Source organism: Rhineura floridana, chromosome 1 (genome assembly GCF_030035675.1).
Source record: "Rhineura floridana isolate rRhiFlo1 chromosome 1, rRhiFlo1.hap2, whole genome shotgun sequence".
NCBI lineage: Eukaryota > Metazoa > Chordata > Lepidosauria > Squamata > Rhineuridae > Rhineura > Rhineura floridana.
The window spans coordinates 257474724-257618902 of NC_084480.1; the positions used below are offsets into that span (position 1 = coordinate 257474724).

The 144179-nt window shown below is 41.9% G+C and overlaps 1 protein-coding gene across 7 annotated transcripts; it reads right to left on the reverse strand.

Moving 5' to 3' along the window:
• Positions 1-18378: 18378 nt before the first annotated feature.
• PCMTD1 (protein-L-isoaspartate (D-aspartate) O-methyltransferase domain containing 1) lies at positions 18379-92774 on the reverse strand. 7 transcript variants are annotated; one of them, XM_061598659.1, is made up of 8 exons: positions 92406-92774; positions 59618-59700; positions 53788-53841; positions 52707-53133; positions 48395-48497; positions 27665-27836; positions 23337-23460; positions 18379-20942 (listed from the first exon to the last, which is right to left on the reverse strand). In XM_061598659.1, exons 4-8 carry the CDS (start codon positions 53011-53013, stop codon positions 20572-20574), a joined length of 1077 nt encoding a protein of 358 aa, XP_061454643.1. In that variant the 5' UTR covers positions 53014-53133; positions 53788-53841; positions 59618-59700; positions 92406-92774; the 3' UTR covers positions 18379-20571. The 7 variants fall into 7 exon arrangements, with proteins under 7 accessions (XP_061454643.1, XP_061454598.1, XP_061454608.1 ...); XM_061598614.1 differs by lacking the exon at positions 53788-53841 and adding an exon at positions 87598-87687; XM_061598624.1 differs by lacking the exons at positions 53788-53841; positions 92406-92774 and adding exons at positions 87598-87687; positions 91597-91814.
• Between the last annotated feature and the right edge of the window lie 51405 nt (positions 92775-144179).

Here is a 144179-nt window from a genome sequence, read left to right on the forward strand (position 1 = left end):
GAGCAGCCAACCCGAAATCAGTGGACTGTTCCCTGCTGAGTCCAGTTGGAGATAGTGGGGATGTTCTTCGATTGATGGGTCTATGCACTTCTCCACTGTTATATTGGATTTGGTATTAGATGTATCGACCAATTCATTTTTCAGCTGGTTTTTTGGGGGGTCTAGTTGTTGTAAATTGCCAGCCACCATCTCTTTACCACTAATTTTAATTTGGGTTGACTGTTGCTTTTGTGGGATCTCAGTCATCGCAATTTCAGCAGCTAAATTTACAGATGGATATTCATCTGGGACAACTTGGATGTTATCCCTGAGGGATAAGGACCAGTCGAGGGGGAAATGCATAGCTTGCATATCTGATAAAAAACCTCCTTCATTTTCCTTTTTTGGGATAGCAGTGAGAAAGTTTGTAATTTTTAATTGGCTCCTTTGGGGCTCCACTGGGGAATTTGAACTTGATGTTGGGGCTTGAGCAAAATCCTTTCTTTTTAGATCTCCAGTCACAGGCAAACTCTCAAAATTGGGGATATCTCCCAGGGCTTTCCTAGCTTTCCTTGTTAAAACCATTACTAACTTTGCCACTTCAAATTGGAAACTAGAGTAAGTCTTGGGAGATGTAGCAATATTCCAGCTCTCCTGTGAGCAGAACAAACAGCTCAATTGCACTCTTTTCTTGTCAGAAAAAATAAATTATGAGGCTCTAGATAGTCAGCAGATAAGCTAAAAAGCTAAAAAGTTAAATTTTTAAAAGATAAGTTCAAAAGTAAGTTTAATATTTAAATCGGGAATTGGTCACTCATTTCCTTCTTCTAACACTGCAGAGGAGTGCTGACAGGTTTGCCAGTCACGACGCCATCTTATCTTCTTGTTAGCTGCTGTAACGCTTTACGTCTGTAAGGTTTAATCTTAATTAAAGAACAGACTGTGGAATTGATGGCACAGAGAGGTCATGGGCTGAGGTCAGAAGCGTATGTTATCTTGAAAATCCCATCAGCACCCGATAAAAAGAGGGAAGGGAAGAATTTATGCTGATAGCTTGCCTTTAGAAGTGTCTCCGGAATTCTCAGCCGCCGTAGGTTCTCCAACTGGAAATAGTTCACAGAGGCAATAAACTATCTCTCAAGTCAGCTGATAAAATGCATACCGGAGGCTAGAAGCCAAGAGTTGCAGGATTCCAGCAGTAAATTAAGTGGGGAAGCTATATTCTCAGTCAAAATATACTGAGTTTCGACGTCAGCTCCGATTAATACGTCTTGCTAAGTCGCCATCTTTTCGCTACTCTCCTATACTTACCCAATTTATGAGATTTTCAGATAAACGGGGGGGGGACCACCATTTTCTGGCCTTGCAATGAGATTTACTAGACACTGCCACAGGTCAAACAAACACTTCACTGATTGGCTGCAATCCTGAATGGGCGGGGTTACAGCTACGAAGTGCTATACAGTAGTTTAAAAAAAGATTTAAAGGGGCGGCTGACGTTTTTATGTATATCTCGAGAACCGGACCACCTGGAAACTTACTTTTTTAAAAAAAATAAAGCTGAGAATCACCCCCTCTGATGGTGTCACCTGGTGCGGTCTGCACCCCCTGCACCCCCCTAGTGACGCCACTGTGTCTCTTCATTGTTCTTTAAGACTTGCCGTAATCCACAGAACCACAAAAGGATTCTATGCTGTTTTCAATCTCAGCTGTGGGGGGAGGGGGGCTTTTCTGAATTTATTTTTAGCATAATCCCATATGTGTGGCTTTTAAATGACTGTCTATGATGCAGTGGGGGCAAGAGGACAACTTTAATATAGAAACACACAAATGAGGGTGCAATTTTAAAAGAAAAACAAAGCCTATATAGATCTTCACGAGGTACCTCAAGAGAGGCCTGTGCACAAACTAGAGCCATTACTGAGGAAGCTCAAGATACAACAGACTGCATCAAAAACAATAGAAAAGAAGGGGATTCATTAAAACCAGACAGTGTTTAAATATGACTTAGCAACTGAATAAGTATGAAGGAACTTTGGAATATACTCCTTTTTGTCCCAGGGAAAGCTAAATAATGCTTTTGATGACATAAAAATAAACGCAGCAGTCATTTTCAAATGTGATTTCTAGTTTACACCAAACATAAATTAGTATCCTATAATGAAGAAATCTGTATATGAATGGTTGTAATTCCCTTTAACCAGAAAATCCCTATGTGATTAAAGCCAGGCAGTGTGTCTGCTGTCTCTCACTGTTATTTATGTATTGTAACAATGTAGAGGTTTTAGCTATATAGCTGTATCTGTTTTTGCACAAATGATTTCTCTATGTAGCTTTTGAAATTTGCAGTTAGCTGAATTGATTATAAAAGCATTTTGGTACAGTTGTTTCTAATTCACCTGTATGGCAACACTGCCCTCTTGTGGTGTAACCCATTCTTAAAAGGAGGATTTTTACTTTTTAAAACACACACACAAAACAATGTGACATGGAATGGACCACTCAGACTGGATTGGAAGTTCCTGCTGAAACATAATCATACACAGCAGGGGTTGACAACTTTCTTGGAACCATGGGCACATTTGCAAACTAGAGACAATGTCATGGGCACCACATACCCTCTAACCAAATACACACTGCAGTTTATTCCATTGAATTCAATAATTGGTTCTTTCAACTCTAAGGGCTTGTTTACATGGGACCCAAGATCCACTTTAAACATGCTGCTTTTTCAATCGAGATTGATTTTGACAGTTTACATACTTAGTTCTGCCCTTGCTACAAATAAATTGGCTGTTTTTCTTTGTAGCATTCACACACGTGTGCGTTTATTGCTATCAGCGTTTCCTTGTTGCTGCGCCCACACATTAGCAGAGGAGGGGAAGGGGCGGTGTTTCCCTAAATGAAGGAATAGGCACTTGAAAGAAAGGGAATTGCTCCCACCCTGCGCGAAATTATCTTTAGAGAGAGAAAATCACAGACACTGGCCCCAGTAGGGTTTCTTATTTTGTTTTGTTTTGTTTTGTTACCCAACAACTTCAGATAGGAGCAGTTTACGTGAGCAGTGAGAACTTGGAAAAGTCCAGCAACGACAGCATACGAAGCATATCAATTCAGAAATGCTGAATGGGGCTCTTTGCCAAAATGTGCATGGCAATTGCAGTTGTACAATGCAATCCTCTGCAGCGTAGGCTAGAGGCTCTGCTAGTTTATTCAAGACAGGCTGAAGAGGTCCTCCACACACACACACAGGGAAGAAAATGTATTGGGGGGAAAGCGGGAGAAAGGAAGATGCGCAGCCCAGGGCTCCAGCATCCCCAAAAATGCAAGCGCAAAGACACACGCACATGCTTTTGCCCCGGCTCTCACCACCACTCCAGGAAACAGAGGTGGCCGATAAAGGAGCCAGCCTGAGCAAGCCTGCAGCCCACAGTTTTTTCTCTTGGTCTTCAGAGCTCAGGAGGAGAGAGCAGATCATGGGGAGCAGGGTGTCATGGCCCCTTCAGAGGACTCGGAGGAAGAGGAAGAGGAAGAGTTGGTAGACCCAAGAGAAGGAACTAGTGGAACCCCTGAGGACACAACTCTGGCTGTTCCCCAGCTGGAGAATGTCCAGGACCTGGCTGAAGCCCCTCAATCAGATTCTGGGCATGAACAGGAGGCTCCCCTCCCCCCTGCAGAAAGGAGACACCAGCGAGTAGCACAGCAATGAAGGAAGAGGTCGGGTCATTTAAGAACAAGCAGCTCTGAGCAGCTGGGAGACTAATCACAGGCACCTGGCTTAGGGAGTCTGTTATAAAAAGCAGTTCATGGCTGCAGCAGACTGCTGACTACAACATCGGTTATGACCCCTCGTGTGTAATGCTGTTGCTAGCCTCTAGACTTTTGGACTGGACCCCTGGCTTTCTGAACTCTGCTTCCCTGCCTGGACAACACTCTTGGACACTGCTACTGGTTAGTTTGTCAAGCCTTTCTTCTGCCAGCCAGTCTCCGTTATCTGCCTGGCCTTGACTGATTTATTGCCCAGCTAACTGCCAGCTGCTTTGTTACTGCCCAGCCCCCAACCCTGAAGCTCTCTCTCCCTCTCTCCCTCTCTCTCTGAGCTTGACTGAAGCCGAGAGCAAACGGAAGTTGCTTCATCAAGGGCTGGAAACAAAATGATGCCCAGGGACAGTTAAAGGGGTGGTGAAAAGGGAGGATCTAATGCTGAAGAAACTGCACAGCCAAAAAAAGGTGCTTTAAAGGTAATACACGGTAGGAGCAGAAGCGGATTTTAAAAGCAAATGCTGGTTTTTATCGCATCTATTTAATCCTGAGTTAAAGGTAAAAGCAGTAGTATGCACGTGGGCTGGGTAAAATGTCAAGTAAACGGTCCAAATTAAAAGGATCTGCATTTTGCGCCAGATGCACATTTCCTTGGCATGTTAACAGGCCCTAAGTGTGTGTGAGAGAGAGATAGAACCTGAAGCACCAGGAAAGGCCCCTGTGGGCATAAGTATGCCTGCTGGCACCACGTTGATGATCACTGATATATATTAACAGAGTTCTCAAGAGTGCTGGCCTTTATGTAGCCCAAATAGTAAACCCCCCATACTTAAAAAGGAATATTAGCAAACTTGGGGGGACCCTCGACATTTGTAGAACTACAAAAACTCTTTAGAAACAAACCCTTAATAGGAAACTTTCCGAAACAGTCCATTGAGAACTGAGCATGCTCAGTTACCACAAAATGCTGACTGACAGGATGGGGAAGTCAGAAAGAAAGTAGAAAGCTGGTTGAGAAAGGGAGTGGAATATCGCAGAGGAGGGAATTTCTTCAAGCTTAACTCAGCATTGGCGTTTTTGACCACATCATAATGGCATTAATCCACAACATTCTTCCTTTACAAAAATGCAGCAATTCAACAGTCTGCCCAGGAGCAGGTCTGTGGGCAAATGCATCCTAAATGGCTTGGAATGCAAATATCCCAAAAAGGACCTTCCCAATGACCATCACTGGCCCTAAGATCAGTAGAGGAATCCCTGTTTGTGGGGTTGTGATGTTCCTATATATTAGTGTATATATGGTAAGTGCTGGTTGTTTAGAGTATACATGGTAAGTGGAGTGAAAGAGGCGGGGGAGTGAATAGGCAATAGAATGCTTGATGATTGGCTGAATGTTTAAAATGGCTGACAGTATAAATGAAAGGATGACAGGTAAATCTGGGTGAATGTGAGGTGGTGAATTGTGGAATCTGGGGGGAGAAGAGAAAGATGGATTGCTTGGTGGGGTTTAGAGAGTTGTTTACCAGGAAGGAGGTGGAGTTCGGATTAGTATTGAGTAAAACCTTATGCTTATGTGCCTTAAGAAGAAATCTTGTTAATCTTGTTAGCTTTGTTATCTGTAATAAATACTTAATTTGGTTTACCAAAGGCCTGATCCTTGGCTGGGGTTTCACAGACCAGAAGGGAGGGTAAGGTAATGACCAAGGCTGAAGGGGAACTGTAACAAATGGTGGCAGCGGTGAAGAGAATAACAATACCAGTATTCAGAGTCTCTGGGAATACTAGTATTGGGACGTTACTGGTAGTTGCCTAGCAGGGGGATCTGTTGAGATCTGTGCTAGAGCGGGGAGAGAAATCATAAGAGAGAGCGGTCCGGACTGGTGGAGTCCCTGGTGGTGCCTAGAGACAGGCAGTAACCACGAGCAGGTAGGAACCTGACAGGGAGAGCCAGGGAAGGACGCATCACAGGTGGTGTCAGTAGCGGTGGGATACGAACAACAGAGAATCCAGATACAAACCAAAGAGAGTCCCAAAGACATGTGGTGACAAAGGAGACTACGTCACAGGTGTTGGCTGTAGCAGTGAGATACGAATACTAGACAATCCCTAATAGTTGTGTGGCAAACAGAAATAACAAAACAAGATTACTTGTGAGAGTGACTGGCAAAGAGTATGTGGCAAAGAGTGAGTGGCCATGGCTGAATACATAAAAATGAAAAGAGAGGAGCTGGTGGAGAAGTGCATAACATTCAATTTACCTCACGAGAGTAAAGGGGTAGATGAATTGAGGGTAGCACTTATAGGATTTGCAACTGCCCAGCTAAAACAACCTGTCAGAGAAGAGACCCCAGAAGGATATTTAAGCAATCCCGCTTATATAGAGTACTTGAGAGAGAAGTTGAGGATGGAAGGTGCAGAGAAGGAAAAACAGAGAGAGTTGGAAGCTGAGAGATTGAGGATGGAGGCTGAGGAAAAAGACAAGGAGAGAGTTGGAAGCTGAGAGATTGAAGATGGAGGCTGAGGAAAAAGATAAACAGCGAGAGTTGGAAGCTGAGAGATTGAGGATGGAAGCTGAGAAAATGAGAATGGGGTTTGAGGAGAGGGAGAAACAACAAGCAGTGGATGCCGAATTACAAGTAGAAAAGTTAAAATTTGAAAGAGAGAAGTTTCATTCTGATGAAACAAGAAAGGACAGAGATGGAGCAAGAATAAAAATTACTCCAAAGGACTTTGCTGTCTATGAGCCTGGTCAAGATCCTCAAATTTACCTCAGTACCTTTGAAAAAGCAGCTCAGTTGTGGGGGCTACCTGAAGATAAATACATGCAGTATTTATCAAACCTGATTAAAGGGGAATTGGCTGAGGTATACCAATATTTCCCCTCAGACAAGCCCATCACCTACGCTGAGTTTAAAGAGGCAGTATACAAAAGGTTCAGACTGGGACCTGACTACTTTAGAAAATTATTCAGAAACTGTCAGATCCAAGCAGGGAGGTCTTTTGTTGAACTGGGAGCAAAGCTGATGGATATATTTGGAAAGTGGATGAGTAGTGCCAAAGCTCAGTCAGTAGAAGAGGTGAAAAGCCTCATGATACTGGATCAATTATTCCATCAGTTACCACCAGAAATAAGGCTCCTGGTCAAAGACCGTTCCCCTACATCGGTGCAGGAGGCCGCAGAGATGGCGGATCACTTCGCCTCCAATAGAACTGGCTGGGTGGGGAAAACATCAAGAGAGTTTAAACCCACACCATATAGTGCTGGCAGAAGGGATGTGGTACCACAGCGAGTGAGTCCTCCATTAAAATCTGAAGGGCACAGGACACCCCAGAGTGGATCTGTGTACCCTAAAAGTGAGGAGAAATTATGCTACAAATGTGGTAGACCAGGGCACCTATGTTTTCAATGTGAGGTTGCCAACCCCATTAGTAATCCTGCTCAGACAAGGGCAGTGAAAACAGAGCCCAAGGCTTTAGAAACAGCGAAAAAGGTTCAGTTTTGCCAGATAAACTGGACAGAAGTAACAGACCTTGATTCAAGTCTGAGAGAGGAAGTGAGAGTACAAGGGGCAAATTATTGGGCATTGCTTGATACTGGTGCCGCTCAGACATTACTGAGGCCAGATTTAATAAAATCTGAGGTAATATTACCTCAGGAAACTGTGACTATCCAAGGAGTGAGGGGTCAACCAGAAAGTTTGCCTGTGGGCCTGGTGGAAATGACTTGGAGAGGCTGAAAGGGCCAATATAAAGTTGGTATTAATGCCCAGCAACAAGAACCAGTAATACTGGGAAGAGATGTTATGGGGGCACAGGGGAAAATATATGTAGTGACCAGACAGCAAATTGGCAGAGAAAAAGAAGCCATATTAAGGGGGGCTGAAACAAACAGGGTGGAATCTGTTAACCAGCCTCAGGTCACCATAGCAACCACTAGCAGGCCTGCTGAAGGAGACAAAATGTATCAAGTGGTCTCTGGGGAAGAAGCAGAGCAATTCAGGGAAGAGCTGCATCAAGATATAAGTCTGAAGCAGATAAAGGAACAAGCTCTGACCCAACAGATTCCTTTCACTGACAAACTGAGGAATCAAGTTGTGTGTGAGAATGGGATTTTATATAGACTGTGGATGCCTGCTGAGAGAAAGGATGAATGTGAACCAGTGAAGCAATTGATAGTACCTAGCAAATACAGAACCAGATTGCTAGAGGTAGCCCACGATGTCCCATGTGCAGGACATCTGGGAATAAAAAAGACCAAGAGGAGATTGGCTGCACATTATTATTGGCCAAGTATCTCCAAGGATGTAAAACAACATTGTCTATCTTGTGGAATATGCCAAAAGGTGGGAAAGAGTGAAGACCAAGGCACCCTTAAAGCCCCTTCCTATAATTGGACAACCCTTTTATAGAGTGGGAATAGATTTGGTGGGCCCTTTTTCCAAACCCACAAGGCATGGCAAGAAATATCTAGTGGTGGTGGTGGATTTTGCCACCAGGTACCCAGACGCAGAAGCACTGAGATCTGTAGAAGCCCCTGTAGTGGCAGAGGCTTTATTAAAAATCTTTATGAGGCTGGGTTTCCCTCATGAAGTGCTGACGGATCAAGGCAGTGTATTCATGGGAGAAGTGATGCAATGTATGTGGAAATGTTGTGGTCTAAAACATCTAAAGACCACTACTTACCATCCCGCCACTAATGGGCTAACTGAGAGATTCAATGGAGTTTTGAAGGGCATGATAAGAAGCTATGTTCAAGATCACCCACAAGACTGGGATGAACTTTTGGGATGCTTCTTATTTGCATACAGAGAAGTCCCTCAGGAGTCAACAGGCTTCTCACCCTTTGAACTAATGTTTACTAGAAAAGTGAGGGGACCTTTGGAACTATTAAAAAATTCATGGGAAGGAACCCTGGGAGAGTACAAAACATCTGTAGTAGATTTTGTATTGGAATTCCGCAATAAATTAACATCAATGATGGAAGTAGTGAAAGAGAATTTGAGTCATGCACAGGAGAAGCAAAGTTACTGGTATGACAGAACAGCCAGAGAACGTGTGTATGATGTGGGAGATATGGTTATGGCGTTCATACCCAGGAAACATGACAAATTACAGGCTAACTGGGAAGGACCATATACCATCAGAGAAAGGCTTGACACAGTGACGTATGTAATCACCACAGACCAAATAAACAAAAGCAAAGTGGTTCATGTAAATATGTTAAAGCCTTACCATACCAGGGATGCAAAGGTATTGCAAGTTACCTTATTCCCTGAGGGAAGTGGGCCTGAACTTCCAGATTTGGTACAGGAAAGCAAAGACAAAGGAGGGGTAGATCAAGTGGAATGGTCAGAGGAGGTGAAGGAGGAAGTAAAAGAAGAGATTCTGAGAGTTTTGAAAACCTATAGGAATCTCTTTAGCAACAAACCTGGCCGAACCAGTATAGTTATACATTCCATTGATACTGGAGATCATGCCCCAATCAGATCTGTTCCGTACCGTGTGAATGGGAAAGTTTTGAATGAGATCAAAAAGGAGGTGGAAGATATGGTGGAATTAGGAGTGATCAGGGAATCCATCAGTCCCTGGGCCTCAAGTATTGTCCTGGTTCCGAAAAAAGATGGAACAACAAGGTTTTGCATTGATTATCGGCTAATCAATAAAATTACTGTCCCAGATGCGTATCCTATGCCTAGGGTAGACGCAATGTTAGAGTTATTGGGGGCAGCAACCATTATCTCTACACTAGATCTCTGTAAAGGATTTTGGCAAATGGAACTAGACGAGCAATCCAGAGCCAAAACTGCCTTCAGTACACCAGATGGGTTATATGAGTTTGTGACCTTACCCATGGGACTAAGGAACTCACCAAGTTCATTTCAGAGGCTAATCAATACTGTGTTGCGAGGCATGTCAGATTTTGCAGTGGCCTATATCGATGACGTGGCCATTTTTAGCAAGTCGGTGCCTGAGCATGTCCAACACCTGACAACAGTATTGGAGGCCTTAAGAAAAGCAGGCCTCACAATAAAAGCTAAGAAATGCCAGTTTGGACTAAAGGAAGTAATCTATTTAGGACATAAGGTGGGGAGTGGGAAAATCACCCCCTTACGGAGCAAGGTGGAGGCAATACAAGCGTGGCCGATCCCCTTAACCAAAAAACAAATAAGGGCATTTCTGGGTGTGGCTGGATTTTATAGGAAGTTTGTGAGAAATTTTGGGGAAATAGCAACCCCCTTGTATGTATTAACAAAGAAGAAGTGTTCTGAGCATGTGGTATGGACGGATGAATTTCAGAAGGCTTTTGATCTACTGAAGCAAGCCTTGTGCCAAGGACCCATATTAATAGCACCAGACTATGAGAAACCATTCATCGTGGCTACAGATGCGTCGGACCTGGCGCTGGGAGTCGTCTTGCTACAGGAGAGAGAAGGCACCAGACATCCAGTGGCGTACCTGAGTCGCAAGCTGACGCCGAGGGAGAAAAACTATTCGTCGGTCCAGAAGGAGTGCCTAGAGGTCGTGTGGGGACTGAACAAGTTGTGCCCATACGTGTGGGGACGAAGATTCACAGTGACTACGGATCATCGGGCCTTGTTATGGTTGCAGACTATGAAAAACCATAACACTATGCTGCAGAGGTGGTCCTGGGCTCTACAGGACTATCAAGTGGACTTCCAGTTCATAAAAGGCAAGGACAATGTACTGGCCGATGGACTTTCCAGGCAAGTGGCTGGGACTGCAGTGACGTGACCAGACAGAGGAACAAAGAAAGACATTTTCCCCATAGAGACTTTTATTTGTTAATGCGACGTATAAATCCTGGAACAGGAATAATACTCTGCCGTTGTTTAAGGGGGGGGGAAATGTGATGTTCCTATATATTAGTGTATATATGGTAAGTGCTGGTTGTTTAGAGTATACATGGTAAGTGGAGTGAAAGAGGAGGGGGAGTGAATAGGCAATAGAATGCTTGATGATTGGCTGAATGTTTAAAATGGCTGACAGTATAAATGAAAGGATGACAGGTAAATCTGGGTGAATGTGAGGTGGTGAATTGTGGAATCTGGGGGGAGAAGAGAAAGAGTGGATTGCTTGGTGGGGTTTAGAGAGTTGTTTACCAGGAAGGAGGTGGAGTTCGGATTAGTATTGAGTAAAACCATATGCTTATGTGCCTTAAGAAGAAATCTTGTTAATCTTGTTAGCTTTGTTATCTGTAATAAATACTTAATTTGGTTTACCAAAGGCCTGATCCTTGGCTGGGGTTTCACAGACCAGAAGGGAGGGTAAGGTAATGACCAAGGCTGAAGGGGAACTGTAACAAATGGTGGCAGCGGTGAAGAGAATAACAATACCAGTATTCAGAGTCTCTGGGAATACTAGTATTGGGACGTTACTGGTAGTTGCCTAGCAGGGGGATCTGTTGAGATCTGTGCTAGAGCGGGGAGAGAAATCATAAGAGAGAGCGGTCCGGACTGGTGGAGTCCCTGGTGGTGCCTAGAGACAGGCAGTAACCACGAGCAGGTAGGAACCTGACAGGGAGAGCCAGGGAAGGACGCATCACAGGGGTCACCACTAAGAACTGCCTGTTTGGCATTGATCCATGACAGGGCTTTATGTGGAAGTCCCCTTTTGTGGAATACCCACCATAGTGAGGTATGTCTGTCTTGGATAATGATTTGGGGGCTTGCATTTGTCAGGCTTAGGTGGGCAACACAGCCAGTTCCAGACAAGACCATTAGGAGTTAAAGACACAGTGAAGCGGTAATTGACAGCACTTGGCAGAAACGCCCAAGGTCAGGCTGCAGCTGTAACTGATAAGTGAAGCAGCAATAAAAAGGCTTCAATGAGCACACAGAGGTGTGGGGGGTAATAGGAAAGCATTATAGAGTTGGTTGGTGAGCAAGAGACGGAGCACGGTGTGAAAACAGTAAAGTTTTGTTTTCTTAAAGACTTGGCTGATGGTCTATTATTTCGGTCGGCGACTGGAACTGATACACAAGCTAAAACACTACTGGACTCTACTGGTTATACTGGTAAATTGGTGCTGCACTCTACAAGGGTTATGGGCCCAGTTCCAAACCAGTAACACCCAGTTAAAACCAGTGAGCAAGTTTGTGCTACGCCGGAAAACCGAAGGAAGCCGAGCCGGAGAGCTGGTGAGCTGTGGGAGAGTGGCAAAGCAGAGATAGAGAACTGTGTTGCCTGGAAACCAAAGTGATAAGAGGTCTGCACGAATGACTGGAGTAACTTTGGCTGGCATTCCACTGGAACGTCTCTCTGAACGAAATTACTCATGCTGGCGACTGCGGATGCAAGCCTATCTAAACAGAGAAGATTTATGGAAAGTAATTGACCAACAACCCCCCTCCATTCCACCACCTGCTGAATGGCTACGCTTGGATGAAAGAGCGAAGTCATTAATTATCTTGGCTGTTGGAGACTCGCAACTACTGCTTCTAAGAGGTAAAGAGACTGCTAAAGAAATGTGGACTGCTTTAAGAGCATATTATGTTCAAGAAACAGCTAGCAGTAGAATAAGTCTTGCGAGAAAACTATACAGAATGCAGCTAACTGACGAAGTAACTATGTCAGAACACTTAATGAACATTACAAGCCTGTTTGTAGAATTACAAGAAAGGGGAGTGGAACACTCTGAAACGCAGCAGATCTATAGCACTCTTTCAACACTTAATGACTCTTGGAATCCTGTTATCAGCGCACTTGAAGCGATGCCCGATTCTGGACTTTCGTTTCGATATGTTGCAGACAAACTAAAGCAAGAGTGGGAGAGAAGAAAAGAAACAAAACAAAGGCAAGAGGGACGGAACGAAAGGAGTGAAAGAAAAGAAAAGAATGAGATAAAGGCTTTTGGGACTAAAGCTTGTTACAACTGCGGCTCCTTGCATCATTTAAGGCGGGACTGTGACTTACTGAGAAGGAGGAGGGACGGAAGAAAACCCTCACACGTGCAGTTGGTGAGTGCAAAGACAAAGAATGAAAAAGACTTTGTTAACAGAGACAATAGTTTGTGGGTCCTGGACTCAGGTTCCACCCATTCACTGATAAAAGATAAAAGTCTATTTAAAACAATGGTGCCAGCTAATGAAGACGTGAGTTTAGCTGATGGCACTAAACAACAGGTGATGGGTAAGGGTACTGTACAGTTATGTGCTTTACAAACAATAATGACAAATGTTTTATTTGTGCCTAATTTAACTAACAACATTCTGTCAGTTTCAAAACTATTGCAAATGAATTATAGTGTGTTATTTAGTAACAAGAAATGTGAAATAATGAAAAGGGGAAAGGTGTGCCTAAAAGGATATTGTAAGGAAGGCATGTTCTATGTAAATGTAAACCCTGCAGTACAAGCCTCACTAGTAACGCATAAGAAAACACATGATAGATGTATCCATGAATGGCACCGAAGGCTGGGGCATGTAAATTATGAGACTGTGAAAAAGGCAGAGCAATTCAGTGCTGATGTACAACTAAAAGACTGCAAGCAATACATGCAGTGTGAAGTATGTCAGCAGACAAAGGCCACTGTAGCTCCAATTAACAAAGTAGCTGAAAGAAATACAGATAAGCCTTATCAGACAATACATGTTGATTTAGCGGGACCATTTCCCAAAACAAAAGGTGGTGCTAAATATTTTCTCGTGATTGTTGACGATTTTTCAAGATTTTGTCATGTAAAGTTATTGAAAACAAAAGATGAGGCTGCAGAGCAATTAAAACGTTTTCTAAATAGAGTAGAAGTGCAGCATGGTACACAGGTGCAACACATTAGATCTGACCAGGACGGGGAGTTCATAGGAAAGTCCCTGGAAGAATATTTGGAAATGAAAGGAATAAACCTTGCTGTAAATGTGAATCAGAATGGGACAGCTGAAAACAACACTGCAGGATGCAATGAGAGCAATGTTAAAGGATTCAGGCCTTGATCAATCTTTCTGGGGAGAAAGTTTAATGTATGCTGCTTATATTCAAAACAGAGTACTGCATAAAACTATTGCCATGTCACCATATGAACTGTTGTACAAAAGAAAGCCCAGACTACTACACATACTGAGATTTGGTTCCCCATGCTGGGTGCATGTTCCCAAGGGAAAGAGAAAGGGAAAATTGGCTCCCAGAGCGAAGAAAGGATATGTGTTGGGGTATCAGAATGTAAATTACCGCGTGTGGGTTCCACAGGATGGTAGTGTAACACTCAGCAGGAGTGTTAGAACACAAGAAAAAGACTCAGAGAACCACAGAACATATGTAAATTTAGAAAGCAGTGACACAAATGGTATAAATGCAACAGAGCCTGCTCAACAAATAAAACAGGAAAGGGAAGAAACAAAACAGGAGATAGAGACAAGCAGCTCTGATTCCAGTAGCAGTGCATCAAGCACAGACATAGATACAGAACAGGAACAAGAAACAGAAACATTAAGGAGGTCAACAAGACAAAACAAAGGGAAACCTCCAGAACGTTTCCAAGTATCAGCCATACAGGGTGAGACGAACAAAGAGGAAAACAAACAGTGCAAAGTAATAACAGACAGTGATACTCTGTTCATAAATAGCATAAGAGAACGAATGGCAAAGTATGCTCAAGAAGGTGACAGTGACTGTGCATATATGTGTTAAATGTGTAAAGAATGTAAAAAAGTGAAAAATGCCTGAAGACTGTACAAAGTAAAAAGCAAATGTATGTAACAAAGGAAATGTATAATTGTACTGTGAAAAAATGTACAATTGTAACTTGAAACGTCTGTCTGGAAGGTGGGGGCTGTCAGGCTTAGGTGGGCAACACAGCCATTTCCAGGCAGGACGGTAGGAGTTAAGGGAAGAGTGAAGCCGGTAATTGACAGCACTTGGCAGAAACGCCCAAGGTCAGGCTGCAGCTGTAACTGATAAGTGAAGCAGCAATAAAAAGGCTTCAATGAGCACACAGAGGTGTGGGGGGTAATAGGAAAGCATTATAGAGTTGGTTGGTGAGCAAGAGACGGAGCACGGTGTGAAAACAGTAAAGTTTTGTTTTCTTAAAGACTTGGCTGATGGTCTATTTCGGTCGGCGACTGGCACTGATACACAAGCTAAAACGCTACTGGACTCTACTGGTTATACTGGTAAATTGGTGCTGCACTCTACAGCATTTCCTTTGAGGCAATTATTGAGCCCTGAAAGCTGATTTCAGGGCCTGAGCTCAGCACACTTTGCCAACATCTTTTGTCATCAACCAGTTATCAAAATTAAGTTATTTTAAGACCTGAAGAATGACATAATAGAGGCAGTAATTGTAGTATGCTTACTCTGTATGGGAGACCAAACAATTATCCAAACCAGCTAGAGCAATTATTTGTGAGGTACTACAGACCAACATGCTATTGTTTCTTCCAAGCGCAGCACCAGGTGCCTGCAGAAAGTTAAACTGGCACCCATTTTAGTCATGTTTCTATCTTTTCCCTGTTCCATTGCTCTGTAAATTTCTCTTTCCTACAACAACCACTCCTCTCCCCTGTAACAGCAACACTTAAGTGGAAGGTTAGTGGAAAGGCAGTGATGGGAAATGTGCGATTCTCAGGTGATCTACAGCTTTATGATCATTGGCCATGAAGGGTTAGGCTGAGGACAGTTAAAGTGCAACAGTGCCTAGAGAGCCACTGTATACCCCATCCCTGGTATACAATTACCTCCTACAGCTGTTTCTTAAGAACATCTTTACCTCAAGGACTCTGGGCAAGACTGGATGTGTGCAAATGTGCTAGAAAAAGGAAGATCTCCCTGGAACAGAAGTGTTGAAGAACTTCTGCCCAGCCCCCTTCAGAAGAAATCATTGTTACGCCTTGCAGATGCTGGAGAGAGGTGGGCCAACCGACAGGCCATGTGACTGACAGCCTTATTACCTGGTTCATTATCATCAGCTGAGCAACAGACTGACTGTTGCTACTATTTTTGAGACTGCCTTCAGGGTTGCCACAAGTTTAAGGGTGTTTCCCTCCCATAATGGGTGGTATTCAGTGTTAGTCCTACTCAGAGTAAACCCATTGAGATTAGTAGACATGACTAACACTTTCAATGGGTCTACTCTGAGTAGGACTTAGCTGACTACAATCCACTGGCTCTTGCCATTGTGTTCTCTTTCTTGACTCCTTTTTATACAGAAAAATGTGTGAGGTTCTATATGAATTTGGAATATTGTCTCCTACCTCTTCTTAGGATGAGAGCTTATTTGGGTAGTTTTTGGATCCTCTGATGAGAGACAAGGGAAATAGCAATGCCCAGTATGAAGTAGTTGGAGAAAGTGGTTTCTGTACACCAAGGTGTGAGCCTGTTACTGGGGATAGATTGTACCCCACCCCCACCCCAAAGTGAAAGACGAGGGGAAGTGCTTAGTTTGAATGTTTTATCTAGTGGGTGTTTATGTATTGTTGCTTGCTTGTGTATTTATCCAGGTTTGCCTGGTTTTCATGGGGTAGATATGCGAGTTGACTGAGGATGTGAACTTGGATTGTGATTACTTGGTAGATTGTGGAGAGTGTGATTTGAGGGTGTGCTAGAATAATAAGCGTGAGCATATTTATTTACAGTATTGATGTGTTTGATAGATTTGAGTGTGCTGATCGTGTAAGGGTGTGCTTGGGTGAACTAAATATTTCCAGCTATACTTAGATTAAGTTGTGTGTTGCTATATAAGGTGGCTGGGAATTTAAGTAGTTTGTTAAATGGAATGGTTGATGTATGGTGGTTGGGAACTGAGCCATTTTTCTGTAGTTTAATTGTCTATCATATTTTAAAAGGCTGAATTTATACTTTTAGCTTATTTTTACTTGTAATATTTTCTTCCTGATGTTTAGAGGATATTTTGTTTAGCTGTTAGTATGTTTATCATTGTCCTTGTATTTTGTAGCTTTTTATGTGTAGTTTATATTACTAAAGCAGAGGTCACACACCTGTCACCTGCAGGTGTGATGGCAAAGTCTTCTAGCAGTACCCTTAGGTAGTCCAATCAGAGCTTTCATAAAAAAAAATACATCTCTAGCCCCTCCTAAAAATAAAAGTTATGGAACAACCCATGCAGGTACTCTTCTAAGCATTTTCCATAAAATGAGACGGCCTGGTTGTTCCTGCCTGTCAGCATTATTAGCCAATGAATGAATTCAGAGATGTCATTGATAAGTGAGTTGTTTGGACACCAGGCAATAGGGTCCTAAAGAGTTGCTGTTTTGCCCTCCCTTGTAGTGTACCTTACCTGCTTCTGTCTTTTTCCTAGTCCTTGGAATTGCCATAGTTTCTCCTTTTTACCCTAGCAACAAGGATGCATCTTTTCTGTGCTGGTTTCACCTGAGATCAGGTAGTACGTAGAAGTTATTTTCTGTAGTTACTACTATACAGTAAGTGTGAATGACTGTTAAAGAATTCCCCTCCCCACCAAAAGGCAAATGTGAAAACTTTTACTTCCAGGTAAGTGGGTACAGAATGGCAGTCTAGGCTTTGGTTTATGGTAGGCAATGAGGAAAAACAGGGTTCTTGTGCCTTCAACAGCTGTGTGGTAGGCAGAAATTCAACAGGTCAAGCCTTTTCAATTATGAATATACATATGAGAAAAGTTTCACCATGACTACTCTCTAATTTTGTGTTATGCCACACACACCCAGCAGCCTTTTTGTGACTGGTGACCCCCACACACACTCAAAATTTGAAAAGTGGCCTCTGCTCCCAAAAGATTGGCAACTCCTATGCTGAAGATATTTAATTTAATTAATTGTATTTTATAGAATGTAGAAATGCCTTGGGTTTCTTTATATTTGCTGTTTTAATTTATGTTGTAAATAACTTAAGAGTTTGTATAATATAAGTGGTATATAAATGGTAAGCAAAACAACACATTAGAAGAGTGTGCTGCATGAGGCCAGTGGCCCATCTAATCCGGCATGCTGTTTTCAGTGGCCAACCAGATGCCTGTGGGAAGTTCGCACGCTAGGCCTGAGCACAACAGCACTCTCCCTTCCTGTGGTTTGCAACAACTGGTACTCAGAAGCATATTGCCTCCGACTGTGAAGGCAGAGCATAGCCTTCATGGCTAGTAGCCGCTGGCAGCCTTGCCCTCCATGAATTTGTCAAATCCTTTTTTAAAGCTATGCAAGTTGGCGGCCATAGCTGGCTCTTGTGGGAGCAAATTCCATCTTTTAACTATGCGCTGTGTGAAGAAGTACTTTCTTTTGTCTGTCCTGAATCTAACATTCAGCTTCATTAGATGTCCATGAATTCTAGTGTTATGAGAGAGGGAGAAAATTTTTACTTGTGTGGTACAGAATCCAACCATGGAGTAGCAGCAACTACTCTGGAAATTTAAGAAGAGTCACTCCAGCAGGTCAGTTCTAGCGCCTGTGGCTTGTTATTGAGTTAGTAGTCCTTGTGCAAGGTAGTGACAGGTTGTTCTACGTTTTGTCATATACACCAGCAGCACTGTAATGTAATGATGTTGAAGCTTCCTGAAGAACCTAAGTGCTTTCAACCATAATGATATTGTTTATATATTTTAAGTGTGCAATTCTCAAACTAAACAAGCCACTAAGCAAAACAAACAAACATATGGAAATATTGAAGTTTTTGATCAACACAAATTCACCAGACATATTGTAATTATGACAAAGTTTAATTTTGATTCATTTTGCATTTTTACACTTTTATTTTAAAAGTAAATATAAATCCAAGAACGTGAAATAAACCCACAAACACAAAAGAAACATTGCTTCTGTGACTCCAATAATTACATAATACATATTCATAACTAATCTACTGTCTATTTGAACAACAGAATGGAAAAACACATGAAGTCATTCTTCCAAAGCCTACTGGCTAAAGGTTTCTTGTTGAAAAATTATTTAACATTTTAATCTGTGAAGATTGAGCAAATATGAAAAATTCTAAAAGGATGATGAAATTCCAAGACAAGATATAACTTGAATTTCAGAATGCATAAAACTTCATTCCTTCTAATAAAATAAAATAGATGTGACTTCAGTCAATGCTTCCCACAGGTAAACCTTCAAAACTACTGCAGTAGTTTTACAGCAACAGGATACCGTACTATTTGTCAGTTTTTATTGCTGTAAATAAGGCTGGCATACTTATTTCTAGCAACAAGTATATATTCATTAGTGTAAATTTGTAACTCAACAAGCTAGTTAAACCAGAATTGTTTTTATAGAGCTGAATTGTTATTGGATATACAAAATACTTTACTTAGCAAATTAAAGCATGAGATCTAACCTGTTAAGTAAAACTATATATATCATAGACAGTGACCAATTAAGATATTATTTACATTGTAAAGTGGCTGCCACAAAACATGACTGCTAGATCAGATGCAGTTTAACTAGTTATCATCTATGAACTATCGGGCTATGAGAAAATGAAAAATGTTCATCATATATTCTGATTTTATTTCACTTCAACAATTTTCATTGTGTAGTGATATAACTAGAATAATAAATTGTGCAGGGAGTAAATTGTCCCTAAGGAATGCTTTTGATTGGGTCCAAACAAATAAGGTGTCCTTAACAGTTGCAGTTTTTACAGCATATGTTGAGCTCCATTTTATTTCACTGATTTTACACTAAATTATAATGCTAGTGAAAATTACATACTCCATCATGCAAAAAGATAAACAATCCCTTCAAACAATGTCATTAAATAAACTGGGGGAGGGGGGAGCTAGCAGATGGAATACAGTCAAGCAATGTCATCCTCCAAGTCTGCAATGCTACTAATAATTTCCAACAGGACGAGTAACAATACCAAATGTAGGAACCAAACATCTTGCCTTAGCAGAGATAAATAAGTACAGAATCCATGTAAAGTGCACCTCCTTAACCTATCTTTAAAAAAAAAAAAATCTACCATTACAGCTATGCAAATAAGCAACACAAAGTACTCTTTTTACATATTCTACTCTATAAAGTAGAAAATAGTTAAACCTAAATTACGTTTATATATGAAATATGCTTTCTGTACCATGAATTTTTTAAAAAGAAACTAAATACTTTTTCATAAATGCTGGAAAGTTTGAGAAATTTTGACTATCATAGGCTGGTGTTAAAGAAACAGGGTTGTAATACATTTTTTAAAAAACTTTATATAGTTAACTGAAGGGTTTTTTTAAGGCTCTGAGAGAGAAGCAGTCACTTTTCTTGAGATCTTTTGGCAAAATATATAAAGAAGTGTAGCAGGACCATAAAACATTTTTGAACTCGAAAGTTCATATTTCATTAAAGCCAGCTCATTCAATGTCTGCACGTAGTTATTGCACTCATGTATTCCTTTGAATACAACCACATCAACAGAGGAACGATGATTGCAATACAGCCATGGTAAAATAAAGGGTTCCAATTCAATGAAATTAACTGTCTGCATGTTCAAGAACTTCTTTTGGAGAATTAATGCAGATAGTTCCTATTGATGTCTGAAAGTAGTTATTCAATTCACACATAAAAAATTCACTAACTTTCATCAATACAGATTTGTCAGAGTGCAAAAGAGATTTATCGCATGCAAACTCTTAATTAGTGCTGTATACTGCTTTGGAATATATTTCTACCAGAGTTAAAAGAGTATTTTTTCAAAAGGTAACGAAAAATGGATTTAAAATAGGAGTTTACTGCTAAATGCAAGTCCTTGTAGCAAAGTTAAGACAAGTTATGTTTCATGTCATCACTCACTTTAGTCTCATTCAAAGACTACTGGAATTTGTCCATGTTTTCCTCAGTAAATGCTACATTTCAAGAATGGAACTATCAAGTAGGCATTATTACTTCTACTTAAAACAAGTTATTTTTCTCTGTAGTATGTCAAGTAGGCTTTTAGAGATTCAGGGAGTGGCAGACTCATAATTCTTTCCCGCAATAAATTTCTTGGGGGTTCTTCTGGCTTCAAGGTTTCACTGTGATCTTTATCATCATCTTCTTTGTTGTCGTCTTCCATCCTTTCATCTTCTTCACTATCTAGAGGCTGAGGAATGAGTTGGTTGCCTACAAACACATAGGTGTTAATCCTGCGCCTACGGCACCGTCTGCGTTTACGTTTTGGTGGAGGCTTTGGAGTAATACCCTTGGCTTGCATCTCATCATTTATATAGTTTCTAAGAGTACGCCTAATGTAGATCCGAGCCAAGTCCTGTAGATTCCTAACAGCACAAGGGGCTAAAACGAAAAAGAAAGTTAGGATTGCTTTGTAAGGCAAAACAAAAGCAATACTGCAAAATGTCATGAGAAATCCAGAAAGATTGCACATTTTGGGCTAGGTAAAGTAAAAATATTTGGAAGAGGTAAAGGTAAGAACCACATACTATGAAAATTGATGAGACCTAGTATGATTTCAATGCTGAACAATCAATTACGTTGGCTGGGATCCAGATAAAATGAAACAAGTACTATGAGCAACACGATTTGAGACTTATTTTTCCTTGAAATGGTAGTAGTAGGCCCACTGAAACATGATGCATGGCAGGCTAGTTTTGAAATGGACACTCAGTAGCAGTTTGTGTTATGACATAAAGTCTGCCCTACCTAATAATAAGGGTGGGGGTGTCAAAAATATCACAGTCACTTCTTTGTGACTATCTTCCACTAAATTTGATTGATGTTGTCCATGTAGTTATATTGCAGTTCAAACAGCTTCTCCTCCTCATGCATTTTAAACCATTTTAAACACATCTGTAACTCAGTTCACACATAGCACTAAGTCAAATCACGACTTTGCATGAATGAGCAAACATTTAAACTACTGGAGTGAAGATTGCAGCCGCTGCTGCACCCCTTCCCTAGTCCTGCTGCTGTGCTACCCAGGGCTAAGGTTTGGGTCAGTGTTACATTTGAATCTGGGCTCATGATTCGACTCTCCCAGATAAACAATGAGTGGTAAACAAAGAACAAACCTTGATTACAGCTCATGGTTTGCCTGGAGTGAGAAGAACCACAAAAATGAGTTGATATAATGCTAAGCCAAACCAATGGCTTAGTCCTGGGTAGCACAGCAACAGCAGGACCAGTGGCTGCAATCTTCACTCTAGGGACCCATACGTTTGCTCATTCACACTAGGTTATGTATATATATATATAAACACTAGTTTAGTGTTACATGTGAACCATATCTGTCTTCATTACAATGTAAGGATCTGTCAATTTCAGTTATCTCCATTTCTAATTTTTTCCAGTCTAAAATCCAGTTCTTCAGGTTTCCATAGCAATATGAATTTTTTTAAAGTCCTCATGAAAATACTTCAGCATTTTGGTGCACATTTCTCCTAACAAACACATTTTTGTCTGCAGTTTTGACTAATGTACACATTTTACAAGCAATTTTTCTTAATATAATGCATATTTGTATGTTATTTACACTAATTATATATCTTTCCCCCTAATATATGCATTTTTGTAGGCATTGTTTGGTTCAAGAACTACATCGCAAAATTCAGATAAATGCAAATTATGAAGGATGGCCGTGTTTCGGTTCTCACATTGTTTCACAAAGTGTGAATTTGATAAACTTGGCTTTACACGTAAACTGAATTGAATTTTCCCTCCACTCCCCACCCTTATAAATCTATGTTTAGCTTATTGGTGTCATCCATTTTCCTTCTTTATTATTAAGAAGACATTATTTATAATACATAGTAGTAGGAATGTGCCATGGACACCAATTTAATTATACAGCCATGAGAGTGGCTGTATACTATAGCCAGAATGGATTTTTTGCATTCCACAATGTTAAATGGAAAATACCCCCATTTATTTATTTATTGCACTTGTATACTGCCCCATAGCCGAAGCTCTCTGGGTGGTTTACAGCAATCAAAAACACCAAAACAAATACAAAATTTAAAACACATATTTTAAAAATAATTTAAAACACAATTTTCATGCTTCTGATAAGAACATTTCAAAGCAAAACCTTACAAAACTTATAGTCCTGAACTCAGAAATGCTTGCTTAACAACCCTCTACGTTTTCATGGTGATACACAAAACAGCCAGAGAGAATCAAGAGCATAAAACAAGAGGAAAAACAATTCAGGCCCCTAGTTGGACTTTTTTCTGTCAGTGGTCTCATAATTTTTTGAAATTAATTAAAAATCAGCCATGTTCACAGAGTAATTGTAATCCTATCACTGACCTTGCCCCATACTCTGACCTTCATCTTCTGCAGTTTAAAAGTTTTTTTAAAAATCCATGGCTGATTTTTAATTTAAGAAATTTAACATTGATGTTGCACATGCTCAGTAAAAAAAAAGGTTGCTTGTATCAGCACTCGTGTACAGAGGTGTCCCTGATTCCCCCCTTCCAAATGCAATCCCCCCCTGCCACCTCCCATGCCATCCCTGAAAATCTCTGCTTTGCATGCAGAACTCTGCTTGGCTTAGGATCCAGCCAAACTTGTGGATGTGCCAGTAATGTTAACCAAGAGTAGCCATCACAACCAACCTTTTTTTGTCTAAGGGACACATTCTAACACAGCATTAAGAATATTGACTTAAGTGTCATCAGTAGCAAACAGTAGCTGTGCCACAAGGGAAAGGGACAATAAAATAGTACTTACGAAGTCCCACAGTATCATTTTTGCTGGTTTCACTCTTGCTTGGCTGCACAAGTGGAGCAAATGAAACAGCAAGGATGTTTTTGCTTTCCCAAGTATTTTGTCCAGTTCTCAGTATTTGGGTTAGCTGCATGGAATCATTCCAGTTTGAGACACAAAGCAATTAAAATACATGGTTTCATCTACACCTGTGTTCATTTCTCACATGCTGGTCTTGTCGGACACAACAAACTATGGTTTATCATCACAAGGATAAGCACCAAGTTCACATGTTCCCCCCTTCCTTTTCCTCTTTCAGTGGACCTGTGAGGCCAGAAGCTTCTGCTTTTCCCCCCAAGCAGTTTGTTTGACTGTACCAGAACAAACTGTTAGTCTTAAATATTATTTACTGAAACAATTATAGCTTGTTTCAATAAGCCATAGTTAAAATTAATCACAGTTTAGAATTCAGACATAACACTAAACTGTGGTTAATTGAAAATGGAAATGAAACCCCTCCTGACAACATGAGGAGGAAGGAAGAACATGCAAGTCCAAAGCTTGTACAGTCTGGTTCATGTAACAACAAGTCATACTTTATTGTTACACGTGAATGAGGTCCCTGGCCGCATTTGGACAATCAGAAATTGGTTAAATCAACTGAGATGTGAATGAATTTTTTGTCCCACCCACCATTCCCTGTACTCCTTGAGTGATTAAACCACTTATTCGCTAATTAACCATAACTTCCTGCTTTAGTTGAACCAGGAAACTATGATTCCCAGCTTGAAACATTTCAGGATATTAACCAATATTGTTGTTCCAAAATTGGTAACCATAATTTCTTGGTTCAAATGAAATGGGAAAAGACAGGTTGCTTACCTATAAATGTAGTTCTTTGAGTCATGTTTGCAGACACACTTACAGGTTCTGCACTTGTACCTGCCTTTCTGGAAGATTCCATAACTAGGCTAGTGTTTGGGTAGCCACCCCACTCCCACCCTTTATGTGCACACATCAAGGGGCATGGCTTTCTGCTTAGTTCAAATTTTTGACTGATGCAGTGACCCACAAACAATGAAAATTCCTAGGGATACCAATACCGGCAGCAGGAAAGAAAGGAAGGTTGTGTGTCTACACATATAACCACTCTTAAGAATTATTGTTAGCAAACTGTCTCACTCCTTTGTGGTCTCTGCATAGCTACACATATGGGTACAGTTACTGAAGCTGGTAGCCACAAGAACAGAAGAAAGCTGAGCAAGAACCATTGGAAGGAGGCATCCACCTAAAAAAGTCAAGAGCTGGAACCTTGCAGAGGCCTGACAAGACTCTTCTAAGGAAAAATGAGAAGCAGTAACAACTTTCAAGGAATTCTACTGCTACAGAGCGGGACTGTTGCAAGGTTGCAGCAGATGTAGAACAGTGAAGAACACACAGTGAGCACATAACTGAGCAGTAACTGGTGTACCAAACATCTCCTTGCTATGGAGGATTAAAAACTAGATAGTCGGTCTGATGCTAGCCAATCAGAAATAGGCTGGCAAAATGCTGATATACAAAGGGGGGGGGAATCCTTAGTTCTGAGGCTGGACAGAGAAAACTACCAGGAGGAATATCAGGTAGTGAAAGTCAATCAGATAGACCACCTGTGGAAGAAAGGGTAGGGGTGTTCCAAGCAGGACTTCACCCCTAACCATCATTGGGTATGGCCAGTGTGCACTTAAAGTACACTAGCTATTGGAGGTGAAGGAAGCGTTAACTATCATGAGTGATAAGACTAGAGTGCATACTGCCACCTGAACATAGGTCACAGAAGAGAAGGACACTGACAAACCCTTCTGTAACATGAGTGCAGGCTGGAGGGCTCAGTGGTGCAAGCCCCTAGGAAATGCCTTATAGCCAAGTGTTCTGTTGGCAATATTTTTCTGGACCATAACTGAGAGAACTCAGGATTCTTCATAACCTGTACAGAAGGAACTCCAGACAGCTGTTGAATGTCCATAGTTGGTACATTACTAAACTTCTCTGCAGAAGGGATAATGGGCATATCAATGCCCTTCTTGCATAAAGTAGTCCTTGGTCCTCAGGAGGCCAGTAACAAGTGAATCTGGACTCCTGGTCCAAACAGTAATTAATCAGGCACTCCACACCCATGACTGCTGTCAAATTGGTTGATGATGTGTCCTAGCATTAGCAGCACTGATTTTGAAAGATGCAAACAGGCAGGGAGAAAGAAAACTTTAGCCTAGCTACAGAATCTTCTCAAAATAATCTCTCCGGAGACACAAAACTCATGGTGTGGCTCCATAGGGACCACTCAAAGAATTACGATTAATTAGAAGCTAGCTGGTCTGATTGCTTGTGCCATGAAGCAGCTGTGTGCGGAGGCTAAAAGTCTGTTCATACTTCAGCTTAATAAGCCAAGATATGATCATCCAAAGTGAGCCACTATCTAGTACTCTTTACCTTGAGAGGAGAAAGTATTTAAAAACTGGAGGATCAGGGAACCTACATTTATTATGCTGCATTCAAACATATTTCACATAATTCCGTTTACTTTTAGAAACACTTTCTGTACTCAGAAATCTGCTAACTTTGAAAAGGTTTGCATGACTATATTAGTATGCTATGCTGATGTAAACCAAGTCAATCCACCTGCTTTTAGAATGTTTTAGTACAATTATATAAGTGACTGAAATCGGAAGCATGCAAATCCATGAATTGCCCAGGACAATTGAGTATTTAAATACATATACTAATATACACAATACCCAGAAATTAAAGATACATAGTCAAAACTAGTTTTGTACATCTAATAAAAAAGGATAAGTGTCCATATTACTAATCAGGAGTACAAACATTTGCCTGGGAGGCCTTCCTTTGCCAAGGATGGAATTACAAGACAAAATTACAGCAGTTTTCATGGGTTTTTTTTATTTCTCAATACTTTAGCAGTACCTATCTCCTTTTCCCTGCAAATGTATCAAGCTTGCAATTCTCTGGGTAGATCAGCAGTACAACTATTTATTTTGAAAGCCCTTGCTTCAGTCCAGTGTTGGTTTTCCCAATGGATAGACATCAATGATTATGGAACAAGAGTGGTATGATGTAAACCTCTCAATTTAAAAAGCATTCATACTACCCTAACATATAACAATAGAATGAGCTGTTTGGTATTATGGATAAATTATAAAACAGTTTTATGACATTTAATGAGCGTTCATACTACAAAGGTGCTTTTTTAATTATTGAGCAACACAATCTTCTTAGGGATACTATCAGCTTGAGCAAGTCATGTATCAGTGTACCTATACATCCCCATCTATACAATGGAGATAATTCTACTCACCGTAGAAAAGCTCTTTGATATCTATGAATGAAAAATAAGTACTAAGTATTATTGTGTCACTAAATGTTTCATGCTTTCCAAAACATTCTGTCCTTGATTGAAAAGGAAAGAAAAAGTCCCAGTTTGCTTGTACACAGAGCATTACAATGTTTTAAATATATATTTATCCCAAATCCATAGTTTCTGTTTTGTGTGGTTTGTTTTAGGGCCAATTCCTAAAACAAGTTACTGAGTTACTGATGGGGCAACACTTACTTCTTTGCTAGATCCCTTGGTACTTCTAACAAATGAAATCATGTGAGATTTCTCATATGATATACTTGCCTCGTGCAACTGTATTATTCAAATGTTACCAAAGCAGCGTGGGATCCAGTCACAAGGAAGTCAACGCTATGTCGTTTCATAACATATAAACTGAGCTTTTGATAACTATAGCTAAGAGATTCGCTGAACATCAAACTACAAATAACCATAGTAACACTTAAAGGATAGTGGTCACCAATCAAAGTGTATTTTTAAGCTGGCTGAATTTTCAGGATGATGTTGCCTTGATAGCAAAGTTACTTTAAGAACAGGAATGGAAAACGTGTTTGAGAGCAGAACAGAGGACCTATTGAACACTCCTGTCCCTATATGGTTTTGGTGGCGTAAACTGGCTACTCAGTTTAAGTGGCACAACAGTATTACATAGTCAGGGAATGGCTTTGTCAGGAATGTCAAAACACAACATTCACTGAGGAAGGGTGAGGAACTGCCCCAACAGGCTACACTGTAAACGACTGGTGATTTCTCTGGAGGTCAATGGAAAGGGAACAGTAGGTTTATGTAAGTTTATGGTTTGTATGTTGCTATTCTCAGCTCCAAGGTTTACAAAATACCATTGTATTCACTGTACTGAGGCAACTGACAACAGGAAAGTCATTATTAAGAGTCCACAATCCATACTACTTTTGATCTGTTACAATTAAACACACACAACAAGAAAAACATATTCAATTACCTGATCTTCTATAGGCATAACTAAAATGCCTCCAATTTTCAACAATATTTTCATGTAGTTCTCATGGTCTTTTTGTACACCAGCTCCACAGTAAATCCGGTCATACTGATGACTGTCTGATGATATTTGCAAGCAGTTGCCAACTACAAAAGCAGGTTCACAAAATTCAAATCTGGGGATGAACAAACATTTAAGGTTTTTAAAAATATCACTTTAAAAAAGCACTAAATCTAATCTCGTCTTTAGTGACCTTCTGGCAATTATTTAAAATATTCCTTTTTATGGCAGCTTTTGCACTGTAGATTATAGATTTTGGATTCAAGCATCACATTAGAGTTTTGTATCTGTGAAAAAAAATCAAAGACCCATAACAATCCAAGCTACTTACTGAATTGTACCCTAAAATGTGTCTCGTAGATATCTGGACTTGATGTTTCCATTGGTATCTAGAAAATGGGTGCAATACCAAGGCAGAACTTGTTTTCCAAAAATAATGAGAAATCGGAATTTTGGAGGAAAGGAAGACAGAATATTGTAACGAACAGCGCTTAGTGCAATTGCATTTTCTTGATAATATACGAAACAGCTTAGATTTACTGTAAACATAATACAAAACATGTACATTTACTCTGAACATAAACCAGCCAGAAATGAGCATTTTAAGTTTCATTCATTGGGCTTAAATCTCTGAATTTTTTTAATCTACATGTAAATTTCAGGTGAAAAATATGCACATCCTTTTTAGTTGACAAGAACCTTTGACAGAAATTCACATAATATAGCCCACAGGTTCTCCAATGTTTCCCCCCCCCAATGGACCACTTGAAAATTGTTGAGGGCCTTGGCGGATTGCTTAATGATTTTCCTGCTTGTTGTAGCAACTGTAATTCCATAGAATTCAAATTGTAATAGAATAAAATACAATATAAGAAAGAAGGAAATCAAAATCAACATGAACATTCAATGAGATGGATGCCCCATCTCTCATCTTCAGCCACAAATCTACAGACACTCTGTGGACCACCTAAATGAAGCTCTGTCTGTGAACCACAGGGAATTCCTTATCTTGAAAACTGCCCCATTATATGTACTGAGTCTGATTTCTGCAGTCCCCCTCTTCAGAACCCCAAAATAACTTTTTAGATAATTGAAGGTGGCTAGGGAAGCCTGTCTTGCCCCCTTCTTTAATGACATTTCACTATATGATAAAGCTTTAGGAAGGCTTTTGGGCCCATGCCAACTCTGCCTAGTTTTTACTGTGCTATGGGATTATTTTTGAAATGCTAATGATTAATTCTGATACTGTCCCTGGATATTGTTTTACTTGGTGTTCCTTTTACTATTATTCATGTTTTATTTTGCTGCTTCTAGTCTTTTAACTGTTTTTAGTTGTGGAGAGACAAAATCAAATCCTCTATGTCAGTGTTAGATACAGGTGGCCAGGCTGGGAGGTTAGGAGGATTCCCCGTTGTATCTGAAAGTAAGGTTGTACTGCTACTGAAGATATTGCTGAAGTGGGAGAGCCAGGTTTCAGGAGGGATTGGGAGGGCAGCCTCAAAAAAGTTTTGGGAGAGGCCTCCCTGGATCAGGTTCCAAAATATGGGTTCATTCCCTTCAATTAAGGCAAGGCCCAAAGACTTCCAATTATTAGTAAAGAAGGCCTTTTTTTCTTTCTGAGCATTGTTTTATACTCTCTCTGATGTAACTGCAAAAGAAGAGGGGCCTCATCAGAACCACTGTGCATTGTCTGTTTTATTAATTTACGCAACTCCCTTTTCTTAGCTTTACATTCTCTATCTAACGAAGACCAAGAAGCATTAGGGATTTTCTCTACTAGAGTGGTGGTCACTAGAGATCTGAGTGCACTGATTATATCCTGGTAAGTCTGGGAGATAGACCAGGGGCTTTCAAGGGCAAATTGTCAAAGCTGTAAAAGCTTATCCAACCCTAACATCTGTGCTATGCAAAGGTCTATGGCTATATACAATAGAATTCAAAGTAAGTTAGTTTTTAGATGTGACGAAATAGAACTTGAAACAAAGCATTAAAGCATGGAGTGTTCAGGTTGCCAGCACTCCATTCCCATTAAAGGTGCTTGGACAGGTCCGTGCAACCACATCGGTACTAGATCCTTGCCCCTCTTGGCTAATAAAAACTGGCAAGGAGGGAACAGTTGGCTGGGCCAGGGAAGTGATAAATGCCTCCTTGCGAGAGGGAGTGGTCCCTGGCTGTCTGAAGGAGGCAGCAGTGAGACCACTCCTGAAAAAGCCTTCCCTGGACCCAGAGGATTTCAGCAGCTACAGACCAGTGGCAAATGTTCCATATCTCGGCAAGATCTTGGAACGAGTGGTTGCTGACCAGCTCCAGGCGCTATTGGATGAAACCGATTATCTAGATCCATTTCAATCGGGTTTTAGGCCCGGTTTCGGCACTGAGACGGCCTTGGTCGCCCTGTTTGATGATCTATGTCGGGAGAGAGACAGAGGGAGTGTAACTCTGTTGATTCTCCTTGATCTCTCAGCGGCTTTTGATACCATCGACCATGGTATCCTTCTGGAGAGGCTTGCGGAGTTGGGAGTTGGAGGCACTGCGTGGCAGTGGTTCCACTCCTACTTGGCGGGCTGTCTCCAGAAGATAGTGCTTGGGGAACATTGCTCGACACCGTGGGTACTCCAATGTGGGGTCCCGCAGGGTTCGGTTTTGTCTCCCATGCTTTTTAACATCTATATGAAGCCGTTGGGTGCTGTCATCAGGAGTTTTGGAGTGCGTTGTCACCAGTACGCTGATGACACGCAGCTCTACTTCTCCTTTTCATCTTCCTCAGGTGAGGCGGTCAATGTGCTGAACCGTTGCCTGGACACGACAATGGACTGGATGAGAACTAACAAACTGAGACTCAATCCTGATAAGACTGAGATGCTGTTGGTGGATGGTTTTTCCAATCAGATGGTGGATACATATCCTGTCCTGGATGGGGTTACACTCCCCCTAAAGGAACAGGTTCGTAGTCTGGGAGTCGTTCTAGACTCTTCCCTGTCACTTGAGGCTCATGTAGCCTCTGTGGCACGGAATGCGTTCTACCAACTTTGATTGGTAGCCCAGCTACGTCCCTACCTGAGTAAGGAGGATCTTACATCAGTAGTACATGCTCTGGTAACCTCACGTTTGGATTACTGTAATGCGCTCTACGTAGGGCTACCTCTGAAGACGGTTCGGAAGCTACAGCTGGTGCAAAATGCGGCGGCCAGACTGCTAACAAGAACGAAGCGGTCTGACCATATAACACCTGTTTTGGCCCGCTTGCACTGGCTTCCAATACGCTTCCGGGTCAAATTCAAAGTGTTGGTATTAACCTATAAAGCCTTATACGGCGCGGGACCTCAATATCTGTCGGAACACCTCTCCCGCTATGAACCGGCTCGTACACTACGGTCTGCTACGAAGGCCCTCCTCCGGGTCCCGACTCATAGGGAGGCCCGGAGGGCAGTGACAAGATCAAGGGCCTTCTCAGTGGTGGGCCCCGAACTATGGAATAGTCTTCCCGAGGAGGTTCGCCTTGCACAGACACTATCATCCTTTCGGCGCCAGGTTAGAACCTTTCTCTACTCTGAGGCATTTTATTTTTTTGTTAATGATTGTAATGTTTGTAATTTGATTTTAGCCTTTGCTGTTTTTAGATTGTGAAATTTGATTTTAGACTGATGTTTTGTATTATATTGTATTTTATTGTATCTATGTTCACCGCCCAGAGAGCTATTGCTAGTCAGGCGGTATATAAGTTTTAAAAATAAAATAAATAAATAATAAACTCCCTCCCCCATTTTTTCATCCCCCTCCCTAGTTCTTATTCTGTCCCCACTGAGCATTATAGTCATCACTGGGATGGCTTCTCCCTCCTTTTTTCCCCTGAACATCTGTTCTTCTGCAAACTCTTGCCTGCTGATCCTTCCCTCTTATACATGTATGTTATCATTTTGGTTACATAAAGGGTGGCACTCAGAGAAGTGAGTGCTATAAAAGTGTGCATGCATGTGTTTTATATCACCATTTTGAAATGATAGCTACCGTGGAATTAAGGAAGGGCGGATATAAAATGTTTTAAATAGTGAATAAAATAAAATAATGACAATGGCATAAACTTTTGGTTGCCACCAAAAAGGCGTTATTATTTAAAACTTAATTTGAAGTAAAGTAGCCAACACAACTTATACTTTTACAATGAATCATTGAAGCTTATGGAGAATCGACAATTCTCAAGACTAACTTCTCTCACAGATCACTTCCATGTAGGAAATTGTTTTCTGTTGTGTACACCATTACATTCATTTATTTAAAAGAAATTCTAAACCACTTAATATTTGAAATCTCTAGGCAGAGGACAAAAATGCAAAACAAATTATATTTGTTAAGGGTGCTGGGAGTTGCAGCTCTGTGAACGGTCTCCTAACAATTCTCAGCACTCAAACTATAATTCCCAGGATTCTTTGGGAGAAGCCATAACTTTTTTAATTTTTATTTTCAGAATTTAAAATATTACATTGATCTAACATAGATATACCCCAAAATAGATAGGCTTAGCTTATATAGCATAACTTATAGTACAAAAAAATTTAGAGAAGGGAAGAAATCAAGAATTTCATAACCATATGCGTTTTTAAATGTAGGAAAGAAAAAATTATTTGATGTAAGTGAATTAAATGGAGCTAATTCACCCATTAATTTATCCTTCCAAAATTGTACAAGGCCCATCTTTCTATGAACTTAGTTATGGTAGATCTCATTCCTGTTATATGTCATTAAGACTGTTTCCCAGATCTTTCTCAACCATTATATCAGTGTTGGGTGTGTGTGTTTTTCTTCCAACATTGGACAATACATATTTTTGTTACTGTGAGCAAAGCTGCTACTAACTGAAAGTCCATGTTTGTAACTTCCTGACGGAACATGCACAGGAAATTGTTTTAGGATTTCTCGATATTGTTTGACCCATGATTGGTATGTTGCTTCAAAAACTTTTTCTTTCAGGGTACTACTTAATAATGTTATTGGAATGTTCTTAAAGAGCCAGATATGGTCTTCTGACATTGATAAGTTGAATTTCACTAAATCTCAATTCCATTTCCTTTTGTGTGTTTGGTGCAGTAGTTGGTTTTTCAGCAGAGAAATGATTTAGCATACTTTTGCAATAGCTTTCTTTTTATCTGGTTTTATTAAAAAAATTCAAATGAGGTGTATATTATCGTGGTGGTCCATACTTTGTATTTATCTGTTCCGCCATAAGTCTTAATTGAGAAAATTGAAAGAGCGGAGGGCATGTTTGATACAGAATTCTAACATTTTCTTAAGAGATTATTGATCCTTGTTTAAACCAACTATCAAAGTGAAACTTTTGTCCCATAGATGATCAACTGTTTGTCTTACTTGATCATCTGCAAATTCATTTTTTTAAAATTGATGTTAAAAGGGGAAACAGCTGGGGCTAGTTGTTGGGAAGAAGCCTAACTGTTAAAGTGGTATGATACTGATTTAAATGCATGGCGTGGATGTCACTGTAGGGCAGTCTGGGCTTTGGCATTTCTGTTGCTAGCCAGGAAAGGTGTAGAAAAGCTTATCTTGCTTGTGTTCACACAAAATGAACAAAAGATACTGTGCAGTTTTTAAAATTATTCTTGAAAATTTATCAACGAAATCTTTATGGTCTTTTGCTTATGGTATTAGGACAAATGAGAGCTAATTGGCAAAGGCATGTTTCCCTTGGAATTTGTGCAACAAGTTATTATTACAGAGCCAAGTGTTCCCGTCTGCTCAGTTTGGCTAGAGGATGATCCGATAGTGGAAGACAAGAAGTTAACTTTTAACAGTTGCATATTTCAGGGGTACACTATAAAAATTAACTACATATATAATTCATTTTTCTTTAAATTCTCATTTAATCTGAACAATCTGCAGAAGTGATTTGATTATCTATTAGCAGATAGGGAGTATGGGTTAGACAATACACAAAAAATATTTATGCCCTATTGACTGAACTTTGCCTTTCTGATTTTTCTAAGTAAAGTAGTAAACTGATCTGCAAGGGCTATTCCCAAACAATTTATTTCCAAGAACATATGCAAAAGACAAGCTGCACAGGCCAATGCAAAGCAATTTGAGACATGCAAACCAATCTGTGACAGTAAAGTGACAGGAATCGGCCAAGTGACTGACATATTTAGCACTACACCTCACAAGATTATGGTGGATTCTCTAGACCAGGGATTGGCAACATGGTGACCTCCAGAGGATGTTGGACTACAACTCACATCATACCTGACAACTGACCGTGCTGGCTGTGGCTCATGAGAAGTTTAACAACATATGGAGGATGCCGCATTGGCTATCTCTGCTCTAGATTCATAGGACACAGAGAGAAGTCCACAAGGGGATAGAGCTACAATCCTTTAAATAAAGTGAGAAGCAAGACTGCCTATGAGGTGCCCCAAACACACATATAAGCTAATGAAAAACCCAATCAGAGGAAAGCCATTTTTCTCCATTTCATCCTTCACTTTCCCCAACTAAACTATTAAGCATACTCTACAGGTTGAGATATCAGAACAACTCACATTGGGTATGTTTTAACAACTTTACAACATACAATTTTTGTATCTTTTTCTGAAGACATTAATTGCTACAAACCCATGAAAAATGATCTCTCTTGTGTGATAAAGGTGATTTAAAGTTCTAACATAAAATTTCTTTAAAGCTCTCCTTCATACAACACACATAAATTTAACATATTTTGTTTAGGAAAGATAATGTCAGGTGTATAATAGAGAACTATGGATCATTTTTGTTAGATTGTTCTTAGCTGCCTTGGATACTGTCCACAGTAGAATGTACAATACTCAAACAGTCACATCTCCAATATATTCTTGACATTTATAATGCTAATAGCAGATGCAAAATACTAACAGCATGTACACCAACGATGTAGCATCATCTCTGTGCCCCTACCCACATCCTGAACCCTTAAAAAAAGCTCAAATATTCAGGCCTAGAATATTTTTTTCTAGTATGCTGTACAATACTTAACGCTATGTCTAATTTTGTACTCTGACCAAAACAACCTTACATGCTTTAATATGAAATTCGAACACACATTTCAACAGCTGTTATTATACAAGTACAGCCATTGTGATGCAACCAATGATTAAATTGCTCCCACTCAAAATAGATTTAGCAGCATGACCTTTGCTATGCTTTAAAACTGTGCTGAAGATAATTAATTTGCACTGCAAAAATTCCATAGTTCAAATGTTTGAACCTATTCTATTACTTATCAACATCAAGCATATTGCACTTGCTCCTTGCCTCCACAAGAAATTGGAAAAAGACATTCAGTTCCATCCTAATCTATATAAGGATGTTTGGGTTTTCAGCCTAGCTCTGGCAACCTAAGTCATGTGTTCTTTTTTATCTACTAAAACAATGATATGTAAGAAACTTGTGCATCTGCTTGAAAGCAGTCTCAAAGACGTTAATATAGAGCCAAGCTTATGTTGTGCTAATTGTCATTTATCATCAATGCTTATTCACAGGAATCAGATATTTGGAGTTAATAATAAAAGTGCCTACCAAAATTACTAAAACTTAAATTCTCTACCAACAGTCACTCAGCTGTTATAGTGATTGGCCTGGGGCTACATCAGGTGGATCAGATTGGAGACTTCTCTCTGGCCCACTCCTTTGGCATAAAATAGTGCTCAATATGTGTGAAGGTTGTGTTCATTTAGGCTTTCCAGGCACTGGACAAGCTAGCTTGGGTTCATCTGTTCCATTACTATGGACTTCAGTCGGTTGTCAGTTTGATGGGGCCAAGGCGAATTTTACCTTCCTGACAGCAAGCAATTCTTGCACACATTGTACATTTTTACTTCAATGGCACAGTTGGCTTTGGAACAGTGTGTGGGTATCATGGTTTGGGGTAAGTAGGAGATGGGCTCGCAACATGACTAAGTTCAGAGGCCATAATGAGGAGTGGCATGAACTGTGCTTCCAGGATGGTGGTGGCAGACAACCATAGGAGGCTACAGGTTCCACTGTCAGCAGATGGGCTCTCAGCAACTTCAGACACTCCACCTGTAAGCAGTAAAGATGTTGACAGTTTCAAACCAGTCCTGTGTGCAATTATACTGTTACAGGTACGATTTAATTTCAAATTGTCTATGACTAACAAGTTTGTTGCTGTTTGTATGAAGACCTGAGCACAAGCACTCCACAAGATTTCATTTACCCATGATGAAATGCCTTCAGTTACTGCTCATCCCTATATGCTGATCTCATTGAAATTTTATTCAATACGTTTTTCATTTGAGGAAGCAGTTGGGAAAAGGTTGGTTTTATTCACTATGGTTATTTACTGACGCATATCCAGTGCAAATTGTCTACTGTTCCCAGCACAAACCCATTCTTACTACCTTTTTTTCTAAAATATTTTTAGTAAATGGAAAGCACAATGCACCAGGAAATGCAAAGTCTTAAAATAATATTCTTATTGAAGACATTTCTAGCCCACTTTACCAAAATGGCTTTCTTTCCTTAAGTATTGACATAAAGAAATCCAAGATCATGAAAATATGTGACTTTCACTTCCTATTACAAATGAATCACTTTTGTTCTTCCTTCACTGTAATTAAGATTTATGATCCGCAGACTCAAAACTGAGCCTAGTGTAGCTCTCTGAACCAGTTTTGTTTTCTCAAATAGCTCTGGTCCCTTGATAAGCACATGGTCATTCCCAAGCAGTAATTTCACAAGCATGCTTCCCAACAACCTGAAACTGACAGAGAAAAGTCTTATGAATGTATTTTTTGTTCAAAATGCTAACACAAGTTTTACAGCAGTGTATAGTGTCAGTACACAGAACACACACCATCTCTCTGTTGGTGAAAATTTACAAAAACAAGTTACAGAATGGGGGGAGCACTAAGCCATCCAATGATGGACTTGCACAGAAGAAATCCAGCTTCAAATCCCCACATGGCTACAAAGGTCACTGGCTGGGGCTATGCAGTTCACACATATCCAGTCTGACCTCATAGGGTTAGATGAGACTGAAAACTGTTTTTGTGAGCTTCCTTGAGAAAGGGAAATGACAAAAACATTTCTCCAATAAAACAAAATTTTCTCCAGGCCACATTGCAAGGACCATTTCTGCCTTCTAGGCATCTTTGAAATATGCTTCCTTTGTACTTAATACAACAGACGCCAAAATAATTTGGGTTGTATCAAACATTAGTCATACTCAGGGGTAGATTCACTGAAATTAGTGGACAAAACTAACATTGGTTTCAATGGGTCTACTCCAAGAATAATTTAATTGGATACATCTATCTCTTCATCTCTTACCAAGCTGTTTGCAGAATTTAGATTATAATTTGGAAGACTCCCAACAGAGTGCAGCATAAAGCATCTGAACGTATTGGCATATGCATTTCTTGTAGTGCATGGTCAAACAAATTTTGAAGTATTTTGAATGAATTTCCATCAAGTGACAATAATGTAATTGGTGCTGCATTGCTTTTAATTAATATTGTGTTCATATTGCTGTATTTGTTGATTTTAACAAAGAAATTGTGATTCTAATACCTGCATTCAATGAATACAAGATTAGCTATATTATAATAGTAAGTGATAAACTTAGATTGAAAGAAAATTTTAACAGTTGTAGAGTAATGCAACATTATACATTATAGCTTAATTTCAGCTAAATATGCATCCACCATCTTGGAAAATGTGAAATTCCACATTAAACACACATGGTATATCCCCATTGGAACTACCTTTGCATTTGAAAAGATATGACTTCATGTAAAGGTACAATGTGCTCAACTTAATATTTTCAGTTTTCAAAACTACTATAACTAAAGTGAGCTGAGAGTACATAGCTATTTCTACCAGTCTTTTATTGATGTTACTGATACTACTTGAAGACCTCCATTTTCTGCTGACACTGAGATTTATAATATCCATCTTTTGTTAATTACCTGTAGCGTACACACAAAATTTTATCTGAACAAGTGCTCTGTACAAACTTTACAATGAAGAAGTTTGTCTTGAAAACTGAGTGCTATTTTCTTCAGAGATTTGCCCTTAGCCTCATCTTTGACTTCAGCTTCCAACCCCAAGGCAAAAAAGTTTCTTGCAGATGAAAAATTTACCGACAGAACATGTTCTTAGAAACTTGTGAATTCTGTTCAAGTGGTAGTGGTAGCAGTAGTAGTAGTGATTCAAGCCTCATCACATTGTCCCATATAATCATACACTAATAACTTTGTTGACTGAAGAGATTCATCATTTGACAAAACTTCTTGTTTTCTTAAGACTTATTCTACTAGTTGGATTTCTCATACATAAGTTTCGATTCTGCAAATCTGAAGATAATGCAGTAGAAGCAATGTCTGCTTCGAAATGTCTTCATTAATTGTTTAAGCTTCTGTGTTTCTGGGTGCATATTTCTCCATTTTGGAAAAAAAGAGCAGAATTAATTATTCCAGTGTGATTTTGGCAAGTCACCATGATCCACAAATACAGCCCTCTACTGTGGGATATTTAGATATATTCAAAAGGAACAAAGCTTTCCAAATTAAAGCAGCAGACACACACAAACAGAGAACAATCTCTTGCTGAAGTTGCTTAAAACAAGTAAACCAGTAGACTGCCTTCTGCTAATAGCATAATTTATTAATTGGTACGTTTCCACTTTCCTTGATAATTTATACTTTAGTTGTAAAATCGTATATTCATTTCACCCAAATGGGATGAAGAACCTTTCTTCATGCAATACCAGAACTTCTTTTCCTAGGCTTCATTGTGTTGTCAGAACTAAAATGTACTGCTGAAGAGAATGAGAACTGACTTCTGTCCCTATTGGACATATACTAGATTTAAGGCCATCTTATATCTAAGACTTATGCCAGTAGTAGTACTGATTCTTATCACTTACCATTGTAGGAGATTTCTTTAGAAGAAAGATGACTTGTTTCATATGGTCCAGAGATGAACTCTTGGTTTCCTTGCATAGCAGAGATGATATCAGCTTGAGCACATGGGGGTTTGATAGGCAGCTAGCAGGTGGGCAACCTAGCATTGCCCCGTTGCTCTCCCTCCAAGACGCATTTTCTACATCTAGAAGCTGACTGGGAGCAGAAAAGACAACACATTCCCCTTCAATAAACAGGTCCAGAGGGCCCCCTGCTACATCTGTGTATTAGACACAGCCTTAAGGATCCTTCCATATTAAAAAAAACTGAAATTGCTTGTGTCAATTAAGAAAAGATACTGCTTAGCAAGTCTCAAAGTCTGGACAAAGCAATTGTAAACTTATAAAGTATTTCTCCAAAGTGCAACGCAGATTGAACAATGCCTTCTGTTTTGCTGCTTGAAGCAACATTTTCTACTGAAACGAAAGAAAAAGAAGAAACGTTGGCTTTCGTGGTTTTCAAAATGATGTCTCCAGTCAAATGAGAACTAGATCTTTGAAGAAACAGATTCATAAACATGGAGATAGAAACATATACTAGAAAAACTGTACTAGCATGACCTCTTGATGATAAATATTTGGAAGATATGTTTCTCTAGGAGGCTATAAGTGCAGGCAACTTTATTCGCAGAGTAAAGAAGTAATGATCTAAATTTCAAAGAAAGACTATACATTTATTTAGAGATACATGTTTTTTGGTACAGAGCTTTCAAGATATACCACAAGCCAAGCAATTTGTATGTAAGAATAAGAACTCAAACCACATTTGCCAAATGTAAAGACCTATCTTAACACATTTTGTCCTACAAGAATTTTTTTTGCATGCAAACATGATAATTATTCTTCTAAGCAGAAGTATAGTTGCACAACTGCTAATTAAATTCACTATGCACCTGTATAAGAAACATTGCATGTGCATACTAAGCTGTGATGTATTTCTTGAGCAGCAGGTTACTACTTTCTTTTGCGGATTGGGTAAGACATCACTTGAATGCAATCGTTAAAGAAACCTTGGTGATTTTCTTTCAAGTGTTTTTGTACTGGGATCCAAGTTATCAAAGCAGGCAAAGAAAAAAAACTGGCCTTTTGGAGAACAGTCCTCTTCCTGTCTAGTCTGCACACAAAAATCTACACCACAGAGAAACGTTTGGCCATATAGATGTTAAAAATACAATGAAAGGCATCTCTGAATACTTAAGATACAAACATTTAGCATGTTTTTAACACAAATCGGCAGATTTTGCTTGTAACTTTCCAAATCATGACAATTTTCATGAGCCCTGCCGGGCGGGGATGAACATACCAGACCTTGCACCTCCAAATGACTCAGTTGGGGGCTCAGATGACTATCATACAGCAGGGACAGGCCCCAGTCCTGCCCATGCCAGCGTCCCAAGTCAAGACACCAGTGGGGATGCCTACCCACTATGGTGGGAAGCTAAAGCAGTTTGCCACGTTCATAGCCCAGTGTGAGGTTTACATGCGAGTGCGGCAGTTGGAATTTCCTAATGACTCATTGACGGTGGCCTTTGTCATCAGCCTACTAGAGGGAGATGCTGTCCAATGGGCCACCCTGCTGCTGCTCTGGAATGAACCTGTGTTAACTCAGTATACAAACTTCACTGAAGCCATGGCAGAGATCTTTCAAAACTCCCAGTGGAAAGACAACATGCGGTGCCAACTGGGAAACCTGTGGCAGAGGAAAAACTCTGTCGGGACTTACACTAACACCTTTCATATTCTGGCCCAGGAGATGGACTTTAATGAGTTTGGTTTAATGTACTCTACTGTGATGGCCTCAGCGGTGAGATCCTGGATGAGTTGGTGTGCACCCCACAGACAAGTACTTTCCCAGAGCTGATATAGCTGTGCCTGCAGAGACTACTTGAAGGTTGTTGCAAGGAGTGCAAAGCTCAGGCGGCTCGAACCCTGCCTCCCATACCTCTCCCCTGCACCCACATTTTCCCCAGCATGGGGACCTCGCAACAACCAGGAGTGGAGCCCATGCAGATGGGGGGCACATCTGTGTCTGACAAAGTTGGAGAAAGAGAAGTGTTGGGGGAAAAGGGCTGTGCCTATATTGTGGGAAAGCGGGGCACCTGGCTAAGACGTGCCCCTCCAAGTCAGAAAAGGCCCCAGGGCAGGAAAACTTCAAATCCCAGCTCTTATAGAGATCCACAAGCTAGAATTGACCAAAAGACTGCAACCTCAAGTTAAGTCTCTCCCACCAAAGTCCGCCTTACATCTGCCAGTCCATCTAAGCTTGCCATCAGGTCGAGACATCCAGGTGTTTGCCATGGTGGACTCAGGTGCATCCAGCAACTTTATGGGCTTAGGTTTCGCCAAGAAGCACAGCGTGCCAATCATGAAGCTCGAAACGCCGCTGTCTGTAGAAACTATAGATGGGCGGCCCCTGACGTTGGGCTTTGTCACTCAGGCCATGACTGAGCTACAAGTGGAGATATCAGGACATGTGGAAAATATGTCGTTCTACCTAGCTGCCTTGCCCCAATTCCTAGTGGTACTGGGGATGACTTGGCTGGCCCAACATGATCCTGTCATCTCCTGGGGAAACACTACAGTGACCTTCCAATCCGATTACTGTGAGCAGCACTGTCAGCCTCCAGAGATGGCCACCCCAGTGACTTTGGCAGCCACATCTTGGCCCAAAGAGACTACCCTGCCTACAAAATACAGAGACTTCCAGGATGTCTTTTATAAAAAGGAAGCCAAATAGTTGCCACCCCACCATCCCTACAACTGTGCCATACACTTGATCCCAGGGGAAAGCATACCCTCAGGGTGTATATATTCCTTGTTGGACCTGGACTTGGAGGAACTGAGGGAGGGAGTTCCTGGAGATGAACCTGCAGCGAGGGTTCATCCAACCATCCAAATCTTCTGCCGGGGCCCCGCTACTGTTCGTCAAGAAGAACAGCAGGGAGCTATGTCCCTGTCATGTCTACCAAAAGTTAAACAAGATCACCATCCCCAACAGCTACTCCTTGCCCCTCATCAACAAAATGCTAAAGTGATTGCGAACGGCCAATATCTATACCAAGCTGGACCTGTGGCAGCGTATTTTATTATTTAGTTATTTATTTTATTAATTGTGCTTTTATACCACCCTTTAGCAATAAGCTCTCAGGGCGGTGTACAACAATCTAGCCTACAATCTAGTCAGGATCAGAGAGGGAAATGAGTGGAAAATTGCCTTCAAGACCCGGTATAGCCACTTCCAGTACCTGGTCATACCGTTCGGACTATCGAATGTACCAGCTGTCTTCCAAACTTTCATGCATGACATCTTCTGAGACTACCTGGATTGCTTTATGATAGTCTATTTAGAGGACATTTACTCTGACTCCCCAGACCACACGTCCAAGTGGTGTTACAAAGACTGAGAGAGCATCACTTGTATGCCAAGCTCGAGAAGTGTGGCTTTGACTTGACCACCTTGGACTTCTTGGGATATCGGATCACCCCCCACAGGTGTCGCGATGGAAGTGGGAAAGGTGCACAGTGTGCTTTCTTGGCACCCTCCCAACACCAAAAAGGACCTACAGAGACTTCTGGGGTTTGCCAACTACTACCGACGTGTCATCACTGCCTTCTCCAACATGATGGCCCCATTAACCAACTGCCTGAAAGGACCTGCCCCTTTCGTTGGACTGACGCAGCCCAACAGGCATTTGAGAAACTGAAGTAGTTGTTTGCCTCAGAACCCATACTTCGGCATGCAGACCCCCATCGACCTCCCATGGTGGAGACGGATGCCTCAGACATAGCCATCAGAGCAGTGTTATTACAACCAGCTGAGAAAGGGGGTGAACTTCAGCCCTGCACTTCTCGCGAAAGCTGACCAGCGCGGAAAGAAATTACACAGTCTGGGAAAAGTAGCTACTAGCCATTCATGATTTTATTTATGATTTGATTTATATCCAGCCCTTCCTCCCAGCAGGAGCCCAGGGCGGCAACAGAAGCACTAAAAACACTTTAAAAAATCATAAAAACATACCTTAAAATACATTAAAACAAAATGTTAAAACAAAAACAAAATGTTAAAACAATTTTAAAAACATATTGGCAAGCAATTCTAACAGACGCAGACTGGGATAGGTCTCAAACGGCTTGTTGAAAGAGGAAAGTCTTCAAAAGGCGCTGAAAAGATAGCAGAGATGGCACCTGCCTAATATTCAAGGGGAGGGAATTCCACAGGGTAGGTGCCACCACACTAAAGGTCCGTTTCCCTTTTGCCCAAGAGAGGGTGCGGGAGTTGGAGCAGTTATCACAGGACTGCACACCAGGACTCTCTCAGAGAGGGGGGTACTCTACCACTATGAAGCCCTGTATGTGCCTCCAGGAGAGACCTGGGCCAAGGTGCTTCAGCAACGCCACGACTCCCCTGACGCAGGGTACTTTGAAGTGCCCTCCAGGACAGCAGGGCATGACAGCAGGTGGTCATGAGGGACTTCTGGTGGCCAAGAGTAAAGCATGATGTTGAGAGGTATGTCCAGTCCTGCCCTACATGCATGAGGGCTAAGCACGCCACAGGGCGACCTGCAGGGTTGCTGGAGCCGCTCCCCACACCTGAGGGTCTGTGGCAAATGGTGACCCTGGATTTTGTCATGGGATTACCTTCCTCCCAGGGGAAGACCACTATCCTGGTGGTCGTGGATGCCTATAGTAATGGTTCAGTTCATTCCTTGCGTCGATGTGCCAACAGCCAAAGAAACCACCCATTTATTTGTTCAGCACGGTTTCCAGCTGCATGGTCCCGCCAGTTTGGTCTTCGACTGGGGACCCCAGTTTATGGCCCAATTGTTGCACACCCTGTGGTAGCTGTTACGGATCGAGCTAAGGTTGTCTCATCACCCCCAAATGGATGGGCAAACAGAGACAGTGAATGCCACCCTAGAACAATACCTACATTGCTATGTCAACTACCAGCAGGATAATTGAGTGTCTTTGCTACCCCTGGTTGAGTTTGCCTATAAAACTCTGTGAATGCATCTACCCAACAGACACCATTTTTTGCCAATTTTGGCTATCAACCGCACACATTTCCTACCCCCAACTCCAATCTGGCCATCCCCACAGCAGCAGTGTTTGTGCAAGAGTTGCAGGCGATTCAGCAACTGTTACAGGAACAGCTAGCTAGAGCTAAGAAAGTAGCGGACCAGCACCATCAGACTGGTGCCGAGATACTGGTGGGCGATAAAGTGTGGCTCTCAATGCATTACTTGCCAACATGAGTATCCTGCCATAAGCTGCTGGCTCAGAGAGTTGGACCCTTCAAAGTAGAGGCACAGATCAACCCAGTTGCCATCTGCCTACTCTTGCCTGTCTCCATGAAAATCCACCCAGTATTTCATCGCTCACAGCTCACCCTGGAGAAGCAGCTGGACCCCAATTGGGCACCTGACACACCACCACCACCAGTCATGGTCGATGGACAAGAGGAGTATGAGGTGGATTAGATCCTCACGCCGGTGCAGAGGGAAGCTATAGTATCTAATCCACTGGTGTGGATACCATCTTGAAGAAAGATCCTGGGAAGCAGCTACTGACATTCACGCATTAGAATTGGTGAGACAGTTCCATGACGCTTACCCAGACAAACCCAAGTCCCTGGGGTGGGGAATCAGCAAGGGGGGATGATGTCGTGAACCCTGCCAGATGGGGTGGACAGCAGAATGGATTTAGAGGACATCCCAACCCATCTTTAACACCACAGCCCCCACAACTCCAGCCCCCCCGACGGAGCTCAACCTGACCCATCACACTTCCCAGACAGGCACACCTCCACTTCCCATGCTTGAACTGACAGTGAGCAGCCCCCCTCCATTGCAGGGGGAAGATGAGAGACTGGCTGAGGCTCCACCTTTGCCCCGCACTCGAAGACGCTTGAGACGGGAAGTTTAACAGACCCAGCTACAGAAGAGCCTTTATTTATGTGTGCATTCCCAGCCTACTTAAGCAGACTTGGGGGTGGGGGGAACAGTTGCTGAGTCAAAATCTTTGAGTCGCACAGTCATGCTTAGCTAGTGTTAGAGAGATGCTGAGTTCCTAGAAGAGTAGCTAGTTTCATGAAGCGCTCTGCACTGCAGCTGTCTATTATTTTAATAAAAGAGAAAATACCACTGTCGAGTCTGAGTCTCTCAACTTCAGGCAGGAACAAATAGATACAAGCATGAGTCACCGAAAATGACAATTGTTAAGACCCAGAGTGTTAATGCAAGTTTCCACACAGTTCTCTCAGTTTGTATCAGACTGACCAGGTGACATGGCACTGTGATTTAAAAAAGCCATTCTGCTATCTATCTGGGGGAAAGAAAAGCTGTTAAAAATCCCTGTTAGGTACAGAGGTTGAATAATTTTCAGAAATGAAAAACTATAGGTTTTTACTGTTCCTGTTTTTAACAAGTGAAGGCATATATGCCTTTAGATCTCTTAGAATATGTTCAGGAACATTAATAAGCATAAAAGTCAGATTGGTTTAACACACATACATCTTTATTGTTAGTTTTATAAACAAACAACGTTATCAGTCACAATATGGAATCGCACAGAACCATCCACTATTTAGTAACTGTCTATTTTTCAATGATAGCACTGTCAACAATGGTATTTTTGCCCAGATGCATTTATATCCTATACAATCACTTGTTTTGGAATTTGTGGATGTTTTATTATTAGTAAAAAGGGAAGAGAGTTCTCAGAGCAGTCTAATTTATTACTCTTGGGCAAGATTGCCAAGTAGGTAGACCAACCTTTGGCACATTAAAAGGTGTCCAGATAATCAGATTTATTCACTCTTTTTTCTGACTTGGTTTTGGGACTGAGAGTATGGTGGTAGCCTGCCTGGATGATGCGTTGAGAGAAGGCCAGAATTCCATTATACTTTGTAGTAGTACACCTCTCATCTTGCTGCTGTCTCCAATAAATAAAAAAATAAGGCATTGGGCTATTGCTTCGCTCCCACTGGAATTACCTTGATGGATGCCACATTGTTTAAATGTATTTGAAACCAATGGGGAAGACTGTATAAAGAAGGGCATTCCCTGGCACCTGCAGGGTCCTCTTGTCCCACTGAAATTAGGCTTGAATAAAATGTTCTATTGTAGCCAACAGAACAAGGTGTGGTGTCTGGGGAGGGACACACAATAGTTTTCCAGTTTGCAGATGTGTCCACAGGGTCAAAAAGGTTGGCAGCATCTGATCTAGAGAGCTGGCATTTGGTTTTATCATTGTGCCAATGAGTACTTTTTTAAAATTCTTCTCTGATCCAGGAACATGATCTGTTAGCTAGCAACCAGAAGCTCAATTGAGATAAGATGGACAGCCAGGTAAACTGGAAGGTAAGAGTTTGTTCTAGAAGGGGTTCCTATGACTTCTGAAGGATCTGGAATTACAGATAGGGGACACGCATGTGGAAAGGATCCGAATTCCCAGATGGGAAACACTCCTAGAAAAACAGGAGCCATGGTCACAAGTGCTTTTGACCAGTATCAGTTAGTTCATCCACTGCACTCTGTCATGGGTGTTTTGAATACTATTGTGGATACCTTATTTATATTACTGCATCATGGCTATATGGAGCTGCACTGGTAGAAGGAAAAAAGGTGTCCACCTGTCCTTTTAATTTTACTTTTAAAGCCCTACAACAGTTTAGAGCCAGGATATCTTAAGGATCATCTCCCTCATATTCCTACACATTATCTGCAGTGATTTGGAAAGATTATTCTGCATGTTCCACCACCAGCTGATGTACTGTTGGTGGAAACAAGGGAATCTTCTCTATGGAAGCACCCAGATAATGGAATTTCCTTAACTTTATAGATTTTTCTTGCCCCTCTTCACTTATATTTCACTGCCAAGTGAAGGTTTTTTTGTTTAGGCAAGCATTTAACTTTATTTTTTCAATATTCTTGTTACATTACTCGCTCTGCTGTTCCTTAATTATCATGCGGTTACGATTTTAGTTTTATTTTCTTTGCATTGTTTTCAATATAGTGAATAATACTAGCAAATTGAAAGACGGGGAAGAAATCCTGTAAAGGAAAAAAAGAACTTCAAGAGTAAAAGAAAACTGCTTTTATTCTTTCAAGATTTTAATGACTATTTTTTCATGCCCCTCTCCAGCAATTCTTCAATTGTAGTTTTTATTTTTATGTTTTGCTTATTGCTTTTATTGCCGTTATAACACTGTCTGGGAGACTAATTTGTAGAAAGCCATTTTTAACAAGACACGCACCTCAGTAAGATTCATGCCTTTCAAGTGTGTGCAGTTTTCTATGGAATACTTACACAAGTCTCCTAAGTCTTGTCAGATAATAATGGTAGTTGCTGATGAAAAGGAAGAGAATTCTGGATGTTGACATCATTTCCTACTTAATAAGAACTTAAAATTATTACACTCATAAGTCATTAAAGTGTGTGTATTTTATGAAGAGCAAGTCATCTCCACTCAGAAACAGGCACATGCTGGTGTTTAAAATCCTGAAACTATAATCAAAGTTACCACCACCAGTACTTACACTAGTGTGTGCTGTTGATCTTGAGGCTTGGTTGGATATCAACGTTCAGCTGGTGTACAACAAAGCTATGGATTTGCAACTGTGTGCACCTAGGGAACTTCAATGTCAAGAATGTAATTGCTGGCCACCAAAGTTATGACCAAGAACAGTGATTTTGAAAATGCATGTGTAGGTAGATGTTAACATACTGCCCAACTAGGTATCAGCAATTACCACATACCAGAAATATGTATCAAGATACAATTCTGAAATGACTAGTATGCCAAGTGCTCCATAATATACAAAATCTGAAATACATGGTATAAGCCCTTTCATTGTAAGCAAAACAAATTACCTAAAATATTAAACAGCAATGACATAGATACTATTTAAAATACTTTTAAATGATCAAGTAAACAATATAGTCTAATCCTGAAACTCAATGGTATTTAGAAACACACACTTATCTTATAGCATGAACAGATAATCTAGTTTACCCCCAGCATATGCAAAAGCACACAGAAAGAGTTGTGCACATGTCTAGGGTAGGGATATGGCAAGAAACTGAAGGATCCCCTTAATCAGCACCAGACACAATAAGGCTATGGTACATTATCTATGTTAGTAACAGAGTATCTTGATAGCGAGGACAAGATAATGCAATTGCAGTAAACCTGGGAACCTTTTTCAGTTCAAGGACTGCATTCCATTGTGGACAACCAGGCAAAAAGTGGGTGGAGCAACAGATTTAATCTTACCTTTTTACATTAGGTTATATTCCAGCCACACAAAATTTAGAGGTTTCCACACACAAACCCCTCTACCTCTCCATCTAGGGAAGCAAGTGGTATTATCACAGTACAAGGACACATTACAGATAGGTCAAAGCACTTGAGGAGGCTGTGGCGTAGAGAGAGTTCTGAGACCAGGACAGAGAGATTTGGAAGACTGCATTTGGTCCTCAGGCCTGAGGTTCCCGTTCCCGTTGGTAAAGTCTCCACTCATTACAATGGAATATCTAAATACCCATCTCCATGTTTTCAAAACTTCTCACTTTAAATAGTAATATATACAAACAATACTATGTGACTGCATTTTTTTTTTTTACTAAAATCATATATATGTTGTGTTTCAATGAACAGTAACTTTTTATGGCTACAAAATTAACCAAGCAGACAATATACTTACTTATCAAAACTATCACTATATTTAATGAAGCTCTCCAGTTTTTCCTTGGCATATTCCACCACATCTGGATGAAGTTCTATCCCATGATTTATTCCAAAAGGGCCTGTAAATTAAAAATCAGCAGCAATTTAAGTCTCACTAAATCAATGGGTGCTCTGCATATGAAGGTGGGCATCTGATGAGAATACTAAGCAACTTTAAGACAGTACTGAAAAGTAAACAAATAAGTGGGTGTGTTTGCATGCGCGCGCATACACACACACACGCACAGAGGGAGGGAGTTTAATGAAACCTTTTGTCCCATTCAAGTTGAAAAAATGTAACTAAGAAATTTCTTCAGAGCTGTAGCTCTAATCCTCCCCTTGTTTCTGATTCCAGACAAATAGCTGGCACCTCCTGGGTTCTTCAGCTTGTCTCTTATGCATTTCTGTTGCCATTCTTGGATCTTAAAGAAACTACAATGATCCTTGGCCATGCCCCTCTCAAATTTAGAGCCTGTGATCAAGTTGGTAAAGATGGGCCATTCAGGAGTGCTATTGGTTACCTAGTGAGCCATAAAATGAAGTGGAGGGAGGGGTAAAAAAAGGGGTTTCAACCCAAAAGCTGCAGTGTGTGTTTAGAATGGCGCACATTTTCATTATTTCATCTAGGATCAAAACATTTTATACAAACTACCTTAAACCGCTTTACTAAAAAGCGATGAATTTATTCTTCCTTTGCAGATGGTATAATTATGGGATGGTCCCCAAATTATATTTCCAAGTATTTTGCCTTCTTGCTTGCTACCATGCATGTTCCCATGACAGTGTGAAAAAATGCAAGAGAAAGCCAGGTTAGCTGTATTTAGCCACTAGTCACACAGAAGTATCATTCTCAGTACTGAGATTGTGTCCATTCCTGTAACTGTATTCAGCATGGTACAGTGATTAGAGTGTTGGACTAGGACCCAGGAGACCAGGGTTCATCATCTCTCAGCCTATCCTATCCTCATAGGGTTGTTGTGAGGATAAAATGGGGAGAAGGACAACCATATATGCCACCTTGAGTTTCTTGGATGAGAAGTGTAATATAAATGTATTGATTAAAAAAAATAGCTCACTTCATATTAATGTTATCCTTATAGGAATCTCTCTCTCTGTGTGTGTGTGTGTGTGTGTGTGTGTGTGTGTGTGAGACAGACAGACAGACAGGTTTGTGTGAACTAGTATTCAGACAGCATGCACTATGAGAGCAAAAGAAAAATAGCTAGTTCATTGACAAAGGAATAATTAATGGAAGACATGTGCAAGAATGCCCTGTTCAGTGAAAATAATTTAGAAAAGTTGTCAATACACAACCTGCTCTAGAAATTCCTACTGGCAGAGGTGTTCAAAGAATTCTATCACTGCTAATGCAAACAAATAGCAAAACTGCAGAGGCAGCACAGTAGTTAAACCAGCCACCATATCCCAAACCTCCACGCCTGCAACTAATTTGAGACATTCCTGTTCAACTTTTTGTGTTGTTGGAGAAGCTGCTGTCTAGAACTGCTCTTGAAAATATGCATTCCTAATCCACCAAAAGCACCCCTAAAACAATTCTGCATTACTACTGCTAAAATGTTTGATGGAATTAAAGTTTAGGAGATGCTTGGGAAAGCTATGAGAACATTTAATAACTTGGATAAAGTTACAGCATCTCATTGTTGGATAATCTGAACAATCTGTAAATAAAGTGTAACTTTTACCCCAATTAAATTTGGTCAGTGCTGCATTGAGCAGAGAAACATTTTACTCTCCACAAGAGGGAGTAGTGAGTTGCTTGTCTTGCTCCTGTTTTCTCTAGAACAATTTTCATGCATTATACTCATGTCACCTAAAGCAGTGCTTCCTGTTCTTTTCCCCCCACAGACCACTTGGAAACTGCTGGGGGTCTTGGCAAACCATTTAATTAGTTTTGTGCCTGTTGTAAGAATTTTAATGGGCTGTGCTAGATGCTGCAGGATTTTAAATTGTATTTTTAAAATTACATTTTTACAATGAGGACCACTGGTAGTCTGCAGACCACAGTTTAGGAACCTTGGACCTGAAGATTAACTTAATTATTTGTCAATTCCATTAATATTTTTAATGTTTTAAAAAATAAAATAACACAATTCAGAACCAAACTACATGGGATACACAAAATCTATGATTGGTTTTCCCTACATTTCCACATTTAGTCTTATCCCACACTGGATAAGGATTGAGGTGCTGGGGATACAACATTCTTCCCCAAACTAAATAACTGCTCTCTGAGATGTGATCCACCTTACTCAAGAAGACAAGAGGTACCACTAGCACAGAAAGAATGAGACATACAGTGCCTTGCAAAAGTAATCAGACCCAGACCAATGCTCTTATATTACTGAACTACAAATGGTTCATTGTAATTTCGTTCTGTATGGTATTTTATTTTGAAACACAAACTCAAAATCAATTATTGTAAGCTGACATTGGTTTTATGTTGGGAAATGTTTGTAAGAAACATAAAAAACTGAAATACGTTGCTTGCATAAGTATTCAATCCCCACACATTAATATTTGGTAGAGCCACCTTTAGCTGCAATAACAGCTTTAAGTCTTTTAGGGTAGGTATGTACCAGCTTCGCACACAATGTCAAGAGGGATTTTGGCCCATTCTTCTTGGAAAATTTGCTCCAGGTCATTCGAGTTGGTTGGAAGTCACTTGTGGACAACAATTTTCAAAGAGCGCCACAGATTCTCAATGGGATTGAGATCAGGACTTTGACTGGGCCAGTGTAGGACATTCATCTTTTTTTCTTGAGCAACCAATGTTGCTTTGGCCTTGTGCTTAGGATCATTGTCCTGCTGAAAAGTGAATTTCCTCCCAACCATCAGTTTTTTAGTAGACTGAAGCAGGTTCTCTTGCAGGTTTTTCCTGTATTTTGCTCCATCCATTCTTCCTTCCATTTTAACAAAATGCCCAGTCCCTGCTGATGAGAAGCATCCCCACAGCATGATGCTGCCACCACCATACTTCACTGTAGGGATGGTGTGTCTTGAGGCATGGACAGTGTTAGGTTTGTGCCACACATAGTGCTTTGAGTTTTGGCCAAAAACCTTTTATCTTTGTCTCATCTGACCACAAAACCTTTTCCCACATCCCAGCTGGGACACTCTCATGCTTTCTGGCAAACTCCAGAAGGGCCTTCAGAAGGTACTTTTTGAGTAACGGCTTCTTTCTTGCCACTCTCCCATACAGGGCAGTGTTATGCAGAGCTCTTAATATGGTTGACTGGTGCACCATTCCTCCACTCCCAGTCACTAAACTCTGTAGCTCCTTCAAAGTGATTGTTGGCCTCTCTGTGGCTTCTCTCACAAGTTTCTTGTTTGAGTGCTGAGTTTTGAGGAATGGCCTTTTCTTGGCAGTGCCTAGGTAGTGTGATCAGGTAGCTTCCACTTCCTGATTATTGATCCAACTGTGCTCACTGGGACATCCAAACACTTAGATATTAGTTTGTACCCTTTTCCTAATCTATGCATTTGTATTATATTATCTCTCACTTCTGTAGAATGCTCCTTGGTCTTAATTTTCCTTCAGATCCACAACCTGGCCAATGATCCTTCAACAGTGGGGTTTTTATCCTGACAATGTGACAGCAACTTTAATGGTTCACAGATGGAGACCAATGGTAAGGCAATTGTGTCCTCAATAGGGCAATTTTTTTCATCTGTGTAAACTGGGAGCTTCTGCAGCACAGGGGTTGAATACTTATGCAAGCAACATGTTTCAGTTTTTTATGTTTCTTACAAACATTTCCCAACATAAAACCAATCTCACCTTACAATAATTGATTATGAGTTTCAATCTTTCAAAATAAAATATAATACAGACCGAAATTACAATGTATTGTTTGTAATTCAGTAATATGAGTGCATTGGTCAGGGGTCTAATTATTCTTGCAAGGCACTGTATCTCTCTTTCCCTAGTATTAATGCCCAAACCCACTGCACTATCCACTGCTGCTTTTAACAAAACATTGTAAATTCAGTCACAGATCTCCCACATCTCCTGTAGTTAGGCCCTAAGAAAGAATGCAACAAGTGAAATATTCAGCTCTCACTTTTGAAATAATGAAATCAAATATAAATCACAACTTAAAAAGTGAGTAACCAAAAAAAATGTGGAGGCTTGCTTTTGAAATCCTTGAATAATCATACATTAAGAACAATTCATTTGGAAAGCCACTTGCTAAAGCCCTATTAGGTTGAACAGATTATGAAATAAACTGAGTCTACCATACAATATATTTCACTTTTAAAAAAATTACCTAATATTAATCCCACCATTGTGCTTAAATAGCCGGTTCCACTACCCAGATTAAGAAAAGATAATCCTGGCTGAAGTTTCAATGCTTCCATGACTTCAGAATAAATGCAAGGTGCTGATAAATGTATATTTCCATGCTTCCAAGCCAAATCTTTATACGCATTGTCCCTATAGCCTTCTAGATAGTAGTCACCACGATCAATAGCTCTGAAGGCTTGCTCCACTCTCTCAGTACGAATATATTGTGCTTCTTTCAAGTTATCAATTAAATCATCATTGTCTTCTCCTGCACTCACAGCTCCTCCCATGATGATGTTCTATACCAATTCAATTAAGCTTCGCCAATACATTGGCAGGTTCTTGTTTGACGTTTCCGTGCAGAAGGGGATCCAATCCTGTCTGGTTCAATGCCGCTTTGCAAGAGAATCCTAGAAGTTTTAAGAGGACATGCTTTTATTTTCACAGGATGTAAAAATCTAATTCAATGTAGAGATTACTGGGTAGGGAAGTTAATAATACTTTGTGTCTAATATTTTGAACAATGTAAGTGTGAGAAGGGTACACCATGTTGGAGGAAAAGAATTAGGTTTCTTAAGAGAAGCATGATGTGCTAGAACAGTGGTTCCCAAACTATTTTCCCCGGGACCACTTGAAAATTGCTGATGGTCTTGGCGGATCACTTAATGATTTTTCTGCTGTTATAGCAATTGTAATGCACTGCATTAGATACTGTATGATTAATTGTATTTTTATTGCTTCTTTTATTTTCTACCTTGAATTTTATTATATTACAATTTCCATTCCATAGAATTCAAGTGGCAACACAATAAACTACAATATAAGAAATATGAGAAACCATAAAAATACCATTAAAAATCAATATGAATATTTAATGTGGACATGCCATGGAGCACCTGGATAAAGCAAACAAAGAACAGTTTGGGAACCCTGTGCTATGAGATAGAGAGACACACACACATACCAAGGCTCTGGTCAAAAATCCTTCTGAAGTAAAAACTCCAGTCAAATAGTTTACAAGCATAAAGGAAAAGCCCATATTCCACACCATCCACTAAACCTACCTGGAAAAAAGCAAGTCCTTCCTGACTGATAGCCAGTGTCTATTCGTGGCTTTTCTAAAAATGGAGATGGGGGGAGAGAAGACTGCAATCTTACACACACAAAAAAGGCAAATAAAAAGTGACACTAGTATTACCAAGCTTTTGCCTTTGTGCAGAGATGACCAAGAAAAGTTACCACGTAACAGGACAAGAGTCTGATCCTATAAACTGCAAAACTGGTAACTTCAGTTTCACTCTATAAAGTTTATAAACTGCTATGTACAGTATATTCAAGGTACATAGAATGGTGCACAATTAAACACAGTATCATCAATTATATTTAAAAATATGAAAAATGTAACAGTACAAATGAAGCAGAACATTAGCAGGGAAAACAGTGGAAATATTCACACAGCAGAAGTCTGAATAAACAAACATTTATATTTGCTCTTGCCGCATGAAACCACAGAGAGGACAAACCCTATAGAATTTCCTGGGTAAAATATTTTAGTGTAGTAGTACAACTACTTTCAAAGCTTTGCCCAGGCCATAGCAGACCACAGGTTACATTCAATGAGTGTACAGTCCCCAGTATATATACATTTGCTGCCAGGGAAAGCTAATGGCTTCAATGACAGTTATTAAATGTACCACTGAAGCAATACCCTTTTACTGGCAACAAGGCAAGGTATGCTGGGTCTGTTATACTTCCTGAAACTGTTTTGTGATAGAAAGTAGAATGTAGTTTTACTCTTTTCATTTTTCCTGCAGTGTTTTAAAATGTTTTAACTAAAACAGCAATTTCTAAAACACCAACTTCTGCAACTATCATAATAGCTATTACAATGTTGTTGTTGTATTGCCTTCAAGTCAATCCCGACTTATGGTGACCGTATGAATAGGGTTTTTATAAATACATAATTCTCACTGTCATTATTCTTAACGTATTTGTTTTCTTTGATTCAGGCATTCACAGCACAATCTTATACATGCCCACTCTCACGTAAGTATTACAGAGTTCATTGGAACTTACTCTTAGATAAATCTGTGTAACTGAAGCCCTGAATGTATTGGATGTTTGTATATAAAAATATTTTGAGAAGAGGACTGCAACAACAAAACATGTTGCTTAAAAGAGTATTTGAACTGAAATGATTCTTCCAACATGGTACACCTGATTCCTTCTTGAGGATATCATGTATTCTAATACACAGAACTGTACTCAAAATATATACATGGGAAAGGTTGTTTGTACAACTGGGCTTTCCAGCCTTTCTTCCCACGGTTACATACTGTGTCCCCCTGGAAAGTCTTTCCTGTTATTTGGGAAAGACTCAGGAAAGCTCTGGCCTGTGGTTGTTCATTGGAAATGTATGCAATTCAGTATTTAAATAGTTATCCATCAATATTTCTTTTTATTATCTATGTCACAGCATTTAGCTTTTGGATAGAACTTTAGATGCAAGGTGGGCAGAAAGCAGATCGAGATGAACTAGCAGATCTCTGGGTGACTTGCAGAAGATCAGTGAGGATTTTTAACTCCCAACTGTTTAACAATGGCAACTACAAAATGACATGCTCCCACACTGTACTCTGAAAAGAAGAAAAACTGGGGGGGGGGGTGATCAGGAGTGGATTTTTGTGTGGAAGCATTATGAGCTCAATTCAATTTTTGCAGTCAAAACAAATTCTTGGGCTAAGGATTATTTAATTCTAAATGTACGTATTTTGAGGCTGGCTCTGGCTGGTGGATCCTGGGTTTTTGTAAAAAAAAGTTTAAAAAATCGAGACCAAAAACCTAACGCCTACCTATCCTGATGTAGAGCAAGACAGGTTTGTGCCATAAAGCCATATGAGGCAGCTGCTTCAGGCAGCAAAATCTAATGTACTAATTTTGTACTTTTTGATTGTATATTGTATTTTATCCTGGTTGTTGTAAGTCGCCTAGAGTGTCCGTAAACTCGGACAGATAGGCGACTAACTAAATAAAATTTATTATTACTATTATTATTATTATAATGGAGGCAGCCATTATTTTGAGATTGAGTATCCAGTGTGTCTGGCTTTGGTGCATAACACTTGCCTCAAAGGGGGAGAGTTGCACTGAGATTATCAGATCCATAATAGTTTTCTTCTCAATTTCTGGGTACACAGGAGAAAGGTGATATTACTCCTTTGCCCTCTTTGCCAATGTTTTGAAGAGTCTTACCTCTGCTGCTGCAGTTTCATTCTTGCAAGCACCCTTTCAAACCATGCTACAACAACCCTGTAAGGGAGGCCAGTGTCCATACAAACGGTTTAGTGGCCAGAAGGTAGATTGGAGTCTGTTGGTAGATCCCTGGGAGATTTGTAGTTCACTGGCAAGAGTTTGACTTCCACTTGTTTAACAATAACAACAAAATGACACCCACCCCTTTGGAAATTTGACAATTGAAATTAAGAGAGCTTGTGGAAACTAGAAATGGATTTATGTGTGAAAACACTGAGTTCATTTCAGTCCTGATTCTGAAAAGAAACCCCTGTGTTTAGCAACTCCTTACTAAACGTACGTCTTTTGCCCCTGGCTGTAGTTGGTGGCTCTTGGAGTTCTATTAAACGTAATGTAGATCTCAGATTCAGAAGCCTGAAGTCTGCCCTCCCCTAGTTTAGTGAATATTTAAGAATTTAAATTATTAAAATTTTCCAGTTGGGACCTGCTGATAAACCCTGCATTAAGGTTGCAAACCTAGACACATCTACCGGGGGTAAATCCCACTGTACTCCATGAGATTAACATATCAGTGAGCATGCTTAGAGATTGTACTGTAAATAAGAACATATGCAGAAGGATCTTAACTGCAGTTACCCCTAGACTACGGCAACTGTGGTGCTATTCAGGTGGTGACAGCACTGCAACCCACTGAGTGGGGATCGGGCAAGGCACCTGCAAGTTCAGGGACGCTGCTGCAGCAGGTGGGCACACACCTGCAAGCTGCTATTGCTATCCCCCCACAGAACTGTGAACCTTGCCACGCCATCACCACTGCCATTCTACCACCTCTTATGTGCCGCTGCTGATTATTGCCATCACTTATTACAAGAACACTGGCTGTATGGCTTTTGGAAGGAAATGTAAAGCACCCAGCTGACAGTGTTTACAGTTGATTTCAACAGGTTTAAATAGATCAAGGAAGAAAAGTATAGTGAGGAAATTTATATTATATTGTGATTTACAGAGGTACAGCAGTGTTCAGGTTCTGGCAAAGCCAGTGTGGTGCCATGGTAAGGCTACTGGGCTAGGATATGGGAGACCTGGGTTCAAATCCTCACTCAGCCATGAAGCTCACTAGGCAATTTTGAGCTAGTCACCTTCTCTCAGCCTAAACTACCTCACAGGGTTGTTGTGAGAATAAAATGGAGAGGGGCAGGCCCATGTATACCACTTTGAGCTCTTTGCAGGAAAGGTGGGATATAAAGGAAATAAATAAAAAATAAGGCTACAATCCTATGCACATTTACTTAAGAGTACGTTCTACTGAACAGGGAAAAATTACTTCTGAGTAAACCTGCTTGGGATTATGTTAAGACACATTTCAGCTTCAGGGAATAACTATTACCCAAAGTTTCTAATATCTATTAATGACTATCCTTTCTGAGCACTGTGTTACTTCACCATTAAGTTGTTTTATTATTGCAGTTATGACTGCAGCTATTATTCATTGCACGTCACAGGGGTTTAGAGAAAATTTTAAACAGACTTGGAATCTGGCACAATCCTGAAGAGTACTGTGCTACTCTGTAGCAAACAACAACAGAGTCCCATAATGACACATTGAACATTATCGTTAAAGGTTGCAATTCTATACTCACTTACTCAGGACTAAGTTCCAGTCAACTCAGTGGGACTTACTTCTAAGTAGACACATGAGATTGTACTGTTCACACAGTCCTCCCAGCCTATGCCTAGTTCTCTGGTACAGTTTTATGTCCCTAGAAGTTGCACCCGACATCTCCCTTAGTCCCCTGAGGTGGTTTCAGTTTCATATCAATGCCTCCTATTCCATGCCTCTATTTTTTTTAAAATCAAGTCTTCCCTCAAACTGATAAGCTTCTTATTTCTATGAGGCTACAATCCTATGGCCCCCTGCCTACCTTCTCTTTCCCTCTTCCTCTGTCTCCATTCACTACCTCTTTCATCTCCTCCACACCTTCCCTCAAGTTGATTAACTCTGAAGGTTCAGTATGCTAGCCTTTCCCTTCTTGCTGTGCTCAGCTTCCCTGCTCTGGCTCTGACACTGCCACTTGATCTGATTTCCAGTTAGCAGGTGCTGCTTGAACAGAGACTTGAAGAGGCTGCCTCAGGGAGAAACCTGCACACAATCAAAGCCACACGAAGAGAATGCAGGGCAGATCAACATGTGAGCAGAATACCCCTTTCTTATAGAAACAGGTGCACATGGTGATTTTTAAATTCACCGCATGTAGACTCTTTCTCACAAGCAGCTGAACTCAGGTACAGATGACTTGTGCCCACGTACAAGGTAACATGTGAATATCCACATAATAGTACTGAAAAGAAGTAGACCAAAACAAGGTTTCCCCTAAATATATTAGGGGCTAGGAATATTCACACTGGAAAATGCACTCATCCATATACACTAAACAAAAGTCAGTTAAATCTTTTAAAGATTAATAACCAGCACACTGAATACTTCCTGGAAGAACAATGGGAGCAAGTGCCACTGGTTTAATACTCCATTTTTATGCAATTCTCATCAGAAGATGCACCATAGTGTTAATCAGAAAGCACAGCTTGTCTCTCAATGCTGTGCTTGTCTACATTTGACCTGGAACTTGGTTGGAATCCACATTTTAGCACGTTGGATTTTCCCTCATTAGTTCTGGAGCAGATCTGGGGAGTGTGTGGTACGCATGGGGGACGAGAGGGGGGAAAGTCCATTGTGCTGGTGGTAATTTTGGTGCTCACCCAATTATTTAGCTGAATACCACCATAGGAGCCCATAACACTGTATGGCATTTAAGTTACACTAATCTCTAAGATTCAGCAAGATTTTGTTGTTTGTGTTGCAACCAGCTAACATGGCCACTCATCAGGAAATTGGGTTGTATCCAACTAACTCTTCCTGTCAGCGCCTATAACAGCCTGGGCAGAATACAGCATCTTTTCACATTATTGGGAGTAAGGGAAACATGCATATACCTGGACTAGAATGATGTCACAGCCCTGCTCCCTCCTTCCCCTCCTCTTCATTCTGAATTCCTCAACTGGCCATCTAGCAGCCAGATGGTAACTATATTCCCACAGTGGGTTAATGCTTGCATGTATGCATAAGAACTCTGATTTTCTTAACTGTATTCAGTAAATGTTGTGTTCTTTCGTTTTCTCTCATACAAGAGTCTTGCTAGTTTTTTGGGTTTCTTTTTTTAGGCTACCCAAGAAACAGAAATACTTAGTGAACCACTACTGAGCCAGCAGGCTTTCAGCTTAAAACAGGAGAATGCCCAGAAATTTGTTCCTATAGGAAAATTTTGCTTTGGGAAGGGTGACTTTCAACACATATAGCATATATTTTGGATCCACCCACCCAATTTATCTAGAGAGGAATGCTAGAAGTGGTTAGAGGCTCCCAATCACTTTGGTAAATGACTGGACACCTCCCAAGCTGAAAAAGGTGGTGTTACCAATACAGAATTTGATTTGAACAGTGCTTAAGAGGTTGCAAAATGAAATAAAATCCCAGGAATTTCATTTTAACTCTTTCTGTAATTAACAATAATTTGTACAAAAATGTACTAAAACTATTTTGTACTGAAATGATCTACTTGTTGAACCAAAAAGGGAATCACTTACCTATTAAAAAAGATAATTCTGGGAAAAAGTCTTCTGGCCTATCTTTTCTTGGCTGTATTTTTCTGCATCATCACAGAGTTACTCTAAAAATAATAAAATTAATTAATAATTGAAAGCATTTATACACACCTTAATCATTTTAAAATGCCCCTAAGTGGTATAAAATATAAAAAACAAAGTATCATTAAAATAAAAATACAACCTAAAATCAATAAAGCAGCAGCATGAGGGCATATAAAACAAATCCAAACACATAAAACAGGGTCCAATCTTATGCGGTCAGGGAACACCTGGCAAAACAATCTGTACAATTGAAGCAGCTGATGGTTGATGCTTCATGTATGGCAGAAGGGCTTTCCACAATACAGAACAGCAGCAGAAAATGTCTGTTTTCATGTCACCATCCTTGATTTTTCTGTAGTGTACAGTGCCATGAGGAGACTTTCCCTAGATGATCTAAGTGATCCTACAGGTCTATAGAGGGGCAGGCGGCCTTTCTGGTAAGCTGGTCTCGAGTTGTTCAGGTCTTTGTATGTGAACAAGACCTTGAACATGGTCCAGTATCTGATTGGCATCCAGTGCATTTCCTTCAGCAACAGTATAATATGTGTACATCCACATGCTCCACCCAATAACCTGCCTGCAGCATTCTGCCCCAGCTGCTGCTTTCAGACCAGTCCAAAGCAAAGCCCCTCAGGGAGTGCATTACAGCAGTTCAATAGTGAGGTTACGAATGTCCGAATCACAGTGGCTAAGCTATCCCTGTCCAGGAAAGGGTATTGTCAGGATGCAGGATTGGGGCCCGGTTGTTTCAGAGGATGAGGAGGGGGAAGAGGTTATTTGGCCAGAACTGTGTGAAGAAGCACTTGAGGAAGGAGGGGGAATCCCAGAGATAAAACTGTCTAGCAGTAAAGACCTTGAAACTCTCACAGACACAGATTCTTCCCATGAGCTTCCCACGCCTCCGTCTCTTTCAAGACTAGAGCAGTTGGACAAGGAGGGAGGGCAAGGGGGAATTCAACTCCCTCCTGAGGCAGGAAAAAGCCAGCCTGACGGTTCAAGCATGGCCCCCCCGCTTTCCCCCATACCTGAGTCAGAATCCTCAGAAGGGGAGGGGGCAGTTCTTCCCCCTTCACCACGAACAAGGAGACAGCAAAAGAGGAGAAGGGGGAGAGAGAGGAGGGGTGTGGATGAGAGCACTTTGAGGCGGAGTGAGAGAATTCGCGCCAGAAAGCCCCCTTTTTAAGGGACAGGGGGAATAGGGAGTCCTTGTTCTGTCAACTCTCTTCTATGCCGCAGGATATGTGTGATAGTGTTGCTTCATGAGAAGGCGCAGTTTTTGTCTGGATATTACGTTAATAAAAACTGAATTGCTTTCACCAACTGGTCTGGTTCCTGAGTCTCATCCTGGACACGACAGGTATAGCTGGCAAACCAACCCAAGTCAATAATAGGCACTCCTTGCCACAGAAGTCACCTGAGCCTCCAGTGAGAGACGTGGATCTAGGAGCAGTTCCAAACTATGTACCTGGTCCTTCTGAGGGAGTGCAATCCCATCCAGAACTAGTGATCTCCCAGACCTGAGAACCACTCAACCACAGTCTCCATCATACCAGGATTCAGTCTGTTTGTTGACCCTCATCCAGCCCACCACTGCATCCAGGCACCAATTTAAGACAGTTGCATTCTCTCTTGATTTAGATGTAACAGAAATACAGCTAAATCTCTTAATGACCACTCCCAGTGGCCTCAGATATATGAAACAGGATTAGGAATAAAACAGTACCCTGTGGCAATCCACAGCGCAACTACTGCTATTCTCTGAACCTGGTCTCACAGGCAGGAGTGGAATCATGGCAATACAGTGCTACCAACTCCTAACCCACAGAGATAGGATACTGTGGTCAACTGTATTGAAAACAACTAAGAGATCAAGCAAGAACAAGATCACACTCACCCTCTCTCTCTCTTGAAGGTCAACCAACAGGATGACAAAGGCCGATATTGCCCCCAAATTGGTCCTTGTGTCCTCTAAGAATGTCTGCAGTTGGATTGCCACCATCTTTCTCACACAACTTACACCCAAAAAAGGGGTATTTGTGACCAGGCAGTAGTTGTCAAGTACCTCATGGTCTACGATGGGCTTCTTTAGGAGCAACTGCACTACCACCTCCTTCAAGGTGCCAGGCACCATTACCCTCACAGAAAGATGTGTTTGTACTCTAGCATGTGTCTAACCAACCTCACATTGAGTCTAATGACACTCACACTCTGGTCTTCATCCTACCTGTTTCAGAGACTAGAGCTCCCTAGAAAAACAGGGAGGGCTCCAGACTGTCAGAGAGGGCACTCAGAAGCAATCATGTCCACAGCCTGGCACATCTTGTCATTCCACAGCCAGACCAATGCCTCTACAGGATCACTAGCTTGATCTTCTAGAAAAACCCCCACAAGGATTCAAGAATTCCGTAAGTGTCTGGGGATGGAGCACCAGAAAATGGCTGGACCATGACAACAGGGTTAATTCAACCATCACCACAAATTTCCAAACCACCGCCCTCATGATGTGGAATTTTGAGGTTCACTGGACCAGGGGTCCTTGAGGAAATTAAAGACACAAGCTTGCAGCAAAAAGCAGGCCTTTATTGGATGACGAGCGTATGCATGGTCAGTCTCCCTCTGAGTGAGAGGAGAACTGTGTCCTGGCACTGCTTGCCTGGGTTTTTATACATTCCAGGACAAAGACTTTAGCATTAATGAATCAGGAGGTTACACATCAGCATTACACAGACATTACTCAAGCATTCCATAGACATTGCATAAACACTGCATAGGCATTGCATAGGAATTGCACTCTCTACATTATGTTCTAGTCAATTTGGCAATGTTCAGCACTTCACATACCAGCACATTTTCGCTATGAGATAAGCATTTCAGTTAATGCAATCCGTCTTGGAGACTACAGGGATGTTCAGTGTCTGTTCAGTGTTATCTTATCTTGTAGAGTTTAAGCTGCACTATACATACCAGCACAGTTAGGGAAGACAGCTCCAAAGAGAAAAGGGTTCTGGCTGGCTACTAAACTATTAAAATATTATAAACCTTTAAAGCTTTATAAAGGAATACATTTTGCTTATTGTTAGTATATAAAGAATTCCCCATCATTCACACCCTGGGGTAAAAACTAAATCAAGGGTATGTCCTGCCCTATATGTTGGGCTGATGACAACTTGGGACAGCTCCATGGTTGCAATGGAGGCCATGATAGCATAGCCTCAGCATGGATATTGAAGTCTTCCAAAACCAGCATCCTGGGGTTCTTTGACACCATACTCAAGACCACCTTGACCAGGTAAGCTGCTAGACAGAAAGGTGGGTAGTATACCAACAGCATTCCTCATCTGTCCCAACACAAGGTATAGGCCCTCAGAGCCCACCTGATGAGCATGAAAAAAAATTATGGACTTATGAAAAATGCTGCAAATACCCCTGAAATATACATGTGGTCACCAACAACAGTCACATAAAGCATTAATTATAAAGTTGTTATAAATTATTAATTAATAATAATTAAAATGATCAGCCTTCTAAAAGTCAAATTCATATATTTCCTGCAAACCATGCACACTAATTGGAGGCTGTAACATTAAGACATATCAGTTTGCCACCAAAGACACACTTTGTGCTACCCAGGCACATAATCTAAGCCCCCTGAACATGAAGCCTACATGTAGTTCAAAGTATTTACATTTGCTTACTGAAGCAATTGTGAAATACAAGATCTCTGTTTGATTCTTGCTATGGTAAGGTTATCAAGTAACAGCATCTACTAGGGCTAGTAGTTACTGGGCAGAAAAGAATCACAGTTTGAATAAATGGTCATGCTGTTTTATTTGGAGTCAAAGTAGTCTTAATTTGCACAATAATAAAATATATCACCTACTGTTTCTGATTTATGCTGCCATGTGTACCTCATCACAGTTTTGTGCAACTGGTTTTAACTATACCAATACCAGCACAAGTACAAGATGCTTGTACAAGGGAATTTCCTGATATTCCTCCTCCACTATGATCCCTTGTGCCACCCAGTAGATTCTCTTAAGACTGGATAACACCCCTCTCCAGTAAAAACCTGGGAAGGTAGAAGCACCTTTCGCAATCGCAGAATTTCAGTTATTTTGACTTCTTCAGTGCTGAGTATACTAGAGACCAACTATTTATAAAATGTTTACATAATACTGTAGCATACACTGCAGAATATGTCTGTCTACTTGCCCATCATTTGTGTATCAATTATAATGCTTTGCAAGCACATATTAAATTCAGAAATTCTAAGGATTACTGGCCTGAAGAGCACAATTTCATAACATAAAATACAATAATGATTTGTGGAGGCCTATTTAAAAAAGGTGTAGTTTTGTACAACTTAGGGAGCACTGAAATAAAAATGGACTGCCTTCAAGTCGATTCCCACTCATGGCGACCCTATGAATAGGGCTTTCATGGTAAGCAGTATTCAGAGGGGGTTTACCATTGCCTTCCTCTGAGGCTGAGAGGCAGTGACTGGCCCAAGGTCACCAGGTGAGCTTCATGGCTGTGTGGAGATTTGAACCCTGGTCTCTCAGGTTGTAGTCCAACATTCTAACCATACTTAGGCATTTGTTGCTGGTTCATGGCTTGTTTCACCTTAACCTTAGTTCAAACCTACAATCATATTAGAAAACAGTTTAACTTAAAAGAGAAGAACAGATTTTCATTTATAATCTTTTAAAAATACCATTAATAATGTGCTGTGTAGAATGGTAACAATACTAAAGTAAGCATCAACGGAAAGAAAACCTATCAACACAAATAGTTATAACCTGATACACAGTGTGCACAGCCAAATGAAAAACAATGGCAGAATCTGGAAACAATTATGATTTTATGCAAGCTAGAAATATATAGTTTAAATTAGGTTAAAAAGTTTGATTACATTAAGTTTCTAATTCTATTAAAGATGTGTCTATAATAGCCTCTCAAGTAGTAAAAACTGCAGGGCATTCTAAAGGAGGGATCCAATTCTTTAACTTGCCTTTTTTGTTCTCCTTTAATAATAGCTGTTGAATGCAGGGGGTGGTTGGGGGAAGTAGGCAGAGCTTGGAAAGGTTACTTTTTAAAACTGCAACTCCCATCAGCCCCAGCCAGCATGGCCACTGGATTGGGCTGATGGGAGTTGTAGTTCAAAAAAGTAACTTTTCCAAGCTCTGGAAGTAGGTTATGTAAAAGCTACTTTCTGCATGAACATAGACCACTTACATTATCCATATTTAGACCAAGGTTGCATTTTGTAAAAATGTATTCAGATATTAATATTTGAAAAACTACCTTGTTCACACTGCAATTTTAAAACTACAATGAGACTCTCAGAAGCATATATATGTACCTTGTAAACACAATTCCTTTTGTAAAAAAAGAAAATGTACTTCATATGGGATATTTATTTAACTATTGTTACCATTCTTTAGTAAAAACTGACAAATGCTGCTTGACAAATCTATTTTCCCTTTGGGGGCTAAAAGCAGCTGGCGGGGGGGGCGATTTCAGTGGGAAAGCTGCTTCAAAGGAACTGGTTATATTCTCTGCCTAGTCACAGCAATCTGCTACATTCCTGAAACAGAGATGGATACCAGTGTGGTGCAGTGGGCACAGTGGGACAGACCCAAATTCAACTCCACATGGCCATGAAGCTTCTCAGCAGAACCTACATTGCAGGATATTCCTCATATTGTGAGGATATGAGATGAGAAACATATGCTATACTGAAGACCTTTAAGTAAGTGAGGAGTAAATATTGTAACAAATAAAAATACATAAAACAGATGGGTGCTGCCAAAGCTTACAACAAGCTAGGGGAAGGCCTTTCAGGACTTCCACTTTTGGAGTCATCACTGTTGTTTTTTTAACAAGTTGTTACTCAGCATCCTTGCCCCAAATCCAGTGATATAGAAGGATTTGAAATGTTATGTTTATTGTTGTTATTATTTTTACATTTTAAATGATATTAAATGTTGTACGCTGTCATGGGAAAATATTGCACTTTAAATGGCAGCTAAATCAATCAAACAAACAAACATACACCAACATAGAACAAATCCACTTAATGATGTACTAAACTACGGGTTAGGAACTTTTTGGCCTAGTGAGCCAGATCTTTACCCCTGCCCACTCCTGCAGGCCAACTTTGACAGCTAGGCAAAAGCACCCACTTGTCAATCAGGATACTATATGACATCAGGTGGCTGGCAGGTCAGCTGGCCAGCCTGCTTTCTGCAGGGATCAGTTGTGTCATAGAGCTTGCACATTTGATCCTGTCACAACTCTACCTGCCCCACACCTGATTACATATATGATGTCAGACATGGACCAGGTGGGCATGGTTTGGGGAAAATAGCCTGATGGGCCAAATGGGGAGGTTCCCCACACCATTCCAGGATTAACGCATTTGCAGCACATACAAGTTTCCCCACTAACATTAAGAAACATATATGAACTTCTGGCTGATGGCAGAAGCTTTACTCGCCTGTAGCAAGCAAGTTCTCAGTCATATTCAACATAAGACTGCTGACTGCCTCAGACTGAAGGGAGGAAGTGAAATGATTACCATGAGGCTCATCATCATGCAAATAGACCTTAGATGAAGCTGGTACCCTCCCAACCCAACTTTTCAAACTAAAAGAATTAAATGTTCTCCTACTTGCAACTAATCAACATTTACTTGCACTAAGAATTCATCTTGCCTCTTTCTGGCTTATCACTTTGATATTTGAAGGGATTTAAATGTTATAAGTTGCCATGGAAAAATATTGCCATGCAATGAAAATATTTTACATTCCAGGTGTGAAAGTTTGAAGCCATGAGGAAAAAAAGGTTTTGGGATTTTGGAGGGGAAAAACAGAAATTTTGGGGAAATGAAAAAATATGCAAGCCTTAATTTTTTCACACCTTTTACAGATAGAAAGTCACTTTGTTACTTTAGGAACATAAAATGTATCATGTATAACTTGGTTTGCTATTAAATTATCATGCTTGGTATATTAAAAGTACAGTTTATTCACACAATAATTACAAATTTAATTTACTTTTAAAAATTGTTACAAATGGAGCTACAAGCTTTAAGGAACATAGCATCTCTCATTTTGCCAGTTTATGGGGAACAGGCAAAAACAATAAAGAACAGGAGAAACCATCAAGGTGTCAGTAAAAAAAATTCTAGAAATTATTATGTCTCCTCTCGTCCTTCACAGTGTCAGGCAGACGCAAAGCACATAAAAAGAGCTGAGGAAAAGGGGAGAAAACTAAGACTCACCTGGATTGAAACAAGTGTCTATATTCTTTCACATGTCATAAATCCCCCCTTTTTTTAGAAAAACAAAACGCTTTGAAAATGAAGAGGGAAATTTGGAAAGACATTTTCCTGAATTTTCCCAGTTTCTTCTGGGCCTTAACCTCTCTAGCTATGTAATGGGGAGTTGAAGTACTGAAAGACAAAGCATGTGCAGAATCAACAATGGATGACTCTTTTCCAAACTGACACTTAAATGTGAAAGTTCTTATATGTATACTATCATAAATTGGCCCACCTGCAGAACAGGTACCACAAGCAGCACAGTAAGATGTACAGGCCTGGCAGTGACATAAAGTCCAGGCCTGCATTGCTGTTTGCCTCTCCTGCACTATTTTGCTGCATGGCTCAGCTGGCTAGAAGCAAAACCACGGAACAATACATCCTACATTGTTATTATAGTGCACACTAGACTTCTTTCATACAGTAGCACGGTGACTAGTACTATGCATCAGATTCAAATCACCACTCAGTTATGAAAGCTCTCCGGCTACCATTAAAAGTGATGACTTTTAATCTTCCCGTTAATATGTCAATTTAGTTTTATACAATTCATCCCCTTTTATTGAATATTTTGTCTTGATGGTTATCCCAAAATGAATATTGATATTCTTAATACTAATTTTTTTCCTATCACGAAAGCAAAATCACTCTAAACTATACCTAATATCCTTTTAATCTCTGTTAACATTTGCTATTGTTATATCATAGAATTCCTGAATCTTTGAATGCATTCACTTATCTACCTGCGGATGTCCACAGACTTATATGTAGGTTACGCATTTTCTCTAATAGCCAGTTAAAGTTGTGTTTCAGAATATTTAAACTGAGAAACTACTACAAGATGACACTTAATATTTTAAGTGATTCTATGTCAAATAAAACACACACACACATACACCAGGCACCCCAAACATACACACAGACTCCGGAACACTCACAAATGCGCCCCCCAGGCACTCCCAAATGCCCCTAGGTACCCCACTACCCTCATGACCCCCCACAATTCCCCTCAGTGCCTCCAGGTTCTGGTGCATAGCAGCCACTATGGGCCCACTAATGCTCCTCACCTGTTCCTGCACTGCATTGCTGCCGTCGCCTAAGCAACCTTGCTACCTAGGGCGTTTACCTGCCTCTCACCCAGGCTGCTACTGCCCCAGCCACTAGTTCACCCTAACCCAGCTGTCCCACTTGCTCGGTCACCTGTACCCTGTCAGGCATCCTTGCTTCCCTCACACCGTTGCCTCGCTTACCACCCTGCTGCCAAGCCACCCCCCCCAAATAATGTAGAGGCTTACAAAAATATTGAATGGTTAGAAAAACACACCCAACCAGGATCTTGGATAAATGAAAAACGTCTATATTGCGTCATACTATCAAGTGCCACCCTGAGCTCCTGCTGGGAGGAAGAGCGGGATATAAATTAAATAATAAATAAATAAATGTTTTAAAAATAAAGTTGCTATGGTTCCCAGTGTCTCTAGAAACTGCATATAATTGTGGCTGCATCAGGCCTTGAGCCTATGCTGCAGCCTTCATTGCCAGAAATGGAGCTCTCCCATCAGTCCCACCTATCTCCAGTTATGCAAAGTGGGGGATGGTGTCACATCATCCTATGGGGTGAAAGTAGGGCAAGCTCGTAGCAGGACAGCACGGTTGTGTCACTCCTAGACATAGCTCTGCTTAATACATAAACGCTACATATTATTATATATCATTTTCAGTGTTCAAAAAGCTTTATATACTGTATATACTGTAACTGGAATTTGCTGTACCTGTAGGGCAGTGGTCATCAACCTTTTTTGGGGCTGGGGACACATTCAGATTTTTGAGAGTGTCATGGGCACCACTCACAAAATGGCTAATGCAAGGTGTGGTCTAACGCAAAATGGCTGCCACATCCAAATGAGCAGAAAAAGAGACTGTACCATGAAATGGTGTAAATATGGAAAAACTTTATTTTTGTTAATAAAAGCTTTCCTTTTCCTGTTGCTGTTGCAGGTGAGTTGTTGTAGGGGTTTTTCCCCTAACTATCATCTACAAACATTTCTGGACTCATTTATTATCACACATAAAAAGAAGCACTTAACGCTAGCTGGCTAATAAACATACAGTCAGGTGCTCACCAATTCATTGCAAGACCCCAATACCTGTATAAACTATGTAGGAATGATGTGCTAGTAATCCTCACCAAACAGAATTAGGATGCTGCTGAAATCAAACACCAGCTGATACAAAGCCCAAAAATCACTGCACTGGGAAAAAAGCATCCCATTTTTTTTATAGTTCAAAACCCACTTTTAGCAATTAATTTCATTTGACAATTAATGGCACATTAATTCCCGTTCCCTTTTTCTACCTCACACACACCCATGGATCTTACACAAGCTATTGACAAACAGAGCAGATCACCCCCCTATCCACAGCAAACAAGAAAATATTATCTACTGTGCTGCGCAACAGCAGGAGACAGGACACGCGAGGAGATGGGTGGGCAAGCAAGCACGTGTTAAGATACTCACTGCTCCTGTAGCCCCTCCCTCTGCTTGCTTCTGACTTGGAGCAAGAAATAAAAATGATCTGCATAAAACAAGCCTGAGAACTAGATGCAGATTGAATGGAAGAAATATGCAGTGGAAAGTAACAGAATTCCCAAATATTTACAGTAGGTTGAAATCCTAACCCCTCTTCCCAGGCAGTAAGCCCCACTGAATTCAATAGGACTTATTTTTGAGAAGACATTTTCAGGATTGCACTGTAAAATGCTTTGGCACAATTGGTGAGGAAGATTTATTTTATTTTATTTATTTATTTATTTATTTCATTTTTAAACCGCCCATAGCGAATAGCTCTCTGGGCGGTGAACAAAACAAGATTAAAATACAATATTACAATAAAATTACAATAAAATCAGCAACAAGTTAAACGAAAAACATTAAATGAAACACATTGAACATTAAAATGCCTGGGAGTATAGCCAGGTCTTAACCTGGCGCCTAAAAGAAAGTACCGAAGGTGCCAGGCGTATCTCCTCAGGTAGGCTGTTCCACAGTTCGGGGGTCACCACAGAAAAGGCCCTAGATCTAATAACAATCCTCCGGGCATCCTGATGAGTTGGTACCCGGAGGAGGGCCTTGGATACTGAACGAAGTGAACGGGTAGGTTCATAGCGGGAGAGGCGTTCCACAAGGTATTGTGGTCCCACACCGTGTAAGGCTTTATAGGTCAAAACCAGCACCTTGAATCTGGCTCGGAAACAAATAGGCAGCCAGTGCAGGCGGGCCAGGACAGGTGTTATATGCACAGACCAGCGGGTCCTCGTCAACAACCTGGCTGCCGCATTTTGCACTAGCTGAAGTTTCCGAACGGTCTTCAAGGGCAGCCCTACGTAGAGCGCATTACAGTAGTCCAGTCTAGAGGTTACCAGAGCGTGAACAACTGAGGCAAGATCGTCACTGTCCAGATAGGGGCGTAGTTGGGCTACTAAGCGAAGATGGTAAAACGCATTCCGTGCCACCGAGGCCACTTGAGCCTCAAGCAACAAGGAAGGGTCAAAAAGGACCCCCAAACTACGAACCTGTTCCTTCAAGGGGAGTGTAACCCCATCTAGAACAGGATGAACATCCACCATCTGGGCAGGTAAAGAGCTCACCAACAGTGTCTCAGACTTGTCTGGATTAAGTTTCAGTTTATTAGCTCTCATCCAGTCCATTATCGCGGTCAGGCAACGGTTCAGCACATCAACAGCCTCACCTGAAGAAGGTGAAAAGGAGAAGTAGAGTTGCGTGTCATCAGCGTACTGATGGCAACGCACTCCAAAACTCCTGATGACCGCACCCAGAGGCTGCATGTAGATGTTAAAGAGCATGGGGGACAAGACCGACCCCTGAGGGACTCCACAATGGAGAATCCAGGGTGTCAAGCAATGTTCCCCAAGCACTACCTTCTGGCGATGATCTGTTAAGTAGGAGCAGAGCCACTGCCAAGCAGTGCCCCCAACTCCCAACTCCGCGAGCCTCCCCAGAAGGATACCATGGTCGATGGTATCAAACGCCGCTGAGAGATCAAGGAGAATCAACAGAGTCACACTCCCCCTGTCCCTCTCCCGACACAGGTCATCATACAGGGCGACCAAGGCTGTTTCAGTGCCAAAACCGGGCCTAAAACCGGATTGAAACAGATCCAGATAATCGGTTTCATCCAAGAGCGCCTGGAGCTGGCCGGCGACCACCCGCTCCAGGACCTTGCCCAAAAAAGGGACATTCGCCACCGGTCTATAGTTGTTCAAAATATCTGGGTCCAAAGAAGGTTTCTTTAGAAGAGGTCTCACTACTGCCTCCTTGAGACTACCAGGGACTACTCCCTCTCTCAAGGAGGCATTTATCACCTCTTTGGCCCAGCCGGTGGTTACAGCCCTGCTGGCCTTCACCAGCCAAGATGGGCAAGGATCAAGGGCAGACGTGGTCGCCCGCACCATTCCAAGCACCTTGTCCACTTCCTCAAGCTGCACCAACTGAAACTCATCCAACAATGAAGGACAAGACCGCGCTCTGGACACTTCAATGGAGTCATCTGTCATAACATCAGAGTCTAAGTCCCGACGGATGCAAGCAATCTTGTCCTGGAAGTGCTCCGCAAATTCGTTGCAGCGGGCTTCCGATGTTTCCTTAGTATCAGGAGGGCCAGAATGTAAAAGGCCTCGTACCACCCTAAAAAGCTCCGCTGGGCGGCAAAGAGATGATCTAATGGTGGCAGCAAAATATGACTTTTTTGCCGCCCTAACCGCTTTTACATACAACTTAGTGGAAGCACTCACCAAAGAATGACTACATCCGTCAGGAGTTCGCCTCCACCTGCACTCTAGCCTCCTTCTCTCTTGCTTCATCACTCTCAGCTCCGGGGTATACCACGGTGCTGTTTGAGTTCTGCACCGAAGGGGGCGCGCGGGAGCGATCATGTCAATGGCCCGGGTCATCTCCGCATTCCACAGATCAACCATGGCCTCGATAGGAGCGCCAGTGCTATCAGCCGGAAAAACTCCCAGAGCGCTCTGGAAAGCAACAGGATCCATAAGCCTCCGGGAGCGGACCAACTTAATAGGTCCCCCACCTCTGCAGAGGGAAAGGGCTGCCGTGAGTCTAAAGCTCAGCAAGCGGTGATCTGTCCATGACAATGGAGTAGATGAAAAATACCCCACCCTCAGATCACCATCTCCATGAAGATGAAGGGTTTTTTTTTTTTTAAAACCTGACAGTAACACAGTTCTTCAAATACACAGCTAGATTACACCATCACAGCCTGCACACATAGTGGACATAGGTAGAACCTGTCCTCCTCCTTTCTTAATTTAAAATTTTAATTTTAAAGCAGCAGATTATGAGGTGTGGGGAGATGGAAAGCCACCCCATCATAAGAACACAAGAAAAGCCTGCTGGATCAAGCCAATGGCCATCAGTTCTTATAGCGGCCGACCAGGTGGCTATGGGAAGCTTGCAAACATATGGGGAGCCCTTGCCTCTTTCCCTCCCCCTCCCTTCTTCAAAAGGTCTTCTGGGTAACAACCTATGTCCACTGCTGACACCCTGTCACCTGTTTTCACCCTGAAACATCTTTGGGCGGGAAAGCAAGTGGCAGTTAGGCCTACCTCTGGCTCTAACCTAACAATGTCATCCACAGATTGTCCCGCCACAGAGTTTCCTCCAAAGAGGAGGGGAGAGGCTTAAATTAGAGCCAATCAAAGTAGAAGGGACTCCTGGTGGTGTTTTGTAGGAACTGCTCTGTACTGCAGAGCGATGTGAAACCAGCATCTTCAGTAAAATCCTATCTCCAACCAGTTCTCTCGTGAGTATTGAAGCACTCCTTCACAGGCACTGGAGTGGCAACCTCTGCATTGAGTTAACACTGAATGACATGCAATGTAATCATGCTGGGCACTGTGGATCAGATTCTAGCAGATGTAACTATGAATTTGTGAAGGAGCTTCATCTGACACTCAAGATACTCAGAAATATGCAGCCTTAGCTGTTGTGATACTATGATGCCTGTCATATGCTCCAGACAACCACCTGCAACCCCTGTTTTTGCAGGTACTCAAGATGTTGCTCTCTATTCTTGAGTCCAGGGACACTTTTGTTGACTCATGCACTATGTATTTTCTGCATAGTCCTAGTATTTGAAGTGGTCTACAGGAGCAAAGGCATCTGCATAATACAGAAAAAAGTGCCTTCCTGGGGTTAGGAAATACTGACTTGAGGGATTTTTTTGATTCCTCCACCCCAAAGCCTTTTCTGCACATTATCATGGAGAACATCAGACATTATTGCAAATTAGTAGGGGATCTGTGTGGACACTGATAAACAAAAAAGGTCTCTTATATGGCCCCTGTGTACCTCTACACATTTTTTTTTCCTTACAGGCAATAGCCTACTACTGTTCTTTTTTTGATCCACCAACAGAATCTTTGCTATAAAAATGGTTTATTGAGTTGACATTGTTTGTATTAAGAGTTTTGGAAGCCACTTCTTTGCTTTTTAAGTTGAAAGTTGGGACAGAAATTCTTAATAGTGAAATCCTATGTACATTTACTCAAAAGAAACTTGCACAGAATTCAATCAGACTTACTTCTAAGTATACTTGGGATAGATAACAGTCCAAATAAGCTTGGACAACTGACTTCTCAATACTGCCCCAAACTGATAACCAGCTTTAGAAATTTAGGACACATACCAACCTTGCATTATTTAGTTTGTTCATAGAATTTAGATGATTTTAATATGACGGTCAGAAATACCATGTGTTATTTTCAACTTATTCAAGAAGATTTTTGATAACATGCTGTAACAATACTGTAGATAATAGATTATAAACCACACAACAATATTGCTATGTGCAGAATTTACAGATGAGCTGCAGAGCTAGATTATCAAATACTGCCATCACCTAAAACGACACTATCAACTAAAAAGACAGCAGAATTAACTAAAAACCAAATGTTCCCAAAACTTTTAAGTATACATTCACAATACACACAAGGAATTAAAAAAAAACCTTTATAAGCATTTTATAAGCATATTTATAAGAATTTTTATATGCAACTAACATAGTTTCACGAGACTTTAGTCAATATGACTTTATAAAGCAACTATCAAACAATTTAAAATGCTCATATCGTCTGTTTTGTGTAGTTTTTTTCTACGAACTTCATTCTCAAAGGACAACTCCCTATAACTCTTACTTTCAGTAAAATACTACAGGTTTTTGGTGCAGGCTCATTTAGCAATGCTATCTTATGTAATACATTTGTTAATATTCTCATTTTGTTTAATAAGTTGTTAATCATAAGACTATTTCAAAACTTTCCATTGCGTAGGCCGAGGCCTTACAGACTTCTTCAAGAATGTGGAATTGTGCAATATGCAAGTGTTGTTGAATTGAATGGAAATAATGCCCATAGTGCTACATAACACAACACTTACATAGACAACTCCAAGAAAAGTCCAATACAGTCACATATGGCTTCAATAGAGAAAACATGGCAAAAAGGAAACTGATAGGAGAAGTCAAGAGGGTCAAATTTCTCCAGAATGTGTGGGAATTACTCAAACCACAATAATAGAATCTCAGTTAGAACATATACCAGAAATCAGGGGGGGAATTATAACCAAGCCCAAGAATTAATTAATTAACAAGCACAGTTAAGGAAGCAATTAGGGGCAAAAGGGATTTCTTCAGAAAACTGAAGTTTTGCCTACATGAGAACAAAAGAACAAATATAAACTTTGGCAAAAAAAGTGCAATCAGTAGTAAGGGACTCAAATAATTTGAAAAGCATATTGAAAAATATTAAGATCAGCAATAACAAATCTTTACAGTTAGGGTCGCCAGATCTCCAGTTTTTACCCAGAGACTCCAGTTTTTGGGGGTCTTCTCCCCGTCTCCGGGCGAGTCACCTTCATCTCCAGACTTACCTTTCATTTTTTAAAGAAACAAGTTTTTTGATGGTCTCGTTCAAAAGATATAAACCAAAATGGGACAGTGTAAAAGCCGGAACGGAACAGGCCGGAACGGGCCCTTTATAAAAGAAATTGACGCCAACAACATTGGGATGTGTTAGAGACACTTGAGAACAACATTCAGGAACAAAAACCATTCTGATAGGATTTTATTAACCCTTTAACAACCAAAATGCCCTCCAGAACAGAATGAAACAGCCCGGAACGGCAACTTCCCAGCAAGCCAGAGCTCCCAAATTCACCAGTCCCACATGACTACATGGGATGCATGCAATAAGACACAAAATTTCCACGAAAACCATGTTCCAATACCCATTCCGGGCTATAATACGCTTTTACGTAAAACAGCCCAGAACAGCGACTTCCCAGTGAGCCAGACCTCCCAAATTCACCAGTCCCACATGACTACATGGGATTCATGCAATAAGACACAAAACTTCCACGAAAACCACGTTCCGATACCCGTTCTGGGCTATAATATGCTTTTACGTAAAACAGCCCGGAATGGCGACTTCCCAGCGAGCCAGACCTCCCAAATCCACCAGTCCCACATGACTACATGGGAGTCATGCAATAAGACACAAAACATCCACATAAGCCACATTCCATGCAATAATACATCTTTCTGAACAGATCCCAGAACAACATCTGAACCAGCCAAGTCAATCAAATGCACCAGTCATGCATAACTGTATGAGTCAATGCTCTGGGCCACAAGCTTTTCTTTCACTTGCATACACACAAGCAAAGATTTGTGCTATGCACTCCAATTGTTTTCAATGGTATATAGCCAAATATAACTTCAGTTAATTTAACAACAGAGACAAATTTCATTTGATAAATTTAAATTGGTACTGCTGAAAGTTAAGGGCTCACTTCGGTATTTTTGTGAATACTTTGATTCTCTTATGTTACTGTAATATATATTAAATATGACCTTTCATTCCAACGACCGGTAGTGTTTATTTATAAATTATAAATCTACACAAAACATCCTGAATGAAATGTTGATAGTATGCAAATTTAACTGCAAAACAAATTGCTCCAAAAAATATTATTACTTAGTTGGCAGCTCTAGTAATGATTAATGAGGTATGTGTGTAAAAACAATATAGTACATTGTTGTTTTTCTTTCCTAGCAAGGTTTCTGTAGTAAGCTAAACTAGTATTGAATGCAACTACAGATAGCTTTTGGTGTTAGAGAATAGCTGCAGTTTACTCTTCTTCCCACTAGGAGCACTATAAGATCTGCTGGTCTCTGCAGAGACAGGATGATCCTTTCTTTTTTCAGACCAAAAAGGCAGCAGCCCAGGTATGCTATATTTATACTGTGGAGGTGGCTCAGTGGCAGCAAGTAGTGTCTTCTCTCATTACCTACAGCAGAAAAGCCATGAGTAAAAGCCAGCCAACTTGCCCCCCTAATCTCTCTTTCTCTCTCTCTCCCCAATTCACCAGCCATTCGTAACCTGGTAGCACCACCAATAGTGCTGCTTAGTGGACCTACAAACAGCAAGAAAGGGTATTGCTGATCACCCCAGAGGTTCCTGGGTCATCCTGTGTTATCTCCCATTTCCCAACAAAAGGAGGGGCAGCAATATGTGTGGTTGGTGAATTTGGTAGGTCTGGCTCACTGGAAAGTCACCGTTCCAGGCTGTTTTAGGTTAAAGCATATTATAGCCCAGATGGGCTATAGGGTTGGGGATGCTCTGACTTGCAAACTGGGTAGAGACACAGTTGGGTTTGTTAAGTGAGTGGAAGGTGTGCCAAAGGAAGAAAAAGAGATTATAGAGAAGTTGAATTAATTCTTTATCTGTCTTCACTGTGGAAGATATCTGACTGAACTGATCTTTTCAGGAAGGGAGACCTAAGAACTGAGATAAGCAGTGGTAAGATAAAATGGATGAGGATGCCGATTTTGTGTGCATTACCGATGACTGGGTGGGTGAGCTAGGAGGAGTTGATCTGACTTAGCTTTGCCCACCTGGATACTCAGTGCAACACCAGCACAGGCTGCATGGATGGGGGAGGAGGGGTTGCTGTAGTCCATAGAACTTCCATCACTGTCACCAGGAAACCACTTTGCCTTGGAGCTGGCTGTGAGGGCCTGCACCTGGGGTTGGGTCAAGCAGACAATAAATTAGGGTTGCTGCTGGTTTGCTATCCGCCCTGCTCTCCAGCAACTTTTCTGACCAAGCTGGCAGAGGCCATCTTGGCTGTGGTATTAGAGAAGCGAATGCGATAGTCCTGGTGATTTCAATGTCCATGCTGAGGCTGCCTTGAGTGTTCCGGCTTGGGACTTCATGGCCTCCATGAAAAGTGTGGGGCTGTCTAAAGTTATCACTAAGACACATAGGGTAGGGCACACTCCCATCTTGGTTTTTGCTCCAGATGGAGGAAAGGGTGGTCTGGAGATGGGAGGTAGGTGTCACCCCATTGTTGTGGTCATACCACTTCCTAGTGAAGTTTAGACTTATGGCTCCAATCCTCCCCTGCAGGGATGGTGGATAGATTAAGATGGTCTACTCCCGGAGACTCATGGAATCCATTGGATTCCTGAATGCCCTGGGGGAGTTCCCAGTAGATACAGCAGCTGACTGTTGAAGCCCTGGTTATGCTGTGGAACAATGAAATGCATTGGACTGCCCAAGTGCTCTCTCCAGCATTGTGGAACCTGGTTTGCACTTTGGTACACCAGTGAACTAAGGGCAATGAAACAGGCTGGATGATGGCTAGAGTACAAATGGTGAAAGACGTGCTGTGAGGCTGATTGGGCATGAGTGAAACATCATAACTGTGTGGTGGTGAGGGCAGCGAAGAACCACTTCTCTGCCTCCATTGCATCCTCAACTAGCTATCCAGTGGAGCTTTTTTGCTTGCCTCCATAGCAATCTTGATGCCTCATTCACATCTACTGTAGTCCCCAATGAGGTGTCCAGTGCAACATCTGCTACAACTTTTTGGGATCAGTTTCCGTTCATGCAGCCTGATGACATGGATAAGGTGTTTGCGATGATGCAACCAGCAACATGTCCTCTTGACCCTTGCCCTTCTTGGCTTATTATAGCTTGCCCAGAGGGTATGACCAAGTGGATCCAGGGTGTGGTCAACGCGTCTCTGTAGGAGGGAGTGGTCCCAGCCGCTCTGAAAGAGGCGTTGATCTGACGGTTGCTGAAAAGTCACACCCTGGGCTCATTGGTGTGTGACAACTACCACCTGGTTGCAAACACCTCCTTTTTAGGGAAGGTAATCGAGAGGGTTGTGGTGCAGCAATTACAAGTACTCTTAGATGAAACAGATTATCTTGACACATTCCAATCTGGGTTCAAGCCTGGTTATGGGACTGAATCGGCCTTAGTCACCCTAATGGATAACCTTTCTCAGGAGAAGGACAGGGGGAGTGCAACCCTGTTATTCTTACTTGATCTCTTGGTGGCTTTTGATACCATTGATATCCTTCTGGGCTGACTTGGTGAGATGGGTATCAGAGGCATTGTTTTAAACTAGTTTCAATCCTACCTCCAGGGTCATTTTCACATAATAGCATTGAGTGATTATTTATTATTATTTATTTATTTTATTTAATTTATATACCGCCCTAAGCCAAAAAGGCTCTCTGGGCGGTGTACATAAAAGATAAAACAAGCAAAATATATAAATACAGTAAATATAACAGAATCAAAAATCAAAACAAAAAACAACAAAAACCAAGCAACATCAAAATATAATAATAATAAGATACTGTTTAAAATACACGATAAAAACAATTATTAAAATTCATTTTAAAATGCCTGGGAGTATAAAAAGGTTTTCACCTGGCGCCGGAAAGATAACAGCGTCGGCGCCAGGCGTACCTCATCGGGGAGACTATTCCACAATTCGGGGGCCACCACCGAGAAGGCCCTAGTTCTGGTCACCACCCTCCGAGCTTCTCGATGGGATGGCACTCAGAGGAGGGCCTTAGATGTTGAGCGCAGTGTACAGGTAGGTTCGTATTGGGAGAGGCGTTCCACCAGGTATTGCGGTCCCATGCCGTGTAGGGTTTGTCTTTTGGCCCCCTGGAAGTTGTGCTGTGGAGTGCCGCAGGGTACCATCTTGTCCCCAATGCTGTTTAACATCTATACGAAGCCCTTGGGAGTGGTCATCAGGAGATTTGGGGAGAGGTGTCAGCAGTATGCTGATGACTCCCAGTTCTATTTCTCTATAACATCTGCATTGGGAGAGACTGTGCAAGCCCTGGACTGGTGCTTGGCCTTGCTGGTGGGCTGGACGAGGGCCATAAACGGAGTCTGAATCCGAGTAAGACAAAGGTGCTTTTGGTTGGTTCCCAAATTTGGATAATTAGTCAATTGCCTGCTTTGGATGGGGCCATGCTCCCTCTGAAAGAGCAGGTTCATAGTCTGGGGGTGCTGCTGGATCCATCCTTGTTGCTAGAGGCCCAGGTGACCTCAGTAGCTAAGAGTGCCTTTTACTAGCTTTGTCTGGTAAGACAGTTGCAGCCATTTCTGGACCAGGACAGCCCAACTACAGTTGTCCATGCACTGGTAACCTCCAGGGTGGATTATTGTAATGTGCTCTATGTGAGGTTGGCCTTGAGGTTCATCCAGAAGCTGCAGCTGGTGCAAAATGTGGCGGCGCAACTGCTCACTGGGACAGGTATCGCCAACATGTCACCCCACTGCTGAAAGAACTGTACTGGCTGCCCATTAGCTACCAGGCCAAGTTCAAGGTTCTGGTTTTGATGTACAAAGCCCTATATAGTTTGGGATCAGGATACCTGAAAGATCGCCTTACCCCTTATATCTGCAGTTGAGGGCATCCTGCAGATACCATCTTCTCAGGGAGGTTCATTCCAAACAACATAGGAAGTGGACCTTTAGTGTTGTGGCACCTACCTTTGGAATTGCCTCCCCTTAATTATCAGACTGGCTCCCATCTGTGTTATCTTTTCAGCACCTACTGAAAATCTTTTTCCAACAAGCCATTTAAGCAGAAACCTTATCCCAGTCTGCACCTGTGTTGGAATTGCTTTTTAAGATGTTTTTAAAGTTTTTTCTTAAAAATGATGTTTTTACAGATATTTTATTTTAAATTGTTTTAATGTTTTAGAGTGTTTTTAGTGTTTTGTTTGGTGCCCTGGGCTCCTTCTGGGAGTAAGGGCAGGATATACATTTAATGAATAAATAAATACAGTAGGGCCTCACTCATACGGCAGGTTACGTTCCGGACACCTGCTGAAAAGCGAAAACCACTGAAAACTCATTCAATAGAATGGCGCGCGACACCCGAAAACCGCTGTAAAAGCGGAACGAGCGCCGTATGAGTGGGGCTTTTGTTTAATTGCATCTAATTGGGACCGCCGCATTAGGGAAGCACTGTAAAGCGAAGCACTGTAAAGCGGGGCCCTACTGTAAATAAATAAACTTCTAAGCCCTATGGCCAAATTAAATATTAAATCACCAGATCTAGAGAGTGCCTACCCAAGACTTCTAAAAGAACTCAAATATGAAATTGCTAAACTTCTAATGTCAGGGGTCACCAGCATGGCAACCATGGGTGCTGCCTTGCTCACCAGTACCTCTTGTGGTTCCCACAAGATATCTCAGTAAATATTCCCAGAAACGGCCACAATGCACATGAGACAGTTTGTTCTACCTGCTCAGTTCCTGTTTGCACTGGCTCAGCTTCTCCTACATTGAACATGCCTTAAACATGCCCACATTTCATTAGATGCCTGGATCCCACTCTCCCATCTGTTCTGTTCACAGAAGAGGTCCAAAGAGCTTCACTCTATCAGCCAGTGTGGCTGTGACTGATGTAGGTACCTCTCCCCGCTGCATTTATGGGATGGCATGCCCAAACCATTTTGTGGTCTTGTTTCTTTTTCTGTTTTAGATACAACAATCACTTTGTGTTCTGGCCTGCCTGACAACAGCCATTTTGTGTTATGCAATTCACCACACGGCACTCTCAATTCAAAAGATGCACACTGATCCCAAAATAATAGCACCCCCCCGGATAGTTTGTCCCTAAGATCAGCCTCCATACCAGAAGACTAGAACGTAGCCAATGTAACACCTATTTTTAAAAGAGATCAGGGGGAGGGGGCAGATCCAGTAAATTACAGGCCTGTAAGCATAACTTCTTTTCCAGGAAAACTGGAAAAAGCATCATTAAAGCCAAAATTAACAAGAATATAGAAGAACAGGTCTGAAGAATAATCAACATGGTTTCTGCAAAAGTAATTCCTACCTTACAAACATTTTAGAGCTCTAGGAGAGTGTCAACAAACATGACAGACACCATGTAAATGGACTCTCAAAAAGGTTTTTGACAAAATCTATTACCAAAGGCTCCTGAACAACCTTAGCTCTTGGGGACAGATTTTATTCTGGATCAGTAGCTAGCTTTAAAAACAAACAAACCAGAGAGTAGGAATAAATGGACACAATGATGGACATAAGTAGAGGGTTCTCCCAAGGCTTTGGATTGACTTGTTCTTTTTAACTTGTTTATAAAATGATACGGAGTTTGCACATGGTACCAGATGTGGTGAAAGCTACCACCTTAGACCGTCTTAAAAGGAAACCAGACAGGTTCATGGAAGATAAGGCTACCAATGGCTACTAGTTATGTTGGCTATATACTACCCTTAGGACCATATGCTTCTCATTACTAGTTGCTGAGAAACAACAGAGGGAGAAGGCTATCTCCTGTTTCTGGGTTTACCAGAGTGGGAAACAGGATGCTGGACTACATAGACGTTTGGCCTGATCAAGCAGGATTCTCAAGTTTTTAACACAGAAGCATCTAGAGTGATCACTTCCCTATGACGTTTTGTGACCTTTTTGGCCTAGCCAATAGAGATTTAAGCAGGAGAAAAGATGACAGGAGCTTGATACACACTGTGGGCTTAATACTTAAATATGTGCAATTTCATTGAACTTTCTATCAAAAAGCAGCAGAAGAATGGTAGAATGTTTTCATCATCCGTCATTGTACATAGCTGCACAATAGTGACAGGTGCAAGTGGTTCACAAGACAGTTTGAGGATAAATTCACTTAACTTTATGTAGCAATCTGGATGCCACTATTATGGCAATTCCAGTTTAGGTGTCCAATGCTATATCTGCTCTAGTGTTATGGGATCATAACAGTATGATATGGGGTCATATCCAGTTGATGAAATCTCATGATGTGGTTCAAGCCTGGTTTGGGGACTGAATCAGACTTGGTCAACCTGATGGAGGGCCTTTATCAAGAGGAAAGGGGGGCAGTGTGACCCAGGTACTCTTAAATGATCTTTCACAGGCTTTTAATACCATTGACCAGGGCCAGCGCCAAAGGGCAGCCAGGTTGGGCCCTGGCAGAGGGCTCCTGAAGAGCTCCTTGTTAGGGTGGGACAGTAGCACTCCCCTGCCGTAGATTGCAGGGACAGAGCTTCCAGGCTGGCCGCCCGTTCACTCGCTCCACCTACCTTTCTCCTGTGTTCTACTGTTGTGCGTGCAGGGCTGCCATCAACCAAGATGGCGGTGGAGGCTTCTTTAAGGGGCTAGTGCCCCTACCACCATCTTGGTTGATGGCAGGTATGTGTGCGCACGTAGTGTACCGTGCATGCGTGCCATCAACCAAGATGGCAGCAGGGGCATTAGTCCCTTAGAGAAGCCTCTGCTGCCATTTTGGTTGATGGCAGAGCGTGAGCAGCAGCAGAACACAGGAGAGAGGTAGGTGGAACAGGCAGGAGCCATGTGCCTGAGGCAGGCTGGTGCCCAAGGGCCCAGTCATGAATGGCGCTGGCCCTGCCATTGACCATGGTATCCTCCTGGACCTGCTTGGGATGGGTATCAGAAGCACTGTATAGTATTACCTTGATTTCATTGCTGCCTGTGTGGTTGAGGAGTGGCCTATAAATATTTTTTAAAATATTACTTGAATTAAGACACGTACACCTAACCAATTCCAATCAATATATTTCATGTTTGTTTATCTGTAATTACTGTATCATGAGAAAATACAAGTGAGGTTAACTCTACAAATAGCAGATGACTACGTTCCTGACATTTGAAGCTTTGTCCTCTAGCTATATATTTAAACAAAATTGTAAACCTTTATTCCTACTTGCTCAAAATAATCAAATTAACTAATCTTCCTCCTTCTGTTTGTTAGAAGAGGCAGTGTCATCTAAATACATCCATATAGATCTCCATACTACTTCGTTAAAACTTATTAAGACCTTGAATAACTGCATTAAAATGCACTTGCAGGGCTGGGCCTTAAACTAAGCAACATTTTGAACAACAAAAGACAGAGACATCCTATCATCAAGTTACGCTCGGTAGGGATAGAATTACTACTCAATTCTGCTCCACCACCAGGACATTAAGCTGGCATAGTATATTAATACTGGTGTAATGTTACTGTCATGCCAACAGTATACAACTGCTATGCTGGCAATGCCAGCACAAGGAGCAAATGTGGTCAAAAAGGGTGTGGAAGGGGAGGAGCAAAGCTTAGTTGGAATCCTACACGCTAATGTCAGTCCTGCTGCTGATGCCAGTGGAACATTATGTCAACAAGATTCTACCACTGAATTCAGTGGAGACTCTGAGGTGACTGCCCCTCACCACCTTCCCTTCTGCCGGCCATAATTGCTACCAGTTTTGATTATGTACTTAGATTATAGAAATGGGCCAAGTAGTTACAAATCAATTATGTTTTTATTTATTATCACTAGTATGCATGCTTGTTCATACAAATTCACTTGTATGAATTTCAAAATAAAAACCTTAAAAGTAAATTAAATTAGTATTTCCCGTCTTCCCACATGGTGATTTCAACAATTTCAATCAACCTGTGCGTTTCTAATGAGTGTCCGGAAATAAGAATGATACTCTAGCGAAGCTTAAGGAATTAGATTTCTCTGTTAATTCTGATGCAGTAGCGATCAGTGGGGTGGTGAAGGCAGGGCAGTGTTGGGTACCTGGCTTGCAGACACCAAAAGGTGTGCCACTTACCAAGGGGAAGAGGGGGAGGGGCGAGGAGCAAGGAGCGATGGCAGAGTCAATCCACTGCTCCTGCCATCACCACACCCACACTGTACCTTGCCTCTCCTTCTCAGTAAGTAGCAGTGACCCTCAGTGTCCAGACGTCAGGTACACTACTGTTCTAATGGGAACTGACCTGATCCACACTGTCAAACATATACATTGAAATGTAATTACCCTTCCAATTGTAATTCAGGTCGTACTCAGCTAAGACCTACTCAGAGCAGACCCACTGAAGTGAATGAGCCTAAGTTAATCATATATATTACCTTCAATGGGTCTACTGTGAGTAGGACTAGCAATGAATACCACCCCTGTTCTTAGTTCAAAAAAATTTAAATGCCTTGAAATGCTTAATTTGGTATGTTTAGAAAAGTGCACATTAAGAAAATATGGATATGCACTGTTAATCAAACTCATAGTTGTTGTTATGTGCTTTCAAGTTGATTACAACTTACGGCAACCCTGTTATAGCATCTGCCATAAACCACCCTGTTCAGATCTTGTAAGTTCAGGTCTGTGCCTTCCTTAATGGAATCAATCCACCTCTTGTTTGGTCTTCCTTTGTTTCTACTCCCTTCTGTTTTCCCCAGCATTATTGTCTTTTCTAGTGAATCATGTCTTCTCATTACGTTTCCAAAGTATGATCATCTCAATTTCATTATCTTAGCTTCTAGTGAAAGTTATGGTTTAATTTGTTCTAACACCCAATTATTTGTCTTTTTTGTGGTTCATGGTATCCACAAAACTCTCCTCCAGCACCACATTTCAAATGAGTTGTTTTTTCTCAGTGGTTTCATATAGATGTTAAATAACATTGGGGACAGAAACAACCCATGGAGCCGAGCAATGCCTGCCAAGAACCACCTTCAGGAGCTAGCCATCCTAGCAGGAATGGAACCACCACAATGTGGTGCCTCAAGACCCAAATCAAGACAGTCACCCCAGAAGAATACCATGGTTGATGTTATCAAAACCCACTGAAAGATCAAAAAGGATCACACTCCTGTCTCTCTCCTGGCACAGGTCATCCATGGAATACAGGGCAACCAAGGAAGTTTCCATACCAGGAACCATTAAGAGTTCTTAACTTGAATTTGTCAAGGATTATCAATACCTCGGCACAGTCATTAACCAAAATGCAGACAGTAGTCAAGAAATCAGAAGAAGGCTAGGACTGCGGAGGGCAGCTGTGAGAGAACTAGAAAAGGTCCTCAAATGCAATGATGTATCACTGAACACCAAAGTCAGGATCATTCAGACCATGACATTCCTGATCTCTTTGTATGGATGTGAAAGTTGGACAGTGAAAAAGGAGGATAAGGCAAAAAAGCTGGAGGAGAGCTTTGCGCATACTATGGACTGCGAAAAAGACAAATAATTGGGTGTTGGAACAAATTAAACCAGACCTGTACACTAGAAGCTAAAATGATGAAACAGAGGTTATCATACTTTGGACACATCATGAGAAGATCTGATTCACTAGAAAAGACAATAATGCTGGGGAAAACAGAAGGGAGTAGAAAAAGAGGACGGCCAAACAAGAGATGGATTGATTCCATAAAGGAAGCCACAGACCTGAACCTACGAGATCTGAACAGGGTGTTTCATGACAGATGCTCTTGGAGGTCATTGATTCATAGGGTCGCCGTAAGTCGTAATCGACTTGAAGGCACATAACAACAAACTGTAACCTCTTCAAAATAAGCAAACTTACTATACATATGTAGTAGGAGTGTGCACTGACCACAAGATTTGATTCTGAATCTGAACTTCAGAAGACAGACCACTTTGGTCTGAAGTACTTTGCAGACTGATTTGGCTCGAGGTCTAAAATGAGGCTTACCTTCAGCTCTGCAGGATAGGTGTCAGGGCACTGTTTTACACTGGTTCCAGAGAGTAGCACTGGGGAACTATTTGCTGGCCCCTTGGCATTTGTGTTACAGGATGCTTCAGGGCACTGTTTTGTCTCCAATGCTATTTAACATCTACATGTAGTCATTTGGAGCGGTCATTAGGAGATCTGGAGCAAAGTGTCATCAGTATGCTGATAACACCCACATCTATTTCTCCATAACATTTTGGGGAGTGGCTGTGCAAGCTCTGGACCAATGTCTGGCTACAGTGGTGGACTAGATGAGGACCAGTAAACAGAGTTTAAATCCTGGCAACACAGAGGCCCTGTGGATGTGTGGTCCTCGTCTGGGCAACAATAGATCTGCCTGTTCTGAAGGAAGTTGCACTCCCTTTGAAGGAATAGGTACCTAGTCTATGGGTCCTCCTTGATCCCAGTGGTAAGGAATGCCTTTTACCAGCTTCACTTTAGATACTGTATAGAAGTGTTTATACACTAATACTAGAAGCCTCCAACCCAAGACGGAAAAGGTGGAGTGTTAGACACAGTGAGCATAAAGCAAACCTCATGGAATGGAAAAAAACAGTGGGACATGGTTATTCCTGGATATAAACTATATCAGAAGGACAGGGAAGGACATACTGCAGATGGCGTCACTTCTGTACATGAAAGAGGACACTGAATACAGCAAGTTAGAAAACCCCAAGGAGGCAGACTACTCCACAGAATCCTTGTGGGTGTGCCAGAAAAGTAATTTAGTACTGGGGATGTTCTATCATCCCCCTAACCAAAATGCTGAGGGAGATCTAGAGATGAAAAATGAAATCAAAGAAGCATTCACACTAGAAAATGTTGTAGTAATAGGCAACTGTGACTACCCTGACAGACTGGCTACAAACAGGTAAAATTTCTAAATAACCTAAATGACTGTGCCCTAGAATAGTTGTCATGGAACAGGGACAGCGACCCTGGACTTAATCTTAAGTGGCACCCAGGACTTGGTGCTAGATGTAAGTGTTGTTGAACTGATTGGGAGCAGTGACTATAGTGCTATTAAATTAAATCTCACCAAAGACTCCTGAGTAAGCTTAGCAGCCATGCAATAAGAGGAGAGATCCTCTTGTGGATCAGGAATTGGTTTAGTAACAGGAAGCACAGAGTAGGAATAAATTGACAGTTGTCCCAATGGAGGGCTGTAGAAAGTAGAGTTCCATAAGGATTGGTACTGGGACGTGTGTCTTAATTTGTTCATAAATGCTCTAGAGTTAAGAGTGAACAGTAAGATGGCCAAGTTTGCTGATGATACTAATCGTTCATGGTTGTTAAAATAAAAAGGGATTGCAAAGAGCTCCAAAAGGACCTCCAAAAGTGTGAATGGGTGGTAAAACAGCAAATGCAATTCAATGTAAACCAGTGATGTAAACTGGAGCAAAAAATCTTAATTTCACATATATGCTCATGGAGTATGAACTGTTTATTTTATTTATAAAACTATTTGTATACTGTTAGTTTGTTAAAAACATCAAAGTAGTTTACAACATGCTAAAAACAACAACCATAGAATAAAAAACATTAAAATAGAATAAAAACAAAGGTCAACTGTTGCGACAAAGCATCTTAATTGCCTGCGTAAGCCTGGCAGAACAGAAAGGTTTTCAGCAGGTGTTTAAAGTTAAAACAGAAGGTACCTGCTGAATCTGTGTTGGTGACAGATCAGGAACGAGACCTTGGGGTCATAGTGGATAGCTTGATGAAGATGTCGACCCAGTGTGTGGCAGCTGTGAAAAAGGCAAATTCCATGCCAGGAATCATTAGGAAAAGTACTGAAAATAAAACTGCCAATATCATAATGCCTTTATATAGATCTATGGTGCTGCCACATTTGGAATACTGTGTAAGGTTCTGGTCGTCTCACCTCAAAAAGGATATCATAGAGGTGGAAAAGGTTCAGAAAAGGGCAACCAAAATGATCATGGGGATGGAGCGGCGATGAGGAAAGGTTGCAGCATTTGGGGATTTTTAGTTTAGAGAAAAGGCATGTAAGAGGTGACATGATAGAAGCATATAAAATTATGCATGGCATACTAGAACTCAAGGACATCCAATGAAGCTGAATGCTGGAAGATTCAGGACATTAAAAAAGTACTTCTTCAGACAGGGCATAGTTATATTATGGAATTTGCTCCCACAAGAAGCAGTGGTGGCTACCAATTTGGATGGCTTTAAAAGAGGATTAGACAAATTCATGGAGGAAAAGGCTATCAATGGCTACTAGCCATGATGGCTATGCTCTGCATCCTTACACAGAAGCAGTACAGAAACAGGAGGGGAGAGTGCTCTCTGCACTCAGGTCCTGCTTGCGGGTTTTCCATGGACAGTTGGTTGGCCACTATGAGAACAGGATGCTGGACTACATGGGCCATTGGCCTGATCCAGCAGGCTCTTCTTATGTTCTTATGACACTATGGTCATTCCTGGATCAAGATAGCTTGGGCACTGTGGTGTTGGCATTGGCAGCCTCAAGACTGGATTACTGCAGGGCACGCTATGTGGAGCTTCCCTTAAACTTAACACAGAAGCTGCAGCAGATGACTGGTGTATCATGTCAACACCATATAACAACAATCCTGAGGAAGGCATACTAGCTGTCAATATGCTACCAGGAGCAGTTCAAGGTTTGCTTTTAGCATTTAAACCCCAAAACAACAATTTAGGGACCAGGTTACCAAAGGAACCACCACACCCCATATATCCCTGCTGGACAACTGTGCTCCTCAGATGGGGCATTGCCAAGAGTACCAAATGCACCAGAAGTGTGTTTAGTTTGTGCTGGAACCTGGTCTTTTAGTGTTGTAGTTCCAGCCCTGTAAAATCAGTTACCAGTAGAAATCAGACAGAAGCCCAGCCCCTACCGAAGACATATTTAAGAAGACTTTCCCTGAGGTGTCTCAATCATTTATGAAATATTAACTGTAAAAGGTAAAGGTACAGGTGTCCCCGCACTTGTAGTGCGAGTCGTTTCCGACTCTTAGGGTGACGTCTTGCGATGTTTACTAGGCAGACCATATATATGGGGTGGGATTGCCAGTTCTGTCCCCGGCCTTTCTTTAGCCCCCAGCATATGCCAGGTACTCATTTTACCGACCACGGATGGATGGAAGGCTGAGTGGACCTCGACCCCTTTTACCAGAGATTCGACTTCCTCATTTCGTTGGAATCGAACCGTGAGCAGAGCTTCAGCTGCATTACTGCCGCTTACGGAGGATCTGTCAATATTAACTGTATTCTGTAGGAATTGTTTTATTGTTTTGACAGTTTGTAGAAGTGTTTGTTTCTAGAATTTGTATTGTATTGTAATCATATACACCATTTTTGTATTGTATTGTAATCATATACACCATTTTCATGGCCTCAGGCCATGAAACTGTTGTAAAATAAATAAGTCTGTAGAGTATAATAAGATGACTACTTTTGATTTGTTAAATGTGTATTGCATTCCATCCTAATCAATAATATATTCTTGAAAACAATACCATAACTGAAGTTTCTGAATAGAGAAATAGTAGGTTGTATCTAATGCTAGTTCTACTCATAGACCCACCGAAATTAACCAACATTACTAACATAGCTCCATTAATTTCAGTAGGTCTACTCTGAGTAAAACCTAGCTAGATACAACTCAGTTTTTGATGAATTTGTCTTACTCTGGAGCTGTCACCAAGCTTCACAGATATAAAAATATTGAAGATTTGCACAAATTGAAACTATCTCCTCTTTTTTTAATAGTTGGTTTCATGAGAGACAGAGAGAAAAAAGATGAAATGATCTGAAGCGCAAGAAGCAAAGAGCAGCAGGTTCTGCTGACCACGTTGAAGAACAAAACAATATATTGTACAGACTTGCAGCACATATTCTGAGTTACATATAATCACTAACGTTACTACCTTTTTTGGATCTTGGATTGAAGAGATTTGAGATACCATGAACTAGACATAAAATATTTTCAAACATGCTCTAAAAATATTTCACTCATTCCTCTGAAAGAAAATAATTCATATGAGCACCCATTTTTTTCAGGCCTCTAGAAAAATTATCTCCAAGTGTTTCTGAGTGTTTTATTCCCTACAGGGCCTTCATGCATCTACTCTGACTGGAACATGACAAAGCATGTGTATGTTAATATTTGCACACATTTCTCCTGCCTTACATTAGGTGTCTACAACTACAGTAAGCTGATACTGGCATAGGAAGTAACAGCATGATCAGGCCACCTCTGTAGTAACAAACAGAGCTTCAGCAGATAAGGAACTGGATTTAATTTATCCAGCAGTGACTAGCACAAAGCTAAGTATTTTACTTTTGCATCCAGTCTTACACCTTTTGCTAGTGAGAACTCCATTTCTCCTTGTCCAGGGACTTCAGAGCTGAAGGGCAGCACAAGCTCTCTGCCATTCATCAGTGGACCAGGGATCACTGGAAGGCTAGATTCATCAGCCAGAGACGGAGCAGCTACAGAGGGTTTTCTTCACCTATTCCAGCTAGAATGAACACTTGCAAAGAAGTTTGTAACTAAGCTCTCATCCGAAATTGATTTTTACTTCCTCCAGCAATATATTTTCTTGTTGTGCTGTGTTTAAGTTTGTAGAGTCTGAGAGCAACAACTCTCATTACTGATTTTTGTAAGTCACCCTGAGAACCTTTTTAGGCAGCAAAACATCATAAAAATGTTTCAAATAAATAAATAAGAATTTGATGCAGAAGAGAGGATTTTTCCCACCAAATGTTTTAACATTTATTGGATAAAATGGAAATATAGTATACTAAGTGGTTTATTACCTTAAAAGTAACACATGTGGGTACTTTCATATTCCAAATGCAATTGTTGAATACCAGGGTTTCACACACCCCCAATCCCAATTATAATGGACATATATAAAAGGCTTTTAACTAGGTCAGGAGACTAATCACTAAATTTCAGACTGAATGTGAGGACACATGCTTCAATCACAGAATCATGACTCCCTTTCTTCTCACTTGATATCCCTTTCTTAGCTTTCCTCCAAGGTCATCACAAAGGGTCCTATCCTATGGCACACATACTGAAGAGGAGATGGCAAAAGCCAGGCCCAGCTGTGTTGCGCTTATTACGAATAAGGATTCCTCCCTTGACCATCGAGCGAGCCCGTGACAGTCTTCAGAGCACCTAACTGCGCACACAAAGGAAGCAGCAGAAATGCAGGAGAGCAGGAAACCAAACGAAAGTCTCTGTAAACCACGTAGAGCCTGCCGCCCTCGGTCTTCCTTCCAGCCAAAACAGCGACAAGAACAAACAGCAAGTGGCTCCTCAGCAGTCACCCTTCCCCCCCCCGTCTCCCCCCTCCCCCCACAGCATTCAATGCAGTGCTTTTCAGCGTAAACAGAAGGAAAATGTGACAAGTTCCGAAGGAGGAGGAGTCACGCTAGGCTGTTGCAACGAACAAAACAGACTACCTTGTGGCACTTTCAAGGCTGCGAAATCTATTGGGGCGAACACTTTCCTAGCCCGTTTCGCCAAAGCGCCACAAAGGCCAAACGTGGCTTTAGTAACTCGGGAAAAGGAGGAGTGAGTTGTAGGAGAGAACTGTGTGATGGGGAGACAAATGACGATATTTCTGTCTCTCCCCCGCCCCCCTTCCCCTTTGCCTAACCTTGTGACGGAGAGACTCTGGCACTCTCCCTCTCTTTATTGTTGAGCGGCTCATTTGGTCTCTTCCTCTTTGGCACCTCTTCAAAACGAAGCCAACTGGCGGCCAAAAAGCAGAGCAAGGAAAGGAGCAGACGGCAGCGTCGGCGGTGTCTCCACCAACTTGTTTATCCTTTTATAGTCCCGACTACGGGGCAAAAGCAGGAAGAGAAGGGCCTGCATCTTAATTGCTAGGAACGCGGGGGGGGGGGAGAAGGAAGGAGGTCGGAAGGTTAGAAGAGAGCAGTCGGCCGACATTATTTCCTCTCTCCCTTTTTTTTCCTTCACCCGGCCGGTTTCGGGATCCTGAATAAAACAATATAAGCAAGGGGGACTTCTACTTCCCGATCTATAAACACACACACCAACCTCGTCGTGTTCCTTTGGAGACAAGACGCTATATATTGCGCAGGAAAGGAGGAAGCACCTGAAGTCACTTGCGCGTCTCTCATCTCAACAACCCCCCCCCCCAGCTTCCCCAAACACGGGCCTTCTTGGACTAATAAGTGCAAACAACACGCGGTCCAAAGTAAGAGGGGAGGGAAGAAACGGGCGGGGTGTTGACGGCAGCGCCAAAGGATGCACAAACAGTTCTCGCGCCGCTGGATTTCTCAACGGCCTTCGAGGGGGGAGCACCATTACTAGGGACGTTCGGCTCTAGCCCTGCCACCGCACGACGTCGGCGACGCCTTAAGTGCCTCGCGCCTCGGCCGCCCGTTGCTTCCCTTCCTCGGCGTCCCCCCTTCCCCCTCGGTCCTTCTACGAGACACTCACCCTTCCGCGGTGTCCTGTGAATCCCAAAAGGGGAACGGGGGGGTGAAGCTCTGGAGGGTGTGTGGGTGACTGTGAAAGTGAAGCGGCACCAACCAGCGCGGAAAGAAAAAAGGACTACCTCAGACTCCACTTCTCGGGGGGAAAGGGTTTTTTTTTTTCTCAGATGGTGTTGCTAACTGGGTGGTGGAGGGGAAGAGGAAGGCTGTCTTCAGGGTTAACCTCTCTCCGCCCCTTTCATGCGCTATCGCTGGTTCTGTTTGTGTTGATGTGAGAGGCGCAGAGAGAAAGGAGCTGGGGGGAGGCGAAATGAGCCAAACAGCTGAGAGGATGTAAACACTGGGGTCACGTGATCGTATTACAGCCGAGGATCTGGGATCTCCGCCTACCTTCCTTTGGACTGGGCACCGGGTTGTTGGGTCTCTACGCAGAATGAGAGAAGCTCCGCCCCGCAACTCGGCAGCCAATGAAGAGGTAAGCGAGCCGCGTCGAAAAGCTGTTGCCGTCAGACTAGGTGACCAATAGTAGTTCCTCGTCTGTAGGTATTATTTTTGGCCCCTGTTTAAGCCTGTGCAACCTTTCTCGGGTGTAAGAAAAGGCACCAGCTGACTCTGGAAAACGGGACACCCTTTTACTTTTTTTTACGGGGAAAAACCTGGTACCCTGGGACAACGTATTAAATTCCATCCTCAGGGATGATTTATTTAACTTTGACTAGAAAGAATGGGATTTACTTTCTGTTTTTAATAAAGATTTCGTTGTTACCCTACTTCTAAAACAAGAACGGGGGAGGCTTTCTCTGTTTTTCAGTTTTTTCCTTTGCTTTGGGTTGCTATAGATAGTCCATGCATTAACAGCAAGCTTCGCTAACCTTTCATAAGCCGACACATATTCATGGTGGCTAGTATTGCCCCCGTGACGTTCCTATATCTTAGGTGTGCCACCTCCTGATCCCCAAACGCCTGGATCAGAAAATCCCTAGGAAGTCTGCCTGGGTCAGATACACCCTCTGATCCGCAAGCTTCAGTCCCACCACCTTTTCCCCCAAAAGGTGACCACTGATGTAATATGACTGAAATGTCAATATAAGGTATAGAATAGGACCTTAGTTTTGGTAGCACCCTTGATTGACACATGGGATTTTGAAACAAACCAAATGATTTATTATATATAAGATAAATGTTATATTAATAAGATGTTATTGTTCCTATCCTACCTACCTAATCTACCCCATTAATCCCAAAAACCTCCCCCCACCCAAGCCCTTCTAAATAGATGTTCTCTTCTTAATCCCTATTCCTAATCACCACTCACTAACCGCAACATTCTTTTTTAAAATCCACTCAGAATTCTCACTCACACCCTCCCTCCCATCTGTCAGTCATACATCATCCACATCTATTTAATTCTGTTAACACTATGTTGAGAAAAAAAATGGAAATGGACTGCCTTCAAGTCAATTCCAATTTATGGCAACCCTGTGAATAGGGCTTTCATGGTAAGCAGTATTCAGAGGGGGTTTACATTGCCTTCCTCTGAGGCTGAGAGACAGTGACTGGCCCAAGGTCACCCAGTGAGCTTCATGGCTGTGTGGGGATTCAAACCCTGGTCTCCCAGGCCGTAGTCCAGCACCTTAACCACTACACCACACTGGCTCTCAACACTATGGTACCTGAACACAAATTCAAAAGAGTTTTAAAATATATACATAATTATGATTTTGTCCCCTCCTTTTTTTTCTGGCCGTGCTCACATACCTTTAACAGCAGCCTAATATGCAGAAGTTGAACAGGTGATGCTTTCCCCATCTCTTTATATATATATGCCAGAAAAAAATATTCATTGGCTTCGTGTATATATTTAGTACTGCTATTAAAAAAAACCCCAGCAGCAGGAAATGTCCCAAAGTTGGCAATTTTGCTGGTACCGCACATACATACTTTTTCTGAAAATTATAATTAATGTAGAGTTGCTACCACTTTCTTGTTTCATACTTAACCATCTAACATTACACACCACTTGTGCACCTGAAAAGAAGTCTACTTTTTCCTGCTCTTAACTATGAACACACAAAAAAGTGTGAAATGAAGGTTACATAGGATAGCCCATTATGCATTGTCCAAAAAAAAAAAAAAAGAGGAAATGGATCACCAAAAAGGGGGGCACAGTTCTATGTACATTTCCATGTGATTCAGATATATTCACACACATACACAAGCACATATATATGGCTTGTTGTTCAAGTCGATTATGGCGTATGGCAACCCTATGAATCAGTGACCTCCAACAGCACCAGTTGTGAACCACTCTGTTCAGATCTTGTAAGTTCAGGTCTGTGGCTTCCTTTATGGAATCAATCCATCTCTTGTTTGGTCTTCCTCTTTTTCTACTCCCTTCTGTTTTTCCCAGCATTATTGTCTTTTCTAGTGAATCATGTCTTCTCATTATGTGTCTAAAGTATGATAACCTCAGTTTCATCATTTTAGCTTCTAGTGATAGTTCTGGTTTAATTTGTTCTAACACCCAATTATTTGTCTTTTTTGCTCTCCTCCAGCACCCCATTTCAAATGAGTTGATTTTTCTCTTATGGTTACCAATGTACAGGACTACATGTGCACATCAGTAAAACAGCACAAAAAGTGTTGTGATGCAGTCATACAGAGAAGTACATGGAATGTTTTTGTAGGGTTTTATATTATCAGTGCACACTTGCACAGGAACACAGGAAGCTTCCTTATCCTGAGTCAGACCATTGGTCCATGTAGCTCAGTACTGTCTACATTGACTGACAGCAGCTCTCCAAGGTTTCAGGTGGCGGTCTTTTTCCCAGCCCTACTGCCAGGGATGGAACTCGGGACCTTCTGCATTCAAAGCAGATGCTCTAACACTGAGCTATGGCTCTTCTGCATATCAGTATGGTACAGGGGGGAAAGGTGCAGATAAACTGAAGAAATGGAAATCTTCTCGAATTCCAGAATTACGTTGCAAAATTGATAATCCTAGTTAAAGAAGAAATCAGTATGGCTGGAACACAGCAGACCAAACCCATGGAACAATAAATGTATAGAATGGGCAATATTGTCTCATGCCTAATGGTAACAAATGTAAGGGAAATAAGAGTGCATTTTCTTTTTTGTAGGTTGCTTTCAGAGTTATTTTGGCTGGAAAAGGACCAATTAAATAAATGCATAAATAATTAAGGGGCCCTGCTCCCTTTGGTAATCCCCTGTGGCCATTGAGGGTGTAGTAAAGCCATAGCAGCAACAAAAAGTTATGGCAGAGAACATTTTACATCAGCTCCCCGTAGCTCCTCTAAGCCTTTTCCACAAAGAGTTCCAAGAGCTAGGACCAGCTCCCATCTTCCCCATGAACCATACAAGAGTCAAGGAATGTCCTCTTCAAGGAAGAGTACAGATAAAATTGTAATGAAAATGTTTGGGATTTAAGATGTTTTAGTTATTACCCAATTTTATGACGTAAAGTGCATTAAGAATTTTTTGTTGAGATGTGATATATAAATATTCAAAATCTAAACAAATAAGATAATAAAACATATGAGCTGGTGTGATCATATTGACACATATTGCTTCCTGGCAGTGAATTGCATAAGTGGAATGACTGAAAAATGATTCACTATATTAAGGTAAGGAACCAACATCTTTCAATGTGCTTGTTCTGGCCCACACTGCTTTTTTGTGGCTTCATCCAGAGAGCTGCTCCATGAGAACATATGAACTGGCCCATAGGCTGTCTGATACTTTTGCAGCCGAATTCCGGTCTTCAGTCATACCCATTTTAAACATTTTGCCAGTGGGCAGTAGCCTAGCGGCAAATTAAGAAATGCACGGTCCCTTCATGATAGTCACAGCAGCCACCCTTTCTTCTTCTTTTTTGCTGTGGGGTTGAAAATGAAATCCTTATTAATGCCTTCTCCCACAACAACAGACATACCTATGAGCCAAAATGCATGAAAAGGGAGAGTGTTCGATACTGAGAAGAGTCTTCTCTCTGGCTGACTCACCTCCTTTCACTCTGACTGGTTCCAATCAACAGAAATGGACAAAGAAGCATGTTAGAAGACTCTTCTCAGTGGCTAACACACTCCCCTTTCATGCTGATTAGCTCATGGGAAGCTGGAGACACAGGGACCCTGCTAGTACCCTGCTCTCAAAAAAGTAAGGGGTCTAAGACCCCCCAAGTCCCTGGACAACTACACTTCTGCCAGTAGGTCACACCATTCTTAACATTTTCAAATACTTTTCAATATTTTTAATTATTCTCAATAGTTTCCTCTGCTTTACTTCCTTGGCCCCTCACTCTATTTTTTCTCCTGGACTGGGAAAGCCTGGCCTCAGTTGTCCATGCTCTGGTGACTTCCTGTCTGAACTACTATAATGTGCTGTATGTGGGGCTGCCCATGAAGAAAATCCAGAGGCTGCAGCTAGTGCAGAATGTGGCTGCTAGGCTAGTAAGTGGGGCAGCCCGATGGGACCATCTGTCTGGTCCTAAAAGCACTGCACTGGCTGCCAGTGAGCTACCAGGTCCAAATAAAGATGTTACTACTAGCAAATAAAGTCCTAAATGGCTTGGGACCCAAGTATCTAAAAGAGCCTTCCCCAGTAAACCATCTCCTTGTTTATTTTGTTATTTATTTATTAAATTTATATCCCACCCTTCCTCCCAGAAGGCACCCAGGGTGGTGCCATCACCAGGGACTGCCTGGTTGGTGCACTGCTGACCCATGACAGGGCCTTTTCCATGGTGGCTCCCCGTTTGGGGAATGCCTTCCCCAGTGTCTGTCTATCTCCATCACTATTGACTTTCAGGAGGAATTTGAAAACTTTCCTGTTTACTGAGACATTTGATGACTGAAGGGGATTGTTCCTGGCAACCTGAAGGTCATTGATGAAAGAATGTTTTTAACCGTGATTGTTTTTAAATGTTTTTAACTGTAACTATGCTTTAGGATGTTTTAAACTCTTTTTAGAATGCTTTCCTTTTTCTTGTTCACTTGTTTTTGTTGATATGTTTGACACCCTGGGCTCCTTCAGGAGGAAGGGCAGGATTAAATTCAACAAATAATAGTAATAATAATAATAGTTGCCACTTACCACAGTGACTTTCCAGATAATTTAGCTTTGGTCAGTGCAGTGAGCCAAGCCACACCGCTTTTCTTCATTCTGTTCCTTGGTTCTGATGTGCAACTTAAAAAAGCCACCTTAACTAATGTAACATGAAAGGAGAGCATTGGACTCATATTTTAAAGAGTTTGCCTAATTTCAGTATGCATGTTTAGTAACAGCAGAGAAGCAAATTCTGACAAGCAGAGGCAGGTCTTAACATAAGTGCTCTGATCTCACCATTAGCTTAAAGGTATTTGCAACCTTTCTTTGTGCTGAGACAGACCCATTAACCTGTCTTTCAAGAGGCTGGACTTAAGGTATTTGTTCTGCTGCCTCACAAGAGGGGGAAAAGGAGCTGCTGTTTGTTCTTAATTTTCAGTTTGACTAGCAGACAGTAAGGGTAGGGATAAGATTCTTCATAATCTACAAACTCGCACATTTGATCCAGCCCTGTAGCAAGACTTCCTTGTTACATGGGGCAGCCACATTTCTAGGTGAGGCATTTTGGGAGGGAAAGGTACATGGCACCACCCAATCCTCCTCCCCCTTCCCCACTGGTGAAGAGGATGTCAGGGCCAGGCCAGGGGAAGGGAAAGGCAGTGACCTTTCCCCTTCACTCCTCCTTCAGAGAGTGTGTTCACTTATATGTTTTGTTATGTGCCTTCAAGTCGATTACGACTTATGACGACCCTATGAATCAGTGACCTCTAATAGCATCTGTCATGAACCACCCTGTTCAGATCTTGTAAGTTCAGGTCTGTGACTTCCTTTATGGAATCGATCTAGCTCTTGTTTGGTCTTCCTCTTTTTCTACTCCTTTCTGTTTTTCCCAGCATTATTGTCTTTTCTAGCGAATCATGGCTTCTCATTATGTGTCCAAAGTACGATAACCTCAGTTTCATCATTTTAGCTTCTAGTGATAGTTCTGGTTAAATTTGTTCTAACGCCCAATTATTTGTCTTTGTAGCAGTCCATGGTATGCACAAAGCTCTCCTCCAACACCACATTTCAAATGAGTTGATTTTTCTCTTATCTGCTTTTTTCACTGTTCAGCTTTCACATCCATACATAGAGATCAGGAATACCATGGTCTGAATGATCCTGACTTTAGTGTTCAGTAATACATCTTTGCATCTGATGACCTTTTATAGTTCTCTCATAGCTGCCCTCCCCAGTCCTAGCCTTCTTCTGATTTCTTGACTATTGTTTCCATTTTGGTTAATGACTGTGCCAAGGTATTGATAATCCTTGACAAGTTCAATGTCCTTGTTGTCAACTTTAAAGTTACATCAATCTTCTGTTGTCATTACTTTAGTCTTCTTGACGTTCAGCTGAAGTCCTGCTTTTGTGCTTTTCTCTTTAACTTTTATCAGCATTCATTTCAAATCATCACTGGTTTCTGCTAGTAGTATGGTATCGTCTGCATATCTTACATTATTGATATTTCTCCCTCCAATTATCCAATCTATGTTTCAATATGATTTCTGGTGCCTCTTCCCTTTCTAAATCCAACTTGGACATCTGGCATTTCTCGCTCCATATATGGTTAAGAGCCTTTGTTGTAGAATCTTGAGCATTACTTTACTTGCATGAGATATTAAGGCAATAGTTCGATAATTACTGCATTCCCTGGGATCCCCTTTCTTTGGAATTGGGATGTATATAGAACGCTTCCAGTCTGTGGGCCATTGTTTAATTTTCCATATTTGTTGACATATTTTTGTCAAAATGTGGACAGATGCGGTCTCAGTAGCTTGTAGCAACTCGATTGGTATGCCATCTGTTCCTGGTGATTGGTTTCTTCCAAGTATTTTAAGAGCAGCTTTCATCTCACATTCTAAAATTTCTGGTTCTTCCTTATACGGTTCCTCCATGAATGAATCTGTCATCCTGGCATCTCTTTTCCAGAGTTCTTCAGTGTATTGCTTCCATCTTCCTTTTATTTCATCTCGGTCAGTCAGTGTGTTCCCCTGTTGATTATTCAACATCCCTGCTCTTGGTTTAAATTTCCCTTTAATTTGCTTAATCTTTTGGAATAGGACTGTTGTTCTACCCTTTTTGTTGTCCTCTTCTATTTCTATACAATAACTATTGTAGTAGTTCTCTTTGTCCCTAAGTACTAGTCGCTGTATTGTTGCATTTAGGGTTCTAACTGTGTTTCTATCTCCTTTTGCTTTTGCTTTCCTTCTCTCTTTAACCATTTTAAGAGTTTCTTCAGTCCTCCATTGAGGTCTTTCTCTCTTTTTAAGAAGAGGTATTGTGTTTTTGCAGTCTTCTCTGATGTCTCTGACTTCACTCCATAGTTCTTCTGGTTCTCTATCAACTAAGTTTAAAGCTTCAAATCTGTTCCTTATTTGATCTTTATATTCTTCTGGGATGAATAAAGTTTAATTGGTTGAACTCACCCTTTTTTGAGAGATCCCCAGGAACACCAGACTCAAAAGCTTGACTTTGCCTACAGCTATAGTCCTCTTTCTCCAGTGGTCTGTCCCTGTGTTCTGATTTTTCATGAACCAAACTACTTTGGTAATGACAGTGAGCTCCTGAGGTTGGCTTTGATACTGCATTAGATATCTCAGTTTTAGATTCCACCTGAAAAACAAACTTGTCCATGCTACAAGTTTATGGAAGAGCAGAGAGAAAAGAAATACTTTAGGTTGCATTTATTAAATCCTCCCTGAGAGTCCCTCCTTCTAGTCCTGGCCTTTAGATTTTCCTACTTGTTGGGCAGTCTTCCAGATGAGGCCTTTTGTCTCCCTGCCTTGTTCACTGAATTTTTCAGATTTCTATTTTTGAATTTCTCCTGTTCTTAAAACAAGATGTCATGCTTTAAACGGAGGTTGTCATTGTCTGTCATGTCACAAATTAAAAAGAAGACAAATTCCTCACAAAATCCTAGGTGGGATGAAGCACAGTTTGGGTGTGTGTGTGCTCCCATTTGCCTCCCCCCCCAGCTACAGGCCTGATATGATTACATTAACAAAATGAGAAACAGACACCCAGCATGGGATATTGAGGCCAGACCACAAAGGAAGAATATTGCCATCTGTATGAGTTCAGAAGTCAAATCTTCATATATTAAATATCATTTTTTTCTAGGGAAAAAGCCATTAGCAACTGATCCACATGTTGGAAAACTGAGCAGGCCACATGGCAACATTAATAAAGTTTATTGGGTTCACTTAGATTTGACAATGAAGCTGTTAGTGGAACCCTATAGTAAATTACCTGAAACAGTAGTACTTTGCTTGACTGGTTTTAGATTAGACTAAAAGATTTTAATGTATTATTGCTTTTTGTTGAACCACTTGACATAATCAGAGGCTTGCACTGTTTCTGAATTCTCTTTGTATACTCCCTTAGAAAAGCAGTAATAGGATCATATTTTGACTTTCAATAAAATACAACTTTAATTCCTTAGAACACTCTTGAACATTGTTTAGAATTATTAAAATAGATTCTTCATAAACACTATACCAGGATTTTTCCAAAGTGAATCACTGTTCCAGTAGTAGCTTTCTAATAAAATCTGGGTCATAGAACCCCTGGTGGAAAACCAAAAGAACATTTTAAATATTGAATATTTCAAAACTTGTGCTTAACAGAACAAAAACAAAACAACTAACCCCATCTAGCTTCTTCGCTTTAGTCTCTATACACTTATATCAAGATTTATATCAAAATGCTACATCAAGCATCTTTTTTCCCCTTCAATGGAGTCTAAACTATTTTCTTGTTATCTGCAAGCAAACATTTTTCCTGGTATGACTTCTCTCACATCTATCATCGCAGCTTCAGACATGACCCAAGAGAAAGTGAAAGAATTTGGTGTAGTAATTAAAGTGTTGGAAGTAGACAGGGGACAGCAATGTTCAAATCCTCATTCATCCACAAAGCTCATTGGATAACTTTGGGCCTGTTCCTATTGTCCCTTTCAAAAATCCCTCTCCCTCCCCCCCAGCTATGTCCATTACCTAGATTTTCCTGTCATGTTTCAAGCATCACAGAATGAAGTCCTCCTCTTCACCCGCCAGTGTGTCTCTCAGAAGTGAAGAGGAAATATCTCCCAGGCCAATTCACACCTATTATCCTTCTTATCAGGAAGGTGCTAATATCTCATTTCCACAACAGCTTCCTGGACTATCTGCTAACTTGCCATACTGACAAAGTGCTATGAAGTCCATCAGTAAGATACTGGGCCCTCCTGTTCGGTTGATTATCATCCCCCTCCCACCTGAATCCCCTCACCCATCCACCTCTCCAAAACCAGACACCATGTCCATTCTTGAACAAAGAATAAATGTTTAAAAATATTTCTTCTGTCGTTTTTTAAAAAGAAACAGTATGGCAGACTAGCAAGTTCTTGCTTCTGCCAAGATTCTTTTCCCCCAGATAACTAATGCAGGCCTCAGGAACTACTTTCAACCTCGGAAGTCAGAGCCCTGGGTCTTTTAAAGCAGAAGAAATGTAACATCCCACTTTATTCAAATACATACATTAGGAAGGATAAGTCAGGTAGCAATATATAGTGGAGGCTGGGCTACTGGGGCACAGCTCTCCCAAGGGGACTGCCAAGCAATTCTTAATAAAGAATCCCCCCTGAAAAAAAATATCAAAGTCACACATTCTTTCCTGTCCCACAGACATTTTATACTTCTATGAACTTCCAGAGGCTTGGGGAGGCATTTCTATCATTCTCCTCTTCTCTGGCCAGTCAGGTCTGCACCACTCAGTCAATCAAAATCCAAAAGTACAGCTATGGCAAAGAGACAACTCCCATGTCTCTAAGCAGAAAAGCCATGTGACCTGGGGGTGGGGGGTCTGCTTGTCTTCCAGCTCCTGTTGGGAAGGCTTCTACTCCATCTGTTGTTAAGAGGGCCATAGAATATCCTAGTTGTGTTACGCCCAACGGGGGGCTAGGTTCGTGCTCCCCAAGTTCGAGTCAATTAACTTGGAGACGAGACGAGGATAGAAAATATGCCAGCAGGTTTATTGCACGTTTGCAAACGGAGAGCAGCAAGCACGGGCTAACTCTGACGTTCCTTTTTACATGTCATGCTTTTAAAGGTTTGTATGATACATGTTTATTTGTTTTTTTCTCTTACAAGCGAGGGCTTATCTGTTCCATTTCGGACGTGGAGATTGCCTAAGGTAAGTAATTAACACTGCATACTTATTTAGGGGCTGTGTCCTTGTTAAAACGCTTATGATTGTATTAGCGCCTAAGATTGTATCAGCATCTCTGATTGTATCAGCCTCCCGTGTTACATTGTATCAACCTTTAATATTACATTGTATCAACCTTTGTATCACAGTCCCCCCTCAGAAGCCTCAAAGAGACCTTTTGGTCCTTTTGAGGTCTTCTACACTCTTTCATATGGTTCAGCATTTTGTATAATACGCTGGTATAGGATCCTTTCATACCTGAGTTGTTGTTTCATCAGTATTCGGGAGAATATCTTCATTACACACGAGATAATGCATGGCATTGTGATTAGAATGAGCAAAAAGATGCATCCTATGATAAATAAGTGTCTCAACCATGCCCAATTGGGTAGCCAATCAGTGAGCCACTCCCAATTCAAACCTTTCCATTCCTGTACCTGTACATGTGCTACCTTCTCTGCCTCTTCCACTAATTGATGAATGACATTACTGTTGTCATCTATCTGCATACAGCAAGTCCCGGAGGTTGCATTTAGGGCTGCGCAGAGCCCCCCTATATGTAGGAAGATGATATCCAACCCCCTCCTGTTATTCATCTCTTCTCTCCTCAGTTGTTGGACTTCTTTGGATAGGGCTAGGATCGCCTGGCTAGTGGCATTTGTAGCTATTTCCACTACTGCCTGTAGGCGAATTATGCTATTGGTCATGGAGCGTGTGCCTCTAATTCCTATAGTGCTCCAGGTGAGGGGCTCGTAATAGTTGATTAAATCCTGAGGGGTCCAATATTTCTGCCCCCATTTCTGGTTCCCTGCGTGTAGGGCGCCGCGGGATTTCCGGTATCGGGGGGTGAGTATTGGGGCCCCTGTGTCAAATTTCTGAAAGGCCGGTATTATGTATCCCAAGTAACAGCTGCCTACCCATCCCGGTGGTAGTGCGGTATACGCCTGACTACCGCATATGAAATAATGGTGCTGGAGGGCTTTCTTACCTCTCCATGGGAGAGTTTTCCCATTTTGTCCCTCCGTGGGTTTGGAGCCGTTGGGTTCCGATCGGGCTCCTGTTTGGATGTGGTACCATCCACCGAGGAAGGGGGCATTAAAGAATTTTGGATCGGCAACGTTATAGCTGCATTGGATAAAGGAGGAGTTAGATGTTTTGTTTAGGCATCCGTTACTTTGGCTATACCAACTGTTTTGGAGGACCCATGATTCTTTGGCATACCAGCTACTCCCATCTTCCCGCCTCCATTTGAGGGAGGTGGAGTTATCTCGTAGGGTCCCAGTTGATATGTTATGCGTTCTGCAAATACACGCTTCCCAAGCCAAATAAGAGTAAGAATTGCAGTGACCCGTGCCTAATTTCTTTTGTGTACACAGTTTTTCCTTATGTTCACACCACCCTGTCGCGTTTTTGCTGGAATACCGGAGGTGGGTGCCATTCCATCTATTAGTACAATTAATCATTAAGGTAGTCACCGGGTTGGGCTCCCAGGAAAGGGTGTAGTTACACTGGCTATGTCCTACCGGAATTGCGGCATTCCCTTCCGATGCCCGTTTCCAACACCAATTGCCCCTTCCTGGAATGACCGTGAGTGACACATTTCTGTCCCAAGTATGGTTCGTGGGGTAATCCACGGCCATTTCCAGAGAAGTCAAGGGGAGCGGTCTTAAAGGGACATGAGCCCTACCCGTTGGTATGCAGACCCAACATTTAGTCAGATTAAATTCTTTAGAAATGTTCCTAAATACGTCGAGCACTTGGTTTTCTCCCCCTGGTATCTGGTCCTTAGGCCACGCGCCTGGGCTCCAGGAGCCGGAGAGGAATAGGAGGGGAAACCACAGGCACATTTTTGTTTGTGAGGGGAGCATATTGTCCTGTGCCTGCCACTTTTATGGGCTATTTCGCACGGGTCAGTTTCAGCTTCAGGCCGAGACCGGGGACTGTCTCCGACAGCCACTTGTCTTCAGGCTCTTCTGTCCCACCTGCCCCTGCTGTTGGGGAATCCTTGGCTATTCCCGTACCTGGCTCCTCGTGAGTAGGTGCTGTCGCTCTTTTTACCCTGCTGATGTGGGTCCACTTGGCTTGGCCAAAGAACTTGACCGTGGCCTCAGTAACGATCGCAATCTGGACTGGCGGCCCCCAGGTGGGCTGCAACGCCTCCTTCTTCCAAGTCTTTATCCGGATCCAGTCCCCTGGTTTGAACGGATGGATCGCTGCATCTAGGGGCAGCCTTTGGTATTCCCGTACATGCCTGTGGATAGAGGAGAGAACAGACTGCAAAGCAACAACATATTCTTTCACAATGATATCTCCTACCACCTGGGTAGGCTCAAGGGATCCTGTCTGTGGCGTTGTCACAATGGGAGGCCTCCCATACAAGACCTCAAAAGGGGTCAATTTAGTCCTTCCCCGCGGGGTATTTCGGAGTATGGTTAGTGCCAGGGGTAGCACTTGCACCCAGTTCAGTTTTGTCTCTATGCAAAGTTTGGTCAGCAGGGCTTTAATCGATTTGTTACACCTCTCAACTTGCCCAGAGGATTGCGGTCTCCATGGAGTGTGCAACTGCCATTTAAATCCTAATGGCTCCTGTAGCTGCTGCACCACTTTCGATATAAAATGTGAGCCTTGATCGGATTCGATAACCTAAGGCAGGTAGAATCGGGGAATTATTTCCTTTAGCAGTGTCTTGGCTACCACATGTGCCGTTGCCTTTCGGGTAGGGTAGGCTTCAACCCACCCAGTCAGTTGATCCACAATTACCAAGAGATATTTAAAAGTCTGGGTTCTCGGAAGCTCAGCAAAGTCTATTTGTAGCCTCTGAAAGGGGTAATATGCCCAGGGCCGTCCTCCCATCGGTTGTGGCGGAGTGTTACCCTTCTGATTTACTGCTGCGCAGGTCGGGCATTGGAATGCTGCTCATTGGGTCTCGACATAGAGTCCGGGTGCAATCACCTGTCTGATGAGGAGATCCCCTAGCGCCCTTCTTCCCATGTGTGTCTGTGTGTGTGCCTTCATTACGATATGCCGTAAAAGGGGCTGGGGGACTGCGATCTGCCCCGTGGGCAGCTGGAACCAACCTGATGCCAGCAAAACTCCCTTTTGTCCTAGAAGCTGGTTTATTTCGGCGGGCGAATACTGAGGTTCATATGCCGTTAAGGGCATGGTCACAACCGCTTGGAGGGGGGGCTCCTCTCGTTCGTTCCCTATTGCTGCTTCTTTGGCGCATGAGTCTGCCGCCGTATTTCCCTTCCTATGTTCAGGAGAGCTTTCCCTTCCATGAGCTAATATGTGCATAATAGATACCTCCGCGGGGAGCTCTACCGCTTGCAGTAATTCTTTAATCAAGTCTAAATTCTCTATTGGCTTTCCGTTGCTCCCCGTGTATCCCCTCTCTTTCCATATGGTGGTGAAAGCGTGTACCGCGTTAAATGCATATCAGGAATCGGTATATATATTCACCCGTTCTCCCTTTGTCATTTTCAGGGTTATGATGAGGGCGGTTATTTCCGCTTGTTGTGCTGAATAATGGTCTGGGAGCTGGCCCTTTCTCACGCACTGGCCATCTTCCACTATCCCGTATCCTGTGTGTCTTTTCCCATCCACCACTCTACTGCTACCGTCTATGTATATTTCCCTGGCTTGGGGAAGGGGATTGTCCGTTAGATCTAGTCTGGGTTTAGTTTGTATCTGCAGGGCAGCTTCGCAATCATGCACAAGGTTCCCCGGTTCTGGGAGCAGGGTGGCGGGATTCAGGGTGTTACAAGTCCTTAATTTCACTCCCTGCCTTCCCAGGAGTTGCTGCTCGTATTGGGTGAGTCTGCTTGGGTTAAGGATTTTGGATGCTTCTGACCCCAGTATTTTTACTAGATCGTGTGGTCCTGTTATCTCCACATTCCCCCCCATCATGATTTTGTCAGCCTTTTTGAGCAGCACCGATGCTGCCGCCACCGTCTTCAGGCAGGCCGGCCAACCTTGTGCTACTGGATCTAATCTTGTGGAGTAGTAGCCTACTGGGACTTGTTTGAGGCCGAATTTCTGGGTCAACACTCCCGCTGCCATCCCTTTGTTTCCTGACACGTATAGGCGGTATGGTTTCTTAGGATCGGGGAAGGGCAGCGCGGGGGCTTGTTGGAGCAATGCCTTTAGTCGGGAGAAGGCAACGTGGCATTCCTTTGTCCATTTCCACCCCTCCTCCATTTGGGCTTTCTCCAATATCTGGTACAGGGGTCTCGCGATCTCTGCATAGCCAGGGATCCAAGCTTGGCAGAAGCCAACCAGACCTAAGAATTGTCTCAGAGTCCTTACATTGTGAGGGGCGGGCAACCTGCAGATGGCCTCTTTCCTCTCTGTCGACAAAACCCTTCCCTCCTGGGACACTAGGTATCCAAGATATGTCACTTGGGGCTGGCACCACTGGACCTTTTCTCTTGAGACCCGGTACCCCTTTTCTGCTAGGTAATTAAGTAGGTGCACTGAATCTCTCTCACATTGGAGCCTATCGGGGCTGCAGAGGAGAAGATCGTCCACGTAAACTAGGAGCGCCGAGGGGGCTTCTGTTCATACCACCCCTGGAGGTCCATTTGGAGGGCTTTCGTGAATTTGGAGGGGGACCCCAGGAACCCTTGTGGGAGAACTTGCCACGTGAGCTGACAGTTCATCCCTGTGTCTGGGTCTTCCCATTGGAACGCGAATAGTTCCTGGCTGTCCGGGTGCAAGGGGATCGAGAAAAATGCGTCTTTCAGGTCCAGGACTGTGAAATAGCGGGACCCCGCCGGGACCCACGTAAGGATAGTGTGGGGATTAGGGACCAGTGGCAGATCCTCCTGTACTTTATTATTGATAATTCTTAAGTCTTGCACCAGCCTATACTGGCCCGGCCTCCCCTCCTTGGGTACCCCGAAAATGGGGGTGTTATGTGGGCTGGTTGTGAGCCTAACCCAGCCGTCTTTCTTGAATTGGGTTAACAGGATTCCCAGTCCCCTCCGGACCTTGGGTTTCAGTGGGAACTGTTTCACAGGGGTGGGCTTCATGTTTGGCTTTAATCGGACGCGTACTGGTTCTGCATACCTTGCCCTCGCTGGGTTCCCCTTTCTGGCCCAAACCTCCTGGCTTATGGGTAGGTCATCAAGCTGGGGGCCCTCTTTCTTTGGGGTGGGGATTCCCCCCCCTATTATCGCCATCTGGTAATTGGCTTCCTGTTCCTTTGGTATTTGGATTTTTAATGTCCCATTCTTAAAACTAATCTGGGCCTGTAATTTCATTAGGAGGTCCCTCCCCAGGATGGCGAGTGGACAGGTTTCCGAGATTAAAAAGCGGTGCTTGACTAGTTGGGTCCCTGCCTGTACTTTTATCATGCGGGAAAGGTGAAGCCTCTGTTTTTGTCCTGAGATGCCCATTACAGTCTTAGTTTCGGGGCTCAGGTGGTGGGGGTCCGCCCCTGGGATCATGGAAAAGGTGGTGCCGGTGTCTACTAATGCCATCACGTCCTTCTCCCCGATCTTGATGGGGATCAGGGGTTCCGGGCATTGGGGGCCACCTTTTCTGCCCGACCACCTTCATTCAGATTCTTCCCCTGCGTAGTTGATGTTCCCTTCGTTTTCCACCCTCTCCCTCTTTGGAGCTTTGCAATCCTTTGCCCAGTGGCCCCTTTTTAAACATTGAGCACACTGGTCTTTTTCTAGGTGCCTCCGCGGGCCTCCTGTACGAGGTTGGGAGGGTGGGCGGGGGTGATCTTGTTGGGGTGCGGCCACAGCTGCGGCTATCATCGCACACTGTTTTCTCAACAACTTCCCTTCTTCCTTTCTCTCTTTCTCATCCCTATTCACATATACTTTATATGCAAACTCTACAAGCTGACCCATCGCCATAGCCATGGCGCCGTCCACTTTCTGCAGTTTCTTTCTAATATCGGCGGCACTCTGGCCTATGAATAATGTTGCTAACAGCCTCTGATTCTCTTCCCTCTCCGGGTCTAGTTCGCTAAATCTCCTCATTGTGTCTTGGAGGCGGTTTAGGAATGTGGCCGGGTCTTCCTGTTTTCCCTGTCTCACTTCATAAAGTCTGGCAAGCTTTAGTGGTTTGGGGATGGCCGTGCGGAGACCATGGAGAATGAGTCTCCTGTAGTCCCGTAAGGAGCGTGGCGCCCCTCCCCTTGCATCCCAATTTGGCTCTTCTGTTGGGAGGGCCTCATCAACCGGAACCCCCCTTGTCCCCGCATCCGCGAATTCCTGGGCTGCCTGCTTCTGTGCTTTGGATAGGGCCAGGGTCCGTTCCTCCGTACTCAGGAGGATATTCATCAGGGTCTGAATATCTCCCCAGGTGGGATTGTGGCTTGCGAATATTGTCTGCCGCAGATTAACCATTTTTTCTGAGTCTTCTCTTAGGGTGGGCATCTGATTGCGCCAATTAAAGAGATTGGACGTGATGAATGGCACATATACATAGGAGGGGCCTTGGTCCGTGGGTCCTGGCACCTCCCTCATGGGTGCCTGGAACTGGGACTCCGGGACCTTTTGGGGTCTCCTTTCCCTTAATGTCATCCCTTCGCCCTGCGTCTCCGCTCCCCCGGGATCCTTGGTTTCCTCTGGCATTTTGAGCCTATGGTGTTTTGCTTGGGCTTGTTCGGGGGGGTCTATCAGCTCATCTTCGATCGGGGACCGATATGCCCCTTGGGGGGGTAGTACGGTGCGGTCGGGTCTGGTCTAGAAGAGGAGGGGGGAGAAGTTTCATTTTCTCCTTCTGCCCTTCCTCTATAAGGCGGGGGACAATCGAATTCGTCCTGACTCTGCAGGACCGGCATGTTTTGCTTCCGGGGGGTTATTCCGCATTGTGACAAGGCCATGGCCAGCGCACATTCTGGGGGGTTATTATCTAGCTCCCTCCACATCAGGGCATATTGGATGGAGTCCCACTGGTGTTGATCCCACAATACTCTAAGTACTGTCTCAATTCTGGCTAATTCGAACGTCCCCTGGGGGGGCCATCCCACATCCAGGGAAGGCCACAGCTTCTGATAATAAAAAATCAGTTTCCCTTGTTCGAGGGGGTAAGTGGTTTGTTCCTGGATGGTCGGAAAGACACTGAGCGCGCACTGGAGAGGGGTGTCTTTCCCAGCGTGCTTTTCCCCCGGCTTTCCCCCCCTGCCTCTCCTTCTCTCCTTTGAAGCCCCCTTCCCCATCCCTGCACAGGGTTCCTCGTCTATGCGGATGGTCGGGCCCGCTTCTTTGGACATGGATGGGGGTCAAAACCACACGCTTCGCTGGGTTCCCGGCCCGGTCCCTCGCGGGAGTAGGGAAACGCGGTACTGCAACTCCACACTCGCTTCGGGACAAGTCCCGTCTCATCCACTCCAGTTGCACTCGTTCTTTCACACAAGCCAGGAAGGACTCTACTTACCCGGGTGGACACCGGCCTCCCCACCCTTCTGTCGTCTCTCTTACGGAGCCACCATTGCGATACCCTCTCTCCTCCTTCCGAATCCTTGCGGCCTCGGGGCGGACAAAGCTGGTCCGGAGCGCTCTTCCTGACTCTCCGCGGATTCCCCCAAGGGGGAGCAAGGGGTCGCTAAGCGGCTCCTGACTGGCTCGCCAGTAAATTGTTACGCCCAACGGGGGGCTAGGTTCGTGCTCCCCTATCTGGAGATGAGACGAGGATAGAAAATATGCCAGCAGGTTTATTGCACGTTTGCAAACGGAGAGCAGCAAGCACGGGCTAACTCTGACGTTCCTTTTTACATGTCATGCTTTTAAAGGTTTGTATGATACATGTTTATTTGTTTTTTTCTCTTACAAGCGAGGGCTTATCTGTTCCATTTCGGACGTGGAGATTGCCTAAGGTAAGTAATTAACACTGCATACTTATTTAGGGGCTGTGTCCTTGTTAAAACGCTTATGATTGTATTAGCGCCTAAGATTGTATCAGCATCTCTGATTGTATCAGCCTCCCGTGTTACATTGTATCAACCTTTAATATTACATTGTATCAACCTTTGTATCACAGTTGTGTCCTAGATTTTTCCCGCTTTGATTTTTAAATTAGATTTTTTCTTTATTTGAAAGTTGGTTCCCCTCCCCCAATTCAAAATTGGGAACGGGCAGGACTCTTTAGAACTTTAGGACTTACTGGGGCTGCCTTTAAAGGCAGTCTGGAGGCAGCTGTTTCCATGAAGGCCACACCTCAAAGCACATTCTTTGTAATTGTCCAAAAGGGTGTGGTGTTTTTTTTTTAAAAAAAGTTGAGAGCAATGCTGGAAAGAATGTGTGAGTATCTTTCTATAATATCTAATTTTTACTCACTCATTTGCATTTATTTATGTGAAGGGGAGGATGATTAGGAGGAGAAATGGTGGGTGGCTTCTACGTGTGTTGCAACTTTTAACACTTTTAAGTGTGTGTTATTGGAAGTTCAGGGATTACATGTGTCTCTACATGTGAAAAAAGTATGGAGGTTTTGCATTCCTGTTTTTCTTTGGGTTTAAAAAATGCTCTGTGTGTGTTTGCTTGTTTGGCTAAAAAGACCATAAAACACTTTGGCAAACGTAAAATGTTAATACAAAAAGTAGGATGGTGCAGAGATGGTTCAGATGAGAACTCAGTGTGCAGACCCTATATGTAGTATGGGATCATGAACTGTACCCTGCCTTCACACCCCACCCTGGCAAGCTTGTCCTAGCAGACAGCCACATATTGGATTTGCTGACGACATACGTGTAAAGTCCAATGTTTGTAGGCCTGAATATTGTGGTTGTGTCCTAGATTCTTTTTTTCTTTGATTTTTAAATTAGACTTTTTTCTTTATTTGAAAGTTGGCTCCCCTCCCCCAATTCAAAATTGGGGACAGGCAGGCTGCAGACTGTTTATTTTGTTTTTTTCTTATTTTTCTTATCAGTTTTACATGTATATCCATTCTACCTTTCCTCCAAGTAGCTCAAGGTGGCATTTCTAGGTCTCCTTTTCCCCATGTTGTTCTCACAGCAACCCAGTGAGGTAGGTTAGGCTCAGAGACAGGGAGTGGCCCAAAGTCACGAAGTGAGTTTTGTGGCTGATTTTAATCCTGGTCTCCTGGGTTCTAGTCCACTTAACATCCCTCCACCTTATTCCACATTCTGGAAAAAAGAAGGGAATAAGCTGGAGTTGTGTGCAATCTTTCCCCATACGTCTGGAAATTTATGGGGTACCTTATTAATAGTCCTGTGTGGTAGCTTTAAGACTAACCAGCTCAGGCTGCAATCCCCATGGAATTCAGTGAGGCTTACTTCTGAGTAATGTACAGGTATTTTTGCATGAACCCACACTAGAAATTGTGACAACAGTGACTCCTTCTGAACCAAAGCAAGACACTTTTCAGCTTAGTTAGAGAGCCAGTGTGGTGTAGTGGTTAAGGTGGTGGACTACGACCTGGGAGACCAGGATTCAAATCCCCACACAACCATGAAGCTCACTGGGTGACCTTGGGCCAGTCTCTGCCTCTCAGCCTCAGGGGGAGGCAATGGTAAACCCCCTCTGAATACCGCTTACCATGAAAACCCTATTCATAGTGTGGCCATAAGTCGGGATCGACTTGAAGGCAGTCCATTTCCATTTTCAGGTGCTAACTATTTGTAAAACTGCAATGCTTAAGTGCTCACAGTAGCTCAAGGGAGGAGGATGAAGAGAAAACTTGGCCACACCCCAGTGACTGCACATTGGCTATGCCCCCATGACCTCCTAGTAGCTCCACCAGATCTAGTGGGCTGTGGGTAATACAGGAGCTCATAGCAATTGTTTGTATTTGATGTATTTCTATTAAATGTTGCTAAACATTCTGTTTTAAAGATAAAAATATGCTTTGCCAAAGTTATTTGTAATCAAACTAGAACACAAAAGAAAGTTGTTTGCCTTGTTGTTTTAGGGGTTATAAGAAGGGCAAACTGCTGGTATTAAAGCAGGGTTTTATTATGGGAAATCCTCTGTCTGTGTGATAGCAAATCTGGTTAGCCATTATAAATTTTATGAGTGATTATTATTTCTGTAAGCCATAATAATAACCCTTGCTATTAACATGTAATCGATGTTATGATGGTATGTGATTGTGTGCTTTCTCTTTTGTTTTTACTTTGAATTAGTAGCTATTTAGTAAAAGAACATAATCTTCCATCAGTTTTGGTTTAGTATCTCATTTTTTATAAATTTCTTTGTATGTCTGATTCACAGATTAGAGAAAAACATCTACAGAATTTATCTGTCTGGGGAACTAAAACATTTAAGTAAAACAAAGTCATTGACTTCAAAGTACAGGAGCGTAAATTCTGTTTGAAAGGACAGTGGGTGTAATTCAGTTACTTAAAATAAATCCCTAGGCTCAGAATGTGCTCAGAGGCACCCTGTTCTTTAATAGTTTTTTGCACCAGGTAGATCTTGGGGCTATAGATAAACAACAAACACACACCAAGGTGGATCTGACAGCCCTGAAGTCTGCCCATCCCTGCTCTACAATAGCCCTAACGCATCTGTGAAATAGTAATAGTATTCTATGTAAAAGGAATAATAAATACATAAATAAATAAGGCTATGGTTTTGCTCCAAGTTTCATAGATGTCCAAGTTGTACCTTCCATTCATGTTATCATAATCAGGATGCATTCTGTATTCTTGTTATATTGGTCTCTGGTGTGTTGTATCCCCAGTGTGAGTCTGTACATGCTCACCCACCTTCTCAGTTCACTTCAGGCATCTGATAAATTCAGCTGTCATCTATGAAATCTCACTCCATATCAACCAGTCTCCAGCTTGGCACAGCAGTTTTGTATGTGCTTCCATATTGTAGCTAACTCAGCGTGACAGATAACTCAGCCCAGTGTCACATTAAACCTGGCATCTGGGATTTAGTTCAGACTTGGTCTTTAGTCATGGGGGGGGGGGAATCTAAGGTATTAGAGTGGAGACTGGATGAAGTTGAGGCACACATTTTTCTGCATATAGCTTAATAAGCTCTTGCTAGAAAGAATGTCTAGCATCCAGCTGTGTAGAGAAACTACTCGGGTGATTGACATCATTTAGCTTGTTATACATGGTAAGAGATGGGAGAGATACTATATCACAAACATAGTCTGGGAAATGTGGGCACCATATTGGACAGATGGGGTTAAAAGGTGAGGACTTATCCATTCTTGGGACCATGACATCACTAGATTTTCACAGGGACAGGGACCCAGCCTGGGAGCAGGGCTGAGAGGAAAACAGAGAAGAAAAGAAGCAATAATAGGAACATAGAAAGCTGCTTTATACTGAGCCAGGCCATTGGGCCATCTGTTTCAGTACTGTCAACACTGACAGGCAGCAGTTCTCCAGGGTTTCAAAGGAGGAGTCTCTCCAGCCCTACCTGGAGGTGCTGAGGATTGAAACTGGGACCTTCTGCATGCAACACAAATGTTCTACCACTGTGCTACAGCCCTTCCATGTAAAGGGTTAGAAGTTCTATGCTTGAATATATTATAAATAAATAATTTACCTATAATTTCCCTAACAAAAGATGTACCTGACAATTTGGCCTACTGACATTTAAGGAACATTATGCTGTCAGTCTGGCCTCATTAACCATACAATATAATCGGAACTCAACTTACCAGCTAACAGATTACACATAACTAAAATAGCTTAGTTCTGCAAATTAATTCCATATCAACTAGAACTGATTTTCAATTAATCTGTTTAAGATGAGGAAGTCAGGAGGAGTATCTATTGCCTCCAAACTGGGGGAGTGGCCATGCACCGTTAAGCCACACCTACCACATTGATGATCTGAAGCGACTCCTACCTACTTGATCCATATAACCACCTCCTATTAGCAAGGGACATTGGTAGGCATTTAAAAAATTTAGGAGACAGGCTTATGACACACATTTGCATATGTATGGATGCAAATTTGAGCCTCTGAGCAAATTGGCTGGCAAACTGGTCCATGACTCAGCAAAAAAAGATCTGGGCTACCCTTAAGAACATAAGAACATAAGAAGAGCCTGCTGGATCAGGCCAGTGGCCCATCTAGTCCACCATCCTGTTCTCACAGTGGCCAACCAGGTGCCTGGGGGAAGCCCGCAAGCAGGACCCGAGTGCAAGAACACTCTCCCCTCCTGAGGCTTCCGGCAACTGGTTTTCAGAAGCATGCTGCCTCTTAGGGTAGCAGAGCACAGCCATCATGGCTAGTAGCCATTGATAGCCCTGTCCTCCATGAATTTGTCTAATCTTCTTTTAAAGCCGTCCAAGCTGGTGGCCATTACTGCATCTTGTGGGAGCAAATTCCATAGTTTAACTATGCGCTGAGTAAAGAAGTACTTCCTTTTGTCTGTCCTGAATCTTCCAACATTCAGCTTCTTTGAATGTCCACGAGTTCTAGTATTATGAGAGAGGGAGAAGAACTTTTCTCTATCCACTTTCTCAATGCCATGCATAATTTTATACACTTCTATCATGTCTCCTCTGACCCGCCTTTTCTCTAAACTAAAAAGCCCCAAATGCTGCAACCTTTCCTCATAAGGGAGTCGCTCCATCCCCTTGATCATTCTGGTTGCCCTCTTCTGAACCTTTTCCAACTCTTTTTGAGATGAGGCGACCAGAACTGTACACAGTATTCCAAATGCGGCCACACCATAGATTTATACAATGGCATTATGATATCGGCTGTTTTATTTTCAATACCTTTCCTAATTATCGCTAGCATGGAATTTGCCTTTTTCACAGCTGCCGCACACTGGGTCGACATTTTCATCGTGCTGTCCACTACAACCCCGAGGTCTCTCTCCTGGTCGGTCACCGCCAGTTCAGACCCCATGAGCGTATATGTGAAATTAAGATTTTTTGCTCCAATATGCATAATTTTACACTTGTTTATATTGAATTGCATTTGCCATTTTTCTGCCCATTCACTCAGTTTGGAGAGGTCTTTTTGGAGCTCTTCGCAATCCCTTTTTGTTTTAACAACCCTGAACAATTTAGTGTCATCAGCAAACTTGGCCACTTCACTGCTCACTTCTAATTCTAGGTCATTAATGAACAAGTTGAAAAGTACAGGTCCCAATACCGATCCTTGAGGGACTCCACTTTCTACAGCCCTCCATTGGGAGAACTGTCCGTTGATTCCTACTCTCTGCTTTCTGCTTCTTAACCAATTTCTTATCCACAAGAGGACTTCTCCTCTTATTCCATGACTGCTAAGCTTCCTCAGAAGCCTTTAGTGAGGTACCTTGTCAAACGCTTTTTGAAAGTCTAAGTACACTATGTCCACTGGATCACCTCTATCTATATGCTTGTTGACACTCTCAAAGAATTCTAATAGGTTACTGAGACAGGACTTTCCTTTGGAGAAGCCATGCTGGCTCTGCTTCAGCAAGCCTTGTTCTTCTATGTGCTTAGTTAATCTAGCTTTAATAATACTTTCTACCAGTTTTCCAGGGACAGAAGTTAAGCTAACTGGCCTGTAATTTCCGGGATCCCCTCTGGATCCCTTTTTGAAGATTGGCATTACATTTGCCACTTTCCAGTCCTCAGGCACGGAGGAGGACCTGAGGGACAAGTTACATATTTGAGTTAGCAGATCAGCAATTTCACATTTGAGTTCTTTGAGAACTCTCGGGTGGATGCCATCCGGGCCTGGTGATTTGTCAGTTTTTATATTGTCCATTAAGCTTAGAACTTCCTCTCTCGTTACCACTATTTGTCTCAGTTCCTCAGAATCCCTTCCTGCAAATGTTAGTTCAGGTTCAGGGATCTGCCCTATATCTTCCACTGTGAAGACAGATGCAAAGAATTCATTTAGCTTCTCTGCAATCTCCTTATCGTTCTTTAGTACACCTTTGACTCCCTTATCATCCAAGGTTCCAATTGTCTCCCTAGATGGTCTCCTGCTTTGAATGTATTTATAGAATTTTTTGTTGTTGGTTTTTATGTTCTTAGCAATGTGCTCCTCAAATTCTTTTTTAGCATCCCTTATTGTCTTCTTGCATTTCTTTTGCCAGAGTTTGTGTTCTTTTTTATTTTCTACATTTGGACAAGACTTCCATTTTTTGAAGGAAGACTTTTTGCCTCTTAGAGCTTCCTTGACTTTGCTCGTTAACCATGCTGGCATCTTCTTGGCCCTGGCGGTACCTTTTCTGATCTGCGGTATGCACTCCAGTTGAGCTTCTAATATAGTGTTTTTAAACAACTTCCAAGCATTTTCGAGTGATGTGACCCTCTGGACTTTGTTTTTCAGCTTTCTTTTTACCAATCCCCTCATTTTTGTGAAGTTTCCTCTTTTGAAGTCAAATGTGACCGTGTTGGATTTTCTTGGCAATTGGCCAGTTACATGTAAGTTTAATTTAATAGCACTGTGGTCACTGCTCCCAATCGGTTCAACAACACTTACATCTCGCACCAGGTCCCGGTCCCCACTGAGGATTAAGTCCAGGGTTGCCGTCCCTTAACAATGCTCTTGCTATTAACAACGAAACCTCCATGTTCAGAAGCAGTATATCTCTGAATATAGATGCTGAGGGTAAACAGGAAAGACTTTTACCCTCATGTTCCCTTGTAAGCTACCCAGAAGCATTTGAATGCCATTATTTATTATTTATTATTAAATTTATATCCCACCCTTCCTTCCAAATGTAGCCCAGGGCAGCAAATAAAAACACGAAAAGCAATCTAGAATATTTTACAAACAAAAGACTTTAAAACATATTAAAACATATTTAAAACATATTAAAACAAAACACCTTAAAACATATTTTTTTAAAGAAAAAGTTTTAAAAACATCTTAAAAAGCAATTCCAGCACACATCCAGACTGGGATAAGGTGTCTACTTAAAAGGCTTGTTGAAAGAGGAAGGTCTTCAGCAGACGCTGAAAAGATAACAGAGATTATTCCTGTCTAATATTTTAGGGGAGGGAATTCCAAAGCATTGATGCCACAACACTGAAGGTCAGCTTCCTATATGTGCAGAACGGACCTCCTGATAAGATGGCATCTGCAGGAGGCCCTCAGCTGCAGAGGGCAGTGATCGACAGGGTATATAAGGGATAAGATGGTCTTGCAGGTATCCTGGTCCCAAGCTGCATAGGTCTTTGTACACCAAAATCAGAACTCTGAATTTGGCCAGTTGGCTAATGGGCAGCCAGTGCAATTCTTTCAGCAGTGGGGTAACATATTGGCAATACCCTGTCCCAGTGAGCAGTTGTACTGCTGCATTTTGCACCAGCTGCAGCTTCCAGACAAATCTCAAGGGCGGCCTCACATAGAATGCATTACACTAATCCAGCCTGGAGGTTACCAGTGCCAGGGCCAGTCCTGGTCCAGAAACGGCCGCAGCTGTCTTACAAGCTAAAGCTGGTAAAAGGCACTCCTAGGCACTGAGATCACCTGGGCCTCTAGCGACAAAGATGGATCCAGGAGCACCTTCAGACTATGAACCTTCTCTTTCAGAGGGAGTATGACCCTATCCAAAGCAGGCAATTTACCAATTATCCAAACTTGGGAATCACCAACCCACAGCACCTCTGTCTTGCTAGGATTCAGAATCAGTTAATTGGCCCTCTTCCAGTTCAGCACCGAGTCCAGGCACTGGCCCAGGGCTTGTACGGCCTCTTCCGATTCAGATGTTACAGAGAAAATGAGCTGGGTATCATCAGCGTACTGTTGACACCTCTCCCCAAATCTCCTGATGACTGCTCCCAAGGGCTTCATATAGATGTTAAACAGCACTGAAGACAAGATGGTACCCTGCGACACCCCACAGCACATTGTTGGAGATAAGATGGTGAACTAGATGGGGACAAGTATTGTGCCTGAGAACACAAAGGGAAGACATGTTGGGGTCTGAACCCTAAACACCAAAATCCCCCCAATCATTTCTGTTTTCAGCCCATTTGCTTCAACGCAACTGCAAAACTAACTATAGGATGCCATGCTCGGAATTACTTCTCTCCAGCCCTGCTCATGATTTCCAATGTTTGCAGAGACAAATTGGGGGGGAAAATTCGCTCAGCCTCACAAAGCGATGCTGCAAACATTACTTCTTCATACAAAAAGTACCTTAGAGAATTCATAAGGGCACAGAACTTGAGAACAACACCAAGGAAGAGCCCGTCCATATGACTGTATAATATGCAATGTTATTGCTTTGTCTCCTCATAATTCACCATCGTCCATATGATGTTGCAAGCTAGTACAGGCATACCCCGCTTTAACATACGCAATGGGACCGGAGCGTGTATGTAAAGTGAAAATGTACTTAAAGTGAAGCAATTATCCATGCATGTACTGCACTGCAATCGCCACTAGATGGCAGCAGCGTCATGCCATTAAGTGTCCATAATTGCGAAGCACGCGTATGTTAAGCGGGGTATGGTGGCGTATGGAGCATGTACGTTATAGCGAGGTGACGTTAAGTGAAGTGACGTTAAGTGGGGTATACCTGTAATGATTTTTGCATTCACAAATTCGCATTACAAATACTACTGAAAAACTGATATGCTTTCCTGTATCGATAATCAATCACATTAACGTCCATGCGCTCGGATGCAATGCAGTGGACTTTCCTGCAATAGGTGGCCCAGGTGTCCTCCATCATATACCAAGTCCCCTGTCTCCTTCCCTCCTAATAGCCAGTTGCATTTCCATTACTGAAGTTGGATCCACCCTCTGTCCACGCCTCCTCCTTGCTTACAGTTCATTCCTTCTTCTGCTATTGAGCTGCAGTCCTTCCCTTCTGGCTTCTGTAACTCTATCGCATTGGGGGTTTTTACTACTCTTTTGTGATCAAATGTAAAACCAAATGTTTAACGAATAATATTTCCACTTAAGAGCTATTTTTCAATATTACCCCCTCAAAAATCATTGAAAACACGTAGTTTAAAGGAGGAGATTTTTAACAGGTCTGAATGGAGGAGGGGGGGGGAAGAAAGGAGCAAACTCTAGTACTTTAATGTGGCATTGATCTTGCAGCTGATCCAGCAGCAGACAAAGCCTCTCTTTTTCTGCCCAACAGCTGATGGGGATGGGAGGGGGAGCCAAACATACCAAAGAACCAGGCAACCAGATCTCTCTGTCTCTCTCTGTCTCTCTCTGTCTCTGTCTCTGTCTCTCTCTCTCTCTCTCTCTCTCTCTCTGCGTGTGTGTGTGTGAGCGCACACACTGTAAGTTGTGTTGTTTTCCTCCAAGCATGAAACTGACTAATCTGGGTCCTCCCTTTGCTAACTTGAAACTGAATGACAATCTCTTGATTTCTCCCATGGTGGGCGGTGGAGGATCTAATACAATTTGGAAGGAGGAGGCATGAAAAGGGGATTTGGTGGGTGCACTGGACAAAAGGAAAGCCCTTTCAAAATGCTAACAGCAGGAGATAGTGGGAAACAACCATTATGGACCAATCACTGAAAAGGGTGGACTTAGGGGAGAGGTCAATGCTAAAGCAATTTGGGGGGGGGGGAAGCCTACACATATAAATGCTTGAAAATCTCATTTTCACAATATAAATCCGGCCACAAACAGGACATGTATGGATCTCAAGGCCATCAACCAAATATGGAGGACATGGATTTTGCAGTTAGGTATGGATGGGCCTGAAGATCATCTATATGGACAGGAAATGTCACCTGAATAATCCAGTCAACATAGACACAAACTTTAAGGTGATTTTTTACTATGAGAATCTTTTGTGAGCCACTTTGATAGCATCTCAGGATTATAAACTGGGATGTAAGTTTTCTAAATAAATAAATATTTCACTGCTGCAAGGTGAGAGGCACTAGCTTAAACAGAATTTTTTTTAAAAAAAGGATTATGCTAAATGGTGATTCAAAGACAGTATACCTTTGGATATCAAATGCTAAGGAAGGCTAGCCATTTCATGTTCTGCTTGGGCAGCGATAGCCACCGTGGTGCCCTTCAGAAGTTGTTGGACTACAGATGCCATCAGCTTCAACAGCATGGCTATTGGACAGGGATAAGAAGAGGTGTACAGTCATTAACCAAAATGGAGACAATAGTCAAGAAATCAGAAGGCGGCTAGGACTGGGAAGGGCAGCTGTGAGAGAACTAGAAAAGGTCCTCAAATGCAATGATGTATCACTGAACACCAAAGTCAGGATCATTCAGACCATGGTATTCCCGATCTCTATGTATGGATGTGAAAGTTGGACAGTGAAAAAGGCGGATAAGAGAAAAATCAACTCATTTGAAATGTGGTGCTGGAGGAGAGCTTTGCAGATACCATGGACTGCGAAGAAGACAAATAATTGGGTATTAGAACAAATTAAACCAGAACTATCACTAGAAGCTAAAATGATGAAACTGAGGTTATCATACTTTGGACACATCATGAGAATACCTGATTCACTAGAAAAGACAATAATGCTTGGAAAAACAGAAGGGAGTAGAAAAAGAGGAAGGCCAAACAAGAGATGGATTGATTCCATAAGGGAAGCCACAGACCTGACCTTACAAGATCTGAACAGGGTGGTTCATGACAGATGCTGTTGGAGGTCACTGATTTGTAGGGTCACCACAAGTCGTAATTGACTTGAAGGCACATAACAACAACATTCCAGCAGCACTTGGAGGGCACCACATTGGCTACCCCTGTGGAGCTTCCAGAAGCTTTGGACTAGTAGCTGTTGGAAACAGAATGCTGAACTAGATGTACTTTTGCTCAGACTCTGCAGGGATTGTCATACTGGTGGAACATCCATATCTGAATTTATCACATCTGCACTCTTGTCTATGCTAAAAGTAGTTCATCTTTTTAGAGGCTCATTTGTCATATCACTTTCACACATAACAATCCATTTCCCACAACAAAACCCCAAATACGTTGCTCACTTGGAAGCTCCCTTTAATTAATTGTTCACCCAGACATTAATTTCACTTCTAGACCCCATCCCAGACAAATCCTCATTTTCTCACCTCACTCAATGATCTGTCCTTTAGTCTTGGACGTTTGAGTGTGCAGGGTTATGCAGGACATTGCCATAGGTTATCATGATGAATTTCATGTAATGAGTTTTTTCTATCCGCCAGGCAAATTGTTTGGATGACTTATAAAGAATCAAAATATAATGGGCTGGATCCAGAGTCAGATAGTTTCCAAAGAAATCAGTTGTAATTTAAGTCATGTTTAATTTGTCCCATTGATTGAATCTAAGCCCAGCTAACTTTGTCTGGTTCCAGCCCATTAAAAACAAGCAATCGAACACAATTAGATTCAGGGTAAGACATCAATCCAGTCTATATTTCTACCAAAGCCAGGCCATCATTCCACCAAAGCTATCCCACAGCACAGATTCTTAAATATATAGCAGTAATGGGCACCTTCTGTATGACTCATGTTGATGACCCAGCCTGCCTCCATCCCTACAAGAGCTAGCTTGAGGCTAAGGGTGAAATGACGCTCCATCCCTAAAGCTGAATAGACTGGCCATTGAATCTTACTTCAACACTGGTATTGGGATAACATTCTCCACGTCCTAAGGCAGCAAGCCAGATTAGGAGTCCAGGGGCAACCATGTGGCAACAGAGGGGAATGGCTGGGGAGCTTAGGAGGAGTAGCAAGGAGCTGCTGCTGCCATCTTGGCATCTGCCACCTGACACACTTGCCTTACTTTTTCTAATGGTAGGGTCAGTCCTGATCCCTATCCCTCCTCCATGAGTAACAATGCAGGTGTCCAGGCATCATTTGTGGGAGTAAACAGTGTATATACCTGTGTAAACCTATTTGCATGCATACCTAAGTGTGTTAGCACTGGCCAACGCCTTGGAACGCCTTGATTTGGTCTTGAAACTTCTGAAAGCCATCTTAAGTCCAAGAATCCCTGTAAAACTCACATCACATTTATTTTTTACAGTCTGTGGGTTTTTTTGTTTTTGTTTTCCCTTAAAATGGCAGTTTGGTGTACCATGCACACTAAAGAATTAGCACTGAGTTACAGTTAAGGCTAGAAAACTGGTTCATAGGTGATCCTAGCTAGTCAGGGATCATTCTGTTGACCAGTACAGGAAATTTTACCTTCTGATGATCTTCATCTATCTTAATGACATCTGCATACTAAAGCTGATTCATTAGTCTTACGCCTACAGTGCATGATTGCTGATTGGCTAGAATACTTCAAGGAACAAAAGAGTAAAAAGTGGCTCCCAAAGCAGCAGCAGGAAGGAGGCAGAGGTGGCTGTGAACTTACATGAAAAAGGTCACAATAATGGCTTTCACTTAGCCCCACAAAGTGAAAAGCAGACTTTTGCCTCAGCGCTATTTTCTTCTTTGTAAAACTTGGACAGTTTCTGCAGCCTTTCTCTTCCATCCATTAATTGCCTTGCTTGTTAAGTGACATCCTCATTAGATTTGTTTGAATTCTTACTGATTTCTTCAATATTTCAGCTTCACTTCCTTTAACAGAACTTAATGAGGCTAGCCAGTGTTTGTTGTGGGTCTCTGTTAAGCTTCATTACTGCTTGGCAATAGCATCTGGTAAAATGTGCCTTCTGCAATCCACTTCTTCCAGGCTTATCAAACAGAATGTCCTGCAAAATGTTGGGCTTGAGTCTTTTAATTTACTCTAATTGACTCTTGCTTGTGGCAACTTCTGATACCACATTGTGCATTTAAAAACAACAGTGGGACTTCTCTTCCAAAATAGGACACAAAACTTCAATAGCGTATTTTTTCTCTTCTTCACCACAGAGTTAGTTATATTCATCCCTGTGGTGGTTGTAACTTTCTGCTGTAAACCATGGGCAACTGTTTGGCCGTTGTGAGAACAGGATGCTGGACTAGATGGTCCATGGGTCTGATTCAGCTGCTCTTCTTATGGTCTCAACTATATAGAAACATTTGATCCATTTTCCTTCAAATGTGCAAATCCTTTGATTATTTTAACAACATAAATAAAGGATTGTGAATATCATTATGGCAATCTGTATATGGCATTGACTATGATATGTAGAAGGGAGGGGGTCCTTGTTTCTTTATACCTTTCAAGTACTCAACACAATAATTAAAGGATGTTTACTTTCTTCTCATCCAGTGGAAGGGAACCTCCAGTCTGTGGACCTAATTGGGCCAAGCAGGGGTCCTAGTTTGGACCCACAAGGCCATTTTCCCCAAGCCATGCCCTACGCATGATGTCATATATGTACCTTTCCAAGCACCTTCAGTCAGCTGATCGGTACCATTTGCAAAACCTGTACCTTTGACTGCGTAATTTGACTTCACACTGTTTAGGCAATGCACACTTCATCTGAAGTTATGGTGAAATCAGGTAATTGACAGGTGGGCAGCTCTACCCACTTGTCAAAATGATCCTTCCCCACCCCTATTCTAATCCAACCCCCTCCCCAATCTCCCTGTCCCTCCTTGGGTTGGGAATATCCTTCCTTCCTTATTGATTGATTGATTGATTGTATTTATATACCGCCCCATAGCCAAAGCTCTCTGGGAGGTTTACAGTAACTAAAAACATTAAAAACAAATATACAAATTTAAAACACATCTTTTAAAAACAATTTAAAACACAATTTAAAATTTAAAACAATTTAAAAACACATGCTAAAATGCCTGGGAGAAGAGGAAAGTCTTGACCTGGCGTCGAAAAGCTAACAGTGATGGCGCCAGGCGCACCTCGTCACATACATCATTCCATAATTTGGGGGCCACCACTGAGAAGGCCCGCTCCCTTGTTGCCACCCTCCGAGCTTCCCTCAGAGTAGGCACCTGGAGGAGGGCCTTAGATGTTGAGTGTAGTGTACAGGTGGGTTCGTATCGGGAGAGGCATTCCATCAGGTATTGTCCCAAGCCATGTAAGGCTTTATAGGTTAAAACCAGCACCATGAATCGAGCTCGGAAACATACAGACAGCCAATGCAAGCGGGGCAGAATTGGTTTTATATGTTTGGACCGTCTGGTTCCTGTTACCAATCTGGCTGCTGCATTTTGCACAAGCTGCAGTTTCCGAACCATCTTCAAAGGTAGCCCCACGTAGAGTGCATTGCAGTAATCTAATTTGGAGTTTACCAGAGCATGGACAACTGAAGCCAAGTTATCCCTGTCCAGATAGGGGCGCAGCTGGGCCACCAACTGAAGTTGGTAGAAGGCACTCCGTGCCACCGAGGCTTCCTTCCTTCCTTCCTTCCTTCCTTCCTTCCTTCCTTCCTTCCTTCCTTCCTTCCTTCCTTCCTAATGCTTCTAGACCATTCTTCATCCCATAGGATCCTGGAATGGGGAAAAGATAAAAAGATTCAATCAACCAAAAACATAAAGTAAAAAATTAAACAGCCAAACAGTCAATTCAGCAGCGAACATAAAAATAACTGTATCTAAACTGGCATTCCTTTCCCAGATGTCAAAAAATTGTTTATTTATCTGTTTGATTTATGTCCCACCCTTTTTCCTAGTAGGAGCCCAATAATCGCTAGAATTTTCAGTCATTAGGATTCCCCTAATCATTAGGCGAACAATTATACTTCCGACGGGAGGGAGTTCCACAACCAGGATACAGCCACAGAGAAGGCCCTCTCTCAAGTCACTGTACAACAGGCCTTTTCCTGGCCGACTCACCCACATAGCCTCACATTGGGTTATCATCAGTCTTCTCCAGCCCAGGCAGGAAATCTCTCTTGTTAATTTGCATGCTCCTCCTCCTATCCCTCTCAGCATCTCCTCAGTTTCGTTTTCCTGCCAGCCCAAGCAGAGGTCTCTCTGCTCTTCTTTTGTTTTTGGCTTCCTAGTAGGCTCAGTGGCACAGAGTGGTAAGCAGCGGTAACACAGCTGAGCTCTGCTCATGGCCAGAGTTCGATTCCAACAGAAGGAGGAAGTCAAATCTCCGGTAAAAGGGGTCGAGGTTCACTCAGCCTTCCATCCATCTGTGGTCGGTAAAATGAGTACCCGGCATACACTGGGGGATAAAGAAAGGCCGGGGAAGGAACTGGCAATCCCACCCCATATATATGGCCTGCCTAGTAAACGTCGCAAGACGTCACCCTAAGAGTCGGAAACGACTCGCAGTATAAGTGCGGGGACACCTTTACCTTTAGGCTAAAAGAAAACAGATATTTAGAAAATTAGCTTGTTTTTTAAAACATCTTAAGAGGTCATATGTACACTCATGTACACCATTAAATAGGCTACAGCAGTGGAATGACTCAGATTTGTTTGGCCTATCTCTTAGCCTGGGTGCTTAAAATTGAATGATGTCCCTCAAAAAGCCACAAAGCCTTGTATAATCTGGGAGGTCCCACTTTCTTCTTAAGTTAGTATTCCACCCGTGCCATAAAGAGGGTGCTAACATTCTAGCATCTAGTATTAAGACAGTGGTGGGGAACCTTTAACCTTCCAGAAGTTGCTGGACTACAGCTCCTATTATTCCTGAACACTGGCCATGCTGGCTGGGACTGATGGGAGTTGAAGTCCAACAACATCCTCACCACTGTATGCTGCTTATATTTTCAAGCTGAAACATGGGAGTTTTCAAAAGTCAGCAGTCAAAAAATCTTTGGCAGCTTGCACCTTTACATTAATTTGGCACACAGTGTATGGTTAACTGATTTTTCTTTCAGTTCCATCATCCAGCATCATGGGATGATATCTGTTGGTTTTCTCCTAAAATGGGTATTGGCTTTTTGGTCTATTAAATTGTATTCCTTCACAACAATCCCCCATATTGGGTCTTATAGCCGTCACTGAAATTAGAAATGCATTAAGATTCAGTGGGTACAAAGGATAGTATTCAGTGATAGTCCCACTCAGAGTAGACCCACTGAAGTAAGCAGACATGACTAACTTAGTTACATTAATTCCAATGGATCTACTCTCAGTAGGAATTAGTTGAATATAACCCAATCAGTGCACATTATGGTAAAAGCACAAACCTTGGTAAACACGAACCCTATGAAGATCAAATTGGATAGGGAGACATTCCTAACATATTCAAATGGCAGCCAGTATATTGCTGGTGGGGGTAGTTATAAATAATGCAGTATATTTGGTTCTGTCTTGCATTTTCTGTACACCAAGGGTGTCTATCGTTGAGGCCAAGCATTTATTCTACAGCCCATACTTCCTTTGCCTGTGACTTGAGGCTGATCACTACTAGAAAGTCACTATGAATCATACTGGACAAGTCTTCCAGATGCTGAAATCAACTGATAACACTTTTGTTACACGAACAGTTGCATTAGTCACTTCTGTAATGCACTACACTGTATTTTTGTGAGGGACACTGTGGTGGGGGTGGCCAAAGTGGGCATGGCCAAAATGGTCAATGCATACACTTACCACACACATAGCATACTACAAACAGACTGACAGACCCCCTTCCACACCCCACACATACATATTATACATTCTCCACGCATACCAGTAACAGTCACAACACTTAAACACTCTGGCCTTTTTTGACTGACCTGATACCATCCTTCTGGTCATTTTATGACCACAACGTCTGCCTCAGGCCTATGCAATGACCACCTTACCTGCATCAGACTGGACTTTCTGCGGTTTGTCAAAAGCTAGGCTCAAGGCCTGACATGCTGACATAAAGAAAATGCTATCAAGACCAATCAAACATTATTGTACAGCCACAAGAGTGGCTGTATACTAGTCAGCACAAATGTTTCGCATTCCTCAATGTTAAATTGAAAATACCCCTCATGCCATTCTGATGCTTCCCATAAGCTCATTTCAAAACAAAACCTTACAAAACATATAGTCCTGAACTCAGAAACGCTTGCTTAACAACCTTCTAAATTTTCATGGTGATACACAGAACAGTCAGAGAGGATCGAAAGTTCAAAGTGTAAAAAGACAGAGAGAGAAAACAGCGCTTTTGGACTTTTTTCTGTCAGAGTTCTCACAATCTATTGAAATTAATTAAAAATCAGCCATGTTCACAGAGTACCTGTAATCCTATTACTGACCTTGCCCTATACTCTGACCTTCATCTTCTGCAGTTTAAAAGTTAAAAAAATATGCCTGGCTGATTTTTAATTAGTTTAAGAAATTTTGGCTTGAATGCAATGATAATGTCAGGCTTGCTCTGTAAGAACCAACTGCCAGTGTTCTAAAAGCCAGACTCACAGCGCTGGGTTTGGCTAATCAGGGGGCCACATCCACACCAGACTTTGATTTCACATGAGAGTCATGGCTTCCCCCAGAGAATCCTGGGAAGTGTAGTTTGTGAAGGGTGCTGAGAGGAGACTCTAATCCCCTGAGAGAGCTCCAGTGGCCAGAGTGGTTTAACAGTCAGCCACTCTGATTGAAACTCTGTGAGGGGAACAGGGCATCTCCTAGCAACTCACAGCTCCCTTCACTAACAACACTTCCCAGGATTCTTTGGGAGAAGCCATGACTGCCTAAAGTGAAATAACAGTCTGTGTGGATGTGGCCAGGGACAGCTTTCATTTAAATTTGGCTGGGAGGCTACATGTGCCTGCTGTAGAATAAAAAAGATGGGGGAAACCCTGAAAAAGAATGATACTGTTCACAATCTTTTCTTTTTGGAAAGGAAAAGGGCTTCCACTCTGCCCAGTGCCAACCCACTCAACCCCTCCCCCCTTCCTGCCCTCCTTCCAAAGCTTGTAAAAGTTACTTTTTTGAACTATAACTTCCATCAGCCCCAGCCAGCATGACCACTGGATTGGGCTGATGGGTGTTGTAGTTCAAAAAAGTAACTTTTCCAAGCTCTGCCTCCTCCCTCTGACCCTCCCCCAGGTCAGTTTCACCATTCCTAAGCATGATTGCACAGGAGTAAATCCCACTGAACTCAAAGAGCATGCAAATGATCAAACCTGCCCTCCCCCCCTCCTCCCACCTATCCCCTCCCTCTTGCCCCTTCCTTCTCCCTGCCTTCACCCCTCCCTTCCCCATCCCCTTCCAATCCCCTCCTTCCCCCTCCTCCTTCTCCTCCCCTCTGCCTTCCTCCTGCCCCATGGTCAGTTTTACCTATCCTAGGACTACGACCTGGGAGACCAGGGTTCAAATCCCCACACAGCCATGAAGCTCACTGGGTGACCTTGGGCCAGTCACTGCCTCTCAGCCTCAGAGGAAGGCAAACCACCTCTGAATACCACTTACCATGAAATCCCTTGTTCATAGGGTCACCATAAGTCAGAATCAATTTAAAGGCAGTCCATTTCATTTTCAAGCATGATTGCACGGGAGTAAATCCCACTGAACTCAGTAAGTATGCAAATGATCAAACCTGCCCTCCCTCCCTCCTCCCTCCATCACCTCCCTTTTGCCCCTTTCCTCCCCCTTCCTACACCCCTCCCTCTCCCCTTCCAATCCCCTCCTTCCTCCTCCCACTCCTTCTACTTCCCTCTCCCCCTTCTTCCTTCCCTCTACTCTCCCCTCCCCTCCCCGCCCCCCCCCATGGTCAGTTTTTCCTGTCCTAGCCATGATTGCACAGGAGTAAATCCCATTGAACTCAATAACCATGCAAATGATCAGACCTGCCTTTCCCCACCATATGCTCAGAGACACGTTACCAAATTCTTTCAAGCTACACAGGAAGTGGATTGGACTGTGAAAGACCAACCCAAACTGTGTTTGCATTTTGACAAATTTGTAGGGCAGTACAATATCTCAGAGAGGACGTCAGGTCTCCTGCTCCCTTGGTGCATTCACTATAGCTGCCCAATTTCCCTGCTTTTTAAAGTTTGTAGAAATATCTGTTGGCTATAGGTACATTCTTAAACTGCAAGGTTTTTTGCCTATTAGTGAATATATCACACTATTTGTAATTACTCTGCAGCTGGTTTCAAAATTGGCCACCATTTTGAATTCTGAGAATATTAGTAATGTCTCCCTATGTTAAGGTGAATTTGAGAGAGTATCCTTTGTATAGATTTCATGCTTATATTGCGAAGTGCATAATACTTCCTCTTATTGTGGGTTGGCTGCTGCACCACAATAGCTTTACGGAAATCTAGAAAAATGGACTTAGACAAAAATTCTTCTGTTTATTGTGTTTGAATGCTCTCTTGTCTGCTAGGTTTGAAGTCTGCCATCAGGCTGAAAGGTAATAAAACTATTTTAAATATGTTGCTTTAATTTTTTAATCCTACTTTTTTCCGTTAGGAAACTCAAAGTGAGCAACAGCATAGAAATAAATTACGAGGACAATATAGAACAAATCAGTAGTTAGGACAGACAGGGAGTCAAGAAAATCCAGCTCATCAGCAGTAACTCTCTTACCCATGATATATATATATAAGTCTTTGAGATTGTAATGTTTTCCTTGTGTTCCATATTATGGGATGTCTTGCTCATTGCAAATTCTTAGTACTTTTTAATATACATGTATGGGCAAAGTTGTTGTTTTTAATTCCTCTTTTTCTTTTGGAAAGCCACACATGTATTAATGTAGAAAGGCAAGGTCATAACACACACCTGACTGGTCAACATCCCTTTCGTTGTGAATCCCTATGCAGTGCACTCTGTTGGCGGGAAACAATTTTTTTAATATAGGTTTGACAAGATGCCTCATCCACAAGTCACTTCCAGTTAATAGTCCTTTTCAGAAACAAGGAGAAAATGAAGCTGTTTAATTCAGAAGCAGAACTAACCTCTGTTCATTATTGTGCGTACCCAAAGAATTCGCCAAAGAGCCCTAGATGCGATGACAGGCTGACAAGGGCCAATTTGTGAATAACTTGTCAACAGCTTGAATGAAATTCTAGAAATCCATAACAGGTGTTCTCTAGCTGTAATTGAGTGACAGATGGATTAGATACACAAACCCACAACAAACTGACTAAACAAGAAAGGCAGCAAGAACAAGGGCATTAACTATGGAAGAGTACACAAATACATGAATGATTAAAGATGTTACACAAGACAATTTAGGTGTGCGCTTCCTGCTTATTTTCATGCTTGTTTGTAAATGGAACTGTGCAAAAAATGAGTCTGATTCAGTCCCAACCACTTAAACAAATTACCCTCCCAGAATCCACTGCATCCTACATTTCTGATACTGGGCAATTGTATGTATAAGGAGAGGAGGTAGACATTGGACAAAAGGCTCCATTTTGCCTCTCATTGCTGTTTGGGCCACCACTGCTCTTTTTTTTAAGAAGGGAGGGAGGGAAGTGAGCTACCAGGTATTAGTACTGGGTAATTCATGGTATTAGTTCTAGCATACAAAGCCCTAAATGGCTTGGGACCCAAGTACCCCAAAGAGCACCTTTCCCAATATCAGCCATTTGGGGGCCTATGATTGGCAGCAGAGACCCTGTTGTTGGTGCTGCCATGAGTGTCCCACATGTTAATACAATGCAAAATTCAAACCATATCACTACCACAACGCAAATACAAATGTGGAGACAGCAATAGAGCAAAAAGCATCTTTAAAACATAAACTTAAAACCTGAGCACAAGCGCCCCCAGCTAAAAGCAACAACGAGTGTCCTCAAAATGCCCCAAAGAGAGTGCAGGCAACAGTTTCTTATAAGAATCCCAGTCAGGGAGGAAGGCAGGACCAGGGCTAACACCAGCCTGCAATGGGCCCTTGGGCACTAGCCTGCTGTGGGTTCCCATCTTTCCCCTGTGTGTGCATGCATGCATGTACTTAAATATGCCTGGTCACACCACCTTGCATGTTAGCACACATGCCTTGGTAGTGGAGGGGGGGTTGAAACCCATGCTGCCATCTTGGGTGATGGCAGGCACATGCACTGATGCGTGAGGTGGTGCAACCAGGTGTATTTAAGGGTGTGCATGCATGCAGGGATGACATTGGCTGGGAGAGTGGAGCTCCCACTCCACGATCCATTTCACTGTCCAGTTGCAGCTTGTGACACGATGTTGGCTGGAATCACAGAATGGGACCTCCACCCTCCCAGCCCCAGTTGCAGGAGCCCTCAGCCAGTGCCCGACTTTGCTGCCTTCTGGCACTGGGCCTGTGAACATCACAGGGGAAGTGCACCCTCAATTGCGAGCAACATTAACCGTATTCAGTCATTACTTCCATGATGTAATACTGCCATGATGTAATACAGCCATGACTAGTCCACTCTCCATTGTCATGCAGTTGTTTCCAACATTTCCTAGCAAACATCTGCCGCAGGGAGCCAATTGCAATACTCATAAAGGCTTAGTGTACAATTTAGAACCCTGATTACTTGCCCCGAGTATGTGGATAGCTGGAAAGAGCCATGTGACAACAGAGGTGAGGCTAAAGGTACAGTCGTGCAGGCCCTTTCTAATCCCTTCTCATGAGTAATGACTAAATAGAGCTCATCTCTCCCTCAAGGGTGTTTGGAGGGGGCAAGGGGGGACTCGCCCCTCTGGTATTCTAAATGTAATGGTGGGTGCAGCATGCTACCAATGCAATGACCTGTAGTAATAATTCATAGACCTCCCCCCCCTTTGAAATATTTCTGTGGACACTCTTGCTCTCTCTTGGCCCATTGACTATAATGGGTTGTGTTGCGCCAAAATGCCACAAAATCCGCTTTAAAACAGGGAATTTCCCCTAATTGAAAGCCACCGCATCAGCGGAATGCCGGAAAACAGAACACCGTAAAGCGGGGCCCTACTGTAATTAAATACCATAAATCAGGGGTGGGGAACCTATGGCTCTCTAGGTGACGCCAGACTACAGCTCCATCTACAGACTACAGCTCCTCTACAGGCCATGTTGCCTGGAGTTGATGGGATTTGGTGTCCAGTATCTGGAGGGCCACAGGTTGCTCAAAGCTTGGCTCCACAACTTTATTAATTTATTCTGCATTTTTGCAGATATATACTTGGCATTATCTGCCCCAGTTTCCATTTTTTCAAAAATATTTCATCCCTTGCCTCAACACGAAATTCTAAAAGGTCTATCATGTTATCATATTGGTCTTAGCATGAAGAGCATGTTCATGTGACCCACAATACACAATAGACTACAGCTTTTGTCTATGTTCCTCTACAGCTCTTGCGTAAGACTTTTTAAGTTCTTGCTCTATTTATATCTTTTCCCTGTTTGTAACAGAAATATTTATAACACATTTCCTGAGAACCTTGTTAGCACTTTTGGTTTCTATTCTTCTGGGTTACTTTTGGTTTCTGTTTTGCTGCTGAGTTATCTTTCTGACCCTACAGCAATCTCCAGTTCAGCCATTTTTAAAGCAAAACCCAAACCTATATACATACCATTTAAGAAAACTGAGTAATCATGGGCATTCCTTCACACTTTGCTTGGAGAAGGAGGAAGGCCTACAGTCAGAGCAAGAAGGACTTTAGCAGAGTTCTAGTCAGAGGAAAAATAGCAATTGCTATATTTCACGAGGGCTCAGTGTAGTGTAGGTTACTGTTACTTTAAGGCCAACTCTCTCTAGCACAAGGAATTTACCATGCAGCTGGAAACTCCAAGCAAGATTAGTGTGGCCTTGATATTTTATTAGCTGCTAGGATAAGATGTTCAATAAATATAGTGGTTAACATCCTACAATCTGTCTCAGGCTGTTTCCAGATTGCAAAAACGGGAATACGATACGGTAAGGAAAGCCTGGAAGCTATTGCAAGAAGGCCCATTACCAAAAAAGCCATACTAAAACTAAGATCCTATTTTTTCACACTTATACCCTGCTACGTTTCTTTTATAAGAGAGTTGAAATCTTGTGCAATTTGCAAAAGCATCATCATTTGATCAGAAAAAGTAACATTCCCTTGAGCTGCCTGCTGGCCCAGGGAGGCTTTCCTCCTAACCAGTGCAGAATGTCCAAGTCTAGCAGCTGCACTTTACTGTTCTTCGAAAAGGAGTTGTCTCAGAGATCACTCTAAACTTCCAGCTGATTACCTGGGTGTGCGTCTATGCCCATTAAAATAAATTCACTAATAGGCAAAAAAACCTTGCTGTTTAATAAAGTACCTATAGCCAACAGATATTTCTGTCAAACTTTAAAAGCAGGGAAATTGGGCAGCTATAGTGAATGTACCAGGGGAGCGGGAGACCTGACCTCCTCTCTGAGATATTGTACTGGCCTACAAATTTGTAAAAATGCAAACACAGTTTGGGTTAGTCTTTCACAGTCCAATCCACTTCCTGTGTAGCTTGAAAAAATTTGGTAACATGTGCCTCTGAGCATATGGTAAGTGGTGGCAACACCTGCAATCAGCCCAAATAACAGAAACAAGACATGCGCTGTGCTTCCAGGGAGGAAGCAACAATATTAAGACAGATGATATAGTTCAGATAGTCACTTTAAATATGTCTGATTTAATTCGCAATTGTAATTGTAATTACAGCAAAGCCTTTGACTGTGTAGATCATGAAAAATTATGGAATGCTTTAAAAGAAATGGGGATGCCACAGCATCTGATTGTCCCGATGCGCAACCTATATTCTGCACAAGAGGCTACTGTAAGGACAGAATATGGAGAAACTGATTGGTTCCCCATCAGAAAGGGTGTGAGACAGGGGTGTATTTTATCACCCTATTTATTTAATCTATATGCAGAACATATCATACAGAAAGCGGGATTGGACTAAGGTGAAGGAGGTGTGAAAATTGGAGGGAGAAATATCAATAATTTAAGATATGCAGACAATACCATACTAGCAGAAATCTAATGATTTGAAACGAATGATGAAAGTGAAAGAGGAAAGCACAACAGCAGGACTACAGCTGAACATGAAAAAGACTAAAGTAATGACAACAGAAGATTATGTAACTTTACAGTTGACAATGAGGACATTGAACTTGTCAAGGATTATCAATACCTAGGCACAGTCATTAACCAAAATGGACACAATAGTCAAGAAATCAGAAGAAGGCTAGGACTGGGGAGGGTAGCTATGAGAGAACTAGAAAAGGTCCTCAAATGAAAAGATGGATCACTGAACACTAAAGTCAGGATCATTCAGACCATGGTATTTCTGATCTCTATGTATGGATGTGAAAGTTGAACAGTGGAAAAAGCGGATAAGAGAAAAATAAACTCATTCGAAATGTGGTGTTGGAGGAAAGCTTTGCTGATACCATGGACTGCGAAGAAGACAAATAATTGGGTATTAGAACAAATTAAAATGATGAAACTGAGGTTATCATACTTTGGACACATTATGAGAAGACATGATTCATTAGAAAAGATAATAATGCTGGGAAAAACAGAAGGGAGTAGAAAAAGAGGGCCAAACAAGAAATGGATTGATTCCATAAAGGAAGCCACAGACCTGCTCTTACAAGATCTGAACAGGGTGGTTCATGACAGATGCTCTTGGAGGTTGCTGATTCATAGGGTCGCCATAAGTCGTAGTCGACTTGGAGGCACATAACAACAACAACATAGTAAATTATTTTATTTTGCTTCTGTTTCTGTGAATATGAGAAGTGTCTCAGTTTGTACAAGATAAAACAGTGGGAGGTGAAATATATTCTAACAGATTTCTAGATGTGCTTTATGCTTTTAATTGACCATGCTGACCTTTCCTTAAGTGGAGTACTTTAAGAATAGCAGATTGAATGCATGCATCTTAAGCAGGCCAAGTTTGTTTTTTCCATCAGCTAGATTCCTTGCTTAAGTAGCAACATACTGGACTTAGTCTGATTTTACATCAAACTGCAGTTTCAGATTCAACTGTTAATGCAGTCAAACTAGAAATGGAATAAAACCTCCAGTTTGAAACACCAAAGGCTATCTCCACCATTATATGACACTGACCAATAAAAAGGCTTTGAAATTAATAAAAATAAATTTGACACAGATTTCTAGGAGGAATAATGAGAGAAATATAATTTTCTAGGTTAGATTCTCTGAAAAAACAGTAGTAACACAGAAGCAAAAAAAAAACACCAACAAGCATACACAAAAATGTAATTCTCCATCTTTGGAGATGCATTCCTGATTGTAAGTGTTGCCACCACTCACCATATGCTCAGAGGCACATGTTAACAACTTCTTCTAAGCTACACAGGAAGTGGATTGGACTGTGAAAGACCAACCCAAGAAGAAAGAAGGCTGGAGCGGGCAAGAGAGGAAGGAGATGGAGAGGGGGGAAAGGCAGGTCTGATAATTTGCATGCTTATTGAGTTCAGTGGGATTTGCTTCCATGGAATCATCCTTAGGATAGGTGAAACTGACCATGGGGGGAGGAGAAGGGGGAGGGAGGGAGAGCTGAAGTGAAGGGAGGAGGAAGGGACAAGGGGAGTGGAAAGGGGGGAGAAGGAGGAGAGAAGACGAGGTGCGCCTGGGGCAAACACTGTTACCTTTTCGGCACCAGGTCAAGACTTTCCTCTTCTCCCAGGCATTTTAGCATGTGTTTTAAATTGTTTTAAAATTTTAAATGATGTTTTAAATTGTTTTTAAAAGATGTGTTTTTAAATTTGTATATTTGTTTTAATGTTTTTAGTTACTGTAAACCACCCAGAGAGCTTCGGCTATGGGACAGTATATAAGTACAATAAATAAATAAATAAAGAGAGGGAAAGGAGGGGAGAGGCTGGAGGGAGGAGATGGGAGGAATGTAGGGTAGGTTTGATCATTTGCATGTTTATTTTCAATGGGATTTCCTCCTGTGAAACCATGCTTAGGATAGGTGAAACTGACCTAAGGGAAAGGTGAGGGGGAAGGGGAGGAGATTGAGTGGGTAGGTGGGCACTGGGCAGAGGGAAAGCCCCTTTCCTTTCCAAAAGGAAACATTGTTAACAGTATCATTATTTTGGGGGGTTTCATTTTCATTTCATTTATTTTCATTTATAAACCGCCCATAACCAATGGCTCCCTGGGCGGTGTACAACATACAATAGTACAATAATACAATAAATCAGCAAAATCACTCAATATAAAATACAGATGCACTAAACAATATTTCTCCCACCTTTATATTCTACAGCAGACGTGTAGTCTCTCACCCAAATTTAAACCAAATCTGTTCCTGGCCATATCAACACCAGACATTTATTCCACTTTAAACAGTTGTGGCTTCCCCTAAAGAATCCTGGGAAGTTTGTGAAGTGTGCTGAGAGTTGTTAGGAGACACCCTATTCCCCTCACAGAGCAACAATCACCAGAAGAGGGGTTGTCTGTTAAACCACTCTGGCCACTGGAGCTTTGTCAAGGGAATACGAGTCTCCTAACAACTGTCAGCACCCTTCACAAACTACACTTTCCAGGATTCTTTGGGAGGAGCCATGATTGTTTAAAGTGGAATAAATGTCTGGCATGGGTGTGCCCCCTGATTAGTCAAGCCAAACAGCTGTGAGTCTGGCTTTTAGAACACTGACAGCTGGTTCTTACTAAGCGTACCTGCACTACCATAGACTCCAATATTAAATTTCTTAAATTAATTAAAATCAGCCAAACACTTTTTAAACTTTTAAACTACAGAAGATGAAGGTCAGAGTATAGGGCAAGCTCAGTCATAAGATTACAGGTACTCTGTGAACATGGCTGGTTTTTAATTAATTTCAACAAATTATGAGAACACTGACAGAAAGAAGTCCAACAGAGGTTTGAGATTTTTTCCCTCTTGTTTTAGACTTTGAACTTTGCGTTCTCTCTGAGTGTCTTGTGTATCACCATGAAAACTTAGAGGGTTGTTGAGCACACATTTCTGAGTTCAGGACTATAAATTTTGCAAGTTTTTTTTTAAAAATGAGCTTATGGGAAGCAGCAGAATGGCATAGGAGGAATTTTTAATTTAACATGGTGGAATGTGAAAATCTATGCTGGCTATAGTATACAGCCATTCTTGTGGCTGTATAATAAATTTAGAATTCAGGGAAAGGGCAAGTGCCCCTCTCCCCCGGTGCAGATACACTTGTTTGTATTATTCTATGCCCTGCTTTGAATCTTTTGTAGCTGGAAAGTGTGTAATAGAGAAATATAATCTAGACCAGCCTTTCCCAACCAGTGTGCCTCCAGATGTTGTTGGACCACAACTCCCATCAGCCTCAGCCAGCATTGCCAATGGTCAGGAAGATGGGAATTGTGGTCCAACAACATCTGGAGGCACACTGGTTGGGAAAGGCTGATCTAGACTATTGTGTGCCACCAGCTGATAGCGGGGCAGGGTATTTCACACACCAATATCTCGAGCAAGCAACTGTGATGGTACAGACCAATATATTCTCAGGCCACATCCAGTATTTGATTCACTTGAAGCTCTGGAACCTGAGGAAGAGCCAAAGTCTACCCTAATTGATACTGGAATTCTAGCCTGTGAATGGAGAGCTGTACAGAGTGGAGATAGAACTGGTACATGACAAAACAGATGGCACTATTATGAAGATTGGACAAGCCTGAATAAGAAAAAGAGGGAAGATGCTAACAGGAGAAGAGGCAAGATGCCCGAGAACACATCTGAATGAAATATAATTGAAAACTCAGTGCTGTACTTCAACAATGAGAGTCTGTTGCCCAAACTTGTTTTCTTCAGCCCAGTCCCAAATGTGTATTATACATGTTCTAGTCTACTGAACCTGTAGTTGGAGAATGGTGGCAAGCAGTTTAGGGAGACATGATAGATTTTATAACAGTGTAACAACACCTATTCTCTGGAATTCTCTGCCCGTTAATATTAGTAAGGCACCTTCATGGTACTGTTGATGCTGCTAAAGTTTTTTATTTAGGTAAGCCTATCTGGGCATGTAATTTTATTATATATATATATTTTAGACTGTTAATTTTATCTATATTTTTATCCATTTTACTATGTCTGTTTTTAAGTTTGATTTGATGAATATTTTATATTATTTCATGTAAACTGCTAGAGAGGTGTGGGTTTTTTAAATTAAACTATATAAATCTTGTAAAATAAAATATGAATATAAAAAGAATGCACAGAGTGGAGAAAGTGGATAGCAAGACTTTCCCCCCCTCTCATAAGACCAGAACTCAAGGTCTTCCAGTAGAATTGATTGGCAGGAGAATGAGGACAGAAAAATGAATGGACTTTTTCACACTCTGTGAAAGTAATTTACTGCCACAAGATATAGCAGTGACCACTAGCTTAGGCAGTGATGGCCATTAGATTAGGTGGCCACTACTTCAGATGGCTCCATATTAATGGAGGAAAGGTCTGACAATGGCTACTAGTCATGATGGCTTACAACTTCCACATACAAAGGCAATATCGCTCTCAGTCCTAGTTGCTGGGAAGCAACAATGGAAGAAGCTACTGCCTTTGTGTCCTGCTTCTGGACATCCCAAGAGGCATGTGGGTGGCCACTGTGCTAGAGTAGTTAGGCTTTTTTGTCCAATCTAGTAGGGCTCACTTTATGTTCTTATGTTAAATCTCATTCTGTTTCATTGCATCTTTAGAACTTTGGTATCTGCTCTTAGCTTCAGTGCAAAGAATGGCTATCAGTTAAAATCAATAAGCCGAACAAAGCAGCATCAGAAGCAATAATAACCAAAGATCAGTAATAAATGCTCCTCAGATCAGGATATGACTCCACATAACTATCTCTCAGCGGATAACTACATTGCGGCCTCCACAAAGGAAGACAGCTTTCATCTTTGAGCTGGACTACCAAGAATTCAGACACTGTCATTATTTAAAGGGATACCTGATGAACCTGAAGGTAGGAGGAAGGCACCAATAGGAAAAAGTGTGTGTGTGTGTGTGTGTGTGTGTGTGTGTGTGTGTGAGTGAGTGAGTGAGTGAGAAAGAGAGATGAAATCTCAAAGGTGTATAAAAATTAAAATTGTATTGGACCAACACTTTCAAAATGAACTTCCTCGGGAGCATTTAAAAAGCATGCACTGTATTCTGTATTGCACTGTATGCACTGTATTCCCCCAAATGAATGAGATGAACAACAAAGAAGTCAGACCCTATTGTGCTTTAGTTTAAAGGAATGCCAAACAGGACCAACTCAAATACTGAAATGAGACCAACTTTGTCTGCAGTCAGTAACTTTATGCCATGTCAAGAATGATATTGTAACTCATTTCTTGTAACCAAGATCCCCAGCTGTAATTTATGGTGTGCTGCACTGTTGGGACTCTTGAGATGGGACTCTTGTCAAGGGTTATCAAAACTTGGCTCATCCTGAGGCTTCTGGGTGTTTTTAGGCAAGTTACCTATTATTCACTCACTAACTCATCTGTACTGGAATAAGTGATGATGACTATATGTTTTCTTACACTTCTTTACACTGTCTTAAAATGTCAGTAAGATTTATGACACATTTGAAATCTTTGTTGATGTGTGTTTATATGCACATCTATCTATCTATATATCAGTCTCCACCTCTGTCTGTGTAGGCATAGATATCTACTTGGCGTATGTGCATTCGCTCTATGTGGGAGTCAAATAATGAAGCAGAGTGATTCAGGGCTCTTTCCCCCCACCTCTTGATTTGAAGTGAGATGTCAATAAACCTCCCGAGTTGGATCAGGGCCCCCACAAAGCTTTGTGTCACTATGTCTCAGTTGCTTCTCTACTTTTCTGTGTCATGTTGCTCTCTTTTTACCCTTATCTCTTCTTCTTCAGGTTTATGGGCTTTGCATAGGGTTGCCAGGCTCAGGGCCTGAGCATGCTTCTGTATCTTTAATAGAAGAGAAGCTTCAGCCAAGTGCAGGTTTTCTTGCAACCCTGTAATGGGAAAACCCACAAGGTGAAATTCTCCCTTCCCCCTGCACAACTTTTAAAGATACAGAACACCTCTTGGTTGCCAGGAATTAAAGACAATTAAAGACAAACATACAGATAAAAGATAACTCTTTTGGCCCATGCATACCTTTAATATGTACTGTAATGTAAAAGTACGAAATAAAAACTCTTATTTATTACCTTTGAAGATTGCAAAAAAGTTGCATGTTTAAATTGCCAATATATTATTTAAAGTAATTCACGTAAGCACATTAATCTTGTGATTAGTCCCCACTAGTTTGGCGTAAAGAAATAAATAACCACCAAATTTAAGATTTTCTTATTAGAAATTTTTAAAACACATCATTTAATTCCTATTGGATTAGAAAATTACAACAAAATCCTATAATACAAACTATTAAAAGAAATCAACAGGACTTGAATCCAAACATGGCTTTATCAATACAGAAAAAATTTATATAGTAAGGACATGTCTACACTACAAGCCTTATTTTTTATACCAGTTTTTCTCAAAGTATCCTGAGAATTGTAGTTTGCCAAGGTGATGAGACTGATGTGCTCAAGATATCTAGTTCCCTCTTACAATATTGCACTTCCAAAAATTTCTTGGGGGGGTGGGAAATGAGTTTTATTTATCCAATTCAAGTGTATGCTATAGATATGCCCTGTGCCAAACAGCTTTAATAATTTTTAGTATTATGTTACATGAATTCCAGTAGAGGGCAGTGGTACATAGAAATAATACTAGCATATCTTTTTCAACATACTTGCCTTTGGATTTCAAGGTTTTGGGCAGCTGATGAGTGTGTGTCCATTAAGAAGTAGTTCCCAACTCAGTTCATGCTATTCATCTGTTGCCATGTTGACAGAAGAGTCAGAGCCTGACAATCCTCTGGGAGAAAGACGCTACATGGCTGAAAGTAGAGATGGAAAGATGGGTCTTTTTCCCCCCCAGTTCTCCCAATTTCTCATTTTCCCCATCTTAAATTCAGTTCTCCACATTTCTGCAGCAATTTGATTTTTTTGTAAATCCTCATGAAAATACTTCAGCATTTTAGTGCAAATAAGCACATATTTGTCTGCAGTTTTGACTAGTGTACACATTTTTGTAAGCAATTTCTCCTAATATAATGTGTTTTGTATGTTATTTTCAATAATATATTCATATTTATGCACACTTTCCCCTAATATATGCATTTTAAAAACATTGATTGGAGAACCGCATTGCAAAATTTGGATAAGTGCAATTTCAAAGGAGGGCTGTGTTTTAGTTCTCATATTGTTATGGAAAGTGCAAATGTGATATACTCAGCTTTAAATGAGAACTGAATGGAATTTCTCCCCCATCCCTAGCTGAACTATCATTCATAGCATTTACAAAATCTTACATTGAAGAAGTCTTACAGCACAGTCCTATAGATGTCTGCACAGAAAGAAGTCCCCCTGAGATCTTACTTCCAGATGAATGGGTATGGGATTGCTGCTCATCAAAGGCTGTGTGTATACACCATACATTAAAACCTATTTAAAGCATATCCCCCCCTCCCATGACTGTAACACGCATTATGTATGGCCTCACTTGTATCTGGTCCGGAAGCTGCAACTGGTACAGAATGCAGTGGCCAGACTGCAGAAGCAGATTACTGGCAACATATTTTCCTGCTGCTGAAAGAACTGCACTGGTTGCCAATTTGCTACCAGGCCAGGTTCAAGATACTTGTGTTACTTCACAAAGCCCTAAACAACTTGGGCCCAAATTACCTTAAGGGCCACCTGACTCCCTATGTTCCATCTCAATCACTGAGATGTTCTGATGGGTAGGGTTGCCATATTGCCTGGTTAGCCAGGTTTTACCCGGATTCTGTCCATGCCACCTGATGCCCGCTTTGTCCAGTAGGTGGCCCAGATTCTCAGCTTTCATTTTTCAAAAAAAGCTAGTCTCTAGTCCTTGTGGATCCAGAGATAGAAGGCAAAACGTGGAGGCAGTTTTCTGCCCATTTTGCCCAGACTTCCAATGCAAAGTATTTAGAGTTTTCACTATAGAGATGACCAGGGCTTTAGAGCCATAAAGCCCATAAGCCTACATCACTTCCTTGCTTTTTCTTTTAGAGCTTTGGCGGGCGCACATATTGCCCGTAAGTAATTTTTTATTGTTACCACAGCTGCTCTTTGTTTGGTCAGGTTGCTAAGGTGAGTCCAGGGGATGGTGTTTCTCGTGCCGCAGTCATGCTACAGGCCCTTGAGGGGGGAAGACTGGCGGCTCCTGAGTCCCATTCAATGTTCAACCCAAAGGGGTCCATGGAAGAGCATACTTTAGTCATAGAGGAGGTCCTGCTAATCTCTTGTCTAGTCTACAAAATCAAGTCAAAAATCCTTTAACAATTTCTGTAAAAGATTTAAAACCTTTTATCTTGGGTAACTCTAATATCACACCAATGTTCTACATAGACTTTGGTTCATAGTTTATACTAACATTCTCCTGTGTAGTACACTGCTGCAAACTACACTGATCACATATTATAGCCATTCTGCCCCTGTGTTATCCTATAGGCTTTTTTAAATGAAGCTAAAAAGATGAGGAGTAAATATTAAATGTAGAGGGACAAAATATATCTTTTTAGAGAAACAGAATAAATGTGTTGATTACTGTAGTAGAATATATGATCAGATTGTCTCTTTAGATATACTTTTAAATGTACTTTAGATGTGCTTTTTGAGACTAGTAAACTTGTATCATTTACAGTGCAATCGAATACATGTCTACTCAAGTAAGCTCCATTGGGTTCAATGAGATTTACTCCCAGGTAAGTGTGTATTGGATTGCAGCCTTAATTATTTTTTATGTTTGTTAGATTTTCTGTGTATATATATATATATATATTAAAAAAGGTATGTGGAGTAATTCAAATAGATTTTGTTCATTTTCTTTCACTACCTCATACTGAGGATATGATCAGAATTTCCCATAGCCCTGGAATATATTGTTATTGTTCCCAGTTAAGACTATTCTGCCTGCCTCATTTAGCATAGACGCAGGGCTGGATTTACTACAAGCTAAGCAAGCTACAGCTTAGGGCCTCACATTACGAGGGGCCTTGGATTAGAAAAAAAGAAAGAAAATGTTTACAACATTGCCACCGGGAAACCATAAACATCATACAAAATGAAGATAATTTTTGGTAGGTATTGAATATCATTGTTGCAGCTAGCTTGCCGTAAACAGTAAACAATTCTATAGAACGTCATATACATGCGGCCTTTTGGATTCTTGCAGAAAACAGCCTGCATGTATATATAAATTATATCTAATTTATATATTACAACCTTATATTATATTGTTTAATTGTGATATGTGTTTGACAAACTCCTAAATAATGTGCACACATGTAACTTGCATTTTTAATACCTATATTACACGACTATCAAATTCTGTTTAATTGTACAACCTGTATTTTGCATTTAAATTTGTTATTATTTGTTGAAGAGGGAAGGGCCTCGCTCATGTTATAGCTTAGGGCCACAAGTTTAAATCCAGCCCTGCATAGATATTCAGTGTAAAGTTTCACAAGTTAGTGAGAGATAGTTCATATATTTTACAGTCTTCTGTACAGACCAACATTACGGTATTGCACCACAGAATTAGTAAGCTACAACAGATGTTAAAGGACTATAAGGAACAAAATCAGCAGGGAAATATTATTTACAAAGTTGGACCAGTAGCACAATGGATTTAGATCTAGAACTTATAGTATTTCTAAAATTATTATCTGAATTTTGATTGGTTTTTAACATTGGAATGGCAGGACATAAATCCTGTTAATAAATAAATATTCCATAGTATTGGAAACTAAAGTCTAGGCGTTTAAGGCTGAAAATGTAAGGATTTTTTTTTAAAAAAAAAATAGATTCCTCATATCCTCCCCCAGTTTTTGGTGGTAATTACAA

Coding starts and splice junctions, on each gene's coding strand:
- PCMTD1 (XM_061598640.1), bottom strand. CDS start 53,013: ATGGGAGGAGCTGTGAGTGCAGGAGAAGACAATGATGATTTAATTGAT. Junction 23,461..27,664: donor TTATGCCTATAGAAGATCAG/GTAATTGAATAT, acceptor GATTCCATGCAG/CTAACCCAAATACTGAGAAC. Junction 20,943..23,336: donor AAATGATACTGTGGGACTTC/GTAAGTACTATT, acceptor TTTTCGTTTTAG/CCCCTTGTGCTGTTAGGAAT.